Consider the following 144,179-nt stretch of genomic DNA (forward strand, 5'->3'; position numbering starts at 1 on the left):
AAGGAGAGTGTGAAATTTTAAGTAAGTGCTTTATTTCCCATTCAAAAAATGGCTACTTGTACCAGCAAACCTTGTTTAAAACCGATTCTGCCCCTGTGACCTTTTGGAGATCCAAGGAACTCATGTGATCACAAATGGGAGGAAAAGCTGTCCATAAGGCACATGGTATTTAGTATTAATGGTTAATTAGAAAATCCACTGTATAGAGTGGGGGTTTTTGAAATGTATAATCACTGGAATCCTGAGTCTGAGCCTGTAAACTTGTAAACAGAACCAGGCTGTTAGGAGTCTCACCACAGTAACCATGGGTAGTGTCAATAGATGTGCCCATCTCTTGTTCAGTTTTCACATTATTTCTTGCATACTTAGCTGGGATTTTATTGTCAGCAACTCCATCAGTCTCTGCTTATCTGTTTGTTTTCTCTGTGCTTTCAACATCTAACTCTAAGAAATTCCTACCACAGAGGTGAGTCTCTTGAGCATACTTGAAGTCACCTGTCAGTAGCCTCCATGGTGAGTCAACTTGTAGCCCCAGGCAGATTAGATTTTGGAAGCATCCAGCAGCAAACAGGGGCCTAAAAATGTCAAATCACCTTTTGGGAGATGTGAAACTTCAGATTCAAATTTCATAGTCATAAATATCTGATTCATTAAGCCATCATCACTGCTTACCCTATCCCTGGTACACATGACCCCATTCAGAGTTCCCTGAGAGCTCTTGCTTGTATCTGGGGATGTGTGGGACACATAATTTGTTAGAGGAGGCTGAGAGCATCACAAGCTTATGCCCAAACACACAGGTGATATTTAAGTGGAAAAAGCAAATGTTCTTTTGGCTTTATTTTATGTTAGACAAGTACGCACCCCTCTTCCAGCACTCCCGTTGGCCTCAAAGCTTTTGCAGAGTAGGAGGACGAGTGGTCACAGCTCACACAGATTGCATACTCTGGTGCAGAATCCCAGGCTGGCTAAGTTTTGCAGGGAGATGAAATACTCGTCCAGAGTCCAATGGGATAAGTCCAAGTCTTGGTCTGACCACCCACTTTCAGAGAGGCTTTTTTTCCCCTAAGTTTTGCATGACAATAAACCGCCTTTGGCATCTGGAGGCTCTCCGCTCAGAATGTAATTACAAACTTCAAAATGGTGATTAAAATGCCAATAAAGGAAATGATTACTTGCAAGATTCCACATGTCTGTACAACAGCACACTGCAACAGCAACACGCGACTGCTTAGTAACTGATTTATCCCATTCCCATTTTTACCACAGTCTTACAGCAGATGGGTTCAGCCAGCCTTGCTGTGCACCTTCAGGTTAGTTCAATGGTGGATGGTGGTGGATGACCAAAGCTAACAAAGCTGCTGTGCTAAATTCAGCTCTGTCTAGTTGGCTTATCAGTCAAAACTACCATTAGCCACAGAAGCAGGGTCATTTCAGCTTATGCATTTCTTGCATGTGTGCCAGTCTTGAGCATGCTTCCATTTCAGCAGCTGTACTTTGGTTTCCCTCACTGATCAAGCTCTGTTATGTATTGCTACAACTCTCTTGACTGCTCTTTCGGTTGCTCCTGCCAAAAGTCCCCAACATTACAAGGATTTCTAACCGCTCCTTCTCACTTTTCACAGGACACTCTCTGCACTAGAATAGCCCCAGGACTCTGTTAAAGAAAAGCAGCTTGCAGGATGGCTTCTTCCATTGTTTCTGAAGAATTCTTTGCACTGCATTCCTCGGGCTGTCATTTGTCTCTTGCATAACCAGCTCTTCCAGCCTGAGCAGAGCTGAACCTGCAATCTGTGTCTTCCAACAGAGCAGCCACTACACTGGGGGGCAATTACGCCACACACAATGTGCTAAAAGATCCACACAGTTAAGAGGACTGGTTCTTTTAAGTAAGTACCAGTCCACATTGCCTATTATGTGTCATTAATTACATATTAATTTTATGATATTGCTGATTCTCTAACTTATTTTGAATCCAATCATAAGAAAACAATACAAACAAGAGCTATACATAAGAGGAAATACTTGCTTTCGCCAGCCTCCCTTCAGATAATGACAAAAGATAATGTTTACAGCTTTGGGCATCATTTTCATTAAACTATCAGCAGCTTTTAATTCAATAACCCTTTTATTCAGCAATTTTTAAACACAGAAGTTCTTGTAAAAAAATGCTGAATGAGAAGTTAATTGGTTCCCCATTCCTCCAAACACGTAAGTAAACTGGGTGGGGGAAAGAGTCATTTTCCTGTAATAGAAATTAGGCTTCAGTGCCACAATTTGTATATTCCAAGGAGTGGATGTTAGAAAGTAGAGCCTGCTAAATCTCCTTTAAGCTACAAGAACATAGCATTCCTCTGCTAAAATGTTAACATTACGTAGCTCAGCGCAGAGCAGAGGAGCTGATGGAGGCCTGATGGTGGCTGCAGCTCCTCACAGGGAGCGGAGGGCAGCGCTGAGCTCTGCTCTGTGTGACAGCGACAGGGCCCGAGGGAACGGCATGGAGCTGTGCCAGGGGAGGGGCGGCTGGGGGTCAGGGACAGGGGCTGCACCAGAGGGTGGTGGGCATGGAACAGGCTGCACAGGGCAGTGGGCACGGCCTCAAGCTGCCCAAGGAGCGTTTGGACAATGCTCTCAGACATAGGGGTTGGATTTTGGGTGGTCTGTGTGAAGCCAGGGGTTGGACTGCATGATCTTTGTGGGTCCCTTCCAACTCAATCCAAATCCCCAGTGAGTGGGATTTCTTTAGAGCTCTCATAAACTCAGTCCTATAAAAACTGGTGAGAACTGTGGGAACCCACACACCCAGTAAAAAATTATGGAATTGATATATTTGCAAACCAAAGGTATGCATATATCAATTTTGTTTGCTGAAATGGAGCCTGCTGTCCCTTGGGAGTATTTCATTGTAGAGAAGACGTACTATGTGGAGAGAAATAGAGTGGCTGTGCAGTTAAAGTCCATCTAGTCAACACAACAGCTCCACTGCAAGTCTGTGCATTTTCTGCAGTGGGCACAGAAGAGCCTGTTCATGGAAATACATAACAACAAAGTAACTATGTGTATATATATATATATAGTATTTACTGTATATATACAAATATACGTATTTGTATGCACACACACTTATATACTTTTTATGAAACAGAAATGATCGCTGTTTGCTGCAGCCTGGGGAGATGATGTGGTGTGACAGGAATGTCAAAATCACGGGATACACCCACTGCAGGAACAGGCAGAAAGGGAGGCTGATGGTTACCTCATGCTGAAAGATACCACTGCTGTTCCCATTGGTAACGTGTTTGTGGTGCCTAGAAGATAAGCAAACAGACTGTTATATTGAACAAAACCTGTTGTGGTTTAACCCTGCAGGTGGCTGAGTAGAACATAGTTGTTCATCCACTCTCTCTACTTCCCAGTGGGATGGGGGTGAGAATCAGAAAAAAAAAAAACCAAAGAGTAGAAGTTGTGGGATGAGATAAAACTATTTTCTGACACATAAAAGGATAATAGTTGTGACAAATACATACATATGTATATATGTATATAATAATTGATGCACAAGCAGTTGGTCACCATCCCATGATGGGATGGGTTCATCATCAGGAAAAACTTCTTTACAGAAAAGGTTGTTAAGCACTGGAATAGGCTCCCCAGGGAGGTGGTTGAGTCACCATCCCTGGATGTGTTTAAAAACTGTTCAGACGTGGTGCTCAGGGCCATGATTTAGCAGAGGGTTGTTAGTTAGGGTAGTATGGTTAGGTTGTGGTTGGACTCAATGATCTTTAAGGTCTTTTCCAACCTGAGCAATTGCATGACTCTATGATTCCCCCAGTGCCCAGCTAGCCTCTGAGCAGCAGCAGAAAGGCAAACTCCCACACCCTTCAAAACCTCTGCTTGATGTCATATGGCATGGAATATCCCTTTGGCCAGTTTAAGTCAGTTGTCCTAATTCTGTTCCCTCCCAGCTCCTTGGGCCCTTCACTGCCGAAGGCCTTGACTCTGTACAACATTGCTTAGCAGCAACTATAAACATTGATGCGTTATCAACATTGTTTTTCTCCTAGAAACATAGCAGTGTAGCAGACACTGAAGAAATTCATTCAACCCCAGATGAAATTAAGACAGGGAGCAGAATTATTTGGGAGAAGATGTTGATGCATGAAGGCAAACAATGTTTTAATGACAGTTCCTTTGCAATGCTTGATTAAATGTCCACAAAATGACAGCACTACAACCTCAACTAAATACTGTGATCATATACACTGCAAGTACTATAATAATAAGGCTTTTATTAGGGAAGCCTGTTCTACAGGCTAGGAAAAGAGATGAAAAAATACCTTTAAAAACAATGTTCTTTTGCTGCTATCACATGGTAAAAAAAATAAGTGAAACCTAAGTACACTTGAGGAGTCTGCCTATAAAGATAAACAACAAAAAGATGGAGAGTTTGAAACTGACTGACTCCTGGAAGAGTAAAGAATTTACCCAGCAATTAATATCCGAGGAGTCTGAAGAGACATTTGGAATAGGTGTTTTTTTCATTCAGGCTACAAATGCAGCTATAGCATAGACTTTCTACTGACTGTGAGGGTGGTCAAACACTGGAACAGGCTTCCTAAAGAGGTGGTTGATGCCCCATGCCTGTCAGTGTTCAAGGGTCACCTGGTAATGTCCTCAATAACTTTCTTTTAGTTAGCCCTGAAGTTGTCAGGTAGTTGGACATTTCAACAGCATTATTCTGCTCTGCTGTACTCTAATCTTTCCTCCTCCACCACTGCTCGAAGCTTCTCGACCCCCCAGTCTTTGAGCAGCAGGCCAAGGCCTATCCCCACCCAAGGCTGCCTCTGGCATGAATCAGAAACCACTTCCTTGTTCCCATGAGCTTGCCCAAGCCTCAGCAAGAACCACTTCCTCTTGTTTCCTGCACAGCAGTCCTTCAGTCCCTGGTGAAATCAGAGAACATAACACACATATTGTAGTTCTACAGAGTAAAGAACGAGTAAGGAAAAAATCGACACTTACCTTTAGAGCTTGAAGGCTCTTTCAGGACCAGATGAATGGTCCTAAATTGCTGTTCGAAGCAGGAACTTCAGCTGTAATTAATTTTCAATCATTCTGATGAAAAATCCTAAGATTCCACTGTTGAAAATTCCCCGCAATCTGTGATGACTGTTGTACAGCTCTGGAAACCATTCTTAATTTCCTGATTGCTTCTGCCAGGAGGGGGGTGCTTCACTTAACAGCAGTTCATATACTGACCACTGAAGTCCAGAGATAAATTTCAAAAGTAAGCACTTCTATTAGAGTAGGCATTTAATCTAATAAACTTCAGGATCATCCAGAGGTTGAGGTGAGGTAGATGTCAGGAAGAAAACAAATGCACTTACAAGAATTACTAAGTACTTGTAGTTAATGACTATGGTGTTGCAGGACAGCAAACTCAATTACAGCTGCATGGTTCAACTCTTTACAGTTGAAGAACAGGAAAATGACTGTGCTTTGGCTGATGTTACATGCTATATTCAGTATATATATTTTCCTTGAAAATAGTATAATTTGATGTCTAAATAATTTAGATTATCATTAAGACATTGCTGATCACCTCTCCTGGTTTATTTATTTACATAGCTTTGAGTAATTGTTTTATACTAAGTTTAACTTCCTACTCTTAGCATAACTTTTCCATCCAGTGAAGCTTATTTTCAGCTGCTCAACCTGACTGAAATTTTTATCTTGAATCACGTCTGGTTCTTTTATACTGGATACACTGATAACATCATCACAACGCACTCAGAAGACTACACCTCACCTCTGATTCTCCCTCTCACTTTCTTGTGATCTCATTTACCTGTTGGAATATTTTCTCTAGTATTTTAAGACTACATTTTAAACCTCGAAAAAATTTAATTTCACAAAATCACAGAATTGTAGGGGTTGGAAGGGACCTCTAGAGATCATTGACTCCAACCTTCCTGCCAAAGCAGGTTCCCTACACGTCACACAGGTAGGCGATATCACTATTCCCTACTGAAATCCTTATGTCCCAGTTACACCTTTGGAGTCATAGACCAATTTTTATCTGCTTTTTAAGGCTGTTCTGTGAATGTTGCTGTAATACAGATATTAATTAATGAGATTAGCACTGGGGCAATAATACATCTTGACTGTACCCATGAAATGCAATCCTTTGCTACTCTCCATTGTCCATAGAACAGCTTCCTAGTAAAGCTGTTAAGCTTTTCATACTCACAAGTTATTAATTTCTTTCTCCATTAAGGAGGCAGATACAAATTTCCATGTCAACATCTTGGACATCTGTCTCGCTCCAATTTACAGGAGGGAGGTAAAGGTTCTTTTGATATATTATGCCTGGCCTGAGATTAAGAAGAAAACATTCAAATGTTGTTCTGACCTGTTTATTAAATTAGGGTGATGGGGACGGGAAAGTGGGCAATAGAAAAGGTAGGAAAAGGGCAAGAATTGTGTAAAAGCGGGGATAGTCACCACCTGGATGCAGCAGCGTCCTGTTGCACGTCGTTTTGTTGGTCCGAGGAAAAAGAGGCATAGGGGAGAGCAGCAGCAGAGTGGCAGGCCGCAAGCAGCAGATCGGTGCAGCGCAGAGCAGGCGGTGGAAGGAGCAGCGAGGTCTCACGGAGCAGCGAGTTCTCATGAAGCAAAGTCTTGAGCAGCGTTTCAAGCAGCAAGCCCAGGAGAGTCCGCTGGCAGCAGTAGGATGACAATAGAGGAATCTGAAGCCAGATACCTATCTTGAAGTTCTTCAGCATGCAGGCATCTTCTTCAGCATGCAGGCATCTTCTTCAGCATGCAGGTGTCATGTAGTGAGGCATCTGATGTCAGAAAACCTCCTTGTTCATGTAGTGAGGCATCTGATGTCAAAAAACCTAACTTCATGGTTCATCCATGCTCTTTTTATCCTACTTCTTCCCTGCCTACATGACATTCCGGGGCGCTTGGGTCAGAGTCATGTGAGTACCTCTGAGATGTCCATCTTCCTTGATATAAGCCCACACAAAAGACCACTTCACAGCCATTCATCTGCATCTTATCTCTCTCTCTCTCTCCATTGCCCCTGGACTTGTCCATCTGTTACCCTCAGACAAAGAATTTCTCATCCCCTGCCCAGGGCTCACCTGGACTTGTCCATCTTCAGCAAAGTTTGAGGCGATAGTGTAAAGAGCATGGCCTCTTACAACATCACCTTCAATGAGGGCTTTTTGTTCACTATCCTGAGAGCAACAAATGGCTGTGGTTAGATTTTATTACACTGAGTCTCCAACCCTCTCTTGTTAATTGATATTACGATCCCTCCACGGTTCATCAATCAAAGAAGAACCGCTCTGGAAGTTCTCCTCTTTCTAAACAAAAAGATTCAGTCTGCTGATTCATCTACTGCAATCAATTACATTGTCAGTGTTTTGTATTGAAGCAGTTTTATTGAAAAGTTTGAATTTTTTCATAAATAAAAAACGATATATCTTAATTTTTTTTCTTTTTTTCCCCCACACATGAACATAAGAACTCTGAAAGCTTTTGGAAATGAAAATTAACAATACAAAAATTAGGCTATCCATGTTAAATACTAAATTTTTCTTGCTACTAACTGAAATACATTTATATCTTTTATCAGTATAAAAAATCTTCATAGTAACGGGTAATACAACATGAACATTTTCTTTAACTGCATTTATTCACATTTTCAATATATAGATGTTTCCAGCAAGAGTCATCAGTCTATGCCTTTCTCTTTCGTGCACTTCCATTAAGTTCTGAAGGTGGTGTTTGCAGTGGTTGCTGTTGCTGCAGCTGCTTCTTAGCAGAAGAGGAAACCCAGTCTTCCGAGCTAGAAAAACAACAAAACAAACATCACAGCACAGTAGCTTCTAAGCCAAGACCTTCACTTTTATATATACTTTTGCTACAACTGAATGCAAATATGCAGAGCACCAACTAGTATAAGTATTACATGCCCCATTTGTATGCAAAGCTTCTTATTTGGCAGGGGGGTTGGACTCGATGATCTCTAGAGGTCCCATCCAACCCCTACAATTCTGTGATTCTGTGATTCTTATCATTTTGAAAAAATTATTGACAGCATCAGGTTAAATATAGTAATAATAATTCAAACACACAACAACTTAAGTCCTGCACATAGATAAGAAAAAGCAATGTACGTATGATACGTAATATGGTGAAAACTCATACTGGGATTTACAGAACACAACTGAATAAGATTTAAACAATCTGAAAAATACAACTGAAATTGAAACTGAAGAGATGTAAGATCTTAGGTATTTCACTTTCTTTATGCATACAGATATTCATCACACATGGAGGCAAGGCAGAATTAGATACACAGAGATAACTGTGTTAAATACCACCATCATATTTCGGACAGTTTGTTAGAGAAAGCTACCTGGCTCTTTCTCTGCTCATCTGTCCAGTACAAAAGCACTTTTCGCTTTGAGCTCAGACTATGGAAAAACAGTGGAAAACCAATGACTGTATTTGAAATACTTACCTATACAATTTTTTTACAGTTTCTTTCCGCATTCTTTTGGGAGGGATGGGGGTGTCAGGCATATCAAGGACTGTAAGCTGAAGTAACGATTCAGAGACTTTATCTGAGGGAGTCATACCTATTAAGATATTAAAAAAACAAAACCATTTTGCTTTATTACAGTTGCTACAGAGTATATGATGGCTACTGAAGCGTATTTTGAAGATGCATAGCTTATCTGATAATGACATAAAGAAATACTTGTAACTACGAAATAATATCGCTACAGAATTAAGGCTGTTTCTTTTTACAGTACTGTGTTTTGGTTGCATCTCCTTAGCAAGAGCAATTCAGCTCTTTGCCTGCACAGACATATCAAAAAGAATTTCAGTGTTCTCTACAACTGGGCAAGTTAGATGTACAGTTATATAATGTCAGTGAGATCATGGTCTCATGTTCACAAGACAATAACTGATCACACTGTATGAATATTTCACAGGGCAGTGCTCATCTAGGCAGTGTCCACATCATACTACATGGTTTTTACATCCTTTAACAAAAATTAAATACCTCTAAGCCTGTAAGTAACTTTAAGAGTTTTTTTTTTCATTGCTTGTACTTGCTTGTTTAGTGTAGAATACATCCAATTCATCTAATACAGTAACATACCCAATTTCTGTTCTATTATCATGAGGCTTTTCTCTTGTTCGGCAAGCTCCTGTTTTTTCTTTAGCATTTCTGGAGTGTTAAGTGATTTCAACTGTAAATCAAGGTCTTTATTCACATTATCAAGTTTCACAACTGCTGCACGGTATTGCTGAAGAAGATCTGATTGAAGAATAAAATATTAAAACACAGAACAGTAAATGCAGTTGTTTAGCGTACGATCTGAAGGAAAACATAAGATTCACAAGAAAACAAAGCCCTATTTAAAACCCCACCCACACTCACAATGGATCAACTGTTGTTAAAATGATTGTAAAGAGATGCTGGGAAAAAAATCACATACAGCATTCTGTTTTTTGTTTTTTCTTTTTTAATTCTAAGCAGTTATTTAAATCAGAATAAAGTACTGGGAAACTGAACATTTTTGTGGCAAACATTTCTTTACACAGTTTGTTGCTTGCCTGCTCCTCATCAAACTCTCTACTTTCAGTGCCGTTAACTGTGCTTGTAGTATGTTTTGTTTTAAGTGCTACAGAGCTGAAGCTTCTGTTACTGCCTTGAATTCTAGTCCACCTTGTGGAACAAGAGAAAATTTACTGAGTTTCATCTCGTCACACTTAACGGGGGACATTTAAACAAGGCAACAGAAGTATCAGTTAGAAGGGTTTATCTTGCTGACAAACTATGTAACTCTTGTTAAAGTAAGCAGCAAATAATTTTTCTTTCTCCAAGCATCGAACAAACATGTCTAGAAAAAAAGAAAGGGTTCAAGGATGTTAGGCCAAGCTCACTCATTTTATTTCGCTGTAAGAGAAAGCTTGCTTAACCAACTGAACACTAGATTATCTGACCAAAAAAATCATATTTAATTCACATTAGCTAATAGAATTTGACAGCTGGAAACGTATCATCATAGTATCACAGTATCATAGTCTCGTGCGGGTTGGAAGGGACCTTAGAGATCATCGAGTCCAACCCCCGGGATTCGAGCCTCCTGTGTAGCAGAGCGGCACTTCTACCACTTGTGCCACAGGGTGGATTCGAACCCAGGGCCTCCGGTGTTGCAACGTGGCACTCCTACCACTGCACCACTGGGGCACACTAACGTGTTCATAAAGAAATATAAAATGTACTAAATCCAGCATATTTTAATATATACCCCAATGCTTAATATGTTATTCCCAAATGCAGTACGTTGCAGAGTGGGGTTGGTCTCTTCTCACTAGTGACAGGATGAGGGGAAATGGCCTCAAGTTGTGCTGGGGTAAGTTTAGGTTGGATATCAGGAAAAATTTTACAGAAAGGGTAGTTAAGCACTGGAATAGGCTCCCCAGGGAGGTGGTTGAATCACCATCCCTGGATGTGTTTAAGAGCCGTTTGGATGCGGTGCTCAGGGACATGATTTAGTGGAAGGTTGTTAAGAGTTAGGGTAGTATGGTTAGGTTGTGGTTGGACTTGATGATCTTTAAGGTCTTTTCCAACCCAAGCAATTCTGTGATTCTATGATCTCGTGTTTTTACTGGAAGGCCTACGGAAGATCTTTTCAGTCTTTTTTTTTTTTTTAATCACTGCCATGGTCAATGTTGTTCGCTCAAATATAAGACAAATCCAGTTAGTACATGTATTCTCTCTCTCTTTCTCCCAATCCACCTTAACTATATTGCACATTGTTACAGAAAAACTTCGTATCCTTCATTTTGAAATTTAAATATTTAATAACAACCATAATTTGTGAATAAGTCATTTCATTGTTTTATGAGTCAGTCAGATAAGTTTTTATATGTCAAAAGCAATTATCTTTTAACTGCATTTATAGCATTAGAACATTTATTCAGAAAATAATAATCTAAGCATGTAAGGAATCGTAAGTGACCCCTTGGGAAATACAGTGCATATTCTTGTTTTTTTTGTTTTTTTTTTTTAATCAGGAAATGTAAAGGAAAATTAACAAATAGGACACTTAACAGGTCATATTCTTAAAGTAACTTTATGCTAATTTGAAGGTTTCCTTTTTATGTTACATAAAAGAATATTAACCCACCTATCTGTCCGCTGAAAGTAGAGTAGAGTTTTGGCACGGGTGCTCCAAATACCATTCCTCTGAGTTTGTCCATTGGAGGAGCTTTGTTCTGAAGGCCTCCAAACTTTCCATTGCTGCGAATCCTGTCCCCTTCCCTAGTCAGCAATGTAGGGCAATGTGCAATTTTTACAACCTACAGAGGTACAAAAAGTGATATTAAAAATTAGTAACTTCATTGAAAATTAAGTCTTCGGAAATGCTGTTGTGAAGCTAAGCATCTTTCAATGACAACCTACTTTTTTAATAATAGTATTTCATGAAGTTATGTTTCCTGACTTTTGCTTTTGAATAACGCTTACAATTCAAAGCATCTGAAATCTAAGGGATTTATTTCTTATAACATGTTCAATACAACTTCCACAAAGTTTGTGTAATTTACTCGTTTTCCCAGACATATCCAGACGATCAGTCCCTTAACACTGACCAGCATCTGCATCTGACTCCCCTATCTCTCCTGTTTGACCTTGCAGTTAAAAAAATGTTTTGTTTTTGTTTTTTTCATAAAAGAACCACATACAGCATTCTCAGCGGTAGATGTGTTTTCTGATAACAATGAGATATATAACACATGATGAAAACTTAAATACTCATAAGTCAATCGGTTGTTTTCTTCCTATAGCTATTATCACATTCTGGAGATGCTCTTCGGAAACATTTAAGGCATTCTATGTTCCCAAGTTATCATTTAGCAATAGCCAGTAAATATATAGCCAGCTCTTCTAGCAGAAGAGCTGATTTGGTCCATAGTACAGGACTTCCTCAGAGACTCTTATCTTTAATTTGTCCAATGAAACCTCAGTAAATCGGGTCAGAAAAAGGTCTAATAGTTTTCACATGAAGTTTCTTAGACTTTTTAGTGTATGTGAAATTTCATTATGTGCCTCTGACTCTTGTTTTATAACATACGCAGTGACTAGGAAAGTACTCAAGAACTTGTGTTTAATACTAACAGCACAACTACAAACAATGGCCTCTAGCAATATGCTCCCGTGCTTCATATCAGCATTCACATAATGGAATTTCTTTAATGGATGTAATTTTCTCTGTGCCAGTAGTAAGGACTCTATTCTCTGCTGGACAACATAATACACTTATGAACAATAAGCACACTGTTTTAAGTAATGCAGTACTAAACTGCACAATGAAATAATCAACAGTTACACTATATAAAATACGTAGCCCAGTAATATATTTGTTTAAAAAAAAAAATAAAAAATCAAGAATAACTGAAACATACCTCTTTTCTGTAATGGTTTGCAGCATCCAAGTTATCTATGATAATAGTGTCACCCAAAAGCATCCCAAACACTGGAAATCAATTAAAAAAAACCACAAACTCAAGCCTGAAATTTCTCTGCAACAAAATAATTAAGTTTTGAACAAATAATTTTGGGGCATCGCTGTAGTAGCTTTTCAGATATGTGGAAGGGAAAAAGTGTATGTATTTTCTTTTTCAATTAAATTTTATTCTGGGGTGATATAAATTATGCAACCTTTTCTTTTGAGTAGAGAATTCATTAAAATTTAGTATGTTTCATTGCCTTACAGCATAACTAACTGTAGTACTCTCTCGTACTTTATAAATGTAACTAGTATTTACATTTATAAAGATGCATATAAAAACAATGCCAAGCTTCGGGAAATTACATAAATTACGTTTTGAGTCCTCTTTGAATGGTGTTCTTGGTTTCTTCATATATTTCTTAGTATTCAATGGGTTATCAAAAGAAAAAAGAAACCATTAACAGATTGATCCGACTGATCTTAAAATCATTTCCTAACAAAAGGAAGTTCTATACAAATTTTAAGCTCAGTAGCCTTGTTTAAGATGTGTCAAGCTACGTGTTCCTAAATTTCTCCAGAAAAGTGGCAGCAAATGTGCTAAAAGGGAACACAAAGAAGAATTTATAATTAAAGTCTCTGACAGTATCAAACATTCTGAAAATTAACTCGACCAATTTTTTAAGATCTATTTTTGTTAACAATAGATAGGAATTTTTTAACACTGGGATGTTTATACGTATGATGAAAAACTTACTGAATGAACTATAGATTCTAACATTTGCTATAAAGATCTAATTAAGCAAGGGCATGTAGGGAAATGTAGAAGTATTGCTACACTGTTAGAAAAAGCATGGGAATACAGTTCCCTAAACTGGAATCGACAAAAGAACTGAAAGATTATTCTTATTGTAAATATTTAAGCATAACAGATACAGTCACATACAGTTTGGTCAGAATCTATATTAACCTATGCATTACATATTTCTGTGAGAAGAAAATTAACAGAAGTGATAACTTCTGCAATAGTTAATACAAAACTAATATCATGGTGGTCAGGTTCTGTTTGGATGTACTGGGGAATTGGATAATGCTGCATTAAATTAGACTGTGATGGTTGGTATTTTCACAGCTGCTGTCTGCAAGTACTTAACACTGACGTCACACTCCTTATACCTGCAAGCCTCATAAGGAATGTACAGCAGTATTTGCAAATCATATGTCCTAATGAAGATTACTGAACAAGTTTTCTATTGTGCTGTTTCTCAATTTATTTATTAAAAAAGTAAAAATAATTTTTTTAATATCACTCACCTGTTTGACAATGCTCTACATTATCTGGAAATGTTAACAGATCTCTGGCAAATACAGGATTTCCAATGGGTCTGAAGCAGATTTTTCCATTTCTTAAGTGAGGTAAAGGCCTGGTTAAAGAAAAAGGAGAGTGAGGAGGAAAAAGAAAAGAGTGAGGAAGAAAAAGAAAAGAGTGGTTTATCCTTGTTTCATTATTGCATGTTACCATCTACTCAGAAATCTAAAACTGAACTGAATGCATTTTAGCATTTACATACTATAGGACAAATTATCTCAACAACACATTTTAGGGATTGTAATTAGATTTCTTAAAATTTCGAATATGATTGGAAGCACTAGAATTATTAAACTAAAAATGCTCTAGTGCTCTAGTAAACACACAGAGGTGAATAAAGCAAATGGAAATTTGTCTTTTCAGGAGCAACATCCTATTAAATAAAGAGCAATATTTAGTTAAATATGTAAAGCTATGTTTTCAGCTGGAATTTCAAAGGACATGCAGAGATCTACAAAGCCAGAAATTTTACACTCTCAGCCTTCAATGAAATTTAAAAAAAACATGAGAAAAAAACATGAGAAAAAAACTAACTAACTATGTAATACAAATGCAGAAATTTCACTGTTTTTTTTCCTTACTTGTTCCAATCAGGGAGTGTCTTCTTGTAAATGGAATCAAGAGGTAACACTTGCTGTCGACCTTGAGTTTCATCAAAAATAGAACGAGCAGCTTCAGTAGTCAATGTGACTACACAGTCCATGTCGCTGGCTAAATGCCAAGAGATAACTTTTGCTGCTTCGTTATCCTCAATTTGTGCTAAATGTGCAATCTGTAACACAGAAGTTACAACAGTCAAAACAGAAGCCAAGACCATGTCCCCTTTTCATACCAATCACAATCCTCCTGCAACTTCAATAAGACATATAACTGCTCCACTGATGGCTTTGTAAGGTCAGCTGGTCATTGAATGGTAAGTGAATGTTATCTTTGTCTTATTACTCCTTGAGAATTACTGAGATTTTCAGCTGGTAGCGATAGAAAAATTAACCACTTCTAGAACTAACAAAATTCATCCAAAGGTTCTTTGGGAGAAAACTCACCTTCCCTAAAATATCTTGGTTGCCTTTCGGAAAGTTTGGGAGGGTACAAGTCCGCCTTGGCTGTTTCATTAGTCCATCTTGATCCAACATCTTTTTTTTTATAAGAGAATCCACATACTGAAGCTGAGAATTGAAAGTTACAGTTAGTGTGCAATTATCACAGGACCAACTTGCAGAACCTGTTATTTTATTTGCTGAGAATCATGTTCTAAATAAAGAAATTCAATAATCTACAAATGTATAGGGGACCACTGCACGCTGCATCTATAAGGTTTTTTTACTCCTATACTTTTATAAGATTTTGGGATCTTTTCCAAAAGAGTTATCGAATCCCAGGGGTTGGACTCGATGATCTCTAAGGTCCCTTCCAACCTGCACGAGACTGTGATACTGTGATACTGGATCTTCATTACAGCCAAAACTGAAGAAAACAGCAGGAATTGGTAACCATGAATGTAGAGGAAAAAAGCATTTTAGAAAGGGAATATGCCTGGGGAACTTAGGTGTCACTGTTGTATAATCTACTCATTTGTGATTAATAACTGTAACTCATTTTTATTTCATCTAGAGATAAGAAACAATTAACACAATTATTTTTTCAAAACATCAGTAGTTTAAAAATTTTCTTAAGAGACTTCCTTAAAATATAACTGGACCTTTATGGAAAGCTAGCAGTAGGATACAATGCCCTGAATCTTTCAAACATAGTCTTATGTCAGCTTTTGCAGCAGCATATGAAACACTGTCTGAAAAGTGTTTCTGTTTGGTCTATTTATGCCAGAATATATCTAGCATATATTGATCAGCCTTTAAAAACCTATTATTAAAAACAGCATTACCATTATATACAGAATTATATATTACATATATAATATAATATAATATAATATAATATAATATAATATAATATTATATTTTTTATATATATATATATATATATATATATATATATATATATATATATATATATATATATATAAAAAATTACATATTACATTATATACAGAAGTATATAGCGGTGAGACAGTGAGATTAGCAGAACAGTTAAAAAAATCATTGGTAATGATCTGTACATTTTCCTCATGGTTTAAATTTTCAATTTTGTTAGCAGGTGTTTGTGTAATTACTAGCATGATTCAATAATGATGCAGAGATTGTATTAAGATTTAGAATTATTTTTAAGATGTTATGAAACTCAGTAAGGAAAAAGTCATACTGTGTTTGTCTGTGGTAATTCAATTTGGTGTTTCCTCAATTCATTCTTCAGGTGAGTTTCTCTTGTTTCAGCTTCTTTAACCTGACCTGAAACAAATAAAATCGATAATTAGGATAACCCAGAAATCAAGGGAACGCTTATTGCAAACTCTCTTACAGCTGTTTAGTATTTTCAGACTTATGCCACCCACAGTTGACACTATCTATACTTCTCAGTTGCAGTACAAAATAGCAGGATTTGTCAAAAAGATCTTCTGCTTTGTCCATTTCATAACTAATTTCTAACTAACTAACGGTTAATTCCCTAAAATTTCCTGCTAATGCAAAGCACTTCCATTCCCCTCTAATTAACATCAGGACTTCAATGCTGATTTTTCTCCTTAAAAAAGGAAAAAATATATAAATAAATTTCCGGGCAATATATATACTCGATTGCACTTACATTTCATTTCATTTACAAGCTGATTAGTAGTATCAAACCAATTTCTATAAACACCTATGGACTGAGACAATTGGTCCCTCTCCCTTGTAAGCGTTGCCATCTGTTGCTGCTTCTTGAAATCTACATAAAAAAACCAGATATTATTAGAAGAAAATACAGTAACACAGTCAATTTAAATATCAGCAAAAATCTATTAGTCTGTTACGCAGCTCTTAAGTAGTATTTGGAAACTACACGTAGTCTGTTCTAGGGACACTAAGTGTTATAGAGCAACCAAAACATACCATTGTAAAACATAAATGACAGACGGTATGGTTCCAAAGGTTTCTTCAAAGCTGGCAGATCTGGCTCAAATACAAGAATATATTCAGTACTATCTCTTCCAGGACTGTTTTCAGCCAGCACTAGGTTCTAATTTGAAAACAAACATAGAAACGTAAGTTGAAGGTAATGCACAAAATAAAATGAACAATCTTCAAATAAAAAAAAAATTATAAAACTACCTAAGACATGACATTTATATAAGAAATGAATGACTTCATTTTACCTGCTTAAAGAGGCTTATTATTTTTAGTTCTATATTTTACTGGAAAGACATATGGTCAGAAAAAATATTTTCTGCATCATCCCATAGGCAAGATTTCCTCAGATGTACTTCATACAGCATTGTGAACTAATGTAAGCAGAACATTAAGAACCAAATGCATAAGCACAGGGAAGGAAAAACCATCTATTCCCAGGGCTGAATTAAACTTACTGCTCTTAACATGGAATTAGACTGCATGTCCAAAATGAATGAAAAGTATATATCTAAACACTGACAAGAACATCCAATTTCTCAGAAATTTCTTATATATATTAAAAAAATAAACAAACCCAAAACAAAACCATAAAGAATGAAAATGAGAAGTAAAATTAATGTAAGTAATATATAAGTGCACTGTTACTTTGGGAAAGGTATCATGCGTAAAATGAATCATGTTTATAATAAAACTCATGACGCTTCCACCTTTAATGTATAGAAATTGCTACTCAACTGGCCAAATCAAGAGAGAGGTGGTTGCAGCCTAAAAGAAGAGAGAGATATACAACCTTCAAAGATGATCTTCATGACTTTCAAAAAATACTGCAGCTACGTATTTAATCAGGATAAGTCAGCAGCAAAATACCTTTTCCTTTCAAAACTTACGCTAATAAATATCTAAACATTTTACTTCATTAAACAAATTTAGCATTCCTGAACCTCAACGCAGAGGTAAACATGTCAAGATTATCACCTGCATTACACTGATGCTAGTTGTACATGATTATAGTTCTTAACACAATGCAGCAACTTCAAGGCACTTCAAAAACACAATTTATTCCCATCCCCCTCCAATTTCTCGACGTATGAAAAGTATGTTAAAACACAACCAACACATCCTTTCTGTGTGAGTTGCCTAAGTCAGAAAACACACTGCAAAGAACACAACCATAAGCTGCCTGAAGAAGGGACTGATTGAAATGGAATTGCTACCAATGCGAGAGTGGGGAACAGGAACTACTATCAAAACCATTAGAATTTCATCAGCAGAACACCACCAAACAAAAGCCAAACCAACCCAACAAAACACAAGTAGAAAGAAAAAACATCTCCTTACAAAAAAAAAAAGAAAAAAAAAAAAAAGCCAACCAACAAATGAGCAAAACTGAACAACTCTCCTGCCACTTCTGTCCCCTCAGGTTACACAGGTTGTTACATTAGACACTGAAGCGAGACTGGAGTAATTACGCCACAATAGCTCCACAGAGCTTCCTCACATATGAAGAAACGTCTGATTCCTACATCTGTAGTCTGAAAAAATTATTCTGTAATTTTATCTGAACAGGCAGAGTCCACTCTATGATACTGATATTCACCTCAACAGTATTAAGTTATATATATTAAAAAAAAGTTCAAATTTCTACCACAGGTAGATGCAAGATTAGTGGAGAGCAGTGCTATGTTATTAGACACCTCATTACAGTAGACCCTCTACTGTTGCATCTTTCACATTCCACTTGTAACAGAAAAACACATTCACAAAGCTTCTGTCTCTGAAACATACACAGGAATCCTCAAAGATACACAGAATAATGGAACTGCTTTGAGTTTAGTTGGGTGTCTTATTCAGATCATAGGGAAGAAGGTAACTGGAACACAGCAGAAAATATGGAAGCTTTTGACAGATAAAAGATCCCTGTGGAAGCAAGGAGTAGGAGATTTATTACTCTTGAAACATGCTTGGGGAACAAGAGAAACTCAAGAGTGCACTATAAAACAATGATTTTATCCGACTGCCTACATTCAGTCTACGTTCATTATTTTTGTCGCTGATCAGAATAGACCAGAGAACAAGTCAGAAAAGGTAGCTGAGAAAATTTCTTTTAAAAGTTTGTTTTCCCTTCAGTACACCTTCTGCTTGAGGATTTCCATAGACAAAGGGCTGATAAAACATGTGACAGATAGAGGAACTAAATGAAGCAAAAGTATGCTTTTCCTCTAAAATACTTCTGTGATACTTCAGTAACTTGATAAGTAAATAAAAAAATAAATCTATTTTAGCACAGAAATAGCTAATAGCCATCCTGTTGACTAAAATTCTCCACAGGCTGTCAGGAGAGACATTGTGAACAATCTGTATTTGCTGAAAAAAATGACTGGGATGGTATGACTACAAAATGCAGTATTTTCAGAGGCATGTAAGAGCTCTTCAGCAAAAACTATGCAACAAATCAGAAATTCATACTGAACTATGGCAAAGCATTTTTTACAGTCAAGATGACTAATTACTAAAACAATATGTGAAGGGAAGTGATGCATCTTTTTCTCTAATTCTTCAAATAAGAACAGGATGCCTTTCCGTACAGTACATATAAGCTCAGTTAGCTTGTTAAATGTAAAGAGATTAAAGATAAAATTGAATTAAATGTATGTGAAGAAGTTAGACTAAATGACTATAAAATATTAAAGCTAGAGAGTATTACAAATATTAATGTAAAATACAACTAATATTAATAATTTAACTCCAAATTAGTAAAGTGTTATTTACTTATGAAATTTAAATGAGAAGAATCATCTGGATCATCCTGAATATCCTAATCTCTAATCAAGATCTTGAATATAAGCTTCCCTTGATTTGCAAGAATCATCAGTTTTAAGAATGACTTTCCTCCACTTTCTGAAAATCAGCAACCAAACAGAGAAGAAATGAGTTATCTTCATATCAAGGAGGCAGCCCTCTTGACAAATGCTGGCCCTCTACAGACCATGGCTAAGCGTGAGATCAGCTTTGAAATGGTAGGAAAATAGGTTTCAATAGATTTGTAGCTCATGGAACTGGGCATTTCAGTCATGCTTACAATTTCAGCTGATCCTCTGTCAAATGGGAACTCAATTGTACTGATCTTCCCCTGAAACTGTGGGATCTCTGTATCATCTTCACTGGGGCTCTTAATTTTTGCTATTACTCTTCCAACTAAGTCAGCTCCAGTGCAATTGTTATATTCATCCTGCAAGTAAAAAGACACAAAAGTTAGGCTGGAGGATGAACAGGAACCAAAATAAGCAATTCATTTATAAAATCACAGAAAAATCTAAGTTGGAAAAGGCCTTCAACGAAATCATCAAAGTCCAACTATCAAGCTGACATACCAAGCCCTGATGCTAAACCATGTTCCTTAGTGCCATGTCCACACACCTGTCAAATACCTGCAGGGATGGGGCATCCACTACCTCCCTGAGCAGCTTGCTTCAACACTTAACCACCCTCTCAGTGCAGAAATTCTTCCTAGTGCCAATCCAAACACACCCTGGTGCAAACTGACAGTTTCCTCATATCCTAAGAAAGCTATAACCTTCTCATTGCAATCTTCTTTCAGACAGCCGTAGAGAGTGATAATGTTTCCAGTCAGCATCATTTTCTCTAGACTAAACAGTCTAAATTCCCTCAGATGTTCCTCATATGTATTTTTTTTCTAGTCCCTTTACCAGCTTCACTGTTCTTCCCTGCACAAAGACCCAAAACTGAACACAAAATATCAAGGCCTGGTCTCACCTGTGCCACTTATAGGGGGACAATCAATTCTCTCATCCTGCTGGCCACATCATTTCCAATGTAGGCCAGGACTGTTTTCTCTCTGTTGTACTGTATTTTCAGCATGTATCTCAGAAGCTGAAGTCTCCCAAGAGAAAAAGGACTAGCAATTGTGCAACCTCTCCTAGTTGCCTGTAGAGTATTTCATCTGCCTTTTCATCATTGGTTGAACGGTACTATTAACAGATATCCACCATAACAACAGCTTTATTGGCCTTTTCCCTGACATCTATCCATCTCTCCCATAGAGACTAACCATCTAACACAGTACTCCAGGCAAGCAAGCTGTCCATCACATCTTGCTGAGAGCAATGATATCATAGTATATAGGCTTAACTAAAACTTCCAGTTGACACCAGTTCCTTTTCTAATGTTCACCGATGTAGTTCTTCCATCACAGAAGGCCACCATATTGGTCAAGTGCAATTTGCTCTTTGTGAAGCCATGCTAGTTGTCTCAAATCTTCCTGTCTGCTGTATGTCTTAACATATCTTACCTTCAGGGAGGGTCTTTTCTAAGATCTTCACAGGCATAGGGGTGAGGCTGGCTGGTTTCCAGGGTGTTTCTTTCTACTCTTTTAAAACATGGGAGTGATATTTCCCTTCTCACAGACACTGGGGACTCCACCTGACTACCATGCTTTTCAAATACGATTGATAGTGGTTTGGCAACTACATCAGTCAGTTCCCTCAGGACCCTGGAATGTATCTCACAGGGTCCCTCATGCTTAAGTATATTCAGTTTGATCTAAAGATCTTGAAGCTAACAATCACTTACAGTTGGATTTACTATCTCAGTTCCTGACTTGAGGTTAAGGGACTTAAGAGACTTGAGGGGAGTGGGTAGAGTGACTGCCAGTGAAGAATGAGAAAAAAAAAACATACAAACAAACAAAAAAACAAAATACTTTCTCCATGTTTGTTGCCACCAGTTTAAGAATCTTTAGTTTAAATCTTTGACGGCTTTTTTTGGGGTTGTTTACAATTATTATGACATGTAGATGGCATTTAGGGACATGGTTTAATGGGCATGGCAGTGATGGGTTGGTGGCTGAACTACATGATCATAAGAAACCTTTTCTAACATAAATGATTCTATAATTTAAAATAAAATAAACATTTAATGGCTATAGTATTATTTATTAATAAGTTAAAACAGAAAACAGTAGCAATGCTTTACAGCTAAAATCAACTCATTTTAGTGGTCACGTCCCCCTGATGATTATTTTGTATAGAAGTATAGTTACCATTATGCAGAGGCATAAATCCTTGACTAGTGTACGGCTAGTGACTGCTCGAACATTGGAAACTGTTGGAGTAGCTGGCAAAGGATCAGGTAACAAGCGGACTGGGTCATTAGGTACAACTTCAACTATAATCTATCAGAAAAGAAAGAGGGATAAAATAAAACAAACCAAAATGAAGTCTGATAGAATACATGGCAACTCACCTACATACAACAGTTGCTCAAAAATTACTGAAACAAATGCACATGAAATTTAGTGACAGTCTTGAAGTATACTGAGGATGATCATACAAGATAAAACAAAGCAATTCTACTAGGTTACAACTTATGAAGCTCTGCCACTCTCCCAAATTTCTGCTTAATTACAGAAATATAATTTTTTGCACAGTATCTGATGGCTCTCTATTACATGTTCTTGGCTACATGCAATTAATTAAACTTGCAAACCTGGTCACTGCTGAGAATGTTTGTCTTATCCATTGCAAAAGTAAACTGGATACTGTAAGTGCCCACTCTCTCTGGAATCACTTTATCCCTAAAGTAATAAAAAACAACAGCAAACACAAATAGAAGTTGAAGTGACAAGTAAACAGGTATGTGAGCAACTCAAATTTTGAATAGTCTTCCTAACTGTGTAGAATTCTGTTAATATATGACATATATATATCTAATACGTAATATGTTAATATGTGATACTCCTCCATAATAGCCTTCAACAAGAAGGCCACTAAAATTTCTCAAGAACTCTTCTAGAATAAGTTTTTTGGAAAGCAGGGTGAGGAAAGTTACCCCCAAGAATTTGCCTCAAGCAGTTGAAAGGACATTTGCTGTGGCCCCATTAGTTAGAAGTCTACTCTGTTTACAACAGACTCCCATAAAGCTACTAAAATGGAATGCAGAGATATTTAGATCTTCTACCACAAGTTCTCTCAAAATGCAATCATTTGGTTTGAGTTTACACAACATCTTAGTAGATGATTTCTTTTGCTATGCACAATTTGTGCGAAGTTGGGTCATCACCAATGGCCAAGGTTGAGCATATCGAAGGAGAATCCCTAACATCAGAATATGAAGAAAAGACAGATGCCTGCATTACTGCGGATAGAAACACAACTTCACCTAGCAAGGAAGGCCACATACTATCTGCATGACTGCTGCAGTTTTCCAATGAACACAATGGATAGTAGTGACTAACAAATACTTATAAACCTTTGAGGAGATGCAGACAGCTTCTAACCAAGATTCAGTCAATGATCTGAGATCCTAACTTGTGACACTCTTGATTGGCTCAGAATTGGATTCTTGCTTTCAAGACACATCTTATCTGTTTTGTCAGTAACAGCAAGCAATTTGCTTCCTCAGAATTTTTTCAAAGAAGTGGTGCAAGTTTCCCAGAAATGGCTAATCTAAAATAAATAAATAATCTCAAGGTTTTACCTATCTGCAGATTGGGGCATGGCTTTTTTATACATCATATAGAACAATCACACTTCTACTTTTCTTTCCACATTTTATTCTGGTTTAACTCTTAAAGTAGCATCTACCTTGTCGAGATGCATTAACTGCATAACTGAGTTGTAAATCATCTGCTATAGATCTTGGTGTGGCTGAACAACATCCAACCAGACATAAGCTTTAGAAAAAGAAGAAACTGCAATATCATTATAAAAACTGTGAGACTGCATTAGGTGCATCCACATTACTAATCCAGCATTAAGTAGATGATAACTATCAGTGACTGTTCCAAGGACACACACACACAAGAGAAACCAGCTGATAGAGAGTGATGCAAAATTGCGACCTTATTCTAGAGTCTTCTTTTGCTACAGCTATCAAACACAGCCTTAAAAGGCTGTGGAATCTTGAATGTCCTTGTCTTAAAGACTGACATCTTAGTAGTAATACCAAATGCCACGCCTAAATAGCTACAAATCCTGTTGAAACGTACTGCAGTTTTTTTATGCTCGTTGTAAACTCTCATGGAAGTCTTCATATACAAATAAATTACATTGGTGAACACTAGCTGAGAAGCGAGATGACTGAATAAATGAAGGTTACATCACTTGCTTTCCCAAACAGTGGGATATAATTGGCTATATATATATGTTGGCTGGATAAAACAAAGGAAATAATGGATGGTGGTAAATTTACATTGTGTATCAAGCTGGGCCAGAACATTGGATTTGAGCCTCGTCTAACCTGCTTCCCAGGAAAACAAAGTTCATCCACTGCAAGAAAGACATTGAGGCCTTGGAACGTGTTCAGAGGAGGGCTACAAAGCTAGTGAGGGGTCTGGAGCACAGGCCTTATGAGGAGAGGCTGAGGGATCTAGGATTGTTCAGCCTGGAGAAGAGGAGGCTCAGGGGAGACCTTATAGCTCTCTATAACTTCCTGAAGGGAGGTTGTAGTGAGCTGGGGGTTGGCCTCTTCTCTCATGTAATCAATGGTAGAACTAGAGGGAATGGTTTTAAGCTGCGCTGTGGGAGATTCAGGCTGAACATTAAGAAGTATTACTTCTTGGAAAGGGTAGACAGGCATTGGAATGCACTGCCCAGGGAAGTGGTGGAGTCACCGACCATGGGAGTGTTCAAGAAACGTTTGGATGTTGTATTGATGAATATGATTTAGCTGGGAAGTATTGGTAACGGTTGGACTAGATGATCTTCTAGGTCTTTTCCAACCTTGATAATTCTGTGATTCTGTGAAGTTCCTCTGTTCTTTTTATGGAAGAACCAAGATCAGCTATGCTATATACAGGTGATCCTAAAGTCTACATTCTAAAAACAGGAGGAAAGTCTAAAATCTAAAGACAACAGCCTGAAGCAGCAACCAAGACTCTATTCAACTTATTCCATAGCATACCTGCCAGACATAGATGTATAAGGAGTGTGACAACCAGATGCCAGCACATCATATACTCCAGTTCTACTGCCTGTCATCTAAGACACTATCTATGGCTGAAAAACCAAGCAGACAACAGCAAACTCGTGGTTCAGGACTAACAGCTACAGAATGTGCTATATCAGAGTTCAGTCTGTTTTGTCTAATCTGCAATTCTAAAGCAGCTGAACGTTATGCTGAAGAGAATTAAAGGTTACTACAGTTCTTGCTTTGATAGCATTTCTCATGTAATATATTACCTTAGACTCTCTTCCATCCTTTCTTCTCACATTAGAACAACTGTCAAATATATCTTGAGAAGAATACAATTCTCATATTCATCATAACATATTAATACATTTCATAGCAGTGTATTACAGATCACAGAATCACCAAGGCTGGAAAAGACCTACAAGATCATCCAGTCCAACTGTCCACCCCCCACCAATAGTCCACCCTCAAAAGAATATAACATTTCAGTGATCTTGAAAGCTCTTTCATGGCTGATAATAGCCACTCCCTCAAAAATAACACCTACACTCAAACTCCTAAATCTTTAACAAAGTTATTACCAAAAATCACATGTTTTGCACAATAAGCCGCATCAGTAATCACAAATTAAGTGTTACTATACCTGAAATAAAAGAAGCCATCTTCCTTGTCATCCTTTACTTTACTACAGCTAAACACTGTGACCTGAAAGGATACAAAAATGAATAAGTAACTTGAAAGTACTTTGCTTATCAAGTCTTTATGATTTGAATGTAGGTCCTTCCAAAAGTAATACCTCCTATTTATTTCTACTGAAACTACAACAGACATAAAGAATACAATAACACTGTTTGATATGGCCAACTCTCAGCTACAAAACATGATTTTTCAACAGTATTTTTTTGGAGCAGCCCTCATACCACTAAGAGCATACAGTAATCCAATGAGCCTACCTATAATTTAAATGCTACTTTCATATTCCTAATCCTGGGACTCTCTTTTTTGCAAACTCACAGTCTCAGCTTTTAATAAGCCCCCTACTATTATTTAGCTTCTGCGTAGTAGAAGCTTTTCCATACTTATTATATTACTATACTGCTATTTAAATAGTCTAACAACTTGTAGCACAGCAGACTGTTGAACAGTTACAACCAATCAATAATTCTTGCTAATTAAAATCTAGAAGAGGATACACTATAGGTACACTATAAAAATCTTTGTCCGGTGTTAACATTTTGATATCCATTTTGAAAATGTTTAGATGACTTACATCAGTTGATGCCCTATTTCCGCTGCCCAGTCCTTTCCACATTTTCATAGAAATACGTGCTGGATTAATATTTTTGATAATATTGTCATCTTCAGAAAGAACACTAACCATAAAATCTGCAGAACAAAAGAATATAATTATTCAGGATTATTTTTATTCAAAATTAAAATTGCTAAATTTGATGAATTTCTAGATTCTACTCTTACCTAAGGGGAAAAATACACAAAACCAACATTTCAGATGAAACCCAAGCAACAAAAAATTGAAACCACATGGAAATCAGTCTGCTCCTTGTCCTGCAACTAGATCCTGCACCAATCCTTACTTAGGGAAAAACAAGAACAAAGCACCTGCTTTATTCAATAAGCTCTTGAAAATCCACACAAAATTCAAGTCTGCCTTTCCCTGACTTATACTGCACATATTATATTTGAAAAAGATGTATTTTATGTATTAGTTACTTCTCTATTATTCTTACATCTTCAAGTACTGTAAACATAGTGATGTTTAATAAAGCACACTCTTCCATGTCGTCTGCAAGCTGAAAGTCTCTTTCAAGTTAGCTTCCATTTCCACTGTAACAATGGAAGACATGAAGAAGTATGGCAGCTGTCTTCATTCACATGCTTCTCATTTTTTTAGCTGTCTCATGAAAGCAGCCAAGTTAGTCTTCCAGTTCTTTAACTATGTGGAATGGAAGTCCTGGGTTTATTTGTGAAATTGCAAATGAGAATACTTTAACAGTGAGCAGAATTAGTATGCTAAGATCTGTTTACATTAAAAAATACTGGTAGCTAGAGACCTGAGGAAGACTGGTCTCTATCAAAGTATCCTTATACTTACCAGGAAAGGTGCCTCCAGCTGGAAAAAAAGCACTTTTGTCATATTTAACATTCAAGCGGATGGGCTTGTCAGGATCAGGAAGGACATTTAACGTAATAATAGGACACTCTAATGCAATTTTGTTGTATGAAGCTCTAAGCTGTAAAGTGTGCTCTCCCCTGAAATATAAAGAAATCATAAAAACTGTTATAAAATCTTTTTTGAAAAGATAATTACACACAGCTCAAATCTGAATCACGTACATGAAAGCATAAGAAACAAAATCTTAAGAGAATTTCAAGTTATCAGTAATAAAGTGGAGAAAAAACAGAAGTGTTAAGTTAAAATTAGAAATACATGAATGAAGTAAAATAATAAAGACACTCTTACAATAGCTTATTAAATTTGATTTTTAGTATTTCATGAGCTTGATCGTTTCATTGATCATGTTGTAAGATTGTAAGATGTTAGCATGTAACATTGTAAGATGTTAGCAACTGCAGCTGCTGTGAAAGACAGTAAGGTAGAAAGCAAGCATAACTAATTAAAATGCTGTCTAAGGAACAATCTGCTTTGATAGTTTCTAAAGAAAGAATGTGTTAAACACACAACGGGCACTGCTAGCACATAATGGCCTCACTGCTATATAATAACTGCATGCTGGCTGCACTCCCCAGCCGGTTTTGACTGTGATAAGAAGGTAGGGTGCTGCCACTGAACACACTGGTTTCTAGCAGCCACTAATATACAGATAACTAATTTATCATCCACCGAGTTCTCAGCTTTACAAACGCAGTTTGTAATATTATTATGAATGTAGGTATGAACGCAAAAATATTAATTACCATACAATACTTCAGAAGAAAAAGCACTTAATGCTAACTTCTAAGCTACCTAAAGCCAATCCGGCCTTGTAAATAAAGTTCCTATGAGCTGAGAAAGATCAACTTTTAGTATTTCTTTTCAGGATAACATTAAGTACTTTTAACAAAACACTCCACAGACCTTTCCCATAAAACCTTTCTACAGCAGGCACTTGATTAACTTATACTTCCTGGTTCCTGTCAGCCAGTAAAGAATCTTTAAATCTTTTATTGGTACCAATGATATTTTAGAATTTTTTTTTTAAATGGAAATACTGTCTAAAACTACTCAAAACTATTTTGATCTGTGTCTCATGAATGCATGCCTCTCCAGGGAAGTGGTCATAGCACTAAGTTTGCCAGAATTCAAGAAACATGTGAACAACTCTCTCAGTCATACAGTATGATTTTTGGGTGGTCCTTTGTATAGAGTTGGACTTGATGATCCTTATGGGTCATTTTCCAACCTGGGATATTCTGTGATTCTATGCCTATTAATTCCTGATCTTGAGCATTCACTAAGAAAAAGGAAACAAACTGACAAAAAAACAGCTTTCAACTTATTTTCCTAAGAAAACAAAGTTTTCTTCTTTAAGGGAAAAACAATATTTCTGTTCACTAAATGGGTTTACCATCCATTCAAAAAACCAACCAACCAACCAACAACAAAAAAAAAAACGCCAAAAAAAGAAAAGGAAAAGAAACAGAAAAATTACATTTAAACCCCAAACTGGCCATAGCTTGTGTTGAATCATGCTTAAGAAGCAAGACAAAACAGATGCAGGAAAAAAACTCTGGTGTTATCAAGCAAGCCTCAGGGATACAGGAAGAGCACAGCAGAACTGAAAGCACAAGGAGAACAAAAAAAATAATGAATTTCAAAAGTTAGACAGGACATGTGAGTGTGAAGTGGATCCAGAGAGATATGAAGATGCAACAGATACAGGACACAAACCTGCAGGAAATGAGACTTCATTATTTCTACTGCAAATAAGAAAATATTTTTGGTTTTCTTTCAGTTTTTCCTCACTAGAATTCTTCTAGACAATTCATTTAATCCTTTAAACACTGGTTAGCACCTAGAAGCGGAGTTTCAATACTCCTAAAACGTGCTCCTATTTTAAAAGCATGATGTTTAGTTCTGGTCACTCAAAGGCTGCAAACTTCAAAGGTTATAAACGACTTACACATACACTAGGTAAAGCTGGGCAATGATAAGGTGTGTCTTACCATGACAAAAAACTTAGACTTCACAAAATTGCTGCAGCAGCTTCTCAGAAGAAGAAAGAAGCCATTCATTTTTACTTAGTCAAACATTTAATTTCTTAAAGCTCACTATGTGGCTTTCCACCAGCCACCTAAATCACTAAATGTCTGACCTTATCTTTAGACACTTTCCTGATAGGTACATTATGAAATGCGCGGCTTAAATATATCTAGCAAGAGACATTTCAGAATTCAATTTTTCCACGCAGTTTTCACTACTTACCTAGGTGCATGAATACTAATAACTCCCAGGTTAGCCGTACCATTGTCATCTGTTTTATGTTGGTAGACTGAAGGAACAATCTGTCAAAAAAAATTTTTTTTTATTCTTTCAGTGACACAGTAGATCAAGTCTTAGAATAAAGTGTATATCTCATTCACCTACATACTGTCTTTCCATTTGACTAATGGTTGCTTTGAATTTATGCACCCTAAATAAGGGACAGATACACTATCACAAATATGATATTGAGATGCTTCAGAATTTTCTCTGCCAGTCTTAGAAGACATCCACTCTACCTGAACAAGGATATTTTCATTCATTAATAGCTTTAAATATTTAATAGATATTATTTAACTACTACTGATACTATCATGTCATCCATAATACATATTAATTTGTGTATGTTTTCAGATCCTAAACCTTCTACGAATTGTTAATTCCCTTTCAGTGTTTCTCCAGTCTGCGCAGAGGTTCCTGGGTAGCAAAAATTAAAGAATGATTAAACTTCAGTAAAAACAACAAAGGCATCTGTTATCTCTCTTCCCTGTTCCCCATTCTAGTCAAAATTTCAATCAAAGTAAGACTGATAGACAACTTACAAATGTTACAAGGGATGAATTATGGAACTTCACTAATATTCAGTGACAACCAAAAGATAATCTCTACACCAAAAGAAATGTAATTTAACCAAACACTAACTGTGTCACTAACTAAGTGACTTCTTGTCAGCACTGTTTTAGCATAACAACACAAATGCCTTACCCATTTCCTGTTTACCTAGTACTTTAATAAGGTTTGGCTCTAATTTCTTTGAAGTCAACAGAAATACTGCTTCTGACTTAAAGGAGTTCTGGCTGAATCTCATGGTTATAAAATAATTCCCCATTACTCACTGGTGTTCTTCAAGATGCATGTTCTGCATGCTGCCTGTCATTGCCACACTCACTCCCCTGGCACTGAAAGTGAAATCTTACGATTCACAGTACCACTAACTTGTGACTTGCAAATTAACAGCAGAGAAGCTATCACTGTAATTCCCTATGAACCAGAGAATTTGGAAACTATGGATGCCAGGATCACAGAATCAGAAAATCCATCCTCTCAGAGAAACAGGTGGTGAATTTTAGAGAATACTAACACATTCCTAACAGTATGGAGAAGCAGTTTCTTCTGAAAATGGGCATGTATGCTGTCTTAGCCTTATCTAAGAAATACCCTGTCAGAGTATCAGAAGAATCTCAGATAGTAGCTTTAAAGTTTAGAGGACAGCATAGGAAGTCATGGACACACTCTGAGTTCTTGTGCAATGAATTCCTCTCTAAAGAGGGAAATCAATTTTTTTTACATTGATGACATAACAAAACAAAATCACGCAAAAGTTTGTCATTGAACAGTATTTGGCATTAAATTGTCTTCCTTTTGCTATTTCAGCATAAACTTTGGAAGACTTAAGTGTCTAGTCGTACGCCGCAAAAACAGAATACTTGGCACAGGTGAAGTGGGCAATCCTCTTGCAAAATTGTTTTCTTTCCTAAATCTCACATCAGTAATATACATGAATGAAAGTACAAAGGAAAAAAATAAAATAAAGTGAGAGTTCATTGTTAATGGATCAGTTACGGAAGCATGAATTTATCCTACCATGTCATCGCAGAAGGGCAATGGCAAAAAATGTATATCTCATGATTCAAATGGAAGGTAGCACTGTAAATACAGTTTGATTTTCTAGAAACACTAAGAAAATTGTCAGTTGTTTTATACACTCTTCTGAAGACTGTCCGCAGTTTAGCAAAACCATTTTGTATTTGACATTACTGTACATCACAGTGCTTTGTGCACTTCCACTACTGGACTGCACATAGTAGTTCAGAGATTTTACTGCTGAGCCACACTCATTTAGTTTTGTACCCAGAGCACAGAGAATGGAGTACCAAAGATGCATGCTGCAACCACAGATTTCCAGGTCTAGGAGACTTAGAGGACAAGTCATGAAATGTAAGAGGACAGTTTATCTGAGAATGTCAGCTCCCAGAAACTTATCACAACCTCTGGGAGACTGTGCATACACACCATCTGAAATGCCAAGGCAAGACAGTTCTCTTACAGTCTACTATAAGGCACCTGCTTTAGCAGTGGCATTGGATTTTATGATTCCTAGAGGTCTCTTCCAACCTCTACGATTATCTGGCTCTCTAAAGACATTCTCCAAGATAATCATGAACACTGATTTGATGTCTGTACAGCAAACATGCAGCTAGTTGCTTCACTGATGTTTAACGGTATCATTCAGAAATCATTCCACTGTTTTTGGACTCAAGGAATATGGATGGAGGGCATGCAGACTTCCTAAAGGCCTGTCACTATTCTTCCTTGGAAGAAGGCATAATGTTTGAAAATACAGCATATCACCACAAAGCCTCTTTGATTAGGCACCACAATCACCGTGTGTTACTGCCAAGTTTGTATGTCCTCTCAAGAACAATGCAATCAGAAGCTTCACAGAGCCACAGCTGCCTTCATAAACACACTAGCATGGGTAAGCTAAAAAAATTCTGAACTATGAGCCAAGCTTCTACGTTAAGAGACAGAATAAAAACCTTCAAGATGTAAAGAAGAGGCTGAACTGGGGAAAATGTTAATGAGTTACGATTTCTATCAAACTCATTTCTTGGTATAGACCAATATGTATGCCATCTGATGCTGACAGAAAGGGGAGAAACTGCTTAATTCTGGGTTAGATACTGCACTCTCACTGTTTTAAATTGGTTTTATACTGCCAGTGCTCTTCTCACAGATAACCAAGCGAGAAGAAGACCCACCGATTAGATTATGCACAGACCACCAGTCATACATTCAGGAACCACAATCAAAAGAACCACCAGACAAAAACGATTTTGTTGCCACTTTGGAAGATGTCATGATTGTTATTCAGTAAGTCACCTCAGATAAAGTGGTGGATGCACACAGAATTTGCAGAATGGTTGAGCAGAAGATTAAGAACTAATTACACCTGGATACCAGATTACAGGAATTCTATTACGTTTGTGATTGTTATGATAAAAGGGAGCTGAGGAATCAGTTCTGGAAGCTGTTTACATTATTCACAGAAATCAGTATCAAGTGAGATGAATTATTCTTTTGCATCCTTACAATATGTGCATGCTTTTTTTTTTTCTTAAAAATACCTTAACAATGAAGAAGAAATAGTAGATAACACCCATCTGTGCTATGTGAGCAAAACTTCACCAAGTAAGACCTATGCTTACCTTCAGGTTGCTACTCTTTATAAGGCTGATTTTGACATTAGGTTCAGGAGATGGATTTCCCCACTGATCACACAGTTGAACAACAAGGGGCTTCAGCAGTTCTCTGCCATTAATCACTGCAACAGGCTGGAAGATACACAATGGCATTATTCTATTGTTTCAGATATATTAGACATTTATTGTGTATCAAGAACACCCAAAACAATAGTGTGCGCCTTTTCCATACTCTTTGACTCCTATAACAGATAGGTGACGTCAGAATTGTAGAACTTCTCGGAGGCATTTCTAGAGTTCTCCCCTTTGTATTCTTGTCATTATAAGACGCATATCTTGACTGCATTTAACATGTGGCTCATGTCAACAAACTCAAAGGAAAGCCAAGATTCTGAAGAAGCTTATGCACACTTTCCTAATTCCTACAGAAGGAGCAAGTGACCTACAACCTTTTGTTTTTTGATAGATTTTGACAGCTTTTTAGAGAGTAAAAATAGTTAGGACATTCACTTTGGTTTTCCTACGGTAGTTTCCTTCTCCATTTTCCCAACAATTCAACCCTTGTACCTGCTTCTGCTCATCTACCTCCTGTTGCAACTTAGCATTGATACTTGAAAAAACAAGCAAATAAAGGGTAGTTAAAAAAATCCCCATCTGATAAAGTACAATACTCCACTTTCTGACTGTAAGTGATTTAAAAAATTCTAAGTAAATTCAAAGTTGTTGTACTTTTAAAATATACTTCTAAAAGTTGAAGTGCTTAGCTATTTTATGAAAAATCCTTCACATTTACTGCCCCATTTGAAACTTATCCTTTTACAAATGGCTTGCAAAATAATTAATTTTGCTCGTGTTATAAGGTCCTGAACAAAATAAAAAAGTATCTCTCAAGCTGTCATATTCTGACAGTTTTCAGAAGTATCATATTAAGAAGTTAGTTTTTTCATCTTTGCATCCTGTACTCCAAAAGCTATGCAAATAAAAGACTTGCTGATTAGTCACCTCTTCCCATCTCCCCCCACTCCTGCCCGACCAGGACAAAACTGATTTACCTTTTCTAACTCTGGCCAATCCATAATTTGTAATTTAGCAGGTGATCCCGGAGTTAAATTTACTCGGAGAAAATCAGAAAATTCGCGCCAAGCAAAGCACAGTTCCTTGCTTCCAAGTGCACACGGTTTAAATCGAATGCCTTTGACTCTCATTGTTGATGTACTTTCCTATTGAGAAATAAAATTTTAACAAGAATAGAAAAAGATAAGTGTATTTTTTCATTCTTTTTACTACTGTATTTTAACATTTACGCATACTAGACGTTATTTACTATTCCTAACTAAAAATCAGTTATATTAAAAATTAAATTAAATACAAATTCCACTCTAATTTAAGTGGACTTCTTGAGTAAGAAATGATCATTTTCAAACTCAAGCATTTCTCAGGGACCTGCTTTCCAATGCAAAAATTATGCATAATTTAGTTATGTTTAGCATTTTAAAAGTACAGGGCGCATTTCAAATCCAGCTGTGGCAGAAAATATCATTAATTCTTTAAAGGATTGTAAAATCAATTAAGATACCATTCACAAAGCAAAACAAAACAAAAATACCAAACAACAAAACACCTTGGGGGTGTTCAAAGAAAGACTAGATGCTGTGTTGAGGGACATGGTTTAGTGAAAGCTATTGGTAATAGGTGAACGGTTGGACTGGATGATCTTTTAGGTCTTTCCCAACCTTGGTGATTCTATGATTCTACAAAACCCACACAACCACCAACAAAAGAGAAGTTACAAAGAAGAAAAGGTAAGGAAAAATGGACTGGAAACAAATGACATGACTGTCATGTTGTACAGCTGCAAGAGTGATAAGATTTTTAACAGATGCCACTATTCCTTAGAATGGGTTCATAAGAATTTAATATTATATTTTAATGCTTGCCACCTAGCACTTGATTTCACTATCTTTACACAATTTCAGTTTAATTCTAACAGAAAGAATGAAGAGAGATTACCTCACATAGGCCATATGGAAATAAATTACATAGTATCTTATTTACCTGCCAGGTTATTTGCAAATTTGATTTATCAAGTCCAGGCCCCGCAACTCCTAGGTAACTTATACACGCAGATGTCACTGTTTGAACCTGATTTCCATACTGATCTGTTATCATTACATCTGTTAGAAAGAACATAATTTACTATGAGTAAGATGCATGCTTTGGCAGCTGCTTTAATGCAAATGTACATTATATATCCACAATACATAAACAATTAGATGAGTATCATAGACTCTCAGAATGACTGAGGTGCGCAGGGCCCTCTGGCCCATGCTTTTTAGTAGGCCCACACAGAGCAGGGTACCCAGGCCGTCACATCAAAGTTCGATGCAGAAAAATATATGTACCTACTTATAGTACACAAATATTTATGCTTCCCACTTTCTTTTTGAGCAAGATTGCTTTTCACTATAAAGTTAAAAAAATTCATTAAATTGAAAGTTAATTTTTAGCCTTTTAAGCTAGTTTGTTCTATGCGCTTACATAGAAACGTATTTTACAATATAGTGAAGAATATGTAAGTACTCACCAATTTCACCCTGTAGATCTTCCCCCAACTGTAGTGTGTTTGATCCTTCTAATTTGCACTTAATGTGCTTGGGTTCATCAGGAAGTGGCCTAAGTTAGCACAAGAAAATGTACTTAAAATCATTTTCATTAAGCTAATCACATGAAAACTCAGAACAAAGAATGCAGCAGTAACCACCCACTTGCGACTGGAGGACTTTTTTTGGTTTTGTTTTTCGAATTTACCATTCCATGTATTAGAGGACCATATCTGATGTGCATGAAGTTTACATAGCAGCTTTTACCTCAAGTTTATCAGGTGCAGACTACCAGACATGACCCCCAGTTAATTTATGCAACAACAACAGAATAAGCCCTAAAAGAGTTCCCTAATCTGAAACTGCCTTCCAAAGACAAGCAAAAATGTGTATGAAAATTAAAAAATCCACTACTCTACTTCCTTTCAAGAAAAGTATCAAATCAGACTGCTTTTCTGCTCATCGTATAAGAAAACCAAACGTACTACTTTAATCAAACTTCATCTGCCTTTAAAAGTGGAGCATCACAAATGGCAGTAAATAAAGCTTTAAGCTCCAAATACTTAAAGAATCAAATCCATCTCAGCAAATGTTATACCGTAAGCAAAGCTAGTTGCTAAGACTCAATAAGGGATAAACAGGCAATTTTGAAGTTCAACTTACAATTTAATGCTTTTTACAAAGGTACCAGATACAGGTATCCTCTGTTAGGCTAGGTAAATCTTTATAAACAAAACAGCAGTGGTAACAATGCACTCTACAGCGATATTTCACTTTACTTAACAGTGACATGACTCTAAAATAAGAGTAAAAATCCTGTAAGCTAACACTTGATGACAACTTTGCAAAGACAACAATAATTTCCTTCAGTATAAATGCATGTACTTTAAAACGTGATCAGGACTAGGCATAAATAGATTGCAGTGGAATCTTTCACACAGTTAATACCCTCATTTGTAAATATTTTTGCTCTAACATTCTTCTGATATAAAATTTAATTATTTCAGCTTCCACAGAAAAACTTAGATCTATAATCCTTCCCTGACAAAATAATTCACAAAATGTATTTAAAACATACAAACCTGATTGTGAATGCACTCTCCAAAGACACGTGATCATCAAGATAACTTATTAGACAGTAGCGTACATCTTTCACTGATGTTGGTACTTTCACATCAGGTAACAATCCTTGCATCAACTGTTCTTTGTTAATTTTGGGTGTCCAGTTAACCTAAAATTAAAATTGTTTAAATTAATCAGAAATTAAATTATTAACAAGCAGCAAAATATTACATCTGAAGTCATTCTAAACATGCTGAAGCAAAATACAGGTAATACCTTTCAAAAGGTAAGTCACAGCTCTCTGCCCAAATCCGCATATTACTCTTAATATAAAGTAAGCCTCTCTCACTGCACCTTCCTGAGTAAAGAAATATCTGATTCAGAAAAACCTTACCAAGAAGTCACATATGTGGTAGAGCTCTATCTTTATAGATAGATTAGGCTCTGTGTACGTACACAGACAGAGAAACAAAATCTTCATGAAAAGATATGTTTATTCAGCATTTCTAAAGCTGGGAAAACCTCAGATCAGAATGTTAGAATTTTATTACCGTGTTTAGATGGAGAGCTGGAAATCGCTTTTTTCCATAATGCTATCCCACAGCATTATTTTGCACTTCATTGAATGTCTTCATCTCATTAACTAAATAATATTAATAACATGACTTTTTTCATCAGTTCACTATGCAGATATTAAAGTTTACAATAACACAGTCTTGAGGACTATTATTTGGAATGACAGTCTGATGTCCATGGATTTTAGAGAAGCACTGGATAATTCTCCCATTACATACTATTTCTTCAAAAATACTTGCCTTAATTTTTTCTGCCATAGCTGGAGTTATGTGTATCTCCCTTTCTCCTTCATCATACATTTGGAATAGAAGGTTGTGCATGATATCTCCAGCAACCCAGTTGATTTCATCCTGATGTTTAATTTGAATAGCATTTTGTCCATTCATACTCAAGACCTGCAGCCTTGCAACGCGACTGCTTGGAAGAAGTTTAATCATCTTTTCCACTGGCAGCACATCTTTACAACTCTAAACATGGGAAGGAAGGGAAAAAGAAAAAGACATTATAAAGACATCAAATATATATAAATATTGCTCCATAAGTCAATGGCACTACTCTAGATTATAAAGTATGAATAGTTGTCCAAATACAAAGTTAGCCTAACTTGTCAAAAGCAAATAAAAAGGGTATGTCAGAATGCCTACATATGTTTAATAGCAACTGGAACCGATGGTACTTAGAAAGTATTTTGTATATTATTCAGTATTTTTGGAACAATTTTCAAAATAATTATTTAAGACGAATCCAAAATAACCTGCCACGTACATTATCTTGCCCCACAGTTATTTGTTTACACCTTTTTCAAGCTAAAATGCTTATTTTCTTCAGCTTTGTGTCCCTCCTGATTACCAGAAAGCTTGAAAGTTCAATAACGTAAAAAAACCCGCCCAAGCCAACAAACTATAAGACTGAAATATTCATTTCTAACCTCCAGAAAAATTATATTCTCGAGACGGTTCTTCTCTATGGTTTGGGGAACATTTTATCATGCCTATTCTGGCTCTAAATGTTCATGCAACAAAGTTAATTTCACAGAAGGAACAAGTGAGTAAAAAGGGAATGTAAATTCACAGAAATAATGCTTATTTCTGAAATACTAAATGTGAGAGGTAGAGAAAAAATGGAGTTTCTTTGCCTCTTTATGGTTTCCTGGAGATAAAAAAAGGACAGATGTGATTCTTGGGCTCATGGAATTCAAACTGGGAATTTTAGGGGCTTAGTTGGTTTACGAGCAAGACAGTACTTAAAATACTTCCCAGACTTTTGCTCTAACATCCCAATCAATACTTACAGGTATTTCAATCCTTGCTTTGAGCATCTGGTCTTTCTTTATATTCTGTACATGTATGACTGGACCAGTTAAAATGTTTGTTCCAGCATTACTGCAGTCCACAGAATATACAGGTAGGTTTGGAGCACCTGAAAACTATTTAAAACATACAATTAAACTTCAAGTTTCTTCTGCAGAACTAGAAGGATTATTCCAGAAATGATTATTTGTGCAACTCCAGTTGCCAGATATGATTATTTACAGATGTATTTTTTTTATTTCATAAAATCCCAAAAATTTATTTAAAAAAGAAAGTGTTATTTTTTTTTTCCAGGTGATAAAAGATGTGTGAGATAAAGGAATAAAAGAATAATTTACTATCTATACCACTCCTTTATAATTCACACATACACAATAGCCTCTTTATCCATTAAGGCAATAAGTTCCACTTAGTTGAAAAAGTTGATAATTTTTCTAAAAAGAAAAAACACAAAACACCTAAGTGTCATGGTTAAAAATAGGCTCTTTTCCTAGTCCTTTTAAAGTATCAAATCTTTATGAAATATTATAAAATGCAATTTACCTTGCAATGAACTATCAGTTTTGGCTGTGCTGTTATATTGCCTGATTCATCCAATACTTCGACCTGAAAGGGGAAAGCTGTACCATTTTCAATCTTAAGAATTTCTGAATCTGGTTTTACTTTCAACTGATGTGGAGGGCCTGTAAAAAGAACAATTGTAGAACAGTGGTTATGTTTTAGATAACCCACTAGACTCAATTTTTTCTATCTTGAATAGCATTTTAAATCCAAGAAACCAAGATACCTATGGTAACAAACACTTCAGCCTAACTCAGATGTACCAGTGACACGGAGTTCTCTCTAGAGCTCACTCCGGGACAGTGGGCACAAACCCGGGGCAGCAGGAACAAAAGCTCCCCCCCCTTTTTCTCTCACGGCACGGTAGTGGCCCGGCCCGGCCACGTGCGTTTCGGAAGAGGGGAAGGGAGATTGCGATTAGGTCTAACAAAAAATGAGGGAGAAAAAAGGTGATCTGAGAACGAACGGCAGTTTAATAACCCAATAATGCTAAACAACAACAAGAGAGTTTCAACAAAGAGAATACCAAGTCCCCAATCTCACCGATGGAGCTGTGGAAGGCAGGAAGCTCTGACCACGTTGTCTCCTCGCAGGGAGCCGGGCCAGCAACCCCGTCCCCTTCCTCACTTCCCTTCCGGTGCCCCTCCCCACATGAACATTTGAGGCAGTTCACAGAAAAAAAAACTTGTCCCCTTTACTCCCATTATGAGGCATGGTGTTCTGATGTGGAATACCAACACCAACCAAATTGCAAAACCATAACAACCAGTCAAGAAGTTTCAAGTGTCAAGAAGTTTCTTGACACTGTCTGTCCATTAATGTATATCACCTGCTATTCTTTGGGAAAACATAAGCTTCCACACATGCAAGGTATAAACAGACAGTGCAGTACATTCTATGTACTATTCCAAACCACATTCTTAAAAAGAACATGAAGCTTTCTCCTGACATGTGAAAAACAAAGATAATTCATGTTGAGCTACGCGAACAATCATAACACGCAGCAGTTTCATTACCAAAGCCATCAGAGCTACAACTTGCATCTAGAGAAAAGAATAGCAGATTTTTATGGTATTACTTCAATACAAAAGTGAAGCTACTCCTCCAGTGCTCACTACTGGAGTCACTTCTATTTAACATCTTTATTAATGATCTCAACGAGGGGACTGAGTGCACCCTCACTAAGTCTGCAGACAACACCAAGTTGGGAGGGCCTTCAGCCTAAGGTGAACAATTAAGCAATTCACAGCAATACAATCTGTCTCAAGACAGTTTGCTCAAAGTGACTGCTCCTACATGAAGATTTAACCGACCAAATAGCAATGAAAAATAGAATCAATTGTGCCTTGTTGGTCTAACAAAGCTTGAAATACACATATTCTTGACAAAATGAGAAGGGAAAGCCTGAAGACAGCTAAATAGAGAGGATAAAAATTAACCTTTGAACTACCATATCTCTTGAATTAAAAAGCAAAAACAGCAAAAAAAAATCATCAGACACAAGATGATGATTTCAAAATGGAGAACTATAATCATGTAAGGAAATCCTCAGTACCAAAGACATCCAAAGAACAATAAATCTGGTAAGAGTGGTGGACCTACAGAGCTCTATATTCATCTCCTGTGTTACAATAAAGTCAATGCGTAAACACAAAAGATCTCAAACTAAATCCCAACTGCAAAAGAAACCCCTTGCTTTGTTGGGATAAGAAAGTGCATGAGAATTTACTAATTCACAGCATGACTTCTACAGTGAGAGAAAGTTAGTGCAGGTTAGCACAAGTTCAGGGACTTAATGAAGAAGATTGCGAAGATAAAAATATAATTTTATTCATTCAGCAGGGCTAGATTATAAAAATATATACAAAAAGTTTATCTCAAGCAGGTAAATTCCAGCTACCAGAACAGTGGACAAGACTGGGCTGCAAGTTATTCCTGCCAAGATTAACATGTCCCTTAGCTTTATTTAGTTTCAGCCACCACCTGAATGAGTTAAAAAATTCTCACTGAATGCTTCAGTGTAAGTACTTAACTCCTTATGAGAAGAAACATTTTATTAATAGTATCTGAACAAAGTTCAACAGAAATTCACCAAACATACAAAAGATTCTTACCAGGCTGCAATCTTATTTTAAAAATTTGCGTGTCTTCTTTCAATCCAGGAAGAGTAACCTTCAGATTAAAGTTCTAATGAAAAGAATATTTTTAGTATTAGCCACAAACAAAATCAATCATAAATTGCTTCTTAAAGTGATGTTAATCCACATATATATGAATTTCAGAGGTCTAAACAATTTTTTTTTTTCACTGCTACATAAATAAAGATTTTTCCACTGCACTAGAATTTGTTTTGTCATGTTATTACTCCCGAAGAGGTTAAATACAGGATTTGCAAGGTAAATTACAAGGTCCTGAAGCTATCATACATTATGGTTTTCTGTTCAGAGGCTTGTTTTACTGTAGACAAAAACAAAACGTAACAAAAGTTTAAATGAAAGTTCTGCAAGCTCTGTGCAAGGAATTCCTTAGCTGATCGCAAGTAGAAAGGCACCAGATTTGGTATCCATCTCATCTCTGAATAAGATCATTAGAAATACCACTGTTGCTGCAAAATTCCATCCCTAAAACCCATTAATTCATAAGACAGACAGAAAATGAAGCAGTCTAATCAACAGTCTTGCAAGCATTAAAACTAATTGAATTGCAAATAAAAGATTTTCATATTTTATAATTTTGAGAACATGTTGTTGCAACTCGTGAAGCATCATTCTTTCAAGTTCAGAAATACAGTTCCTGCACAGTTTTAGTTTCATGAACCTGGCCTATGTCTTCCATTTGCCTAGATATAATATGTAACATTAACAGCTCATCGCTTGAAAGAAAGTAATTGGGCAAATTTTTTGGCCTGCCAAGGAAGAGAAGCAGAAAGAGGCTTAGGCTGATGCCTCACAACATTAGTTTAAATCAATTTCAGCATAAATTTGAACTAAGACAGCTGAATTTGTATTCTGCGTACACTTTACCACAAATGCTGTGTGACTGCCCACCCCTCAGGGCAGTGCAATCAACTAATAGAGCGAAGCTGTGGATAGAGCAATATGAAATCATGAGAAAATATCCCAAGAAAGAGCAATTGCCACTTGTTTCTTAAAAAGAATACTTCAAGTTTAAATTAATTAGCATACCTTGCCCTGGCAACTATTTACACAGCCTTTAGCAGTGACACCCTTAATGATGCAGTTTGCTCCTGCAGTTAACTCTTCATATTGCAAAGTCAATCCACTAAAAAAAAAAAGAAACAACGACAAAACAAACAAACAAACAAAAAACCAAACAAACAAAACCACAGAAAAAAGAAGAACCAATTTAAAAATGAATAGTGTTTTAATTCTTCAGTAAGATTTCCCACTAAGATATATACTAGATACTTTCAGATATTCCTATGGAAATAACAACAAAAATAACAGTCAACTCATGTTTAAAGTATACACCACTCAGACAAAACACAAAGAATACATTGTTACGAGAAGTACAACAAAAACATAAAACATCCCCCACCCCTAAAAAAATTCCAAACCCCAACCACCAAAAAAGGATGATGAGACAGATGAATTACCTAGCTTCAAGAATTGGTTTAATGTCATTTGTCAACCGTGTTGCGTGACCAAACTCATCCTGAAATTCCAAAGGAATATTAAAAGGTACTCCAACCCGAAAAGGAAGCTCCAAAAGACCCACTGAAAATTTCTCTGCTTTGCCCTCTAAGAGAAAATATTAATACATTTTTAGAAGTAATTATGTACGTTCATTGGCTTTTTCTTAATTAAAGCTTCAGTTAAAACAGGTGCCTTTCAGCCTCAAAGTAAATAAGCTGTTCAGAATTATTGTTGTAAATAAAATTTCTGCTTATAATATTCCTTTAATTGTTAAACTCATTTATGCAAAACACATTTTTGTTCTACAGCTACACCACATTTTAGAGATAAAGGTAGTAACTAAGTATTATTTGAAGAAGAATCCTGAGCATCTTTTCTGTGAAATACGGCCCTGTGATACTTCCTATGATTAAGCACTCCAAGCTAAGACAAAAAACGCACATTTCGTTTTGAAGTTTTTGACATCATTTGCACACAGCAGCACAAAAGGGAACCTGTGAATCACTAATGTTTTGTGGGATCAAACATTCTTGGCCTCTGAAAAAAGAAGCAATACAGTGCAGTGCTAGATTGCTGATAAATATCCTGCCAAATAAATAACTACTTTCACTATCTACAGATAAACTTCTTTTGCATCAGATATGAAAAAAAATTACAAGGGAAGGGAAAAAATGTTACCTTGTATTGGCCAAAGCTACTTGAATGCTAATAATAACAGAGACTTCAACATTTCAATAAAATTTAGAATCCTATGATTAAACCATTAAAATGCTTTGACAAAAAAACAGTAAAATAACTTCTGTATGGCCAACATGATTAATTAGCAAAAAAAACCCCATGCTGAATTAAGAAAGCAAAACCCATAGACTAACTTAGGAAGTTCAGTTTTAAGAGCATTTTTGACTACTTTTGGCTTTTAAGCTTACCAGGAAGAAATGTAAATAGTGAAAAACACCCTATTGTTAAATAAAATACTTTCAAAGAGCTGCTGATTTCCATTCACATTTTAATTCTTCTGGCCTGAATTGTCAGAATTTTCATACACAGAAAACATGGCCAAAAATACTGACTTCAAATATTCACTTTTCAAGACTGAAGATAAGAAAAAGGCTAAGTCATCTTAATGACAAGTGAAGATACCATTAACTGCAGGCAGCTGTGCTGTGGGAGGCCACAGTACCACTGAAAGTATTCTTTAAAATACAGAATGCAGTTCTGAAACCTTTTAAGATTTGCCTTTTGTTTTAATAAACAGAGACAAAAGAAGGTTCTGTATTCATTTAGAGAGTTTTTTCTTTTTCTTGGCACCTCAGGATGCTGATTTACCAGAAAGCATTTGGGGATCTTTCCACTAATGAACTCCATAGGAGCTTAGATAAAAATGAGGGAGGTCACAGACTGCTTAAGCTTGATTTTGTTGACCTTGTGATCCCATTCTTGCCATAGCACTCCAGGCCCTTTGCTCATCAATCCTGTTTAACAGTCCTGCACAGGGATACTGTTAACTCTCTGCCTCTCCATTTTTTTTCTAAGTTTAAATTCAGATTGGTTTTCGCCACCTCAGGAAAAGAAAACAAAATTGCTGTATGGCAAAATAGTCGAGGAAAACTTCTCCTTTCAAATTAGAGAGCCCAAGCCATGGCAGGATCTGTCCTTCTCATGTATGTATATTGCTGATGCTTTGATTACTGTATGCAAGCACTGTGTGTATATATATGCATACACACACACACACACGCGCACACACAAAACAGAATAGGTCTTCATGACAAGATTAAACCAGGGATGTATAATAAAAAGCTAATGTATTTTTTGCAAATTAAATTTAACAAGAACATAACTGAAGGTACTGCTTCAGATGAATTAGACAAATCTAAAGTAAATTGTTTTAAATCCTTTGAAATATTATTTACAGGTAGTATACTCCTTCACATATATATTTTTTAAATTCTGGAGAGAAGGTAGAACCTTAAAGCAATTACTGCTCTCTCAACTAACATAAATCTTGGATACATAAGAAACCAAACAAACACAAAAAAATAAAAGAAAACTGGTATGGCTGAAATTCTTACCTACAATAGTAAATTTAAATGTTTTAGATGGCAGAGGCCTTCCTGCGTAAGTGTCTGCGTTACTTTCATTTAAGACAACCTGTAGCTTCAAAGTGTAGTTCCCAAGTTTCTGAAGATTCTCTAAAGGAAAACAAGAATAAATTTATAAAGAAAAAAAAGGAGAATTACAAATAAGCTGAAAATACTGCAAATATTAACTCACCCATTTTTTTAAACCAGTATGGCCATTTGCCTCCATGCTGACTTATATGAGAAATTATTTCTTTATTCCCTGCAGGTGCTGAAAAACAAACAATTAGCTATATATATTTGCAGATTACACATACTTCTCCATCATGTAAAAACATGTCACTATTGAATCTAAGAAACATAAATTCATATTCAGAGATAAATTTCTCCACTTCTATTGTGAAGAAGCATAATGTTCTGTGCATATTGATACACAAAAGATGACAACAATGACGGGTTCTTTAAAGAGAGCTAGTGAGAAGACCTGAGCTTTTAAGGCAGGGGTGCTATATTCTGATTTGTTCTGAAAGAGGAAACTACTCCAAGCTTTTTATACTTAAAATTTGAAAGTGACTTTCAAGTTAACATTGTTATGTACTTAACAAGCCTGGTCTCTGCTTTTTTGCAACACTCAGACATTAAATACTTAGCTCTGAGGCTGTGGGAATTTTGTGAAACATGGCTTTGGATTTCTACATGAATCTCTGATGGGATACCGTCCTTCAAATTAAAAGCTGTGTTTGTCTACCAAACTCTAACATGTATTATGTCTATATATACAAGCAAAACACTTCATGCACTTTCAAACAATAAAAGCTAATTAAAATAGGGTCAAGTACTTACAATGTAAAATGACTTTGAGTTCAACAAGAAGTTTCTTTGAACCTCCATGGCTTGTACCTGGAAGCTTTTGCATTGCTTCTCCTTTTTTGTTCAGAATTTCTATTCTTAATGCCCCTATATTTTTAAATGAACAAAAGAAGGATTTTTAAAGTTTGCTCCTCATAACTGCCTGGAATTTTCTGAATGCTTGATTTTAACAGAGATTAATGGTATCACGTTCAACTGATATTTTTAGTATTCAAAAAGGAAAATGACTATACCTATTGGTGTACCAGCCAACCTTGTTTCATTTGGCAATAACTCATCTCCTTCAGGCCAAGTTACTGACAGTTTGTCTGGAAGTCTAGTGAAAGACAGAAAGAACAGAATATACATAAGTGCTGTTTGGGAAAAATAAGTTTGAAACTGTCCTTTCACTCAGAATAAACCTAACCGTATTTTTGTGATGCTTGAAATAATCCTAAAACTCTTTGTATGAGCTGCACAAGTAAGCCAACACAGTTCAAACCTTACCTTGCCATTTCGTCCTCTATATATTTTTTAACAGCTTTTTCAGACACTGTTCTGTCTAGTTTTGAGATAGGAATAGTTTTCATTTCAGCATACAATGCCTGAGGTTCCTGGGAAAAAAAAACATTACATCTAGTTATAAATAGACAGATTAAAACATGTTAGAGAGAAAACTTTCTCCATCAAGGAACCAGAAAGGTAGACATAAACATAATACAAAATGCTATCAAATACTTCTTGGTGAATCCACTGAGCACTGTGCTAAAATTTAGAATTTTCAACAGTTTTTGGAAAAAACAACTTATAAGGAAGTCTGATCTACGATTAAGTCTACAAATTCCAAAAGTATACAAGACATGATAATCCTTTACATTGTTGTCTTACCAAAGCAATTTGAACCTCTCCACCAGTGGCAAATATATCCCCATCATGGTCTCCATACAAAAAAAATTTCTCAATACTTCCATAGAATATTGGAAGAGTCTTAATGGTTTTCACCTGCAAAGAGAAGACAACAACTACATTCAATACATTTATTCTGCATCAAGCACATCGTATTTGCCTTTTGAAGAAAAAAAAAAAGAAAGAAAGAAAAAAAAATAAATCACATCAGTGAGCAAATAACTTACCAGCTGCCCAGTTCTGAATATTTTTCCATCCCACTCTATTGAGGAATACACTGTCCAAGGGCTCTGCATTCTTTTGGATGGCAAGTCAGTACGCGTAGTTATTCCTTTAAAGACTGTGAATTTTATCTGTTTATCATATTTCTCATGACAATCTTTGAGCCACAAAGCAAATTCTCTGTCAATTTTCATTCGCTGCTCCTGAAAACAGATTATAAAATAGATATATATTATTAATGTATTTTTATATTTAAATCTGATAAACTCCAAAGTATGAAGAATTTGAGGAGTACAATGATACTGTACTCAAAAAACTAGATTCTTCAGCTTGTAAATGCTACAATACTTCTGGGCAGCTACCCTTCAAAACAGAGAAGGTGTTTCCTTAGTGCTTATATGTTTTCTATGACAGTCTTTCCATGCAAACTATTATACAGTAAGTAAATAACACCAGTGTTAAAGAAATAAAAGACTAAATCTTATCTTTTCAAACTTAAGAGTCAGCCTTGCTACCCACTAAAACTGAGAGAAGCATCTGCCACAAAGTTCTGCAGGAGTCTCCAAGGTTAAAGTTCTTCAGAAACAGAAAAATAATCAGTGACATGAACCAGTAACCACAACACATACCAGGAAGCAATATAAAATAGATTCGAATAATCACCTGTCCATTGAAAATTCTTGTAAACAGAGTATTCTTGTCTTTTAATTTCAGCTCTAGATCCATGAAAGTGAGCTTGTTTGTGCTGACCTGAAACTTATCATTGGTAAACAATGTACCAGAAATCCTGTTATAGCATTCAACTGGTGCCAGTCCTCTCTTCTTTGGAGGAGCACACCAGTCAAAGCTTAAAAAGAAAGAAGACAGACATTAAAATCCTTTTCTAGGCAAATAAAGGCGTTTACATTGTAGAAAAAGACTGGTCTACACTGAAGAAACACCACCACTTACTCTTCCACAGTTGTGTAAGGAATTAATCTTCCATTCCAAAAACATTCAAAAATAGGCCTTTTTCCTCTGGCACCCTTTTCTATTACTATGCAGTCTTCGTCATCATCATCATCGTTTAATCCTTGATTTAAAAGAGCGTACATGAATAACATCCTTAAAAAAACATTATAATATCAAACAACACAGCAGTTAAGGATTATCTATGGTTTTTACATCAGGCACACAGAAGTACATGATGCCAAGTTGGATGCCAGATTTTTCTTTAAGAAATAACAAATAGAACGTGTGAGGAAAATTTTAAAGAGGGATTGAATAGTTCCAATTTTCAAGTATAATTTGAATAAGTAATACTTTTCCACCACTTAATGTGAAGTCTTGTTCTTCTAGTATTGTAAAATCTCATCCCTATTAAACTCATAATTTATTTTGTTAAAACAATTTCACACGGTGGTGATTTTTAAAATTTTTTTTTAACCTTAGTATCTGAAATCAAGACGGGACAAAACAAATGTTCAATTTAGGACTTATTTTATATGTCGTTCACTGCCATATTCTGATACTAGTATGTCCTGAATCAGTGCACCCATAGCAACGATCTAATAGTTAGGAAAGTGGAAATGTTTCAATCAGATTTCATTTTTAAGTGTTTGTAATTTAACAGCAGAGGGAGCTGTGTGGAAGATCAAATTTACATGTACGAGTTACCATAACAGCCAATGATACGAGAGAAAGTTTTCTGTTCTGTCACAGAACTGACACTTCAATTGAAATGTTTCTCTTTCATGAAAACACTCAAGAGTAGTAGGATTGTCTATAACAGATGACTGCCATTGATAAGCATTATACTCACTTGATGGAAAACATGGGTCGTCTGGAAATGTTTCTTTATCATACAGGAAAGGATGGTATCTGATTATTCCTTCCACTATACCATCTCCATCAACAAGAGCTTTAAACTCAAAACTATCTGCTGCAGTATTTATATACAGTGTCTGCATATCATCTTTTATCTCTCTAAGATTGACAATTTTTGGTACTTTTCCTTTTTCAAACATAGAAATCTAGAGAAAAAACAGAGCAAGTAAATTTTCCTTAAACCAAATACCCACAACAATCAGAATTTCTGACATCTGTGTTAACTACATTAGCAAAATAAACTAGTTCCTGCACTGCAATGATAAATAGCACTACTTCTAAAAAATTATACTGTGCATATATCTTGAAAGACTGCTATAGTTCAAAATAAAGAGGAACAGGCACAATATTTAATAAGTTAGCAACAGAGAAGAATTTTTCATTTCTTACCTCAATGTCAATGTTGTTGAAAGGCTTTACACCTTTTGTGACAGCATTAGTTTCATTTCCCTTTGGTCCATGGACATAATAGTGATAGATATGTCTGAAATACATTTTCAATGAAAAATATATGTAAAAAAAGATATTGAAATAAGAAAAATCAAATGTTATAGATTAAAATAAGCTGCTTCTTTTTTTATTATTGCCTCATTCGGTTGTTACAAGTCAACTCAATGAACAACAAGTATACTTGGTACAGACTGAATGCATCAGGGAAAATAAATGCACCTGCAAGTGTTACGATCTCCTTGCTTCTGACATCCACCCCACTAATTGCATCCCAAGAAAAGATCTTGGTTCTCAGACCAAAGCTCCTTATGCTCTCATTGCTCAGGAATTCAGAGCAGACTGCTGAGCCCACACTGCTTTGCAGTTTCACTGTGCACCTTCCACAACTTAAAAGGTGCTCTCATGGCCTTGAAACATCACAGTTTTGGGGGAGGTCAGATAGTAAGGTTATGAGATTAAGTTGTTATTCTGACAGCTATAAAGTTATTCACAACAAGACAACTAACAATTACATTAATAATGTAACAATTGCACCAAATAGACTAATAGCTAGATAGATCATTTATAAAATTTATCAAGTCACACTGGTACCGATGCTTATAAGTATCTGTTTGGATTGAAGACTTTCTCAGTTGTGGTAGTTTCAGAAAGAAACAGCTAAGACTTATTGGGGCATCGACAAAACATCCATCAACAGTCTTAGCATGAATAATGAAATGATTAAATACAAAAAATAACTCTGATTTTGTTAGTAGCTTTATTTTAAAACACCGAATCATAGAATCACTGAGGTTGGAAAAGACCTTAAGATCAAGTCCAACCACAACCTAACCATACTACCCTAACTAACAACCCTCTGCTGAATCATGTCCCTGAGCACCACATCCAAATGGTTTTTAAACACGTCCAGGGATGGTGACTCAACCACCTCCCTGAGGAGCCTATTCCAGCGCTTAAAGCAAATGTAAAACACCAACTTACGCCAGCTGCCTTGTCCAAAGATGAAAGTAGTTTTTCAGGTATTGCATATGATCTGGTTGAACACCTGTAATGATAACTGCTGTGAAACTCTCTTTATCCCTCTCTTCCATTATTAGATTCTGAAGAAATCTTTCATCATCATTTGTGATATGAGAAGAGTCAGATGGCTACAAAAGAGTAAAATAATATCAAGAGGAATGTAAACTAAATTTCTGAACTCCCATCAGCTCTGAAAGGATTAAAATAAACAGAACAGGAAGAGAATGCAGAACACATGATGCTAAGAATCACAAAGGATTAATGCGTAAAACAAAAGCTTCCAAGTTAAATTCAATGAACTGAGAAATCCTACATCCTTGATCCAGTTCATTTTCAATGCACTCATCGCGGTGTTTTAACTGTTCAGTTTAGAAATGCATTTACTCATGCTCACTGTAGCATTCTGTGATGTGAGTTCTCAATCAAATTCACTTGGAACAATCATGTACAAGATGTATTTTTAAAGTACACTGTGCCATTAAAAATATCTTAGTTTTTAAATGGATAGCCTCCTTCCTGAAACAGAACTCAAAGTGGCTGTGAAACGTAAAGCGCAAATCGTCAATTCCAGCTCAAATATCACAGACAAATGAAGTTCTGACAGTCTTTTCCTGGATGGATGCACTTTACTCTTCTCATAGATTCTTACGCTGCACAGAAACGAAGTGGTTGATGCAATGCTTTGTGCAACACCAGCAGATAATCTTTTGCATATGCTTCATACAGGAAAGAAGATACCTTGAATATGACTGAGATCTTTGTAGATATTTCAAATGACAACTGAGAAGTAAGTAGTAAACGAAGCTTTGTATCTTGTTTTGCAGGAAAGCAAGCATAACACTAGGATGTCACCAAGTAGGTGGAAGGATACAACTCTGAGCTAACAGTAGGTAGCAAAATAAATTAGTTGATCATGCTCTGTTAAGGCTTACTTCCTCCATGGAACCATGGAGATCTCCTTAATATACAGGATTATCTGAATAGCTTGGAGGCCTTTCACCAAACTACCATGGCACATTTCCCTATGTCCCTATCATCCTTTTCCCATAAAAAGTCATATTTACTTGAAGGAAAAATAAGTAGTTAAGAAAGGTGTCTGATATCCATCAAAAATTATCAGTTTGGTGTGCCATCAATACTATCTCTCTTAAGAGAGTTGTAGTTTTTTTCTACAATACCTTCAACATTATATTAATTTCATCTCAATTTCTTTGCAAAAGTAACTTCCTTTAACAAACAAATGCTTCAAATATGCAACTATTTTCTAACAGTAGCAAATCCTTACAACTTTATTTCTTCTTCTTACTTTTTACTTAAACTTCTTCATATAGGCCATGAGGACTTTTCACTTTCAGTTTCAAGTAAACTGATAACTTCATTTAGAAAATTCCTCATTACTTCCTTTTACACTACAACCTGCAAGTGGTGCAAATGACAAAAGCATCCCCACATAAATATAACAAAAAGTCATGTTAGCCTGGAAAGGGTTTTCCTTTAAAACTGAGAAAGCATTACAGCTACTTACCTTTCTGTTTCGAATGAATCCATGATATATTGCTTCTTTGTTTTTCTCTTTCTTTTCAAAATCCTCTTTGGAAAGGACAAGTTCATGTACATCCTGAGAATCTGCAGGTTTGCTTATCACCTGTTTGTATTAAAGAAAAAGCATTTAAAATCAAAACAAGGGTTAAAATGAACAGTAAAGTAACTTAGTGGCACAGTAAAAAGCTAAGATAATAACAATCTCTTCATGTAAATATGTTTTAAAATAAGCTTACAAGGCTGATGTCTACTTACCCTGGCAGACTGCCCAACGAAGAATACTGCTTGTTTACCTCCAACTCCAAAATATGAGATATCACTATTTAAACTACGAGGCACCGGCAAAGGGCGAACATATCCTGAATGATCACTGAAAGTGAAAGTAAGTTTAATACATTTTCAAGCCAACTGTCATTAAAAAAGTAAGTAAATAACTGATCCAAGTATCTTGCATTAAACTGATCCTGCACTTAACTCTGTTCAAATGTCCTTCATTTCACAGACTACAATTACAATTTATGTTCCTAAAACTGATTTACTTCTTTTTTAAATAAGATGCAGGTGCATTCTCTCTTTTCCTCTTTAAGTTACCTTAATAAGACATTTCATCCCTTTCTAGCAAACCAACCTTAAGTCAGTTACACACATTTAAATCTTACCTAGTTTAAGCAAGTAATAGGACAAACATCCATTCTTTATATTATGGATGACAATAACAAATGAAAAGGTGTAGGTAAATATCCTAGTGTAGCTTACAGCTATGCTGTAAATGTGTAAGCATGTAAGCATGTTCAGGTTTCATTTTACATTACATTGTACACAATTAAGTAAAAAAAACCAAACCCAACACAACAAAAACCCAAACCAAAACCCCGCATTCCTTATTCCTCTGGGAAGCCAGTGGAGAAAAATATTCTCACAATATCACAGAATTACCAGAAGTTTCTCAATTTTCTACATACAGGAAATACATATCCAATGTTATGTAATCACAGAATGACAGATTTCATCTAAGTGTTGGTACAGAGATACGCCTTAAAATGATTTTCTACAAACACTTGCTATTTTCCAGTTGTAAACACGATTAAAACTTTCTAACCTCTCAAAGTCACCTTGCCTTGTAAACTTGGACAATCTATATACTGCCCAGTTGTTAAGCTGCTTAGAAGTCATTCCTCTTCCATTATCGATCACAACAACAGCTGGTTTTCCATTGGAGTCATCAAATAACTGTTTGGGGAAAAAGAAATACAAAAAACAAGGAGCAGCTTGGATAACATCACCAAAAAAAGGGGAACTACATCCAAAAAATGAATATTTCTGACTTACCAATTTAATCTGTATGCTTCGAATACCTGTATTTTGAGCTGTAGCTGATAGAGAATTGTCAATCAACTCAGCAAGAGCAAATGCTGAAGAAATGAAAGAAAAAAATTAATCACCCCATTAAAATCTTGTTCTTAAAACATAACTCTTCAAAAACAGACGCCTGCTTTCAATAGTTTACTGTGGGCTAATACAATAATACATTCATTCTGTGTTGGATTTATGTGGCAAGGTGCTGACTGTAGCAGAGGGGGAGGGTGCACTGCATGGGGGGGCTCTTTGAGAAGGATGATAGCCAAGAAGGTTCAACGGGGTCAATTGCAAAATCCTGCACCTGGGTTGGGGTAATTCCAAACAGACTGGTACAGACTGGGGGATGAATGGATTGAAAACAGCTCTATGGAGAAGGACTTGGGGATACTGGTCGATGAGAAATTGGAAATGAACTAGTAATATGTGCTTTCAAAACAGAAAGCCAATCACATGCTAGGCTACATCAAAAAGAGCATGGCCAGCCAGTTAAGAAAGGGGTGTCTCCCTCCCTACTTTGCCCCTGTAAGAATCCTCTTGGAGTACTGTGTTGAGCTCTTGGAGCACCAGAAAGATGTGGAGCTGTTGATAGAGGAGGGCAGCAAAAAAAATGACAACAGGTGTGGAGCAATTCTGCCATGATGATATGCTGGGAGAGTAGGATTTTTTTATTGTTTTTTGTTGTTGTTGTTGTTTATTTGTTTGTTATTTGCTTTTTTTTTTTTTTTTTTTTAGCCTAAATAAGGCTCTGGGGAGCCATTATGGGGAGCTTTCAATACATAGAGGGGGGGACTAATTATCCTCTCCTGTAGATATATTTTCTTCCTTGAATATATCTGGAGCAAATTAATCAGACAAAGACACTACGATATTCTACATTCAGACCATACTGTAAAATGGGATGTTGTTATACACCTTGATATTTTCTTCTATTATTCAGATACCTTGTAACAACGGTCTTTTTTTTTTTAACAGTATTACGATGATTTTTCATGCTGTCCTTTTGAAGCTGGCGACAATGGATATGGTATTTGTAAAAACTTCACATATTTTCTAAATGATGCAAAGACTGGCAGAATCTCTGTAGCACAGAAGTGATCATAATGTGAAGCGACAGAACTGGAAAATGTCTTTTACGATGAACAGAGAGGAAATGGGAAACAAATCAACTGTGCCAGTAGCCAAAGGAAAACTAGACGTGTGCCATGTATTATCTCTCATGATTTCACAGCAGCATTTTGAGTCTTGTTGAGATAAGCAGTAACATTTTCCGAGTAAGGTGCACATTTCAGTGGAGAGAACTGGTAGCAACAAAATACATGGCTGCTTATATAAAGTGCAGTACTGAATTACTCCACATTCCTAAAGAATTTATGAGACTTAACAGTTCCTTCTGTGAAAACAAGTGCAGTTGACTGTAGTACTGATTGTAGTACTGTTTATTCAAGTGAGAACAGAATGAGTTGGACTGCCTGCTCATTTGAATCTTGTTAAATTCTACAAATGGCAGAAGTGAGGATACTATTTCTACCTTAACTTTTGGAAGGTACACATTCATCTAAAAGTGCTTTTCTCACATTTAAGTAACTAAATCAACATATACAAAAAAAAAACCCACAAAATTTCACAAAATAAGCAATTAAGTGGGGGGCTCAAAGCTAGAAAATATTGTGAATACTAAACATTTACATGGTTTAGAAGGTAACTGGACACACCTACAGAAAACAGTAGTCTACAGGCATGAACGCAGAAGTCCCTCAATCCCCTCTGTTATGTCTCTGCCTTTCTGTTTTCATAATAAATCCCAGCTATCTGACACCAGCTGCTGCTAGGAACAAAATGAACTAAGCAGACACTGAATCAAAACAGAGTATTCTGGGGAGTTGGATGGAAGGTAGTAAATGCAGGGGAGAAAGAAAGGGAAGGGGCCAAAAAAGTAGTATTTAAAAGTACAGATGGCGTTTACGGACACTGATGAGATTCCTCTGAAAAAGAAATAGCTATGGTAACCGTTTTGTGCTTAAGTCTTGATGTTCATGTATTTTTCTAGACAATTTTGAGCACACTGAACCTAAATCACAGAATCTCAGAATCCTTGGAGTTGGAAGCGCCCTTTAAAGGTGATCTAGTCCAACTCTCCTGAATACAAAAGGACATCTACAGCTAGATCAGGTTGCTCAGGGCCTGATCCAGCCTTGCCTTGAAAGACTCCAGAGATGGGGCACCAACCACATCTTTGGGTAAACTGTTCCAGTGCTTCACCATCCACACTGTAAAAGACTTTTTTCCTTACATCTAACCTAAATTACTCCTCTTTGAGCCTGAAATAAGGGTGAACCCTCCTGGATTTTCTTTTTCTGGTTGAGGTACATGTAGAAGAGTTACGTGTTCTTTATGGCATCCCTTGTGAAGTTCAATTCAAGCAGGGTTTTGGCTTTCCTGACTCCACCGTGACTTAGCCTAGCAGTTTCTTCATACTCTTCCCATAGCACCTGGTCCTGGTTCCACTACCTATGCATTTTCTTCGTATTCTTCAGTTTGACCAGCAGTCCTTGGTTCAGCCACACCAGTCTTTTGCTTTCTTTTCCTGACTTGGTACACCCGGAGATGGAGAGCTCTTGAGCCCTGAGGAAAGTCTCCTTAATGATCTGCCAACTCTGCTCTGTACCCTTGCCATAAGGAAAGTTTCCCAGGGTCTTCTGTTGACTCTTCAGTTCCCTGAAGAGCTGGAATTTAGCTTTCCTAAAGTTTAGCTTCCTAGTTTTACTCTTCACCTGTCTCATTCTCCCTCCAGAGCATAAACTTACATAATTTAAAAAGTAAATGCAGCTACAGACAAATTTTTTAGGGAAAACATATATATATGCATATGTTTTTTTACAATAAAGTAATAGAAAATGGTTAAGGTTACATATTTAATATTTGAGCTAGATCAAATCTAAAGAATATATAATTGAAGTAATACTTGTCCTCGTTGTTAAAAGCTAAGTCCTGTAGAACCACAGATGGAACAGTAGAAAAAAATTCTATGGTAGCTTTTATCAAAACTAGTCATCAAATTCAACTATAAGTTCTGTTTTAAATACAAGAGACAAAGCTTGATGATAACAACTGCGCTGTTCTTAACTACCATATTCATACAAACATCATTAATGCAATATTATTTTGGAAAATACTTACGCAAAGGATTTTGCCCTTCACTAGCGTAGTATTCATACATGCCACTTTTGACAAGTGTATCATAGTGGGGAAGGAAGTCAATTCTCTCCTTTGTTGCTGAAACCAGGGTTTGGTCAACTGACTGTAGCAGATACAGAGTAACTCCATCCTGAACAAGTTCTTCTGCAGTGAAGACAAAATAAAAAGTGTGTTGGAGACTGCTCACTGTACTATTCAGTTTATTTAAACAGTCCAAGTTTAGCCACAGATAAGCTCTGTGTTTTCTTAAGTAATGACAACTGAGCCTTCTGGCAAGAGGACCTGATTAAAAAATGTTTGCGTATTTCCAAGCTAAATAAAGCAAGTTTCCTTTGCTATTTATGAGCCATTTTTTTTCTTCCCCCAATTATTTACAGAATTTGTAATGGAAGTAGAAAATTCACCCTATACAGCTTTTATTGTACTAACTAGCACTTGCTAAAAACGTTCTGTTAAAGTCAATTTTGTAAAATTCTTGGCAAATTATTTCACAATTTTTATTTCCAGTTAATTATTGCATACAATTGTATAGTTACCATGTGGCCTTTACAATCAACATAAAAGGCGCCTATACTTACTTTGCTGTCTAAGATACTTACTGAAGTTGTCTTCTGTAATTTCTTTCCTGCTTGTTGTGGTGATAACAAAGTTTTCATCCAAAGATATGCCAAATGCCTACAAAATTGGAGGGAATTCAGTTACTCCACCAAACATTCAGATAAATGGAAATAACAATGGTCTTTCTACTAACGTTGCCAGAAAATTATTAAAAAGTGTTCAGACATTTTTGCCATATTAACTCAGAAGTACAAAACACTTTTATTCCATAATTCACTTCCTCAATTTAGCTAAAGTTCTTTCCTTTCTTGCCTATTTAAAGTAACATTCTAGGGACCAAACAGAATTATTAAGGAGGAACTCACTTATAGGTAACCACCTCGGGGGAGGAAGAACAAGACTGAACAATTCTACTTCAAACTAACCAAAAAAGCAATACTAAATATCTAGATGACCCATATTTATCTTCACACTTAAGGCGTTAAATCAAATGTTTATTATACTCAGTTACACACGAAAATACTGTTCGCTAATTTTATCACATGTGAAAATCTGAGATTGCTTTCAGGAAATTCTTTATCATTAAAACACTCCAATATATTCTTCTAAAGCTAACTAATTTACTACTCCACCTCTGAAAAATGGCAGAAATTAGAGTGTCAAGTTAAGGATTCTTCCCTGCACCTGAATGAACCCAATGTCAACTGGTTACTTCAACGTTCAGACAGTAGTGAAGCTCACCAACTGGGAAGCATTGCTAAGGACTCAGCCATTGACAGAGGTCTGGATGGGGCCTTCACCCTCTGGAAGCAGATGCTATTAGCTGTAAAGGAAAAATACCCCTTCAAAGACGATCTGATGCCTGAGATAAAGAAATGGACTACTACAGAAAAAGGCATCCATTATTTGAGAGAATCTGTCATGGTTACATAACCCCATGACAATCCATGTCAAGAGCATGATCGTGAGAGTCAGGTAAACCACCAAACATGTGGCAGAAATTCACTAGAACTGCACCAGAAAAGGACACCACTACTCTGGCAAGAATGTATGACAGAGGGCAAAGACGACTCCTTTTATTTGAACCGATAATTAGACTTGATGACTTTGAGCAACGTTTAACCCTTCTACAAGCTTATGTTTCAGCCATTTCAAAAGTAACTGAAAGACTGGATAGAGTAGAGAGTAATCAGGAAGGTAGGATGGAGGAACTGTCTGCTCTGCTTCATCATGATGAACCCGTGGTGAGATGGGACACAGCTGATGAGGATCAGGATGATCAAAACAGCCTGCTGGAGGGGCTGATCAAACTGGTTTCCTCCCAGCCTGCATCATCCAGTATCTCAGCTATTAAAAGAAGACACCCTCCTGCTTGAGCAAGTGACAACAGTAAGACTATGTTGCGTATTGCCTTGTGGCATTACCTACGTGACCATGGAGAAGATATGAAGAAGTGGCATAAAAAACCCACTCCTGCACTTTCAACATGGGTAAAAGAATTACAAGACAGATCTACCATCACCAAGTTGGCCTCCTCTAGGTGATAGCTGAAGTTGCTGCAGGACACAGCAAGTTGCTGTAAGGACCATGGTCATGACTCAGAGGAGGGAACAACAGAGGTAACAATTAGAGAAGCCTTGCCTTCAGATGAGGCTGGAAGGCAGGGGGGAAGGTATAACAGAATGTATTGGACTGTGTGGATTCAATTATGTGGTCCATCAGGACCACAGAAATATGAAGTACTGGTGTGTAGTGCAGTGAACTCTAACGGCCTTAAGTCACGAAGAGACAGAATTTGTATTTCTGGAGTGACTGGGAGTTCCAGAGAGTCCACTGTGCTGGAGGCACTAAGAAAAAGACACAAGCTTTTTCTGGGCATAGTGGGCTTCTGGAGAATGCATGTTCCAAGCTACAGCCTCATTGTAAACCCCCTTTGTCAGGTGACTTGAAAAAAGAATAATTTGACATGGGGCCCTGAGCAGCAGCAGGCTTTTGAGCAAATCAAAGAGGAGACAGCCCGAGCCATTGCCCTGAGGCCAACACTGACAGGACAGGATGTAAAGAACATCCTCTACACTGCTGCTGGAGAGAAAGGTCCCACTTGGAAATTGCGGCAAAGAGCCTGTGGAGAGACCCGAGGCCAGCCCCTGGGATTTTGGAGACAAGCATAGAGGGGGCCCAAAGAGTGCTACACTCCAACTGAGAAAATCTTAGCTGTGTATGAAGGCAATCAGGCTGCTTACAAAGTAATCAGTACAGAAATGCAGCTCCTTCTGGCACCTCAGCTGCTGGTGCTCAACTGGATATTCAAAGGAAAGATCCCCTCCACCCATCACGCTACTAATGCTACTTGGAGTAAGCAGATTGTGATGATATGAGCTCAGATGGGGAACCTCAGTCATCTGGCAATCTTAGATGTGATCATGGACTGGCTTGAAGGCAAAAAAAAAGTTTGGAACATCACCAGGAGAAGAGGTAATTGCGCGCTAAAGAGGCCCTACCACACAATGAACTAACAGAAAATGAAAAGAAATATGCCCCATTCGCTGATGGATTGTGTCGTATTGTGCGGAAGCATCACAGATAGAAAGCAGCTGTGAGGAGCCCTAAACGATGAGTTGAAGCGGCCAATGATCGAAAAGGAGAATCAAGCCAATTTGCAGAAGTAAAGGCTGTCCAGCTGGCCTTGGATGTTGCTGAATGGGAGAGGTGGCCAATGCTTCATCTTTATACTGACTCATGAATGGTGGCAAATGCTTCACGGAGGTGGTTACAGCAGTAGGAACAAAACAACTAGCAACAGAGGGGTAAACCTATTTGGGCTACTGAACACTGCTGTCTGAATAAAGAATATGGTTGCAAAGGTGTGCCACGGGGACACTTGTGTGCCCAAGAGTCAGGCTACTGAAGAACAGCAAAATAACCATCAGGTAGGTTGAGCTGTCAGAATTGAAATGGCTAAAACAGACTTGGACTTGGTAACACAAGGGTGAATTATTTCTAACTTGGTCGGCCCAGGAGACCTCGGGCCATCAAGGAAGAGATGCAACATATACGTAGGCTAGAGACCAAGGGGTGAACCTTACTATTGATGCTACTGTCCAGGTCGTTCATGACTGTGATGCACGTGCCACAATTAAACAAACCAAGAGGATGAAACCTCTCTGGGGGAAAAGGTTAATGGCAAAAATATAAATATGGAGAGGAATAGCAGGTTGATTATATCACCTTGCTGTGAACCCGCAATGGTAAGCATTATCTGTTTATGGTAATAAAGGCAATCACTGGGTGATTTGAAACACACACAGTATCCCATGCTACTGCTCAAAACACCATATTGGGTCTTGAGAAACAAGTCCTGTGGTGACATGGCACTCTAGAAAGAACTGAATCAGGTAACAGGACTCATTTCACAGTAAATGCTTGGGTACTGAGTGGATTTATCACATCCCTTATTGTGCACCAGCTCCTGGTAAAACTGAACGATACACTGGGTTGTTAAAACCTATGTTGAAAGCTATGGGTAGCAGAACATTTATACGCTGGGAGAAGCATTTGGCAGAAGCCACTTGGTTGGTTGGTCAATACTCAAGAATCTATCAATGGAGATGGTCCTGCCCAGTCCAGCTCCCTGCATACTGTAGAGGGAGATAAGGTCCCTGTAGTACATGTAAAGAGCACATAGGGAAAAGCAGTTTGGGTCCTTCCAACCTCTGGAAAGGCCAGATCTCCCTGTAGAACTATTTTTGCTCAGGGACCTGGGTCCACTTGCTCAGTAATGCAGAAAAACTGGAATGTTCAATGTGTACCACAAGGGAATTTGCTGTAGTGCAGTCAGTATTTCCATGTATATATACATATATCTGAGTGCGTGTGTATGTTTAATGCATGTTAATTATTGTTTGTTTATATATATATTAAGCATGATGTAGTGATGTGGCATAAGGGGTGGAATGTCATGGTTTTATGTTTTTGTTATTGCTATTCCACATTATAACATCATGTAGCACACTTGGCGTTAAGGAGTTAATGCTACTTCAGAGTGAACAACTAAAACAGCAATATTAAATATCCAGATTGCCCATATTTGACTGCACTCTTAAGTTATTAAACCAAAAGCTTATTATACTCAGTTACACATGAAAATATTTTTCTCCAATTTTACCACATGTGAAAATCTGAGTTTGCTTTTAAAAAATTATTTACCACTAAAATAATTTGGTATGTTTTTTTAAAGCTAATTTGCCTCTACAGTCTCCAACTTGTGACTATATTTCTGTGGTTTTGAACTGTTTTCCACAAGGCTCTACATACATGGCTCTACATGCCCTAATCTCTGCACCTTGGTATTAATCTCTCTATAAAAATAAGACATCAAGTATCCGTATTTTTTTCTGCCTTCCCAAATCTTTGAGAATAAAGTTCTGGTGAAAGCCAACTCTGCCCTTGATAATTCTATCAGCCTCCAAATACTGTGGTAACAATACCAGTGAGCGTTTTCTCTTCTCTTGCCTTGATCTTTCTCTGAAGTTCTTGCATAACATGTGGCAACTTACTATCACCATTTCCTACTGCTCTTTTTTCCTATTCTCAGTGCCCAAACTGCTGCTTAAAGTTTCACCACATAGGTTTGCTTTTCGTCTTCCAATTACTTTTTCTCTAGTCGTTAACGATGTTATTAACTAAATATAGTTAACTAAATATAGTTAGCATCCATCAACAGCATTAACAAAACACTTCAGCGTGGTCCTTGGGCAAAGTGCCCTGATGTCTACACTAAACCGTGTAGAAGACTGCAATGAACACGCTAGAAAAACAAATACAGTAGTTTACTGGGAGCCATTTATAATACCTGTTGAGCAACAGATAATAACTATATCTGGACATGTTTCAGTACATACGGCAGAGGACTACAGAGGTGATCAGTGTGGGAGAAGGTCGTGAACTGCCCTGAAATCAGCCACTGCCCATATCAGATGGCTGTCAAAACAATGAGAACACTAACACTTGAAACACTCAAAAGAGCATATAGTGCTTCTGCTTGAACAAAATGGAGAACAAAAAGAGAAGACACACCAGGAGCAACAGAAGAGATGTACAACAGGAGGCACGGCCAAAGCTCATGTGAAAATGATCTGAAAATGCTAAAATCTTTTGCTGCTGAGTATCTATATTGGTTGCTCTGAAAGTAATGCCTGATATTTATTTCCAAGGAAAGTACAACATATACAAAGAGCACAATAACACTGTTTGATGGAGGCAATTGTCAGCTGCAAATCACTACTCATCAGCATTGGCATCACCATAAGCTATCTATTTTCATCAGCAACAAACAGTGCCATGCTATAAGAACAATTTTTGGCTCCAGGCTTATTCGGTGGCACTCATCTGAGACATAAGGTGCTCAACAAGCTTTCTGGGGAGCACAGTAGTAAGAGGAACATACGTGGGTGGGTAACCAGAAGAAACCATTTTTTGCTATTGCTCCATGGCTCCATTGGCTGTTCAAGCTGACTTATGGGGGTTCTCTTGGAGAAGAACATGCATATCTAGGAGCTTACCTTTGCACCATCAACTGCCAGCTACCCAACAGAAAGATCGCATACTATGAACATGCTCTTGCTGTTGACAAACAAAACATTAATGTCCCTGACAACTAAAAAAAACCCCCAATGAACCAAACAGAAGTGCTCCCAACAATCAAATGCTGTCCCTGGCAACCAACAGGACACTATGAAAAACCCCCAGAGTGCCCAGGTAGAGCAGGGTATCCCCTCCAGTGAACTGAGCCAAGCAGGTCAATGAGACGTCACCAAATGACTTGTTGCTTCCCTATGGACCAATGAGACATTGCTGGATTCCTGGTGGTGACCATCCCTGCTTTGTAAACTGCTCACTAGGATTCCTCTCTTACTACTGCTGACTTCAACATCTTCCTTAGTTGCGTAGAATGTATAATAAATTATCAGAGCATTTGGCCTCATTTTTTATCCCAATCTTCATCAGGGTATATATATATCAAACCACCTCCTCCAATTATAAGAGCGAAACACATGCTTGTAAAAAATCTGCACCAGTGGAAGTGACCAATGCTTCACAGTTGCTATGGTGGTATAACTGCTGGGAAAATGTTGCCCACACAGTCCATCTTTCATTGGTCTGAAGAGACAGAAGTCAGAAGGCACCAAATCTGGACAACACAGTGGGTGTAGCAAGACAGTCAAGACTGGCAATGTGCTCCACATTCTTCAAACTGGTAAGGAGCCTGGCATTATCAAGCCGCAAAAGAAAGGCTGTCTTATTCTGTGAGGTGACGCTGGTAGTTTGAGCATTCAGCTTAGTCAGCATCACAATGGAGCAGTCAGAGGCGATGGTCTGTCTGGTTTATAGGAAATCCAGAAGGATCATCTCCTTTCCTATCCCAAAAGACAGTGCACATCACTTTACCCCATGAGAGGTGTGTATTGAACCAGCAATGATACAATCCATATACACTTCCATGTCAGATGCCATTCTCTCAGACTCCCCCTCTGCTGCCAGCTGTCACACAGCAACAACATGGAACAGATTGGTGGGAAGGGTCAATCGCTACTGCCATACCGCCAACATCATAAAATAGGAGGCATTACCTTTGGAGCAGCCCTTGTACTTTAACCACATAATTTATGTAGTTACTCTTTGTGTCTCTGTAGAGACCACACCACCATTAATGTATTTATAAAGCTGGATAAGACTTCTTGACTTTGTGCTTTTCTGTATAAGACTGATGATAAAATCCTACCCAAAGGAGGGCAACAGAACAGGGCTGGGAGGCATGTTCTGACAGAAGGCCAATGATATTGGACTGTCTTGTCTTGAGTGCTCTCAACAGCTCCCCATGGAGGAGAGGCAGAGGGAAGTGCTGGGCTCTGCTCCTGGGAAATAATGGTAGGAGGGGGTCAGATTGGGCAATGGGAAATGTTTCTTTAACCCCAGGGGATTCAGACCCTGAAGAAGCTCCCTATAGAGATTCCTAAGGAGGTGGTTGGCAGCCCATGCCAGTTAGTGTTCAAGGCACTTTGACAATGTACTTAATAACATGCTTTAACTTCTGGTTAGCCCAACTCTATCTTGCTTCGTTCCACATTAAAAAGAATTATCAGTCCAAACTGAAAGAAATCTGTTAAATCAACAAGTGAATGAAACTACAAAAGATTTTTTTCTCAAATCACAGATTTGCCAAACAGCACATATTCTTCAGTACTACCTACTGGATATTGAGATATTCAGATTGCACCTTTCAATTATTCTTATGACTGAAAAACACTTAGTTAATTCATAGCAAGATATAAACAGCCATAGAAACTAAGATCACGCTGGAAGTAATTGGGAACAGCGATATACAATAGCTCCAAAGAGTGCTACTCAGATAAATACTTCCACTCTGCTGTTGGTTCACTCAATTGACAATACTCTGCTAAGGATCTGTTGTGCAGATGGATCTTAGCACTTATGGCAGAAGAGCATGTATAATAATCACCTTAAGGCAAGCTCATCTGGATATGAACACCATGTCAGTAGCTCTCTATAGAAACTACACGTGTAGATCTAAGAAATCTTGTCCAAAAGAGGGAAAAGATTTGTAGGATCTAAGCTTAGGGCTCTAAAGTTCATTCAAAGAACATGCTGTTATTAGTACATTTGTTCAGTGTCTGTACGAACATGAGAACTTTCACTGGAAACCCACAAGACATTCTATCTAAAACCAAAATCACAAACACTGAAGAACGCAGATGTCAACCAAATTTTGTCATTTGACTCTGCACAACTACTGCCATGAGAACACCATTGTTATCTCTAACACATGCTGCCATACAAGCAAGAACTTGGAAGCCACTCTTCAAAAGCAAAAGTGCTTGTGGGCATCCAGGAAGCTGCTGGATAACTAATGCTCAAGGAACGAAGATGCTATGCATCCAACTATCACCACTGCTCAAATCTGAGCAGGAACGTAAAAACCACATACCCTTACAAATTAGTTAACATCCTTTTTGCCTCCCAGCATACTGATACACTGGAATTTGTCTTAGTTAACTGGGAAAAGGTGGAATGGAAGGATACTACGAGAAGCTCAAGAAAAGACCTAAGAAAAGTTTAAAACAAAATAATTCGGATGACTGAATTGTATTTCCTTAAATCACAGATATTTACCTTCTGTGCACACATACATTTTTTCAAACCATATGATGACAACAGCAATGAAGTGTCAAAAGAATTAAAGATGCAATTATAAATGTCTTCCATTCATATCTAAGCACTAACACTAAATCCACTACCAACAGCTCTCGTCAGCCTCATACTTCATTTCAAAAACGCTTTAGCGTGTTGCAAAACTTCTATGGAGTTTTCAATGCAGGTTTCTCTGCTTAAAAAACAGAGCAACCTTGAAAAGAACCTGGAAAGATCCCTACTAGCTCAGCATCAAAACAAGGTGCTCCAATTTGTACCCAGCCATTTGAGCCAGAGAACTTTAACTGCAAAGAGAGAAACACAACAACCAACCACTTCAACACAGGTTAAGTATCTTCCAATGATAGAATCCAAGAATTTGTTGAGTTGGAAGGGACCTTTAAAGGTCATCTAGTCCAACTCCTCTGCAATGAACAGTGACACCACAGTTAGATCAGGTTGCCCACAGTCTGGTCCAGCCTTGCCATGAAACATTCCAGGGACAGGGCACCAACCACATACCTGGATAACCTACTCCAGTGCCTCAACAGCCTGACTGTAAAAAATTTCTTTCTTATATCTAACTTATATTACTCCTCTTTGAGCTTGAAACCATTTCCCCCTGGTCTATCAACATAGACCCTGCCAAAATGTCCCCTTCATTCCTGTAACTCCCCTTTAGATATTCACAGGGCCCTATCAGGTCACTTCAGAGACTTCTATTCTCCAGGCTGAACAGCCCCAGCTCTCTCAGCCTATTCTCATAAGAGAGGTGTTCCTTCCCTTGCATCATTTTTGTGGCCCTTCTCTGGATGCATTCCAACAGGTCCATGACTCTCCTGAACTGAGGACGCCACATCTGGATGCAGTACTTCGCATGAGGCCTCACCAGCACAGAGTAGAGGGGCAGGATCACCTCCCTCACCCTGCTGGCCACAGTTCTTTTGATGCAGTCTAAGATAGGTTGGCTTTCTGGAGTACCACAAGTCTTTCTCAGCAGGACTGTGCTCAATCCTTTCATCTCCAGCTTGTATTGGTAGTGGATGTTGCCTTGACCCAGGTGCAGGACTGTGCATTTGGATTTGTTGAACTTGTTGAGGTTCACCTGAGCCCACTACTCAAGCTTGTCAAGGACCCTCTGGATGACATCCCATACCTCTGGTGTCTCAGCTGCACCCCACAGCTCAGTGTCATCACTGATGAAGATATTAAAGAGTATCAGTTCCAGCACCAAACCCTGGAGGACACCACTCATCACTGATCTCCATCCAGACATTGAGCCATTGACCACCACTCTCTGGACTCAATCCTGCAGCCAGTTCTTCATCCACTGAACAAATCCACTGATCAAATCCACATCTCTCCAATTTGAAGAAAAGGATGTCATGGGGTGGGGTACCATGTCAAAGGCCTTACTGAAGTCCAGACAGGTGACACTGGTGGCTCTTCCCTTGTCCAACAATGCAGGGAACCATCACAGAAAGCCACTAGATTGGTCAAGCTGGATTTGCCCTTGGTGAAGCCATGCTGGTCCTCCCTTTATCTCCTCCCTGCCTTCCACATGCCTCAGCCTAGATTCCAGGAGGATCTGCTCAGTGACTTTTTGTAGCACAGATGTAACACTGACAGGTTGGTAGTTCCCCGAGTCATCCTTTTTGCCCTTCTTAAAAATGCCAATTCCCTCAGGATTCTGGGATGCATCTCAATGGGACCCGTAGACTTGTGGATGTTCAGGTTCCTCAGGCGGTTACACACTTGATCAATGCTTACAGCGCAAAGGATGCTGCTTCCTCTATCCCCTCCTACCAATCTGAACATTTGAAGGTTGTGCAATGAGCAGTTATCAGAGAAACCGAGGCAAGAAAGTACCTCAGTTTTCTCCTTATATTATTAGTAGCTTGCCTGTTTCACTCATTAGGGAGGGGTGAACCCTCCTGGACTTTACTTTTCCAGTTGAGGTACCTGTAAAAGCCTTGTTCTTTTTGGTATTCCTTGCCAAGCTTACTTCAAGCTGGGCCTTGGCTTTCCTGACTCCATTCCTCTAAATGTCAGGATAAACAGAGGAGAACAGTTTTAACAAAAGACAGGAAGGTGGACAAGCAACGCCGGTGCACTAAGAACTGAAATTTCCTATTTAGTTCACTTATCTCAAACTTCTGCTGTTGTGAGGACTGAAATTACATGGAATGTTTGACAGATACTCTACAGTACTGATCTGGAGTGTCAAGCTTACATTTTAAATTAAGATGATTTTCTTTAGGATCACTGGAAGGAAGAATAATGAAGATTACATATATATATATATATAAATATACATATATATATAAACAAGAGGAACTTCTTATTACATATATATAAATTATATATAAATATATAATAACATATTTATCAATATATTTATATAATATATTTATTTTTTTATATTTATTTATAACATATATTTATAATATGTATTAAATATTTAAATATATATGTTAATATATATTTAATAAAAAGTTCTTCTCGTCCTCCAAAAGAAAGATTAATTTGTACACATATAAAGCCACATCCAATCATATTGTCATGCATTAATACATAGTTATGGCACAGTAACAAAATTCCTTTGGTGACAAAAGTCCAATGCAAAACCAAAACAAATATTAGCTTCGAAACTCAATGGTGAATATTTTAATAACAGACAATGCCTTCCACGACAGTAATCTGAGGAAATGAATACATGCCTATACCCATTTCTCAGCAGCTGTCTGATCTGTCTAAGCCATCAGTTACTTAGCTACAGAATTTGGGATCAAAGATGGCAATCAGATTTAATATCCTTTTCAATACTTACCTTCTCCTTTAACTCCCAAGCGACCCAGTATTAATTTCCTCATGCCATATCAAGATTTTCCCAACAGAATTAGCTCCAATGGCTTAGCATACATACAGCATCTTTGCCAGACACTACCATCCTCATGGCCAATTTGCAGACACATGCCCACCCTTACTGCAACCGTGACAGCACAGCAACTCAGTCTCATGACAAACCACAAACGAAAGTAAACCTACAGACAAGCCTGCACTGTACCTGAGCCACCAGAAAGGATAAACATAGGAATGAACATTGCTAGATACACTGCATAGGACTGATCTCGAAGCCTAACAAGAGAGCCTGCCCACTGTCAACATGCCACACATCACACGTCAGTCTTCCCGGACACATCTAGTCTGGCAGCTTCATCTATATCAGTATTTAATCACCCCATCAAATAATCCACCCATGCACACTGAGGTGCATCCAAAGTTAGACGCCCCACAAGGTGCACAATGAAAGTAGAAGCCCTTTCCCTAAGGCAACAACCATGCACAGATATTTAAAAGCATCAGCTCTGCTATCCAGAAGAATGAGCATCTCAAAACAAGGTTTAGTATTAGAACCACACAAGAAGAGGCAGGTGTGGGAAGGACACTGAGCGCCCACAGCTCCAGTCACAGCAAAGTGCTGCCCAGATACAGGATAAACCAAGCAGCTTTGTTCAGAAATATACAGCCTAAAGAACAATGCACCAATTGCGCTGCATAAAGGAACTAAACTCGAGTATTTCAGTAGAACAAATTAGTGTAAAATTTACAGCCGATGCTTCTGTTTGCTTCACAATGTAAAAGACTGTTCGACAAGTTTATGGCACATATAGAAGTCACTACAAAAAATAATACCTCCTATTTATTTCCGTGTAAACTACAACAGACACAAAGAACACGATAACACTATTTGAGAAGATACAGCATATTTTCACAGAATCACAGAATTGTAGGGGTTGGAAGGGAGATCATCGAGTCCAACCCCCCTGCCAAAGCAGGCTCCCTACACCACATCACATAGGTAGGCGTCCAGGCGGGTCTTGAATATCTCCAGAGAAGGAGACTCCACCACCTCCCCGGGCAGCCTGTTCCAGTGCTCAGCTACAAACCCTGTCAGACTGCCCCTCCGCAGACATCCGTCACTCGGCAACAACACGAAACAGGATACCGGTGGGAAAGTTCAGCCTCTACTGCCAATACCTCCAACATCGTCGAACAGGAGGCATTACTTTCGGAGCAGCCATGATAACACTCGGTAAAGCGAGACGACGGAAAACGAGCATCAGCCGCTGCCGGGTCGCGGACACAGATCTACACTTAGGCATATCCGGAAGGCAGAGCGAGCCGCCGCTTCGCATAACGAAACGGGTCCGAAGGCAGCGAGCCGTGCAGAGCCCCGCGCAGGCAGCAGGCGGCGCTGGACAACGCCACCTTGGACAGCACAACTCGCCGCGCTCCCACCCGCCGCGTTGCTCGGCTCTGCCGCCCTACGGTTCCCCGCGCGGGGGCGCTGCCGCGCGGTCGCCGCCGCCGCCACCGCCCCCCAGCGGCAAGGCCGCCCCGCAGCTCGACGCCGCGCGGAGCGGGCCGGGGGGCTGCCCGCGGGGCCGCGGCGTGGGCTCCCTCCTCGGCTTGTCCTCAATCCTCCCCGTGGCGATAACGGCGGCTGCCGTGTCCGCACCTGTCGCTGCGGCGCAAGGGGCGACGCGTAACGACGCGTTCCGTTAGCACCCAGCCCCCCCCCCGCCGCCCCGCACCTGGCACACGGCGCTGCGGAAGCCGCGGTAGTTGCTCTTGCCGTAGCTGAGCACTTTCTCGTCCAGATCCGCCTGCTCACGGCGCCGGTCGAAGATACAGATGGTCCGATCCCCTCCTCCGCGGGGAGACAACTGCGTCGCCTTGCGGGCTCCGCGGCTGCCGCCCGCCGCTGCCATGTTGGGAAGGCGAAGAGACGAGAAAACGTCCGGCAGCGATGGCGGCAACGGCGGCGTTTGGCGCCTGCCCGCGAGCTCCCCCGTGTGGCGCCGCGCTGCCGCCGGGCGGAAGGACACAAAGAGCCGGAAGGGGGCGGGCAGCGCGGCCACACAGCGCGGCCGCCGAGAAACGAAACCGCGTCTCAGCGCCGCGACCTCGGAACGAGACCGAGCTGCGACACTTCCGGGGCGGGAGGGGGACGGCGGAGACACGGCACCGCCCCCTGGGTGCGCGTGCGTCATGGTGCCGGCACCGCGTGCCGTTTGCTTCGCCCGCCTTTGAGGCTGCGGGAGCCGCCGCCATTTTCTATGGGGAGGACTCAGTAACCCGCGGCTGTCGTCCTCACTCAGGCTCAAGCAAAGGACTCACCTTCATAGTATCATAGTATCATAGTATCATAGTATCATAGTCTGGCGTGGGTTGGAAGGGACCTTAGAGATCATCGAGTCCAGCCCCCGGGATTTGAGCCTCTGTGTAACAGAGCAGCACTTCTACCACTTGCGCCACAGGGGGGATTCGAACTCCGGGCCCCAGTGTTGCAAGGCGGCATTCCTACCACTGCGCCACCGGGGCACACTAGCCCCTTAGCATGAACTGTCAAGCCCTTTGACAGCCCCCATGATGTGGCAGATGTAGCTTGACCTTAGCACCACATCCAGTTTCTTTCCATCTGTTATACAGACACTGAGGTGTTAGCTTGTTACTGCTCAAGTGAATTAGCTTCTAGTGTGCCTTGGGAACTGCTAAGTTGTTATAGAGATACTTTTAAAAACATTAGCACAGACTCACTTTAGCTGGAAGGCACAAGTGGTAGAAGTGCCGCTCTGCTACACAGGAGGCTCAAATCCCAGGGGTTGGACTCGATGATCTCTAAGGTCCCTTCCAACCCACTCAAGACTGTGATACTGTGAAGGTACCTCAAAGCCCACCCAGTCCCCCACCATCTCAGCCGCCCAGGGCTTCATCCAACCTGGCCTTGAGGGTCTCCAGGGATGGGGCACCACAGCTTCTATGGGCAGCTGTGCCAGCGCCTCAACACCCTTTGAATCAAAAGTTTCCCCAACATCTAACATAAGCTACCCCTCATTTAGTTTAAAGCCATTCCCACTTGTCCTGTTGCTGACAGACTGTGTGAAAACTTTCTCCACCTTAGTGTTTGTAAGCACCTTTCAAGTACTGGAAGGCTGCAATGAGGTCTTCCCAATGAGGGAATAGTCACCTCCTGGATGCAGCAGTGTCCCGTAGCACGTTGTTAACGTTGTTCCGGGGCAAAATAAGCGTAGGGGAGAGCGGCAGCGAAGTAGCAGGCCGCAGATCGATGAAACGCGGAGAAGATGGTCAGAGTAGCGAGGTCTCAGGAAGTGGAGTCTCGGGCAGCGAGGTCCCTCGGAGCAGAGTCTCGAGCAGCAATCCCAGAAGAGATAATAGGCAGCAGTAGGACAACGGTGGAGGAATCTGAGGTCAGATACCTAGATGCCCACAAAGATTCTTCAGCATGCAGGCATCTTCTTCAGCATGCATGCGCTCGCGTAGTGAGGCATCTGGTGTCAGAAAACCTCCCCATTTCCATAGTGATCCTTATCCTCTCCAAACTAAACAAGCCCAGCTTCCTTGGTCTTTCCTCATAGAAGAGGTATTACAGCCCTCTGATCATCTTCATGACTCCCCTCTGGACTGTCTCAAAAAGCTCCACATCTTTCCTGTGTTGGGGACCCCAGACCTGTGCACAGTACTCCATTCTGCATTATATATTTGTATCCTTGGATCAAACATCTTGTCTCAGTACTTTTTTTCCCCCTCAGATACCCTCCGTCCACTCAGCATTCCTGCTTTCTCAAGTACCCTTTTTTGTAGCAGGTAGGATCAGATCTCAGGATCCTTGCTGTTTGGCTGCTGCTGGCTTTCCTCAACCTCATTGAGTTGGGATGGGCTTCATCTGGAATAGAGAGAACTGTGTTATTCACAGCACCCACCCCTCCCTGTGCTTTATGTTTTATCAGCAGTAGTAGTAGAAGATGTTGAGACTGTGGCACAGTAACTGGGGAATCCCACTTATAAACAGCCTTTCTGTTGAAGCTGGAAATGACAATTTCCCCTTAGCAAGCAGCTCTTCAGATTTGTTTTGAATAAATGTTACTGCTTTCTTGCTTTTTTGCTTCTTTTTTTTCCTTGGGGAGAAGAGTAATGGCTTTTTTTTGCATGTTTTTACTGAGTAGGGTACATTGAAGGAATGATATAAATAATTAAGGATTTCATGTTCATTTCTGTTTTAAGGTCTACAACTGTTTTTAATTCTTCTTTGTGTTGGATGCATGAAAGTCCTTTTATTATTGAATATGCAACACTAAAGACTTCTGCATGTGCACCATTTTTAAAGAATAGTAGGACTATAGTATCTGAAAATCTGTAGTTGAAATAGTATTTCAGTAGGGGTGATCCTACCCCTCTACTTTGCCCTGCTGTGGCCACATCTGGTTTGCTGTGTCCAGTTCTGAGCTCCTTAGTTCAAGAAAGAGGGGAACTTGTGGAGAGTGTCCTGTCAAGGACTACAGAGAAGATGATGAGTCTTTCTTATGAGAAAAGGATGAGAGATTTGGAGCTGTTCAGCCTGAAGAAGACCAAGGGTACAATTCCTCTTCACTCAGCATGTCACAGGTTGGACATCAATGGTCTAAAAGAGCAAAGACTTCCTTCTGTGTGCTCTGTCCTGCTTGTTTTGAATAGGAACAAGCAACAATGCTTGGAGGAATGCAACTGCTAAGTAAACTAGGACTCCAAACTTGGAAAGAAAATGTTTGTGAAAGCATAGAGAGAAAGTCTATAAAACTCTGCAATGTAATAATGAATGATTTAGGAGAAAACATGCAAGCACTGAGTTTCATGCAGCTACACTGTGAGAAAAAAATACAGATTTTTTCTTTCGTATGTTATTGCATAGAGAAACTCCGCATGGTAGGGTTTTGTGAGAACAGAACGCATGTCTGTTACACAATTAAAGTGGGAAAGGTCTCTTACAGTTTCTTAAAAAAGGTGGAGTATGATTCTGAGTTCCTCTAAATCATGACTTAATGAAATGCTGTTACTTTTCATGGAATTGTAGAATCATTCAGCTTGGAAAAGACCTTAAAGATCATCAAGTCCAACCCCAACCTAACGATACTACCCTAACTAACAACCCTCTGCTAAGTTATGTCCCTGAGCACCACATCCAAATGGTTTTTGAACACATCCAGGGATGATGAATCCCTGGGGAACCTCCCTGGGCAGCCTATTGCAGTACTTAACAACCCTTTCTGTAAATAAGTGTTTCCTGATATCCAACCTAAACTTACCCTGGTGCAACTTTAGGCCATTTCCCCTTATCCTGTCACCAGTGAGAGCAACTCCACTCTCTCTGCAGTCACCATGGTTTATGAGTAGAAAGCTACAAATACTAAGTTACCAAACAAGAGGTAGTACTATTCCTGAAGGTAACAAGGGTTTTATATCTTAATGCAAGGAACTGTATAGACATTTGACGTTATCCACTACAGAAAGCAGTTTAGTGGAAACCTTTGAGGTGTGGAAAAAACATACTGCAGGCAGTAAGTAATAAAAATAAACAGTGAATTGTCATCATAACAAGCGAGTTAAAGCAAATTTGATGAAGAGGGTAACAGAAGTGCTATCTGATATGTTCTATTTACTTCTCAATACCTCAAGAATCAAACAACTGAAGTGTTACTTAAGAAACACAATCCAGCTGGTCAAGAAGACTTTGAAGACAGTCCATGGCTCTGAGGTACCTGATCAGTGTGAAAACAGAAGAAAATATCTTTTGAAAAACTGGAGGTGACGCAGGAGATGATGGAGAAGGTGGAGGGGCAGTGAACCATTTGTTTGTTCTGTTGTGGTCCAAAACAATCCTATCATCTATGACACGCTCATTTAAAACTTCATTGAAGATGATGGCTTTGATGGCTACAGGCTACAGGGCAGAATTAGTTGTCAAATATTTTTCTGATAAGACTTGGATTGTTCACTTCAGAATTAAGTGAATTCAATAATCAATGTAAAAATAAAAACGGTGGTCAGGAACTTCCAGTCTGCCTTGTAAAGCAAGATAAAGGGATGTGGATTTTTAGATGGAAACGATAGGAAGGTATATTTATCACAGAACATTTGTTTGAACTGTGAAATGTGTTGTCACATGATTAGAATTAATGATTTTGTGGTTTAACATACATGTAAGTAGAAAGGAGATCAAGAAGTGGAAAGAAAATGAATTGTGAAATGATTCATGGGAGACAAATGATGCATTTCGGTCCTAGGACAGAATAACCAAATGTTCTTTAGCAGGTAGAATTTAAGTTGGAAGACAGACATCCTGTATCTGATCATTGTAGAGCTTTTGTGCCTTTTGCAAAGCTATGTTTGGGTGGAGGACATCAGGCGAGATTAATACTTGAAGGCTCAGTTCCTGGAACTGTTGTGAAACTCTTTGAGGGAATTCATGCCAGTGCCAGGGAACCTGTGTGACAAGTGAACTTGCAGTAAGCTCTTGCCATTCACCTGCTGGAGACAAATGACTACAGCAAAAAATACAGTGTTAATGAGAAAAGTTTGATTGCAGTCCACTGCATCTCATGAATACCAATATCACCTCTCATATGAGAAGTGATTGGATGCGCTGAATCTTAAAAGCTTTCATACTCTGTCAGATATACTTACTGTGAGAAAAGACAGTTTTCAGTTTGTGGAAAGAGTGTTGAAGTATAAGGAAGATGAATATCATCAAGCATTAATATCTTAATGATTTCCCATGATCTTATTCTTTTTAAACCACATCAGAAGAAGTCCTATCAGCCAACACTGTTACAGGTCAAAAAGACCAGGATCAAATCTGTCATTTTCTCTGACAAAATGTGTAAGAAACAGCAAAATTTCATAAATACATGGGACCTGGATGAGGGAATTGAGTGTACCCTCAGTAAGTTTGCAGATGACACCAAGCTGGGAGGTGGTGTTGATCTGCCTGAGGGTAGGGAGGCCCTCCAGAGGGATCTGGATAGGCTGGATTGCTGGGCTGAGGTTAATGGGATTAAGTTCAACAAGGCCAAGTGCCGGGTCCTGCACTTGGGCCACAATAACCCCATGTTGCGCTACAGGCTTGGGGCAGAGTGTCTGGATGATTGTGAAGAGGAAAGGGACCTGCGGGTGTTGGTCGATGCTCGGCTGAACATGAGCCAATAGTGTGCCCAGGTGGCCAAGAAGGCCAACAGCATCCTGGCCTGTATAAGAAATAGTGTGGTCAGCAGGAGCAGAGAGGTGATCATCCCTCTGTACTCAGCTCTGGTGAGGCCGCATCTTGAGTACTGTGTTCTCAAGTTTTGGGCTCCTCAATACAAGAAAGACATTGAGGTCCTGGAACGTGTCAAGAGAAGGGCAACAAAACTTGTGAGGGGTCTGGAGCACAAGTCTTATGAGGAACGGCTCAGGGAGCTGGGGTTGTTTAGCCTGGAGAAGAAGAGGCTCAGGGGAGATCTCATTGCACTCTACAACTTCCTGAAGGGAGGCTGTGATGAAGAGGTGCTTGGCCTTTTCTGCCAGGCAACAAACAGGACCCAGGGAAATGGCCGCAAGTTGTATCAGAAGAGGTTTAGACTGGACATAAGAAGGAACTTTTTCTCTCAGAGAGTGGTCAGGCACTGGAATGGCTGCCCAGGGAGGTGGTGGAGTCGCCATCCCTGGCAGTGTTCAAGAGGCATCTGGACAGGGAGCTAGGAGATATGGTTTAGGGGTTTGCTTTAGGTATGGTTAAGGGAGGACAGTTGGACTGGATGGTGTTGTAGATCCTTTCCAACCTTGTGATTCTATAATTCTATAATCATGTTTTTCACTTCAATTTGATGCTATTGCTGTCCTGATTAGTAGCTTTTTTGTCGCTGAAGTTGGTTACTGCTGGCTTTTCTTCCTGAAGGCTGCTTCCCCTTTTGACTCCTCCTATAATCCTGGCTTTTGGCAGTTTTCTCACGCTTCCCTTTTCTTCTGAACTAAGGGCTGCTTTCTCCTGAACTGATGAGGAGTGTCTCCATCACCAGCACCAGTAGGGTGAGAGGGGCAGCACAGAGCCCAAGCTAGTGAATGACTATCTAACTAGTATCTAACAATCTAACCCTAACCCTAACCGTAACCCTAATTGTTGCATACAAATAGAGGGGGGAGATGTTGCATAATGGGTAGGTGGTGCCTGCGTGCACCTGGAGTGGAGTCAGGGAGGTCACGAAGTTAGCAGGAGTTAGGGCGAGCCATTAACATCTCGTTGCGGATTCAGAGGGGGAGGAGGAGAAGACTCAACAACAGGAGGCAGATGATCGAGAGGAGACAAAAGAGGGAGAGGCAGTAGAAGAGGTAGAGAAACAAAAGGCCTCATTAGCTGAGAAGAAAACCCCATTATTAGCCCCATTACAGATTCCAACAGCCCCCTCCGCTCCCCCCATGGGACATTTGAAGTGGGGGGAGGATGATTCGGGAGGGCTCTGGGGTGCATGTTTTGGACACTGGTGTACAGCTTGGGGCATTAAGCACACCTTCAGCATTCCTGGCAACAGCACCGGCCAGGCTATTGTGGAGTGTGCACATCGGACCATGAGGGGGCGTCTTCGTGCGCTTAAAGAGGAGGGAGGGCTGGAGGGGCCTGAGCTGTGCCCACACGCTCTCCTCCTGCGTGCACTGTTTAGTTTAAATCATCTAGAGAATCGGATGGGAGACCATCAGCTGACCAAATGGACTCCAATAGGTCAGGTCCTGATCAGACCTGACGGAGGGCCATGGCTCCCAGACCCTATGCCACTCCTCGTCATGGGCAGGGGATACGCCTGTGTCGGGACCCCAAGTGGGCCCTGCTGGCTGCCGGCACGTTGGGTTAAGCCGGCACCAAATGACGAGCCATCCTGTGCACCGTGAGGATCCGAACATCTCAGCACCGGTTTTGGTCAACGTCTCCTTGGTTAATGTCTCCAGTGCAGCCAGTGATTTGACGTCAGCACTGGGCAGCGGCTGCTGGTAACGGCACATGAGACAGCGTTGCTCCCAATGTGCCTGAAGGTCCGAACTGGGAATCCAGCCTTCATGCCGGACTGATAGTTCGTGAGCGGGGGAGACCTTGTTCCTGGATAATCCCCCAGTGGTGGACATTCAGAACGATTCTGCACAGCCAATATGTTTTTGTCTTGTTATTTGGTTATGGAGTGTGACATTTATAATGCACACTGGACAGAACTGGAATGCCACGAAGATTCTGTACAATAGTGTTACATTGAACTTGGAAAACCATTGTGTACTGTGCTGTTATCTTGAACTTGAATGCACTGTTCTCTACAAGTTGACTAAGTGTTGCCATACAGCATTTCACAATTGTTAGGCAGATAGCTGTTGTTGTGTGTTTTCAGGTTTGTAGGCACTGCAGCTGCATCTCTTTGGTATGTTATTATGACAGTTTCATTGTTTTTCGCATATGTGTCTCGCTCCAATTTAGGAGTGAGGCAAAGGTTCTTTTGATATGTTATGCCCGGCGTGAGATTAAGAAGAAGAACATTCAAATGTTGATCTGACTAGTTTATTGGAAATAATAGACAATTGAGGGGATGGGGAAGGGAGAGCGGCGAATGCCAAAATTAGGGTGATGGGGAAGGGAAAGTAGGCGATAGAAAAAGGTAGAAAAGAGCAAGAATTACGTTAAAGCGGGGAATAGTCACCTCCTGGATGCAGCAGCGTCCCGTAGCACGTTGTTAACGTTGTTCCGGGGCAAAATAAGCGTAGGGGAGAGCAGCAGCGAAGTAGCAGGCCACAGATCGATGAAACGCAGAGAAGATGGTCAGAGTAGCGAGGTCTCAGGAAGTGGAGTCTCGGGCAGTGAGGTCCCTCGGAGCAGAGTCTCGAGCAGCAATCCCAGAAGAGATAATAGGCAGCAGTAGGACAACGGTGGAGGAATCTGAGGTCAGATACCTAGATGCCCACAAAGATTCTTCAGCATGCAGGCATCTTCTTCAGCATGCATGCGCTCGTGTAGTGAGGCATCTGGTGTCAGAAAACCTCCCCGTTTCCATAGTGAGGCATCTGGTGTCAGAAAACCTCCCCCAAATTCGGGGTTTGTCCGTGCCCTTTTTATCCTTCTTTCCAGCCTTCGAGACATTTTGGGACGGCTCGGGTCAGAGTCCTGTGATTTCCTCAGAGATGTCAATCTTCCTTGAGATGAGCCAACACGAGAGAAAGACCACTTAAGGGCCATCAGTCCTCAGAAATGGCCATTTTCCTTGAGATAGGCCTACACAGAAGACCACTTAAGGGCCATTGATCAGTATCTTATCTCCCTTTTGTAGCTCCCGGACTTGTCCATCTCCTAAACAAAGGGATTTCTCGAACCTTGGTTCCTGTGTGTCTCAGACAAAGGGAGTCCTGGAACCTTGGCCAGGACTTGCCTGAACGTGTCCATTTCAGCAAACTTTGAGACAGTAATGTAAAAAGCATGGCCTCTTACAGTATGTTTAATGTTTGATTCATTTGCGGAATAGCCTTAAATGTGCAAATCACCTTTGGGGTAACAGGGAGTATGCAGGGGAACCTTTACAGGGGCTGCAGATGATAAAGAGGGGGGAGATGTTGCATACAGATGATAAAGAGGGGGGAGATGTTGCATAATGGGTAGGTGGTGCCTGCGTGCACCTGGGGTGGAGTCAGGGAGGTCACGAGGGTCTGCCAGGGGTGGTGACCTGTACCACTATATAGGGTTTGTTGTGAGGCATTAAACATGTACTTTTGGCGTTACATACTGTGTGTGAGTCCCATCTGTTCCCTGTGCATGGAGGCATCGTACTTTCACTAGGCAGCCTTGATTTGTCACCGGATCAGGAGGCGACACTAATGACTATCTAACTAGGCATTCAGATGTTCCTGCTTTACATTCCTTGATGTTCTGGATTTTGAGATTAAGATACAGAAACCCTTGCTCCTCCCATGCTATTTGGGACTTTTCTTGGCAGGCAGAGACCCTGTATGTATGACAGTTTTGCTGTAGCACATGCAAAAGATAACTAGGATTTAAAGAGCACGTAGACTAAGCTCTTGTATGTTCAGTACGTGTGATAAAATACCTGTGGAATATCTTCTGAGTAGTCACTCAGGTGGGAAAAGTTGATCTCTGCTGGAACAGATCCTCAGTGATGCTGAACTGCCATTCTCTGACTCCTTGTTTATTCTTTGTACAATTTTCTCTTTCAAATCGGTGTTTTTCTTCTTAGAAACCTACAGCTGTCTCAAGAAGTGCAGCTTCTACCTGTAATTACTGTGAATCTTGGTATGAGGAGTGAAACAAAATCAAGGACATCATGTTACTCGTTTCAAAATGTTTACGCATCTGTTTTGTGCTTTGCAGTCTTGTTGAACTGGTGCCTTTTTCAGTGTGGGTGAAAATTGGGTAATAGTCATTTTAGTGTGCTTTTAAATCAGCCTTGCTCAAAGGGTTCCTTACGCTAAACTGCTGATCAGACAGACACTGCCACTTGAAGCTGTGACCTTGTCTATGAACTGGTAGGGAAAACACCACATAGAACATAGCGTGAAAACATGTTACCACGGAGATCCTGATAAGGACTTTTAGAATGGAGGGACAGACACAAACATTCTGTAAGTGGGCATCCACTTCAGAGGGACACTGGGACAGGTTGGTCCTTGCTGACAGGGATTCCCAAAGGGCCCAGTCTCTAGAAAGAGCTTAGAAGACGTGGTGTTTGCTGTAGTTTCTACAGTACTCTGAGGTCAGACCAATGACACAGGCAGTCTAAAGCCTGCGAGTTTCTGGTGCAGCAGTGATGTTACCGTCTGTAAAATGTGTAATGTTTATGCAAAGGTAGTCAACCTTCCCAGTGTCAAAAATATAAAGAAACAATTGGTAAAAGGATTTTAGCTTTTTTCCTGTCTTTAACAAAGCAACATGCTCTGCAAATCCAGGAGTGAGGCAATAAACATTTTAGCTACTTACCTAAGAGGTGTGCTTTTGAACAGGTAGGAAGTACAGTACAGGACAGATTCTCAGTATCACTGAATATGCACAATTACATTGCTTAGGATCAGGAGAGGGAGATTAGCCTTCAAATTCCAGTGAGTGAGTCAAAGAATACTGCCTGTGAGGAAATATTCTTTCTTTTCTAAAGCAAATGTAAGGATGTCTTAGAATGGTTTCCATGTAGCTGAGGCTGGAATCTGTCCTGTCATTCTCTCAGTGTGAGCAGACTTTGTAAAATGAAGTTCCCTTAACGGTTTATGATCAGCAGGCTATTCAGGTTCTCCCAGACACCAGATGCCCATCACAGGCTGATGGAGCAATCACTGCCAGTCTCCTAATACAGTATTAAAGATATTGGTATGTTCCCTTTGGAGCATCAAGTCTATCATCCAGCAAGGATCCTAACGACTGTATGAGGCTTCCACAGCCATTCCACTGCTTAGAAACGAATGGATGCCACAAAAAACTTTAAACAAGCGTAGAACACATAAGATTCCAATGAAGACCTAATACTCCTACATGGTTGAAGACCTGTAGAACGCATGCTTTCACGTGCCAGGGGAGATTTAGGCTGGATGTTAGGAAATACTGCCCTGAAAGAGTGGTCAGGCAGTGGAATGGGCTGCTCATGGAGGTGATGGAGTCACCGACCCTGGGGGTGTTCAAGGAACATTTGGACGTTGTGTTGAGGGACATGGTTTAGTGAGAGCTATCAGTGATCGGTGAATGGTTGGACTGGATGATGTTGTGGGTCTTTCCAACCTTGGTGATTCTGTGATAATGCAGACACCCTTTCACAGTTAAAAAATCTAGAGAGCAAGCATTGGGAAAACAGGTTGCTTCCTGTTCTGTACCACTGATAAGTGAGCAAGATTAGGTGGCTAAAATGAGATACTGAGGTTTCCAGTATTATAAGGGCACGCTCCTGAGAGCAGAGAAAAAAATACAATATTTGGTCTGTTTCTTTTGTTGTGCTCTAAAAGTGTTTACATACCAAACAACCTGGGGTAAACCTGAATAGTAGTCGGTACCATTGTCCGCAAAAATCTCTGTTCCCCTGCAGCCACTTAACATTAAGAAGGCTTCTGACTATAGAGCATTGCTGCAGGGAGCTTGGTTTGTCATTGGAGAAGGAATACCTTCAGCTGTTCACGCTTTATTATTTATTTTTGATAAATAAAAGCAGGATAATAATAATTCCCAAAAAACACAAGATAAAAAGATATATATATATGTATATATATATATATATATATATATATATATTTCAATTCTGCTGCCTAAAGCATAGCAGGGATAATTGCCATTAAGGACTGAAGTACACTGAATAGTACAAGTATCAGAAAACCAGCACAGGATAATACCCTGCTTGGAAAGAGATTTGCTCAGACAGACAGTGCTGCGTATTTGGACAAAGACAGTGAGAAGAGTCCAAGTAGTCTCATATATATGAGCTGAACAGGTGATGCTAAGTTCTTGTGCCTCATCAGGCTGTTACAACATTTAAGCACTCTGAAGCACTACCCAGTTCCTGGTAGTGATGTGAAGAGAATCAGGAACCTACCTAGTTTCTCTAGGAGATTCAGATATCTCTATTGTTTTTCATGACATGTTTCTGCCCATGAAGACTCCACGATTCAAATAAACATGCTTAAGTCATTTTATTGAGTTTAGAAATACATAACATTAAAACATATTAAACAAGCTATACAAAAGATACATTAGGAATAGATGAAAGAACTGCACCTCTACCAGCACCCCCCAGAATTACAAACTACTCATACTACTGAAATACGCAGGTGCCAGTGGTACATTTTGATTAAGACTGGTTGAAAAAATCCAACCAAATTAAAACAAAACACCAATCCAAGCAGTAACCACATTCTATTTAAAAACCACAATCCAGAATAGAAAGGAGGGTTGTTCTGACCTTGATTCTTTAACCCCTTACTACTGGGTTAGCATTAGTCCTTTGAAATTGTGTTTACTAAGTCAACTGACCACTCCACATGCAAAGAGGCTGCGGATACTAAGAGACACAGGAACAGTCAGTTAAAAGAAGTAGGGACAAACAAGTATCAGGAAGCCAAGGAAGACTGTAGTCCCTAAACAGGCAATTATTTTAAAGGAACACAATTGTTTTGCATTTCAACGACATCAAAACACGTCAGACCTGAGCCAGGTTCTTCAACAAGGACAACAGAGTTTTGTGTACGCTCTGCAAAAAGAGCCATAAATTACACACAATTTGTTTTTTACTGGCAGTTTGCGTTTGGAGAGTTTAAACTTCACTTTTGATTCGTATCCAAGGGATCTGTGTTGCATTCAAATACTTTGTTTAATGAGAGAATTGAGGAGCAATTTTAATTAGCTATTAGCCCCTAAACATTTCTGAAGACAGCGGAGTTCCTTTGTTGTATACTTGAGTCACTGATATTTATCGCTGAGCTGTATTCAAAATTACATAACTGTATTCAAAAGCTGTATTCAAAACTACATAAGGTGACTTCTTTTTTAAGGGAACACAAAGGAATGTAACGGAGTAGACAAGCAGACAGTGCCTCTGCTTACAATGCAGCATTGAACAAGAAAGGCAAATATATGTTCAAGAGATGGGGATACATCTTCTTTAACATATTTAGGCTGGAACTCCCCATACACCAACTTTACCTTCCTAAGGAAGAAAACTCCAGTATGGTCTGCTTTACTGATCTAGCAGAAGAGTGCAGCCGTTTTTAGACCATGTCAATGCACACAAGACTAGTTACACCTCCAAGTAATTAACTGCATTGTCAGGAGTCACACTGTCATACTTAAAGCTCATTTAATAAGCATACATAAGAAGTACAGTAAGTTTCCATCTGGTACTATAAGCATTTAGAGGTGGAACTCTGTTTTCAAACTATCTTTCATTTTCTGCATTATTTACAAGATGACTGCATAACTGCTACCAAGCTTTCTAAACAGACTTTGCTAAAAGAAGAATAAAAAAGATCTTACACACTGGAGGCGTCTCTGGGCAATTTCATAGATAAATGTAAATGTCTTCCAGTCTCCCTGCTTTTTGACCTTGGTGATAAACTGAAGGCCTATGGAAGTACACACAATCATGACTTGTGTTAAATACATGTAAATATTAAAGAATGCACAGACTATACTGACACTTGTAGTCCCATCTCTAATTCCACTGTTAACAGGCTGACAATACTCATCTTTCTGAATGTTCTTAGAAGAGCACAGGTAATTCTTTATAAAGAAAAAGAGAAATCAAGTTGTTCCCCAGTTGCCTTGTCACTGAAATTGTAATTTTTAGAAATATTTTGGCAGTAGGAAAAGTAAGCAAAGCTTTTGTGTTTTTTTTTAGTTAGAAACATTTTAATCCTTTGCTATATTTGTGCCAGTAAGACAAAAGAAGTTCATTATCATTTCATTAAAACCAAGTTAGCCGCTAAAAGCGGAAAGTAACCATCCTTCTAAGAGACACCACAATGGAGCTTCAGAAGCACAGAATTCTCATCTTCAGCTTTTTGGTAATTTTATGCTTTCTGCCTTCTTTTTATAACTCTCTAGAATTCCGGTCAAGGTTGACAGAAGATCTTCAGACATGAATTCTTCATATTCTCTATCAATTTTCGAATTCTGTTCATCAAGATATTTCTGCAAGAGTTAAAGAGAGCTTATTAGAGCTGTTGTGGTCACTATTACACCATTTCTGCTAAAGCATACAGAGCAGCAATTGTGTGGGTTGTGTGATTTCTGTTAAGCACTCATCTGAATGTAGACAGCAGATGAAGGAATTTACTAGTAACTTTTAAATCACCTGTTTATTTATACCAAGTGTTTTGTCAGCAAATGTACTAGAAACTAACAAACTCGGTACAGCAGCCATAATTATGGAACACATTAGTCTGGAAGGGACCTTAAAGATCACCAGTTCCAACCCTCTGCCTTGCACAGGGTTGCTACCCACTGGATCAGGCTGCCCAGCACACCATCCAATATGGCCTTGAATGCCTCCAGGGATTGCTGTGATGGTGCACTACTTGCCCCTCCACCCACCCAAGGCCTAGTGCACACCATGAGGTGCACAAGACCTTGTCCTTGGGATTAATAACAATCAAGGCTTTTTTCCACAGGGATGCTCACAATGAGTTCTCTCAGGTCTGTAGACATATCTGGTATGGCGCCGAATCAAATGCAGTATCTTTCACATGGCCTTGAGGAATCTCATTAGGTTCCCACAGGTCTACTCCCCAAGCCTGTCCAGATCCCTCTGGATCACAACCTTTCCTACTAACTATTGTATTGGCTGAACCACTGAGCTTAGTGTGACTACCAGACTTGTTGGGAGTCTACTCTATAATCAATATCACTTATGTCATTAATAAAGACAGAGCACTGGTGCCAAGAACTGACCCCTGTGGCACACCAGCCATGACCAGCCTACTACTTCAACATAGTTAATTATGGTCAACAGATCTAACAGAAACTTTACTGGACAGGGACAATTCTCACATCTGTGTCCTTAATTGCAATTGTAGGTATCTCTACAAAGATTTAATTTTGGGTATTGAACTTCATCTTACCTCTATAGATACTACTTGAGTGGTAATCACTTCAAAGAGACGATTCAAGTTATCACCTGCTTTTCTGCTCTCTTCTGTTGTTGTTTGCATAACAATTTGGTATCTAAAAAGAAAAGACATTCTGAAAGTCAAGCCTATAATTCTAAACTTCCTGACATCTACAACAATTTCTTTATCAAGTTACAGATATTGTTATCTTTAGCCATAATTTTCCCTGTCATTATTAATGTAAAAAGGTTAGATTTGTTTAACGTGTTTTTTATACATCTGTAGAAGAAAAAGGACCACATCGTGCTGACTTGCCTGTATCTTAGACCAGACATGCCCAACCTGAAGCCCGCATGTGACCTAGCAGATCTTGTAATGCAGCTGCCTCTGCCCTGTGTGAGTCATCATGGTGGAGGTTCTGCCCTGCCAAACAGCCTGGTCTGGCCCCAGGCATACTCCCATTGTTCAGCAAACAACCAAACATTATTGTGTTATGTTTGGTGTGGCACTGCCTAGGCTGAAACCAGGACACAGGGAGGGTGCAGTGCAGTGCTATGCCAACTCAAGTTGCAGGTATTTCATTGGGCACAACTTCTCTGCACAATGTGTGCCAGTACTCCATCATGCAGACAGCAAACAAATGCTTTGTGGTACTCAGAATAAAATACATTCTCTGTTACAGCTTGTGCCTGTTGCCTCTTGTTCTGGCACTGGGCACCACTGAAAACAGCCTGGCTTCATCATATGGAGAAAAAAAAGTACATGAAAGGACAGGAGAGCTGATACAATAGACAAACAGTCTCACTAAACTAAGTGTTGAAAATAAACACTTTAACTGTGAATTTGTGAAAATAATGTACAGAAAGTATATGCACTCAAAGAACTTTATATTAGGACTTGAGAAAGTGTCTTTATGCAATGATCACACTCTGCCCCCAAATAGATCTACACAAACAGAAATTATGGGTCTTACTGTCTCTGAATATCATGCAGTTCATTTGTGGCTTCACTGAGACCATCATTGACGCCGCTCTCAAGTAATTGTTTATGCTTCTCTAACAATTCCAGCTCATTTGCACATTTTTGCTCCTCTTCTTCTGCTTCCTGTAAATGCCAGGAGAGAAAACAAAATATCGCCTAACAGATCACATTAAATCAGTCCACCTAAGTAGTGTAACTGCTGAATGGAAGAACTTTCTGGAGGAAGAAAAATGAAAACAACTTTACATCAATGATGTATTTTATGTGCTACTGGTTAAATGTTTTCCTCAGTTTTTCAACATGGTAATAGGTATACTTCAAACTGTATTTCTTTTGTATACAATGCATAAACATGGCAGATACTGTAGAATCTGTTTAAAACACATGCATTGAGACATCCTGAGATCAGGAGATGGACATGGCTACATTTATTACGGGCTGTAGTAGTTTATGATTTGCAGGCTCTGAGAAAGAATGATGCTGGATTATGTTAAGAGAAAGTAGAAGCTGACTCTTAAGATAGCACTGAAATACTTCTGAAAAGAATAATAAACATTCTGTTTTCTGCAAGAGCTGAGGGCAAAGTTTCAAGCAACTTCAAGCAAAACAAATTCCTGCATATAAATACAATGGTTAAGAGCAATATTATCTACAGTAAACTGTTATTAACCTATAGAAAAGTTCTACCTTTAGCTTCTGATGGTAAAGATCATCCAGCTTTTCTGCTTCTTCTTTCAGTGTTTTCACACTGCTTTTCTTCTCCGCTACCATTGCATTCACCTGAAATGAAAATGTGACAAGATATGATTCAGAAGGAATTCGTACCTGTAAATCCATGCCATCACAGACAACACATAGTAGTCCTGAAACACTTTGTTAATCTGGGTCTGGTGACATTAGCTTTCATCACAGCAGGCTGTATGGTGTTTTGCTTTGTAGGGGGTAGACATAGGTTTGGGAAGGCACACAGCCATGACCAGCTGCCCATGACTAGCCAAAAGAGTATTCTATACAGTATATTGTATAGATATGTATACATATATATAGATAGATAAATATACACACACACTTCAATGCTTTGTAAGAAAAACTGAGGTAGGAGAAGAACAATTTTATTGTTTTTAAGCTTCCAAGGTAGCAGCTGTTCAGAAACTGGCAGTGCATTGGTCTGCCGATGAGGGGGTAGTGAGTGGTTTTCTGTGCTTTGTCTTTCCATTTTCCATGATCTATTAAACTCCACATATCTCAATTCATGAGTTTTCTTGTCTGTGTTATCTTCTTCCTCCCTCTGAGGAGGGAAGAAGCAACTGTGATGGTTTAGAAAAGTACTAATATACTTTCAGTACTTCAGACTTCGGGTTTAATTTCAACCAAAGCATACTGACTTATTTATAAATGAGAAAAAAAAAGTCCTGGGGACTTCATATATTCTGAAAGAGTAATCCATAGCTTTCAATATAAGCAAGGGTTCTTGGGAATCTCTGTATTAAGCTTTGCACAAAAATTAAACATTAGTACATTTAAATACATTAAACATTTGCTGATAACAGATTGTAGGATTTTTTTTTTCATCTGGTTTTACTTTTTTTGTGTGCTGTAAGCTATTTACATGGAAATGTGTATGTCAGCATGATATATGACATGAAATTCTTCAAATCCATTCTAAACCCAGTATTACCAAAATTACCCCAATTGCTTCTTATCAGTGGTAATCCACTGATTGTAATAGACAACTTATTTAATAAATCTTCCCAATGTTTATCATCAAATATATGTAACTGCATAATCTTCAGTGCAGGGAATATACATTATTTCATCCAACAGAATGAGACAGTAATTCACACAAAAGCTTTTAAGTTCCAACACAATTAAAACAATCTTCTCACAACTTCCCCCTCCAGAAAACCCACACAAATAGTCTGCGTAAAAAGGTCAGATGAGTCCATAACATTATAGAATCTTAATACTAACCTCCTTTAACCAAAAAACATACCTGTTCCAAAGTGTCCTCCAAACTCATTTTCCGTTGAGTAACTTTCCTAATTTCTTCCTCAGTTTGGTTTACAATCTCCATAAGAGGAGCCTGTTATAAACATTGAAGAAAAATGTAGTTAATGCAATTTGTCAACTTAAACTTTCCTCCTTCTATGCTTGTTAATTTAGGCTGCTGTAGCCGCCAATACCAAATTTTCTTCCTGTACTACACAATGTAATTATGACAATCACAGAAGTTCTAAATGATGTTTAATTCAGAGTTTAAGAGAGACCTTCCCAACATTCCCCAAAAACACTAAAACTTTATTGTGAGTGGCAATAGACACTCAGCATTGATTCTACTTACCTTAATCTGAGTTCTGTATTTGACAAGGCAATTTGGTCCCACCTCAGGATTAAAGTGAATCTCAAAGTCGTGCCCTTTAGAATTCTCAGCACTTATTGGAATTAATTTCAGCTTTCGAGCCAGTTTATGATACTCTGCCAGCTGTGTTTCAATCTGTTCAGAAATAAAAAGAGCAACAATCATGGAAAAAAATTACAACTGGAAAGGTTTGCAAAAAGTATTCATATAGTACTTTAAATAGGTTTCTGAGTTGCTCTGTATGTTCCACAGTACATGATGCTTTCTGATTGTTTCAGAGCTTACTCTGCTAGATTTCTCAAAGTAGACGGGTAAGACTAAATGGTCTAAATGGCAAAAAAACCACCAACTCCGGTGGTTTTCCCTACTGCTGTATTATTTCCTGCATCAGTGTTTTGAGGATTAATTGACAGTGGAGGAAAAACATGCTTAGAAGAATACAAATAGCTAAAACAATAATTAATTGTTATGTTGAAGTGCCTTCCCCCATTGGTTTTGGCAGGAAGTATCACACAGGCACATATTTCAATGACAAATGAATGTAGCTTTAGACATAGCTTATTAAATGCTCTATTTTCTCACACAAGAACTATCTACACATAAATATAACTAGAAAAATATTGCTTGATGTGTGCTTCATATTTGTATTCTATTAAGCATTTAATACCAAGTGCAGGAGAAAGCACAACTCTACTAAGCAAAAAAAGACAGAAAGAAACGTGTGTTTGTTTATTCAAATATCTAGCAGAGCAGCAGCTTTTAAATCCCACCATCTACAGGGCTACATCTCTACATTCTACATCAGTGGTTCTTAAACTGTTCTTGTAGGTACCAATGTAAGGCACCAATCTGTCCCTAAACACATGCATATATTAACTCAAAGCGCTAGTTTTGCATTACTTCTTTGCTCTAAAGCTCCAACCCATCTATTTCAGTCTAACGTCATTGAAGATCTCAGTGCTGTAGGAGTCAGAGCTTACAGTGGTGCATGTTCTAGCTGCTCTTGACATTTTAGCCTATTGAGATACACCTATGTTGTTGTTAAATCAATTAGAGATATTACTAATTTTTTCAAGTCCCAAGCTTAAAGTCATATCATGAATACTAATAGCCATCTCTCAGTGTGGTAGGGTTTTCACATACCGCCTCTTTATTTCTAGCATATTTTAGCTCTTCATTCCACAGTTGATGTTCTTCTGCTTCGAGTTCCTTAGTTAGCTTATTAATGGTTTGCTGCAATTCATTTCTCTCGTGATTTATTCTCTCAATATCCGCAACTGAGTACTTCTGGTTATCAAAGATGTGCTGGAGCCGTGCATTCTCCTGCTTCATTGCTTCTACTTCCATCTCTATGTTCACAAAACATTTGCAAGAAAGAATGCAAAAATATCAGACAGTGCAGTTAAAGCTCACCTCCAAGTATTTTTTTAACGAGTAAATTTAAATTCTCTAGAACATAAGCAGTTATCTGCAAAAAATTATCTCAACTAGCAATTAATCTTGGAAGGTTTATTCGTAGCACCATCATACACAAACACAACGTCAATCCTGAAGCTGAGAATTAAAAACTATTTTTTAAAACCTATTTCTGCCTTCACTAAATATTTATGACCAAGGCCACCTTACCTGCTGCCTCGATTTCTTCATTAACAACTCTTATCTTCTGATCAAGGATGGCTGTGTGAGATTCCAGATTAGTCAAATAAGACTGGAATTTCTGAACATCTGATTGAAAAGATGATCTCAGCTTTCGGAGCGATACTAAACGATCCTAGTAAATGAATGCAAAGAACAGTCACTGCAGCAATAATCTAAAATAATCATCCTCCTTTCCAAACAAGGTGATAGGTTACAGTCAACATCAATAATGTAAATATACAAAAGAAAAAGAAAGTAATCCAAGTTCATAGTTCTCTGTAACAGTTGACACAAGTTAGTCTTTAGAATAGCAAAAGAGGCTGAAAACATGGTTTGTAGCTTAATTCTTGTATTTCAGTATTTCAAACTTTTGATTTGCATTAGGCACTGAATAAAATGTTCTTAATGCAGGTAATTCACTGTTTAAGTATAATACACAAAAGGCAGATTAAAAAAAAAAAGGGTGAGGACAGTGTTCAAATTTTGAACAGTAGACAGAAGCCTCAGTTTGCCAGCTGCACACCTACAGTACTATTTTTGTCCCATGCTGTATTATAAACAGAAGCCACTTTCTGAAACAAAATGCTTCCCCAAAAATATATTTTTATTGTTTGCTACCACTGAATCCTGTGCTCTCATCCACTGAAAGGTTCTCATACTGACATCTTTGGAAAAGATAGTACTGAAGTTCAGATAAGCTGTCTCATTTTATTAACATTTCAGTCAATTAAAAATCTTATTATCTGAAAAATATCTGCACAATACTAAACAAGTAGTGACTTCACAATAAAAATCACAGAATGGCCCAGGTTGGAAGGGACCTCAGGGATCAGGGATCTCCAACCCCCCTGCCACAGGCAGGGCCATCAACCTCCCATTTAATACTAGACCAGGCTGCCCAGGGGCAGCATTCTACTACAACAGTATAGAGTCTGTAATAACCAAGTCTAATTAGAACATTGTAAAGTATTAAAGAAATGAAAAAATATTGTCCAAGTATCACCAGCATCTCATTATCAAATCACAACAAAGTTCAACAACTGAAAATTCAGATTCCTCATACACACAAGGACACACACAGTTTACTAACCGGCTCGCTTTCCCTTTCTTTTTCTAGTCTTGCAATTTCTTCAAGAAGTCTTTTGTTTTCTGCTGCTAAGCCTTCTGTTTTGAATTCATCTACATTAAATAAAACCTCTAGCGTGGGAAAGAAGAAAGAATAGGATTAAAAATCAAACTCCACATCTGTCTGTCACCACTTATTCAGAATATCTGAGTAATTGCCTTACCATCAGCATTGGAATACCTGTTATCAAACCTATTATTTTAAACTGAAAACAAACAAACAAAAAATATACCTAAAAGCTTAAAATAAATAGACAAAAAACAGGACAAAACAAACAGTTCTGGTATCACATAAAAAAAATCATCCCTGTAATGTTAGATTCCAAAGTCTCATAAGACCCACACAACAGGACAGTTGTTGTTAGACAAGTTTCCTCTGTTTAAGCCTCAAAACTTGTCTATTTGCATACTCCTTTCTTCATCACAAGCTTTCTTGCAACTTGAGATTTGCTTACTTCCCTCAATCTTTTCCAAACAATAAATAATTATTTTCCTACAAATATCTGGTAATATGTCTCATAATATATGTCTTCTTTCCAGTTAATAGATCCTGCTCATAACAAGTGTGTCCTTAGTCTGCTTTTCATAGGAGAGCTTTGAAAATGAGAATTATTTTTCCCTCCTTGTTCTCCTGTGCTGCTTACGTTTCCACAAGTGATGAAACATCAAATATTTTCCAGCTCACTGAAGCTAAACACAGGTGCATGCTGAAGCATATACAGAAATCCTCAGAACAGAGTTTGGGGCTTTTATTGCTTTCATAGCTTTTCTTAGAATTATAAAGGCTGGGAAAAAATACACTACAGTCATCTAGTCCAACCATCAACCTATCACCACCACGCCCACTAACTGTGTCCCTCAGTACCACATCTCCGCGTTTCTCAATCACCTCCAGGGATGGTGACTGCACCACCTCCCCCTGATCAGCCTGTGTCCCTGCCTCACTGCTCTTTCTTAGAAGAGACCTTTCCTAATACCCAACTTGAACAGTAGCTGAACTTTCTGACCCTTCAGATGAACAGTCTGTTACAATTTCTTTTTAAAATACTTTGTCAGACAGAAACAAGAACATTTGTGCAGATGGTATTTGCACCTGAGGAACTGCACACTGCTTTTCTATTACAAAATGATTAAAAACAATACAGTTACATATATACGTCTGACAGCAGAGCACAACCCGTCTGTCTGTACCATTAAAAAATGCATAAAAAGAGAATTAAGTCAGTACAACTGAGGTACTTGGGAATTCCACATTCCCTTGCTCAGATCACTTTTACTTGAAAATTGAGCAAACCTAAAGCTAGGAGAAAATAATCAAATTCCAAAATCAAATACTTCATTAAAACACAAAAACTTACTTAATTTTGACTGCACTTCTGCATCCAATTCTTCGTAAGTATCTCCCCCTTTCATGAAGTGCTCATAGCACTTTATGGCGTAGTCCAAGAAAAGCTGAGAACAGTTTCAATAGATAACATGAAGACTCAAAGAGTTGTAAATAGCTTGTCTAGATATACTCAACTAATGGAATTAAACAACTGACACTAAAAGTATCTATGGTTTGATAGCACTTCTTTTTCTAAGAATCAACTTAATTTTCATTATTATTATTATTTTTTTCTTTAAATTTCATTAAACACAGAATGTCTGAAGATTATATCCGGGCAGAAGAAGGTACCTAGAATTTATATAACTAATAAAATATTTTTATACATTTTTCTGGGATACTGATACTGGCAGAATAAAGTCCCTTCCAAAATGTCAACTGTGAGTTGAGACAGAGTAAAACTCAAATAGTACCTGTAATCGATAATAAAAACAAAAAGCAAGCAAGGTGCTGGATTTTTAAGTGCTTGAGATACATTTAATAAATTTAAATATTAACAACAATTTTAAACTGAATAAATAGCAATGGGAATCACATATATAATTTATTTACAATCTTTACGCTGTACTGTTGTTAACTATAGAAGACTCAAGTACTAGATTGGAGACGTACCTGAGATCCTACTAAGACAATAAACAGCATAAAGAGCCCTTTCTCCACAAAGGAGAACAGAATAATAACAACTAGGAGAAGGTGGCATTTGAATTTAATACCCAGTCTTAACTGGTCAGGATTTCTGCTCAGGAAAGCAGTTGATAAAGCTTTTTATACAATGCTATGTTTTCTAGAGAACTCTATAAATACCTAACTGAACAGAATACACAAATAAAGCCCAGTTCAATTCATTCTATCATATTTAGATTGTTTTGTTACAGCATATGGCAAAATTCAGTTGAACAGTTCTGATAATATTCACTTTTTCATAGTACCTTGTTGTGTACAATTCCATCATCCGTTTCTCCTCCCCAGTTCTGTCCATCATCAAATGAAGACGGATTTTCCCTCATGGCAGAATACAACTGAAAGGCATAGGGCATAGTGTACGTACATAGAACATGCATGAAAACCTCCATTAGTCCTGTTGGTCAAGATTCTCAGCCCAGAATACAGTTGGCTTTCTGGGCTGAAAGCGCATGTTGCCAGCTCATGTTGAATCTTTTATCAACTGACACTTCCAAATCCTCCTCAGGACTGCTCACAAGCCATTCTCCACCCATCCTGTACCCGTGCTTGGCATTGCCCCAACCCAGGTGCAGGATCTTGCGCTTGGCCTTGCTGAACATCATGAGTTTGGCATAGGCCCAACTCTCAAACCTGTCTATATCTGCCTGAATGGCATCCCATCCCTCTAGTGTGTCAACTGCAATGCTCAGCTTTTTTCCTCTTACAGAAATTTATCCAGTGCAAATTTATCCAGTAAAAAAGAAATTAAAGTCATATTATAATGCTAAAAACTGAATTTAAATTTACTAATAGTAAGAGCTAGCTCCCAAGGGGCAAGTAAGAATACCTACCTTTTCTTTCACATATAAAATAAAGGGAACTTTAAAGACACTACAAAGACATCTGTAACTAAAGTTCCAGCTTGAAAGGTGGAAATATTTGGTTGAAAGAACTCAGATCCTACCTTGAAACAGTCAGTTAACCAAATCAAAGCTGCCACAATCTGAGGCCAGGTGTGTGGTGCTCCCACTGTGTACATGGAGCTTTTTGACAATGGAAAAGGGTACCTACAAGAGAAAACATATTTTTAAATGTGCAAAATGAGCCAACTTTTACATTGAGATCAAGCCACACAAGGAAGAACAAATTCAACTGCACTTTAAGCTGTATGTTAAGAGGAGAAAAGGAGAGTTCTCATACCACAGGACTTTATTCCATTATCATTGAGTTTCCCATTCTGTAATTCAGGAAACTGGCATTTTTCTTTTTGCATGTGCAAAGATTAGGAACAATTAAGGCCTCTTACAAAATAATGTGAATTATTACTTGATGTACTTCCTTAGTCCTTTCCTACTCATCTTTCTACCTCACTTTGGGTCTTGTTAAGTCACTTCAGGTCAGATTTGTCTTTCTTCTAAATGATCTACATGAGGAAAGATTGGCAATGCAGTATTAGAGAAAAGGAGAGGGTACTCTCTGAGCATGAGGTGATTCATTACGATACAGAGACCTCACAGAAAAGTCAGCAAACACAAAGGAGGCAGTAATAGCCCAATGGATGCTTACTCCACTAGATGGTCAACTGTGACAGATTTTTAACATGACAACAGAAACTGAGCTGCAGAAGTCCTGTTCTTATAGAACAAATTTCCTTCTCCTTGGGTCAAATGCACATTGAAAACAGAAAAAGCAGTTGACAATCAGCTTAGAGTCATGCAGTTATAGAATAGGCAAGATTTAGAATAACTACATAGAATTATATATGAACCATGTTTAGAAGAAATATTGATACTCCTAACTAAAGGTACATTGTCAGTCTGCTACGAACCAAGAAACAGAAGTGCATATGTTATTGCATCTTTAGTCTGGCAGCTGTACCAAGTTATTTTAATAACAAAGAATCCACAGACATAACAACAGATCTACTGCTCATGAACCACTCAACCATAGGATTTTTTTAAAAATGATAGTCAAAATAGGGATATTTTTACTTCAAAAGATTTCTTAAAGTCAGTTCTGAAAGTATATGTTCTTTGTCAAGGATTGCAGTCTCGGCGCAACAGAGTAAAGCCTCTGAAGAGCAAGTTCCTTTTCAATATTTCAGTGAGGTCAGCAGTTTCATACGTTGTAGGTTTAAACAGAATCTTATCAAAATACTGAGAAGTGAACACACACAAACACACACACAAACACACACACACATGCACACACGTAAGGAACCCTCATGCTCTGACACCATCATGGGCTCAAATCAACAGAAGCAGAATACTGTTCACTTTTCTATGAGACTAAAAGTACACAACTAATAGGTTGTGTTCTTTTCTTTCTTGGAAAGTGTTGGAGCACTGATGATTCCAAATGCTTACAGCGCTAAATAAAATTAGATCTAAAACACTCATTACTTAGTGGTATTTTCTTTTACCTCAGCAATCATTATTGTTTCTGCTTCCTGCTTTAAATGTGAAGTGAAAGAAGTTATAGAAGAATAATGACTTTAAATGAACAGAAGGCAACAATCTGAAATTCTTTTTAGTGCTTGGATTTAAATAGAATGAGTCAGAAGAGGCAGTCATAAGCTAACAAGTTAAGATAAAAAAAAACACTGCAACTTTCATTTAGTAAAGTGGTCTTTCAAAGTCTAATGAAAATAATCAGAGATTAAGTTGCAAAGCAAGCTTACAAGAGTCTATAGTTTGGCAAGTTCAAACAAAAATGTATAATCAAGTCTGGAAATGAGTAAACTTAAACAAAAGCAAAGCAAAATAATCAGAATATCAAAGCTTCAGTCAAATCTGAATAATTAAGTCTGCCCATTCTCCCTAGTTTTTATATAGAACCTTAGGTTTGTAATTTTGGGCTTTACTGCAGCTGTTCAGTACAATACATTAATAAGGATCTTACCCAAGCTCTTTGAAAACGCGGGGAATTTCCTCTTCAAATTTCGAGTCAGGCAGTTCATAAGAAGGGCAGAGAAATCCATAGATAAAAGTGAAGATTTTTACGAAGTCTTTTACAGATGGAGACTGCAGCGATTTTATGGTGACATTATGGGCGTAACCATTCTCAACAAGAAACTGAGAAAGAGAAATACGCATTTTAAGTGGCATTGCTAGTCAACAGAATCTATAGTTGAAGCCATCAAAAACCAAATATTTTTATTAGCACTTTTAATACCTAATAAAAAATTTTATAAAATGAGTTAATGAGTTACCTCACAAAGCTGCTTGATACATTGTTGGATGAAGGTCTTGTCATGAAGAGGCCTGGGATCCTTGATCTTTTCTGTACCAAACACACCATACTGACTGTTCCGTGAACCTCCAGCCCCACTTGCTCTAGGAACAAAAATTAAATATGTTTTGACATTACACAAATGCATAGTCCTTGGTTATATACAAATCCTTACAGCTGCTGGTTTTATGCTTCTTCTGCATATGTCATGCAAAGGAATAACTGAAGGCTAACCTCTAAGTAGAAAGATTAAACAACAACATTCAGCCATAGAAAGTATGATGACCACATACAACAGAGCGATTGCTACACCATGGGTGAATATTTTCTTCGCTTTATTGAAATAAAGTTTTACAGTGCAGAAAAAAAGGAAGATAAGCCAAAGGTGAATAAACAATGTAAGTGATTGAAACTAAAAATTTGAATATTCAAGAAACATTTAGCAGGAATACAGAACTCTGCAACAGTGGAATGCAATGAAAGAAGCTACCTGCAGACAACAGAACACATAAAGCCATGAACTAAGATGATAAGATTTCATAAGGTTTTAATCTTAAGTGAAAAAGAAACTATGGCAGAGAATAACCTTGATATGATTCCAATGTTGCAAGGTTACTATTTAATTTAATCTTAACCCAGCATTTTTTGTCTTTTTGGTTTTTTTTTTTCCTCTGAATTGAAAAGACAAAATAAAGGTAGGAATTCAGACCAGCACTGTAGGAAAGCTTTATCAATATCTGCTAATGACAACATCTCCCAGGTCTGTATTGAGGGGGATTATTCTTCGTTAAAAAGTCTAATGTCTTGGGCAGCTCTTAAGTGTTGCAGCCCATGTTTCTCCTCTTGCATTCCCAAGAAGAACAGCTATTTAAGCAGTTCCTGTTCCACAACATTGTTATTTAGTGACCAGAGTGTAGGAAGTTAGACCTGAATGCCTGTGGGCCTCAGACCCATTATTCCCTATAATGAAAACATAGCAAGGAAGTAAAACAGTAAAATGATACAAGATTGTTTTAATTTACAGCACATTGATCTGAATCTATCAATACCTCTTCCCAAAAAAGCTGACTTTTCTTTCTGATGTTGCTGACGTAGTTTTGCTCATGCTCAGCTTTCCAAATGTTCCTCTGTCCTTCCTGAGGGAGAGGGAGAAGGATTCAAATAACTATTCCTATCATTTCATCTTTTGCTTACATTAGAAAAGTATGAACACATTAATTAAAGTCTAACCACATTCAGCACAGCAGTATCTTAGAAGCATCAGCTGATTTTAATGCACTATTTGTCCACTAATAAAGCTACTTCTGTAAGTTTTATAAGAGCACATTTTATACACAAAGTACCCAGCCACCCCCCAACCACATAGCAAGTATGCAAGAAAAAAAACTTTATAGCGTGAGAAGTACAGAGTTTTAAAGTCATATTTAGTCAACTGGAAAGTTAAGCAAGAATTTTTGGGTTATTATTATTATTATTATTTTAATTATTCTTATTTTTCGTGCAGAACGTGTGCACTCGTACATTAATCTTTGGCTGCAGGGGGGTTTCTGCTCACTACTCCCATCTTTTTCAGGTGCTACTCAGAGCAGTAAAACCACTGAGATGAAGTTTATGCACATGTTGTTATCAACGTGACCAACACCACTTACATTTGAGGCGTTTGAAGACCCATCTTGTTGTTGTCCTGCACCCTCAGCACCATCGTAGACTGCCAACCGCTACCCCCAGTAGTTGAGCTTCGCTTCATTGTGACCGAGCTGTAAATCAGGGTCTGAAGGGGGTTAAGAAATCCAGGCTGTGAGGTTATTTGTGTTTTACAGAATCACAAAATTATCAAGGTTGGAAAAGACCTAGAAGATCATCTAGTCCAACCATCACCAATACTTCCCGGCTAAATCATATTCCTCAGCACAACATCCAAACATTTCTTGAACACTCCCATGGTCGGTGACTCCACCACCTCCCTGGGCAGTGCATTCCAATGCCTGACTACCCTTTCCGAGAAGTAATACTTCCTAATGTTCAGCCTGAATCTCCCCTGGTGCAGCTTAAAACCATTCCCTCTAGTTCTGTCACCGATTACACGAGAGAAATTGCCAACCCCCAGCTCACTACAACCTCCCTTCAGGAAGTTATAGAGAGCAATAAGGTCTCCCCTGAGCCTCCTCTTCTCCAGGAAACACAAGATGACTTTCTAAGGGAGGGAGGATAAAACACAAGTGAAGCTTTACACCAGGCCAACAATCGTGTTGACAGAAGAAGCAGAGCAATCAGTAAAGAGGAAGGCCGCACTGGCGAAAGCCAAGCACCCATCAGACCACCCATCAGACCCTTTCTCGGCCGCTACCTGTGAGTCTGCTTATCAGCTGCGCCTGCAGACACCTCACCGACTGTCCGAAGGGAACCACCACCCGTTAACGTTAACGGCGCCGAATCCTTCCTCTTGAGTTCAAATCCGCCCGCCCGCTGTCGTCACACACTGCGCCGCGCAGAGCTACGTCACAGCGGAGAGACGGCGGCCGAGGGCTGTGGGGCTGAGCCTCTCCAGCGCTGTCTGGGCTGCTGCCCTGCAACAAGATGGCGGCGCTCGCTGGTTGCTGAGGGGCGTCGGTGAGTGAAAGAGCGAGAGAGCTGATGGAGGCCTGATGGCGGCTGCAGCTCCTCACAGGGAGCGGAGGGCAGCGCTGAGCTCTGCTCTGTGTGACAGCGACAGGGCCCGAGGGAACGGCATGGAGCTGTGCCAGGGGAGGGGCAGCTGGGGGTCGGGGAAAGGTCTGTCACAAATCAGCGTTACTTTATGAAACAGCAGTGAGAAGTAATTCTTAAATAAATATGTTACTCCCACAGGAGGAATTTGCTTTGGGAAACCTGCTACAGTTTCAAGGAGTTGATTTTTCTCCCTATGATGGCTGTGGTACATCGGCTGACAACGGGGTGGCTCCTGGACCATCTGTCTTTCATCAACCAGTGTGGCTATGAGATGTGTGACTCCTTTGCATACCCTGGTGATGTCGCCATCAACACTTCTGTCAGTTCTACTAACGATCATCCTACATTTGTTACCACCTCTTCACGTGATGGTCCCGGTGATGCTTTAGAAACACAAGGTAAAAGAGCAAGAACAAGATATGTGTTTCGGGAAGAATTCTTTCACATTTCTAAGGCTCATATAGCTGCAGCTCCTGAGGAGCAGCTGTTGCAGGGAAGCCCTGAGTTGAGTCTCACAGAAATGAAGGCCAGTAGCAGTGCAGAGGAGCGCCATGAAGAAACCAAGAGTGGAGTCAGGGATTCTGGTACTAAGAAGGTACGTTCTCCACAGTGCAGTAGTGTAGGGTAATCCCTAGGTAAATAACATACTATTAACACTATTTCTGTTTTCTAAAGTCACATAGGAGAGCAGATTTTCCACAATAGTTTTCAAAATGCATGGAAAATATAAGCACTCATAATGTTATTCTTGAGTTTCTTCTGTCAGTAACTTGCCTCCTGTGACTCTAAAGCAGTTGGTTGCTTACAAAATCTTTTGGTGTTTGTTGTGGCATTGGGCTTGAGTTAAACTGTTGTAACTGTGATGGTTGTCCAGATTAACATGGAAAGAAGAACAGTTTGAATTTATTTTTATTATACAGACTGTACAACACTGTTCATTACTGTCCTGAAACAACAAATAATCAGAAAATGTTAAGGTCTAAACTAACAAATCTAACCTTTGAAGATCTGCTTGTTTTTCTCTTGTTACTGCACTTGGCAGCTGAACAAACACCTTCTAGTATAGACCTGAGGCCTGAATGTGAACGGTGGCGTGTGCTGGGTAATGTTAGATCCCTGTGCTATGAGTAATAAAGTAACATAGCTTTGCCACTCTACCTCCTAAAGTATTTTGTGATTGTACTTTTGCTTACTGGCTTTATACTTGTAATAGAAAGAGAAAGGAAGTTTCTTCCACTTTTAAAAGAGTTGGTTTGTTATTTAGGTTTGTTTGAGTAATTTTTTTTTTTGTTGTTTTGTTTTTTGTTTTATTATGGAGTAATGGTTTTTTTTTTTTCTTACCCTAATTGCTCCTTCTGTAGAAGCGTAAAAGAAAATGCATATTCAACCAAGGTGAACTGGATGCTTTAGAATACCATACCAAGGTAAGTTTGAATAGAAGATAATTTCACAAGTATGTGATATGCAGTTTTGTGCTATGTATGGAGTACAAAACATAGTTGTGGACAAGTTCTCTTTCTGTAGCTTGTTCCACTAATTGGAAGGTCATCTCTCCAGTCCATACATGAATTAAGTGCATACTGAGAATAACTTCTATGTAGATATATGTGAGAACAAGCTAGATGTCAAATTAGCTTTCAAATAGCTGGAAGCCTTGTTCACAGAACATTATGTAGTGATGGGCTGAATGTTAGTTGAACAGGAAATGACTATTTTGAAATAAGCAACGTAAGCTGTTCTGTAGATCAATTCATTTTTAATGTATCAGGACACTTGGCTGAAGTTATTGTAGGCTTCTCTAATCAGAATTGCTCCAGGAAATGTACCAGAAGAGGATTAGACTAGACATAAGAAAGAACATTTTCTCTCAGAGAGTGGTCAGGCACTGGAATGGCTGCCCAGGGAGGTGGTGGTATCACCGACCCTGGGGGTGTTACTGGATGTTGTGTTGGTGAATGGTTGGACTGGATGATCTTGTAGGTCTTTTCCAACCTTGGTGATTCTATGATTCTATTTGAAACCTGAAACTACAGAAACTACAGAATCTGGCATTAAAGCTGTTCTAAATGAGCAAAAATTCTTCTCCAACCGTTAAACCTCATAAAGGCTCAGTGTTTTGAGAATTAATTAGGTAGGTCTCTGTGTTTTGCATAGGGAATATTGCTGAAGAAATGAATGTGCATATAGATCCAAGAATCTTGGTGCTGTTGTTTGAGAAATGCATTATATAAAAAAATTGCAGACCCAATAATGTAATTTGGTTGACATACATATGCAATATTGTCTTTAAAAGTGAATTAAAGAAAGAAGATACTGGTTTTAGATCCAAGTATACATTCAATCAAAATTATGCTTGTAGACTTAAACTTCAAGTTAGTCTTAACATTATCTTGAAGTTTGTTTGTTTAGATCAGTAATACTCAACCGCTGTTGTCTCTGAAACCTTTAATTCAGCGATTTGCCTTTCTCTAGACTTCTGACTATTGCCACTTTGCAAAAAAACAAACAAAAAATCCTACCAGAAGTTAGCATGCCCTCATTATTTTGCACACAGAGCTTTTCAGGTGATGGTTTTGGTGTTTGGCAAATAATATTCTCCAACTGCAGACTGAAAGTGTCTTGATTGCTGTTTCATTTCCTGATGATACTATGCATCTACTCAAACAATCATTTCTCTCTCACTTTGTTTTTCTTCTCTTCTTTATGATTGTACAGGTCAGAAAATTCATTTGGGAAGGCACTTTGCATTTAGTCCAAGAGGGACTCAAAAGCGGTTTTCTTCATTGTGCTGCAGCAGCGCCCAGTTCTGGGAAGAATGTTGTTCCTGGACGCATTGACTGTGGGCTGGCTGAATTATGTGAAATGGCAAAGCAACTTCCAGCTGTAAATGATGGTGACCATCAAGCTGTGAACGTGCTAGGTGATGAAACAACTATTCCAGAGCAGGATCTACTTTCATGTGTTACAGAGAACAACTCAAACTGTGCAAAGATAGTCGTATTAATGGGACAGAAGTATTTAGTGCCACCAAAGAGCAGTTTCCTTTTATCTGATATTTCATGTTTACAACCCCTGCTGAACTGTAAGTATATTTAGTCTATCCCTTTATTAGAATAGGGATAGACTATCCCTTATCTTTAGAATCTATCCATCTCTCCTGCCTTAGAAGGCAGGTTAATATCAAGGTAAATAAGGACTCAGTGAACTGTTTTCTAACATAAAGCATCATGCAAGTGACGCTACTGCAAGCTTTCAAAGTGGCGTTTGTGACTTTGTACAGATTGGTTTAAGTTTTCAAAGGAATCTTCAGTGAAGTTAGGAGTATATGTTGTGGGAAGGTTTCAAGAGGCTCCTATAAAAATCTCAGCCATTGCATTTTTATGTGAAACACAGAATGCAGCAGTTGTTAAGCATATTCTGAGCCATGGTGGATCTAGAAGTAAATGCATTGAATTGGAAATATACTATCATATGATTATATAATGGTTTGGGTTGGAGGAAACACTAGAGAGCATCCATTTCCAACCCCCCTGCTATGGTCAGGTCTTCCACCCAGCAGCTCAGCTTCCTAGGGCCCCATTCAACCTGAATGCTTCCAGGAATGGGGCACTCACAGCTTCTCCGTCAGCCTGTTCCAGTGCCTCACCACCCTCTGAGTAAAGAATTTCTTCCTAATATGTAATCCAGATCTCCCCTATTTAGTTTAAAGCCATTCCCCATATCTTAATCACTACCCTCTCTAATAGAGCGTCCATCTTCAGCTTTCATTTAGGCCACCTTTAGGTACTGGTAGGCTGCAAAGCCTTCTCTTCATGCTAAATAACCCCAGCTCCCTTAGCCTTTCTTTATAGGAGAGGTGATCCAGCTGCTAAATGAGAAGTATTTCTTACTGGCTAGGGGTCAGTCCAGTGTGAGGACAACACCTCCAATGTTAATAAAGGAATAAGATGTAAAGGACGTGAAATGTTAAACTGTTGTTCTTAGTAGCAACAATTAGTATCAGGCTCAATGAAGGAACAAGCATGTTCTCTGGAAAAAATAACATTAGAGAGATGTACAATTACAATTGTACAGTTATAAAGTTGATGGATAAACAGAGCTTATGTAATTGAAAGAGGATAAATGCTCACTGATGTTGAGGCTCGCTATAAAGACAGATGCTTTCCAATGTCAAGGCTCGCTGTAAAACTCCACACAGGAGCAATCTCCAGAAAGAGATCCTGCCTTCACAGAATCACAGAATTGTAGGGGTTGGAAGGGACCTCTAGAGATCATCGAGTCCATGCCCCCTGCCAAAGCAGGCTCCCTACACCACGTCACACAGGTAGGCGTCCAGGCGGGTCTTAAATATCTCTAGAGAAGGAGATTCCACCACCTCCCTGGGCAGCCTGTTCCAGTGCTACGTCACCCTCACCATAAAGAAGTTCTTGTGCACATTTGTGCAGAACTTCCTATGCTGTACTTTCATCCCATTACCCCTAGTCCTGTCCCCACGCACTATTGAAAAGAGACCAGCCTCACCACTGTGGCTCCCACACCTCAGGTATTTATAAACCTGGATCAAATCCCCTCTCTGCCTTTTTTTCTCAAGGCTAAACAGACCCAGTTCTCTAAGTCTCTCCTCATAGGGGAGATCCTCCAGGCCCTTCACCATCTTAGTGGCCCTCTGCTGGACTCTTTCCAAGAGATCCCTATCTTTTTTGTACTGGGGAGCCCAGAATCGGACACAATATTCCAGATGAGGCCTCACCAGGGCACAGTAGAACCTTCCTTAGTGGTGGTCAGCCCTTAAATGAGATCTAGGAGAGGTGGAGCCAAGCTCTGTCCCTTCTGGGAGCACAGCTGAATTACCTTCACCTGTGCTTCTGCAGCTGACTCGTCGCTTGCCTCACATGGTTAATCAGAGGTTCAGGCTGTGATTGACAGTTTTTTACACAAGACTCCATCCTTTTTCATGGATGTGTTCTGTATCTTCTCCACTTAACATAAACCCAACTTCTGTTATGAAAACTGCTTCAGTTCCCTTCTTATTGCCCACTAATTTCCATTTCTCATGCTAGGTCTGGCTCTGTCTGGCTGCTAACCTCTAGTAGTGTAAAACACAGTTTTCCAGGACTGGTTCATAGCTCTGCATGTACAAATTGTGCTGCTGAAAGATCAAACAGGACAGAAAACTAAAAGGGTTCAAGGGTGCAGCTTTCCTCTCAGTTGGGTGCCTTATTACTTAGCTTCTTTCAGGAAACTTGGAGAAATTTTAATGTCTTGGAGACTGGCACTGTATTAGGTTTTTGTTTTAAATTTCCCAAGAGGTTTGATATTTCTTGGAGGAACTGAATCATTGAATCCAGCACAGGTCACATAAACATCCTTTTCTTAGGTATTCAGCCTAAGAATATGAGCCTAGAAATATGAGAAGCATATGGTTATCTCAAGTGTTTATACTTTCATTTCATTATTTGGCAAAAATAAGAAAAAAAAAAGAACGCTTGCAGTTTTGCTGCCTAATTAGCTTTTTGGATATTGCCAGTATTTAGGTAGCTAAACCTTTATCAATTTTAACTAGTACTTTGTTTGTTTTAAACAAATTTGCTGGTTTCTTTATTACTTTAGTTTTGTGTAATTTCTCTTCCCAGACAAGAAAAAATATGATGTAATTGTGATCGATCCACCATGGGAAAACAAATCTGTTAAAAGGAGTAACAGGTAAAGTTTATAGTAAAATTACCTTGTCATCTCTGTTGACAATGGGTAACTTACGTTTTAATTTACTGTTACATTCCAAGACTGATGTAACCACAATTGTAGCTTAAGCTAGCAAATATTTTGGCACATGCCAAAGTCTGAAAGTTTAGCTCTAAAAATCGTCTCAGGAATTTCAGTGAAACGGCTTGGAAACTTTTAATGTAAAATATTTGCAAGGTTATATCTTAAATTTGAAGAAGAGGAGGCTCCAGGGAGACCTCAATGTGGCCTTCCAATATTTGAAAGTGGCGTATGAACAGGAGAGAGAATGACTGTTTACGAGGGTGGATAGTGATAGGACAGGGGGAATGACTTTAAACTGAGACAGGGGAGGTTTAGGTTAAATATTAGGAGGAAATTTTTTACATGGAGGGTGGTGATGCACTGGAACAAGCTGCCTGAGGAGGTTGTGGATGCCCCATCCCTGGAGGCATTCAAGGCCAGGTTGGATGTTGCTCTGGGCAGCCTGGTCTGGTGGTTGGCGACCCTGCACATAGCAGGGGGTTGAGACTGGATGATCGTTGTGATCCTTTTCAGCCCAGGCCATTCTATGATTCTATGAAATTACCTCATTAGTGAAATAATGCTAGTTTTCTGTACATCTAGGGAAGGCTTGGAGTCAACTGTTTTGTATGGCCCAGATCATGCAGATACTCATTTGAACTTACTAGTTTTTATCAATACTACATAAAGTTAAATAAAATATTTCTAGATCTGAGGTCTAATTAAGAAGTTTTAGGGTTGGTTTTTTTTTTGGTTTTTTTTTTTTTGAGCCTCAGTCTGATGAATAGGAGAAAGTGATAATGCAGCAGTAAAATCCTCAAGTGCAATAGGAACTTTCTGAGTACTGTAGTTTATGAAGTCATTAACTTAGCATTTTATGAGCCTCTTTCTCCTCTGAGTAACATTAAGTTTATACCAGTGGAGCTCCCTTGATTACCATAGGATTGCAACCATGTGAAAAAAGGGCGAAGAGAAAATAGAGCCTTGTAACTTTCTAGAATAATATCTACTGTAACTTTTTAAGCTTTTTATGAAGATATAATTTGTAGGTAGAGATTGGTTAGTGTATATTACTTTAAAAGCCCTACAGAAGCCTCTAGGAAGTCAGTAAAACTCATTCAAATGCATTTTTCTTCTTACCAATGAAAGTTACTGTTAAGAAAATTTTAGACATGAGATTTGCAGACATGAATTAGACAACTAGACCCTCTCTCCCTTACAAAATAAAACCAGATGGCAGCTTCAACACTGCCGTTAGTTGCCCTGTTTGTTACCTCGTCTATGGCTAAATGAAATACGTAGTTAAAGATTCTGCTCAGTGAAACGTAAGTGCATAGAATAATGATTTTATATCAGAATCCAGTGGATCTGTCCACTGGGTGTCACTCTGGGCCTACTTTTTATGACTTTCTTTGCTGGCAGAAGATATTTCTTTAAACATTTTGTCTGTGTAATTTCCTTGTTTCTGTTGCTTTGCAATTCTATTATGTGGTGTATGCTAACTTGCTTTCTCACTGTATTGGTATACAGATACAGCTACTTGTCTTCATGGCAAATCAAGCAGATTCCTATATCAGCACTAGCTGCTCCTGATTGTCTTGTTGTGACGTGGGTGACTAACAAACAGAAGCATTTACGTTTTGTTAAGGATGAACTTTATCCTCATTGGTCTGTGAAAACACTTGCTGAGTGGCACTGGGTAAAAGTAAGTTCTTTGTATTATCGCTTTCTTGGCAATGGAGGGGTCTTTATGGCACTTTATAGTTCTATAAATTGTTTATTGATGTGCTTTTGTATTTGAAAGGTATGATGTTGTCAGTATTTTCCTTTTTGTCAGATTGTGTCTTGCTGGGAGAACTGGATTTGAAAATCTTCAACTGTGTATTTCTAACTCCTCTGTGTCAGATTACTAGATACGGAGAATTTGTATTGCCTTTGGATTCTGTCCACAAAAAGCCCTATGAAGTTCTTATACTGGGGAGAGTTCAAGGAAACATAAAGGAAGCCCTAAGGTATGCCAGGTTGTGGTAATTTTTTTTTCCAGGCTGCTAGGATTCTACTTACATGTGTGTCACCTGTTCATAATACAATATAGTGTTTCCAGATTTGGCATCATCTTTGGCTGATTTTGAACCTAAAAATGGCCTCACTTGCTTTAGGAAGAGGGAGTGCTTTACTAAGATTAAAGGGCAGAATCTTTTTGTCTGTTCCATATGTCTGCCTGTGTTGGAGAACTGGCTCATATAAAAGGTGTGGGCTTCCTTTGCTGGTAGGTTCTGTTTGATCCCAAATCCTTAGAATAGGCTGAAGCATTTTTGGCTGCTGATGGAAACAACAACTGTGTTGTTTGTTCTTAATGGCTTCGTGTGGCTGTTGTTAACTAAGTTTTGTTTCAATTCTCAATTATTTTGGAACCTGTCCTTTTCACATTATCAATGAGCAACATTCAGTTTCCCTTAGGCTTTTGTGAAGTTTGGTTGTGAGTAAACACTCTTACGTACTATCTCGAGTATCAGAGAATTGTGTGTGTATCATTCTGGTGCTATTCATTCTCATGCTTCTTTTCTTGTTCTGGTTTGCACAACAGGAAATCTGAAGATGTCCTTCCAGTTCCAGAACATAAGTTAATTGTCAGCATACCCTGCAGTCTACATTCACATAAGCCCCCCCTCGCTGGTATGTTTTTGTTGGTCTGTCATTTTTCTATGGGGTGTTCGGTTTGGGTATCTGAGATGATGCACCTAAAATAACTTTATAAATGATGCATCTCAATTTCCCATATGCTAAGCAATTCTGCCCACCAGGACCTGTGATTCCTCAACAATTCTAAAAATGCTTTTAGGCACCTAAGGTCTAAAAAACAAAATCACTGTAAAAAGTAGAACTTCATGGATAATTGTGTGAATATTCTGAATAAAAACGACGAAATTGAACTACATTTTTCTACACTTGTTTTTTGAAATCCTGCAAGAACGAATTATAAGTGCTGTATAAATTATGTTATCCCAAAGGATGTAAAGGTCCTGTGGTGGTGGTGGTGAATTTCAGGAGCACATAAGATGAAATATCTTCTACTTAGCTAATAAAAACAGAAAATGTTTTTACTTCTGCATTAGTTGCTTATGCACCTTTAGTGCAGTTCTGCCTTTAAATCTGTAATGCGAATCGTTTAAAAACTGTTAACAGTAGACAACAAAGAAGGCATGCCCTGTTTATTTCCAGGGGGCTGCATTTAGTTTGCTGAAATTGATGCAATAGCTCCCAACTAATCAGTCAGCATGTGAATAAATCATTTCAACATTTCAGGGTTTAGTTCAAAAGATTTGAAGACTTCTGTATCATATGCTACTTTTTGCATATTATTCCAGAGAAAAACTTCTTGTGTGGTTTTTATCTATGGATTCTTTCATTATTATAGCACCTGAGTGCCTTATAATTATATGGCAGGAAACTTATTTAATTCTGATGCAAAAATAGTTTCATCCTTCCTGAGGGGAAAACTCAACGATGGACCTATGAATATTCCTGGTGCACATGGTTCAGTGTAATCACATCAGAAAACTTGGGCAGAAGAAATGCATGCTGCTGTTGGAAAGGCATCACTGGCCTGTTCCCTCCATTGTGCTGACGTGCTTTCATTTCTCAGTTCCCAAGGAACAGAATTACTTCAGTTAAGATGCTCATCTGAATGATGGCTGTACTTCCAGGGAGGCTTTGAAATTTATGTTTGGGGACTGTATTTGTTGTTAAATTAACATGCGTATATATATAGCTGTTCAAAAACTATTAGTTAACATATTTTGAGTTAGCTTTATTTAAAGAGAAAAGAGCAATTCAAGGAAGTATGTGTGTTGATTTAAGCTAATGGATGGCAGAGCAGTGATTCGTGAGGCAGCCACTTAGGGCCTTTTCAGAAAACCAATACTTCTGCAACCCACTCAGACACGAACAGGAAACTTGTGGTATATCCAGGGGTGAAAAGCATTGCTTTGTGTACATATTGTAGAGAATTCTAGCATCAGATGGTCCTCTGAGCACTTTCTTTCTGTGGTGCAGAATCCTGAATGGGCTTTGAAAGAAATTGTACCAATTTTTATGTATTTCTTGAGTCTTTACATGATTGATTTTGATGCCGTTGTGCCGTGTTCATGCTTCTAGCTGAGCAGCAAATTTGCTATCGAGCAAAATCTGTGGCTTACACTGTTCTTATAAGATTGCATGTGTATGTACAGCGTTGGCAGCTTCATTCAGAACTGGCTTGTGGAATGAAAAGGTAGACTAACGACCGTTGATTTGTCTTCAATATTCTTAAAGGGTATTGCTTTCATGATCAGGCAATATTCTCAAGTGGCCAGTAGAGAGCAGTTGAGCTACATGCTAGAGTTGTTTAGAAGAAATCTGAACATAAGCAGAGATTTGGTAATGGGGGAGAAGGACACTTGATGAGTCACACACGCTCTTTATGCTTTGTTTAAGAAGTAACAAAGCCAAAAATATTATTATTTACTGATGCTGTCTGGCACTTTATTTCATGTTACTACTGTAAAGGCTGTATTTTCCTACATATGTAGCCACTTAATGACTGATTGTAACAGTTTCTCAGTCTGGGGGAAGAGGAAGATGTAAATTAAAGTAAGCCATCAAAAAGAGATGTTTGGGTTCCTGCAGTGCATTTAACTATGAAATTGTGACTGTAGGGGTTTTGGGTGATGCATGTGCTGTGTTCAGTTCTTACAGCTTTAAGATGTAATTGTAAATGTACTTAAGCTGCTTTATGCAAATATGTTAGAATGAAAATTTTATCACTCTTGGTTTTGATGCAATTGGCAGCAGGTTTTCTTTCTAATTCTATTCACTATTGCTCTTGTAAAACTTGAAAGATACTTTATATAGAGAGGATACAAAAGAAAGTTGTACTTTACCTTTTTTCCTTTTTCTGTTTCAGAGATTCTTCTTGTTATAGGCATTTCTCCTCTAGTATGTAGCATGTACATTTATTGCTAAAAACATTATTGTCATATAGCAGTATGCCTAAAAACATTAGTATTAATTGTTGGCTGTGTTGTAGCTGCTTTGCAGATCTCCAGCAGCAGCGTGCAGAGGAAAATCTTGGAAACCTACTTCTTCTGTAGCATCTCTGTGGCTTCTGAAGCTGTTAGGAAAGTGGAATAAAAAAGAAGTAAATGCTTTCTGTTTCCTTATGCACCTTGTGAGCTCTTCTGGTAGACTAATCAATGGGTACATCAAAATCTAGCTTTAAGAGAAAGTTTGGGAAGGGTACAGTGATATTAAGCCATCTTTGCCCTGAGTTTATTGTCTTTTTTCTGGTCGAGGTTTAGATAAATCAGACAATAAAGGCCTCTGCGCTGCTAAATTTTGAAGGCTTACTATGAAATGAGTTCAATTATGTGTGGGCTGCGCTGTGTATGGCTCACAAATCAGACAGTAAAAAGCCAATAAAATAATTTTCACCTTATTTATCCAATTTGCTGTGCAGAATTTATTGTTTAGGTAATGGAAGTTGAAAAGAGAAGGGGAAGCTGTTGCTTGTTTCAAAAGTGGTTCCTTCTTTTGCTCATTTAAATGATTTAACAGCATGTATCTTGGATAATGTGTACCATCAAGAGTAAAACCAGTATTATACTTACTACCTGGATTTGTGCTAGCTTTGTGGGCCTTAAATGTTCACATATAGACACCTGAGTTGCACCTGTATTGTTTGACAGCTGCAAATAATACGAATATTCTATTTATTGTCTATTTAAGCTGCTTATTGTCAGTAGTCTCTGTAAGCATGTAGAAAAAATTGTTAAAAATTAAAAAATTTCTGTCCCTACTGCAGAAAGTGAACATTTAGTCTTTCTACTGATGCAGATCCTCTAATCCGTTTTCAGGAAGAACTCAAATTTGCTGAAGGGGTTGAAGTTAGATCCGTATGTGCTAAGGTAGCCTTTTGGTGGTATGAAGGCCATAGAGAACTAACAAAGAGGCTATAATTCATACCACAAGATGCAAAAACTTGGTGTTCAAGGCAACCACTGTAATAAGATCTTATGCCAGCAAAATATAGCCATATTATTGCCCTCTTGATATGCTAATTTCCCTTGCAGTGAAGGCTACTGCTTGATGTGATTATGTAAATATCACATCCAAGCAATGAAGAATCATACTATAATGCCATCTTGAAATATATGCAATCTGTCTCAGTAATTTGTTTTTGAAAAAACACTTGGTATAGAAATACCTTCTTTCTGAGTATGTGAGAGAGGAGGGTTCTTGGGACTTCCAGTTTAAATTCTACAATGAAGCTGATCAAATGTGTTCAGAGGAGGGCAACAAAGCTGGTGAGGGGTCTGGAGCAACAGGCCTTATGAGGAGTGCTGAGGGACTGGGATTGTTCAGCCTGGAGAAGAGGGGCTCAGGGAGACCTTATTGCTCTCTATAACTTCCTGAAGGGAGGTTGTAGTGAGCTGGGGGTGGCCTCTTCTCTCGTGTAATCGGTGATAGAACTAGAAGGAATGGTTTTAGCTGCGCCAGGGGAGATTCAGGCTGGACATTAGGAATATATACTTCTAAAAAGGGTGGTCAGGCATTGGAATGCACTGCCCAGGGAGGTGGGGAGTCACCAAACATGGGAGTGTTCAAGAAACGTTGGATGTTGTGTTGATGAATATGATTTAGCAGGAAGTATTGGTAATGGTTGGACTAGATGATCTTCTAGGTCTTTTCCAATCTTGATAATTCTGTGATTCTGTGAAAAGATTGGCACAGTCTTCTAGTTCCTTCTGAACTGTCCATTTCTTGGCCACCTCTTTTTTTTTTTTGCTTTCTGGCAAACCAGTCTGCTGTAAGTGAAGCTGAATCAACTAAGTATGTTTTTCAGCTTCTCTTAGGCATGGAAATTTTTGGTGCTTAGTGGTACCTGCTTTTGATTAGTGGACTTAGTGCTGTGATGACATTTGTAATCTATACCTTTTAAGAACAAATTTCAAAACTTATGTACTGTTAGCGAAGTTTTGTCACCTAAATCATTTTTTTCCTCTGCTTAGGCATAAAACAGTTCTATTTTATTTTGATATGAAGAAGAAAAGAATAATGATATAATGCCTGGACTTTGCTGTAAGCTCTGCATGATCTCATGCCTGTTTGGGTCAAAATAATAATATCCTACAGCTGTTAGATTTATTTACCAAAAGCTTTGGATTTGCATTCCACAGTCTCTCCCTTCTCTTTTATGGAAAAAGTACATCCTCCTACAGTGTGGGCTTTCTTAGATGATGAAGAGAATAGATTTTTGGAAGACCTTTGTTAAAATGTTGGCAGCAGATTGTGCACAAAAAATCCTTAATGAAATTGAGCGTGGAAGAAGAATAATATGTTTTACCACATAATTAAAAAATAAATAAATTGCCAAATGATGCAAAAGCAGCTTCTCTGAAGTGGCGTGACACTGAATAGCAGTTTTCAGAGCAAAAAGTTTTCTGTCAGAATGTACATGTTCCCATATTCTTTTCTGCAAAAGTTAATTTGTATTAGAATTGTAGCTTGCCTGTAAAAGGAACAGGCTTTTAGAATAAGATTCCTGCTGGTAGCAGTCTTTTTTTAGACTGAAAGTTGCTTTGATAATAACCTGTATGAAATATTCTTTTGACGTTTGCTAAAGATTGGAAGAACAAAAACGAATTTATACGCTGTATCTAAATATAAGAACATTGGAAAATGCCCATTACAAAATATTTAAGGAAGTTTTGAATGAAATGAAGCTTTGGATTGTATAGATAGAGAATGCATCTGGGATTCATTAACGCTGATTAGAATGTGAAGTGGATGCTTATCTTTCTGCAGCAGGAGCAATCCATGACAAGAGCATCTGAGGTTTCGCACAGGGAATCTGTGACTGGCAAACTTGATTCAAAAAGTCAGAACTTGGTTTGAACCCAGAAAAGTATTCTCTCTCATGCTTTGATATATGCTACTTGAATATATTTCTGCTTTCTGATATGAATCAAGTCTGAAGAGATCAAATCTAACAATACAGCAGTTATGAAATGTACTTTTAAGCTGCAGAAATTTATAAGCTTCAGGAAGATTTGAACAAGAGTGTGAGATATACTTTGGATAAGGAAATGGTTTATTAGCTCAGTCACAAAAATGCAAACTTAAGATGTAGTTTTATTATAAATCTTTTTTTCAGTCTTTCTGCCTCCTTTGTATCCTTTGCATTCCTTTAACCTTTGCTTTTCCCATTTTTGTATGTACTATTTTGTGGCTATTTCCTGAAACCTAGTTAAGAATTTCTTTGACCCATCCACAGACTAAATGGCCCTGTATAACAAATGATATGTTTAGCAATTAAGTGCATGCTGTGGTATTTCTCAAGTGAATTGCTATAACCAACAACTTTTTCTGCTGCTTGGAGAGTAATCATAATCAGTGACCCAACTGATGATAGCGACAGGCATCTGTTTAGATATAGGCAGTAAATAAATAGAATGAATTTGAGATTTATATTACTGAATGAAAGAAGTCAGTTATATACAGGTTTCTTTAGTTGCTAAATTACTATTTGGGGAGAAAAAGTCCCTGCATTTTTATAGCCCTTCTAATGTGTACTTATTTAAACTCCTGTTTCTTACTTTACCTTACAACAGTTTTCATCAAAAATTGTTTTTATCCCCTTTAAGATGCAGAGGAAGAGAGTGTGATCTTAATCAAGAAAGGCGTCTGTCTGTTTATTTATAGAAATGTTGCCCTCGTGATGTAGGAGCCAATTGAGCCTTTAGGAAGTGTTTTGTGGATATTTGTGAAAAATTTAGAGCTTGCCCATGTGGGTCATGGAATAAATCCTAATTCTCTTTCTCTAAATGAAAACCAATAAATCAAGGCAATCGAAGGCCTTGACAGTATTGTTAGGATCTCAAGGGCACTCATTTTAAATGACTTTCTTGCTACAAATATTCCAGTTGTTTGATTAAATCCGTAGAATTAATTTATTGTCTCTCTTTTATTTTTTTCAATGAAACATCCAATCTTTCATTTGCTAACAGCACTGGGGTGTTTTTATTTATTTTTATGATTATTATTACTGTTGTTGTTTGTACCTCTGTCATTGTTATCCTCATCTTTTATTTTTTTTTTCTTATCTTACACAGCGGTGCTGGCAGAGTTTATCAAGCCAGATGTGGAGTGCTTGGAGTTGTTTGCTCGCAACCTGCAGCCTGGCTGGACCAGCTGGGGAAATGAGGTTCTGAAGTTTCAGCACATTGATTATTTCACTCTTCTGCAAAACGAAACCTGACTTTGTTCTTGTAGCTTAATTCTGAAATTTGTCCCTCTTAGCAAGCTCTGGAGCTTGCTTTTCATTTGGTTGGTGCGTTCAGAAGGTAACAGAAGTGAAACCAACTGTACTTTCAGGTGCAATTCTTGCAGTGACAAGCGTATCTGTTTGATAGCATCTGTATCTATACAAGCTGCTCCTCCTCTTTTTAAGATCTTGGAATAGCTGAAGACTCATGTTAGTGGGCAAGTACATCCCTGTTTCTTTTTTTTTTCCATTTTTTTTTAATTTCAGGAAAAGAAGTATATTCTCATTAAAGCTATCCTAAATGTAAGCATTGTGAGTACTCCAGTCATAACACTTGTAATGTGTTATTTTTACAGTGATCAGGTATTATTTTTAAAAAGGGGCAAGCAGACTACATAGGTTTGCATTACAAATATTTCCAGAAAGATGATTGGCCTTTGCAAAACGGTGGATTTGAAAATAAAGTAATCATGAAAGCAGTATTTTCTCCTGCATATTTACACCTGCTTGTCTACCTCATAGGTGTGTAAGTTGTTGATTGGGCACATTCTGCTAAAACACTCAACAATTACATCTTTCTGTGTATAGTGTTAATTCTTAGGATGCATTGTAAATCATAGTATCATAGTCTCGTGCAGGTTGGAAGGGACCTTAGAGATTCATCGAGTCCAACCCCCTGGGATTCGAGCCTCCTGTGTAGCAGAGCGGCACTTTCTAGATGTTAAGCTGTTGAACTAAAGTGACTTAACTGAAATTTTAACAAAATTTAAGTATTTTTAAATTCTCTTTCCTAATATTCTTGAACAGGTGAAAGGTGCATTACATTTTTCCGCTTAACTGAAGATCATATTTTTTTAGTAATAGTACATTTTGTGTCCTTCGCTGCACATTGACGTGCTTTGAAAAGGAAAAATTAAAAGGTAGAGCTTCATTAAGTCTCTTTCCTCATTTGCAGCTGTACATGCAGAGCAACTGGACAATCTGTTTTTCCTGACAGCAAACTCCTGTGTTCTCTTTAGAATAGGGAACAAAATACTCTGCACCCTTCTTTTTATATATATATATATTTACATTTATTTCACTTTTGGTAATGTCTGCTGTTAAGATTTTAAGTTTAAACTTCACATCTAAGTTTTTTTTAAATTAATTTTGTAATAAAAAAGAAAAGAAAAATTTGTCAGTGCCTTATTAGCAGACCCAATTTCTGTATTAATGTTGTTTTCTTCTTATTTTATTACTATTGCATCAGTAGAATTGACAAAACAAGGTGCACACGCACACACTTAGGTTTTGTATATATATATATATATATATATATGTATGTATATATACACACACACACACACACACAAACATATGTATATATAATTAAAAAAATATAATAACTATATATTAATAAATATATAATAAAATAATAATAAACATATGTTTACTTATATTTAAATAAATATTTACTTATATTTAAGTTAACAGTGTGACAGTGAAGGTAGGTGCCTGGAAAAGCACTCCTTGTTGCATGATTTTCAGTTTTAAACTGTCAGCGTGTAAGCAACCTCTCCTAAAACTATAAGGGGTAGGAAGATTTCCTTATTTGCTTTCAGTTTTATAAGATGCTACTTGGGATCTCAGAAACTCCAGGCAGAAAGAATTTCCCTCCCATACCAAGAAGGTTTGTCTCATCCAGAATCAAATGAGTGCATGACCCTTAAATACAGAACAAATCTTGTTTGTACATGTTTTGTTTTCCCGTTGTACTCTGTAAAGCCGCACAAGAAATTGCAGTAGTGTCTGTTCTACAACCACTACTATGAATGGCTCCAGACTACCTTTTAATTGCAAATAAAGACACCGGATGAACAGTCTTGGAGATGAGTAAGCTACCTTTCTTCCCCTGTGAGCTAAGCAGCAAAACTCTTCTGAAGGAGTGACCTTCTTCAAGCCCTTTGAAAATGGATGACCTATTTAATCTGTCTTTCTGTGGAATCCCTTTGCAAGTTGCAGACACCTAGCCCTTTTGTTATGTTCTTTGCGATCTTCTAAGGATTCAATACATCTTGCTGGTTTGTTGCCAAATCAGAAATCTTATGATAGTATTAGCAGCTGATAATTTTGGGGTCATCTTCTAAATGTAATTATTGATCTGTTATGCTTAATTCATAATTGAAGTAGTCTTTTTTTTTTTTTTCCCTAGCTGTTAAAAAAAACATGTAGCTGTTCCCAGCCAAACGTCAGATATTTCACTGTTGGTGGTATGGTTCCTCTGAGGCACAATACAAAGCATACTGAATTAGTGAAGAGTAAAGTCTGCTAATCTAAAAGGACAATTTAAGACCAAATCAAATTTATAAAAGAATGATGTTATCCATATTAATAGCTTTATATTACTTTCATAGTTGAAAGCTGTCCTCTCGTGTGTCAAGCATTGTATAAAAAAGGAAACCTGCTTCTGTAAAGGGGATACAAGCTTGTTAAAAATGATGAAAGAACATGAGAGAAGGACAGCGATGAGGTGCAGAAGTGAATTTGCTAAGTTGCAATCCAGGTATTATGCACATCTTCCATGCTTCTGTGAAATCATACCTTCTAAACCTTCTAACCTTCTAGAAGGTTTCCTACCTTCTAAAAAAAGATAAATCACATATATACATATATATATGTGTATGTATTTTCTATTCTACATTGGTTCGTTAATATTCACACATTCCAAGGAGAATTAGGTTAAGTGTTGTGCATCTGACTTACGACATAGATAAAAAGATGTTTTTTTTTCTGTTCTAAGTTCTCTCTGTTATGCCAGTTTGGTGAAATGAGAACTGTAATTGCTCAAGTGTTTACATGGAAGTACTTTATTTGGTACAGCTGCTGTTATTTTAGCAGGGCAATATTAAATAAAAGGTTCTTTGGCAAGGTGTTCTACTCTGCTCAAGGCCTTTTACGCTTACATCTTACTGCAAAAACCTCGGCTCATAAAGTAAGTAATGTTGATGCTGAATACATCGATTGTCATAATCAAACTTACTTTTATGAAGCTTCAGGTTTGGAGTACAATTCTGAAATATCAAATTAGCATATGACCTTTACTTGTGTTTTTAAACTTTTCTGAAGTAAAAAGAATTATACCGGAAAGATATGTTTTTGGAATAGTGATTGCTATGTGTGAAGTCCTCTAGAAACAGGAGTTTTGCAAAATCAAGCATTATTATAAATGGAAGTGAATTGTTCTTTGTCATGCTCAGCTCAGGTAGCCGTCAGTAGCAGTAAGGGGTAGTCTTTGAAAAGTGATTTCTAAACCATGGACAATTATGAAATAACAGGAGGGAAATAATACTAGGCTTTGAAAGTTGTATTTGTTAACTTCCATGTAGCATTTGGGATTTACCTTGCTATGCTCAACCATGAAGGTCTTCATTGTTAGTATAAGTGATGCATGGTTGTTACCTCATAAAGATTGTTTTTTCAGAACCTTTAAATGTTTTGGTTAGTAGTTTGCCGTTCTCTTCAGAAAAAAATAGGTCATACTTTTCATACAGTGTAGTTAGTTATGACCATTTCCCTCTCCTCTTTTCCCATCTTCTGTTTCTCAGCTGATTGCCTTCAGTCAAACATCCACATAGACATCACTAACTTAGTTTTGTTCCCTCATTGGCATTATTCAACTGTTCTTGATTTTCATGCAGCTGTTGAGACAGCTTGGCCATAAAATGGTATGATTTGGGAAAACCCAGTACATCTTATTTACTGATTATTTCTCTGCATGCACGGACCCTAGGAAGTTTTCTAAAGTTTATTTACTGAAATACGGAAGTTCAAAAGGTGGATTTTCTGTCACCCTCAAAAGCTGATCTCCAGAATTCCCAGTAATGTAAGATATTTGACCCTGCACATCGGAAAGTTTGTGGCAGTGTAGTTAAATGTGTGCATGCATTTGCAGGCTGAGTCCCTTATAGTGTGAATTCCTCTGAGCACAGGCTCTTAAGCTGCAAGTCTACACACATTTTATTTTTCAGCAGCAGTGTGAGCTGAAGTTGGTTTTCTTTCCAGATCTGGCAAATAAAGAATCCTTTCCAGTAGGTAGTTATTCAGCCAAGTAATTTCTTTTTAGTTGATTTTATACCTGTCCTCACAAACTATCCTATGTACCAGAGCACAGTATGTGAGTTTAAGAAGTTTGAGATGAAGGGAAAAATGAGGGGCTGCTTAGTAAATGTGAGCAATGGTGTCAATGCATGTTGAATGGCAGCCAGTATTGGGTATCTACGCAACCTGGAGTACCTAAGGCATCTGAAGTACTACATAGCAACACTTTGGTATTTGCAGTTGCAGTAATAGATGCAATTTTGGCAAAAGCAAAACTGGCTGCTGTCACAAGGACATGCAAATGTGTAAGACATGAGAGAGAGTTGTGAATTCTCTGTTAATCTTTGTGTTGCCTAACTTGTAGGGATGAGGACAGAAATGAATCAACAGCAAATAAATAGAACAGTAGTAACACAGCAGGATTGTTTTCCACAACCAGAATTTTTCTCATCAGTTTTCTGGTGCTACATACTTGACACTGGAAGAACAGAGAAAATGATAGGCATACCGCTGACTGTGGGTGACTTTATTTCGGCTCAGCTAGGGTGAGAAGAGCCTAGTTGAACTCATTAACAAAGTGCCGTGAAATCTAGTATTTTAGTGAGAATTTTTGTTCCCTTTGATGTTAAATGTCATGGAATTATAAAATAGCTTGGATTGGAAGGGAGCTAGAAGATCATCTAGTTCCAACCCCATGCCTCAGGCATGGTAGCCAACCACTGAATCTGGCACCAGAGCAGGCTGCCCAGGGCCTCATCCAACTTGGCATTGAACACCTCCAGGGATGGGGTATAACGTGCAGTCCTATATTTTCTTTCTTTTTTTTTTTTTTTTCCTACTGCCAGTCAGTAATTTTTGTTAAAATAAAGTACTTATCATTGCTTATCACTAACTGGAATCTTGGGCACCCTTATTCAGTTTTCCTTTTTGTCTGTAGAAAATGAATGTCTACTGGAAGAACAGGGAGGTGAAGTATTCTGATTCTATCTGTAACAGTGCCTCTATCCATCTTGTATTGACCCTTGTGGGGCTGACAGTCCCGTACACACCCAGACCTGGTGGGATGTTCCTCACTCTTGCCTGTTATAGAACTACTCCTTTTCCCATTCTCTTTCCCTCCTGAAAGAGCACTGACACTAATTAATGTGTAAGAAAATGAGGGAATGTAAGGAGAAAACAACGGGTAAAGTGGAAAGTGATACCCAAAACACAGTGAAATAATGGAGAGTTAATTGTACAGTTTTGTGTTCTGTTCTACAGCTAGTGTCACTGCTCTGCTTCTGCCTTTGTAAGGCACTGCTGTTGACCAGATCATAAAGAAATTGGAGTCTTTACAAGATGTGCAAATCCAATTTTCAGCCCTTTCGGAGATGGTAGCATTTTTCAACACAAAACTGAGCACATTTCCTGTGGCCAGCATCATTAGCACAATAGATGTTTCATACTTCTGGTTAAAGGTCAGTTGCAGAATGTACAAAATCTGAATTTGATTCCTATTTTTTTTTCATGTAATAGTTTTTTTCTTAATAAAAAAAAAAGAGACTATTTTGCTTAAAGAAGGATCCATGTAAATACTTGTGTTATTCATGCAAATTGCAAGGTAAGATTTGCGAAGAGAAAGGTGGCTTAGTTTTCTATATACCCACAGGAGAGGCATCTATGCTAGAAACTGAAAGAATTGCTAGTAATGTGATATGCTAAAAATAAGCAATATCGGTCTTGATTTTTAAAGTACCGTTAACTGAACTCTGTAGCTAATTTTAGTGTTTTACTTAACAGTATAGTTGTATAACAGTTATAAGTTAGTTCTTGAAGCAGCTCATTGAAAATATTTTTATGACCGCATCACTCTCCTCAAACCATTCAATGTGCCATTTTATCTACGTGGCCTTTGTCTACTTCATTACTTTGTGCACTTCAGAAGCTAGGCTGGGTTCTGAGAGAAAGAATGTGTCCTTTTCCAAGGTTCACGGTTTGTCTATTGGTTCATAGAACTTCAAAGAGACAGTTCTGACAGAAAAATTACATTTTCCCACATCAGAGTTTTCACTGAAAATGTGACGAGGCCTACAACCTAACTCATTAACAAAAACAAGAGGGTTCAGATTTCATAAAGCAACTTTTGATCGACTAATGGGCAGTCAGATAAGCAAGGATTGCAGAATTTCTATTAAGTCCAAGAAAGTGCAGAACGTAAGAGGAATGTAAATCTTGATAGAATTCATGCTACAGGATGCAACTTACACACATACACACATATATTTCCAGTGATCTCCAAGATCTGTTGTGTTGTCACACACCCCTCAAAGTAAAAATATGCAGAAGGAATCAGCATTATCAAGACGTAACATTACAGAACAAAATTTTCTATTGTTACAGTGCTGAAGAGCTGCTTTTAAGGAGCATGGGAACTGTCTTACCCAACAATTTCATTTTGTTGATATAATCATGGCTTTGTATAGCCATTTACATAATAACATTATAGGTCTGTAAGAGAAACAGGATTATATTATTCCGTAACAAAGTTACCGAGCTATTGGCATTGTACTTGTACTAAAACTCTGCTTTTACATATAATTTTCATGAAAATGCTGCTTAAAGGAAGTGATTTATCTGTTATCACACTGCTGGTTTTGTGATCTTAAGTAGACCTCAGAAGCTTAGGCCTTTTGATGACTGTCTTCTGGTGATTGTTGTCGTTTTCATTTCAAATTGCTATGGTGAACTCTCCTCCCAGAGGAATAGCTTGCCTGTTCTTGTCCCCTGAACACATACAAGAGAAGGTGAAGTAAGAGCGTACGTCTGGCTTTGAGGCTTTGGCACATGTATTTCTTTTTCTGGAGGATTTGATTTTCATGCACAGGTACGTGTGCAAAGAAACAATATCCCACAGATGTGCAGACGGAAGACGGGTGGTGAATAGTGATCAGACGATGCGATCAACCATCTCTGGGGAGTGCGCTTCCCTCTGTAATGGTGAGCACTCAGAATGGTTGCGTTGAGAACAAGGGATTTATCTAAAATGAATTTGCTTCAATGTTTTTAATTCCTTGTTATAAATCTTCACTGGAAATCTAAATAGTTCTCTGAATTTTGGAGATTTGATCATTATGCAAAGCCTATTTGCGTGGCAGTGGTAGCAAGTGAAAATAAATCCAGATGCGCTGGTAGGCTCAAGACTCCCTTCACAACCCCAAGATGTGAAATAATATCAGTTATTTTCATCATTTCTTACTGTCTAGCCATTTATGAAACGCTTACCCAGTGAAGATGCAGTAGTTTTCGTTTAAAGTCTTGGTACTAGGTATTTAGTCTGAGACCAGCTGTGACACTTAAGTATTTCCTGCTTTGATGAACCAGATGATGAAATAATCTAATTAGTCTCCTCATGAGAAGCAGTCAGAAGTATGATAGCTTTCCTATTTAAGTATCAATAAAATGGCAAGATGGTAAAATCTGTCAGGGCATCTGTAACATTAATGTTTTATTATGAAAAAATGGAAGCCTCATAGAGATCTGATTACAGAGGATTACTTATGTTTCTTTGTAATATCCAGGGATTAGCAACCAGTGCTTATCCTCTTGCACGCTGTCTGTATTTGTGTGTTGGAAAGACAGAAGGGGGTATGAGAGTAAGACATACCGATACAAATACTTTGTTATCTTCTGCCCAATGGGTACTGTAGGTGAAGACTTCATTTTTGCCATACTTTTATTCTTTCTCACCTTTATGCATTGCAGGTTTTGGCGACACAAATGTCTGTTTGCAGCTGGTATGAACGTGGGAGGTTTCACTGAAACTGATGAAATGATGCAGATACAGATCTCAATAAGGCAGGCACAGTATTTGCTAAACCATCTGTGACTACTTTTTTACTTTTCTTTCTTCATGTGACCCCAGCCTTTTTGCTCCCTGTGTCAGAACTAGCTCCTTCCATGGATCACAGGGACACCAAACCAAGCCGCAACTATAGGTTGCTTGTGTTTGTGCTTAATCCTTTGCCTCGAAGGAGCTGAGCTGCTGCTGGCAGCTAAAGGCATTTTCAGGTCCCTGTCTTGTGAATGCTGCAGCCTGGCATTATAATCAGCCGTCCTATCCCACCTCCTGTAGAAATGAACTACAGCTGCTGTCACTATCTAACATTTAACATCTTTTATATATTTAATTGACCCTTACCAACACTACAAACCACAGATTTAGAAATACTGAGCTAAGTATCTAACAATTCTTGTCTCTTTAGTCACACAGCATGTTGAAGCTATGCTTTTTTACGTTAACGCTTTCACCAGCAGACATTCCCTTTTATCTACCTGTCCTCATATAACTTGCTCATGTTGTGATATAAATCTGTTTAGATTGAAAAAACAGCAAATATTTCAGGAGGCTCTCTAAAAGCAGCTAAAGCATTTATCTACTTCACTTAGAAATACTCCAGCTCTATCTAATACAGCTCTGTGCCCGGGGAGAGCTTAATATCATAGAGTTCTCCCTCTGGATGGGTATCTTTAATGTATCACTGGTGCTAGAAAGTTTTCTTCTTTGACATTTACAGCTTCTGTTGCCATTTCTTACCCTCTAACGTTTCCAGGCAGAGTCTTCCAGGACGGTCTAAGCAGTCTCAGGCTGAGGCTTGCTTGTCTCCTCTGGGAAGTTGTTTTGCAGTTTCAAATACCTCAGCTATTCATAAAAAGGCAGTGCAGCCTTGCCAGCCCTGAAGAGTGCATCTGTCTCACTGAGTCACCACAGAGATGCTGAAAACAAACAGGATTTGGCAGTTCTGTAGCAGTTCTCAGTTGCTCAGCCGATTCAGGCCACAGGAAGGGTGAAATTAAGACTTTCAGGAAGGGCTTTAGGGAAGTCAGGGTGGCTCAATGGGAGCAGGAGCTGGACTGCATCATCTGATTTATTAGAGGAGGAACCACTTAATGATCATGGATGGTGTCAGGCAGCATATAGCATAGCAGAAGAAAACGAATTGCTGAGTACAACAAAAGGGGAGTCTAAGTAGAGACAAGTGGTCGCATGAAGTGAAGGAGCTTTTATGAGGACTACCCTGGTTTCAGCTGAGATAGTCAGTGTTAATTACACACTGAAGTTCTGATTGTTGCTAAGTGATAGGAGCACACTCAGTGCTGCAGGCTCCTTAGCAGAGAAGAGCCACTGCCTTTATGGTGCAGCAGCAGGGGCAGGGCAGAGCCAGGATAGGTGATCTAAATTAAGCCAGCAGTTATTCCATGCCACCATACAAAAGGCCATATAGCTGTGGGGGAGTTGGCCAGAGGTTAGCTTCTGCTTGAGGACTGGTTGGGTAATGGTAGTCTAGGAAGTATTTGGTTGGGTAATGGTAGTAAAGGAAGTCTTTACTACTAACCTTGGAATGATTTGACAGATCTTTCTTGTCTCTTGAGGACTTTGCCTCTGATGAAGGTTCCATTTAACTTGTGAGATCTGAGTTCATTTGGGGATTTTTTTTCTTCTCTCAGTATATATTGTCAGTGTGCTTAACCACGTATGAGTAATATAAAATGCTCTGCCTTCTCTAATACAGAAATCAGGAAGACCGCTCATGTCTTCAGGTTTTGTACCTAAAGAACCATCTCTTACATGCACATTGTCAAGTATGTGGCTCAGAGTCACTTTTCTGTTTTACTTAGTTGTCATGGTTTAGGATGTTTGTAGGAGAAAAAAGAAAACAGATGCTTCAACACAGAATGAGAGAAGGGAGAGATGACTTCAAAGTGCTGCAATGAAACCCGGCCTGTTGTAACATGATTTAAAGGAACAACATTCCATTAGGCATCACTGGTCACAGCAATAGATCTTACATTACGCTATCCCTACATCTGTTTGAGATTTAATTATGCTTTCACATGATTTTCAGTGTCACTAAACAGTCATCTGGCTCTTGAAAGTCCACAAAGAGGCAAAAGAGTTGTGTTTATTTAGATCAAACCAATACAAATTCTCAGCAGGCATGGTTGGTACTTCCTCTGCTAATTAACGGAACAGAGTGATATTTTCTTTGCTCGACCTGTTGTTGGTCTAAGCAGATATTTGTGGTGTCAAAGACTTTGAATGTATACAATGCTTGGGGGAAATTCTGTCTTGCCAGACAACCAAGATGGATGGTCAGTCTATTGCTCACTTCTAATTTGACTATTAAGTACAACAACAACAAGATCACAACAAAGAGAACAGTCCACATTTATATTGAAACAAGACATGCTGGTTACTGATTCAACAGAACGCATATCCAGATCTAGTTCTTCTATTGTATACTTGAGACACATAAGTCTCCTGCTTTACACATGTACATAAGTCTCCTGTCTTACACAGCATGCTCTTCTAAAATCCTCTGTTGTGCCAAAGCTGGCTGTCAAATGAAATGGAGGGAAAAAAAAAAGGCAGCAAATACAAAAAACTACTGATGGTGGCACTAGAGGCCTATCCCTCTATCCTCCTCCCCAGAAAGCTAATAAAGAACATCAAAAATAGATGTTATCAGGCCATCAAGAATTAACAACATGCAGCAGATGGTAACACCTACCCTTTGCTGTATACCTAATTTTAGCCCAGACTATTTACCAGCAAGTTGTGGCAAAGATTAAGGAATCTAGTGCTCTAGAGTGGGAAGTGAGTAGAGACAGGAGGGGGTGGAGAGGTTATTTCTCCCTCTTGGCCCTGTTTTAGGATATCACTTTAATCAATGGCTTTGCACAACACCATTACTCTCAGTGAAATGAATGAAGGTGATTCTTTCAACCCCAAACTTAGTCTTGAAGTCCATGACATGGCCAGGAAGCTGAGATTTGTTTTATGCCTGAGACAGAACCATCTCCCTGAAGTGTTATCAAGAGGAAATGCAATAATGCTTCACTGTATATGTGCATGTCTGCTTACGGATGGATGTATGTATTTTCAGTCATCATGTTCTGCCCGTACCTGCTATCTTATCTCTGTGTTTTTTTTTTTTTTTTTTTTTTTTTTTTCTTTCCTGTTGCCCAGAACAGTATGATTTAGGACAATGAATACATATTGATGCTTGCTTGATCTGCTGCTCCTATGATGGATTATCTAGACTAAGAGCATGTCTTCACCACAAGCTTAATGCAGATTCTGCCCAACATTTTAGCACGTATTTCTGTGTCAGCAGCACACTTAAACCTTTCACTTAGGCTTATCTGAGGTTTGAAAAGGCATTTGTTAACCACAGGTTAAAGCCTTGGTACCGCTGCAAGGTTGTCTCTGAACATCCAGCTGGGTGATGCAGATGTGCCACTCACCACAGCGCAGGGAGCAGCTGCCAATTGCTGTGAGAGAACAAAGTGTCTTGGCATTTCTCCTGCTGAGGTGAAGGATGGCACCAGCAATGTCAGTAGTCCCCAGATCAGAGGCCTTAGAGACCAGGTGCTCTAGTTTTCCAAGCAGAGAAGGAGGTGGACCATTTCCTGGCTGGCCATTTCTTAGGTGGGCACCACCATGCTTCCTCCCCACTACTGTTTGTTGCCAAGCCAGCACAACGTTACCATGGGGGTAGCTGGTTGTTGCTTACTTCCTGCAGTAGAAGACCTTGGTGATAATCAAGAGAAAGATGGGTTTCTCAGTCCCAAACCATGCCCTCCTTAGGGGCCTTTGCTTACTAGTTCTGTGCTTGGCCTTTTGCCCACAGGCTTAAATTTGCTTTTCAGTACACACTGGGGGGGATGCCAGAAGACATACAGGTTAGAAAAGAGTTGAAAACGCCTGAAGGCTGTATGCAATGGGAGAGATTTCCCCAAAGTTTTGGAGAGACCACAGTAGTGGTAAAAATTTACTTTGCTCCTCCTTTGAGAGGGTCATTTACAAATTTACCTTCTTTTTAACTGTTGTATTGCAAACTGCTTTTTCCTAAGGGGAATTTACTTACATGAGATATTTAAAGTATATATTTATGGTGGATGCTTTGTTTGAACAGCGCTTCAGTGAGAAACAAACTGCTCTGTTGCACAAGTGAATAAAAAATGGCCTGTAGCCCTGCTTCTGATAGACCGACTAACAACTGAGAGTTTTCTATGTTTTGTGCCTGGTTTGAAGTGCCTGAATGATATTGGTTTTTATATTTATTATTTATTAGATGTCTCCAGGGAAGAGAGCTTTGGCCTCTAGTTGGTTTGGCTGTGTTTCTCAAGAACAAAAATCTTACAAAACTGTTCATATTTAAAGCAACATTAATGGAAATAGGTCTGCTTAATTTATTATTATTTTTTTAAAAGGTTCAGATTTCATGTTCACTGCTGGAAAGATCATTTGTAAGCAATTATTTCAGGAGTTTTGCCTTTTCCTATATAGACCTGCTAGAAATTTCTCAATACATTCATGAAAACTCCTGTGAGTATTTCTACAAGAATATGTTTTGAGGGATGCCTTACAAATGCATAGTTTAGTAGGAGAGGACTGGGGAAGCAACATCCCTTCCACTGTTAGCAAAGATCAGGCTTGCGACCTCCTGAGGAACCTGAACATCTGTAAGTCTGTGGGTCCTGATGTGTCCTGGAGTCCTGAGGGAACTGGCTGATGTAGTCACCAAGCCACTCTCAGTGATATTTGAAAAGTCATGGCAATCAGGTGAAGTCCCTGGTGACTGGAAAAAAGGCAACATCACACCCATTTTTAAGAAAGGTAAAAAGGATGACACTTGGAACAGCCAACCTTTCAGTGTCACCTCTGTGCCAGGAAATATCATGAACAGATCCTCCAGGAAGCTATGCTGAGCCATAGGCATGGGAGGTAATACAAAAGAACCAGCATGGCTTCACCAAGGGCAAATCAGCTTGATCAAACTAGTGGCCTTCTATGATGGTTCCCTGCACCACTGGGCAGGGGAAGAGCCACCAGTGTCATCTATCTGGATTTCAGTAAGGCCTTTGTCATGGTACCACACAGCATCCTTGAGATGAATCTCATGAGGTTCAACAAATCCAAATCTTGCACCTAGGTTGAGGTAACCCTCGTTACAAGTGTAAGCTGGGGGGATGAAAGGATTGAGTGCTGCCCTGCTGAAAAAATCCGGCAGTACAGTAGATGGGAAGCTGGATGTGAGCCAGCAGTGTGCCCTCACAGTCCAAAAAGCCAACCATATCTTGAGCTGCATGAAAGAAAGTATGGTCAGCAGGTTGAGGGAGTTGATCTTGTCTGTCTGCTTCACGCTGGTGAGACCTCACATGGAGTACTGCATATAGGTGTAGAGTCCTCAGTACATGAGAGACATGGACCTGTTGGAGTGTGTCCAGAGGAGAGCCACAAAATTGATCCAAGGGATGGAACACCTTTCCTATGAGGACAGGCTGAGAGAGCTGTGTCTGTTCTGCCTGAAGAAGACCCTGAGGTGACCTCATAGGAACCTTTCAGTATCTAAAGGGGAACTATAGGAAAGAAGGGAACAGACTCTTTAGCAGGGTCTGTTGTGATGGGAGAAGGGGAAATGGTTTCAAGCTCAAAGAGGGTAGATTTAGGTTGGATATAAGGAAGAAGTCTTTTACAGTGAGAGCGATGAGGCACTGGAACAGGTTGCCCAGAGATGTAGTTGATGCCCAGTCTCTGGAGACTTTCAAGGCAATGCTGGATCAGGCCCTGAGCAACCTGATTTAACTGTGAGGTCCCTGTTCATTGCAGGGGAGTTGGACTAGATGGCCTTCAGATGTCCCTTCCAACTCAAAGGATTCTATGAATCTATGAAATAACCTTCTGTGACTAGTCACAATCTGAAATACTCATCCCTATTTATTATCCTGGAGTGAATCTAGTCACCTTTGTGATCACAGTGTATGTATGTAGCTCCACTGATGTCAGTAATTCTTGCATAAGTCAGTGATAACCTGTGTGTATATTTAAGGACAACTTACAGCCATGTAACTCTGTGTATCCCAGGATTCTCAGGGAATCAGTCTCTCTTCCACTTCTGTTTGTGTAACGTCTAGTAAAATCAGCTGCTGAGCCAACACTGCTTTGGCAGCTGAGCTTTTAGTATTTTTGTTGCTCCTTATTTAATACAAATAGTTGAGAAAACAAAATGAAACTGAAGGAGAAGAAATTATTCTTATGCATCTTTAATTAACTTCTGGAATTTCTAATAGCTTTTAGAATTTATAAGGAAAAAAAAAAAAGCAGAGAACATCTGACATAGAACATCATAGCAAATATGGAAACTGTATTTTTGCTTCTGTCCAGCCGACTGCACCATCCCTGGGCAATGAGCACAGAGACAGGTTCTCATCTGTCTCCTCAGGTACCTTAAACTGCAAACAAGGCTTAAAGAAATACTTTCTAGCTCTGATGTTCAAATTAAACTTTTAGAGGATTCATTCAAGTTGGATGTTTGAATATGTTGTGTACAAGACAAATGCCCTTTCTCTAAAGGGTTTTTTTCCACTGCATACTCAGGAACTAGCAGCAGCCTTGAGTTAATTGAATGCTGCATACGAGTGAAGTGTGACACGGCGTCCAGGTGCAACACAATATATTCAAGTATTTGTCCACATGTAAGCAGATAATTTTCTTGCTATGAAGCACAATTCAAGGCTATTGCATTCTCTTTAGTACAAAGCTGTACAATTACTAAATCATAAAGGTTGCAAAATACATTTGAGGGCAAGGTAGGTTTAACTACAGCACTGCAAATGACAATGAATTTTTTCGCTTGGTTCTGTCTTGCTGTACCTTTTATAGCTCAGGGACAGCATCTGGTGCTCAGTAAAATCCTTATTGTATTTAGCTTATCTGCTAGGAGGAGTGAAGGAAAAGAAATTGTATTTTCCAAGGGCACACATTCATGCAAAAGTGGTTCATATTTTACAGCCCTGCTTCTTGACCAGTCCCAATCATTCACATTTTATGCTTTAAGCCTCTCAAAAACGTGGCGATGTTTTTAACATCAGAGAAACCCTTTTACAGGGATTTTTTGTTGTTCTTTCCTGCTAAGCCTTTTAAACATCTTTTCCCTGTAAAGACAATGTCTAAAAACTTTGTGTTTATGTAAAAGCTGAGATTCTCTTGGAGAACGTTACTCAAAGTTTTGGGGAAATGCTGAAATTTTATTGAAATGTTGAGAGGTGGATTCTTCTATCCAGACATCCACCTATCCTGTGCAAGGCTGTTGTGAAGACAAATGTGAAAATAGCGCTCTACCTTGTGTAAATGCACAGAACCAGTGAGGCCTTCAGTGGCCAGAAAATTGAACATTTTTTGACTGAATTTCTTTAGTTTGTTTTTGTTGTTGTTTTCAACTATCAATGCGGAATGAGGGGCATCCTGGGGCACCAGAAAGAGGGCAGACTGGAACTGCAGAGTGTGGATGCTTTGCCAAGTTGTACTGAGAGCTAGAAATGAAGACAAGTTCTGTATCCAGTCCCTGTTCCTGCTGTAGGCAACACTCCTGGGGGTACAATGGTGAGGAAGTGTCTGTGTCAGGTAATGCCCCTCAGAGTGCCAACATCACGGATCACTTCAAGGCTTAAAATAAATGTATTGCATATTACTATATAAGTTCATAGTTGGTTTTTTTTTTTTTAATTTTTATTTTTTGAGTTCGATTGAAAGTTATGAAAATTTTCACATCATTGTTAAAACCCTAAAGCACTGTAGAAAACCTAAGAAACGCATCATTCCTAATAAAGAGGAAATTGAGAATCTGAAACAGAAAGATGAGGGAAGAAAAACATTTATGCCTGCATGATCCTGGAAAATGACTGTTATGTTCTGTTGCAGAAATTAAAATAACTTCACAGAGGATTTATTACTAAAGAAAAGTAGAGGTGGGAATAAATCCCATGAAGGAAGGAAGGAAGGAAGGAAGGAAGGAAGCAAGGGAGAGGAAGAAAGGAAGAAGAAGGGAAGGAAAAAGGAAGGAAGGGAAGGAGGGAAGGAGGAAAGAAGGGAAGGAAGGAAGAAAGGAAGGAGGGAAGGAGGGAAGGAGGAAGGAAGGAAGGAAGAAGGAAGGAAGAGGAAGAGAAGGAAGAAGGAAAGGAAGGAAGGAAGGAAGGAAGGAAGGAAGGAAGGAAGGAAGGGAGGAAGGAGGAAAAGAGAAGAAAGAAAGAAAGAAAGAAAGAGAAAGAAAGAAAGAAAGGAAAGAAAGAAAGAAAGAAAGAAAGAAAGAAAGAAAGAAGAAAGACAGAAGAAAGAAAGAAGAAAGAAAGAAAGAAGAAAGGAAGAGAGAGAAAGAAAAACATCACCACAAATAAAAAGCTGTTGTCAGAGAATAGATACGAATTAAGGCAAAAATTGAGTTTTAGAAGTATTTCCAGTTAAAATGTTTCATGTAATGTGAAAGATAATGCAAAGAAATATATTTGAAATCCAAAGGTGTTTAGTTGCCTATGGTAGTGCTTCACCCGCTTCTCAAGGAGTTATGATTTATAACATCCATAATGAATCTAGCTATAAAGATGTCTTTGCTCTAATAGTTTCACTAATGCATCTGCCATTTTGGTACTGAAGAATTATTTACTCTTTTTATCTGAGGAAAACAATACAAACAAGCTAGAATCAAAACCCAAGAACCTGTGAAGAGTTAACACTGAGTGTTCTAGCCCAAACTGTTTTGACACTGATGCCTGCAGTAATTGCCCAGAATGGCTATTCATTAACCATTTGTTGGATTTTGTTTCCATGACAACTTTCTATACTGTAATATCTTATAAACTTGGTAGAATTCAGCCATCAACTTAAAACACCTAAATGTTTCTCTGAGTTGCATCTCTTGTTTCCTAGGCAACTCCTCCCGAGTCACCCTAGGATATTTTGAGGCACCCAAGACAAATTCCATCACATTGATCTTTTTAATGAATTTACAGTGACCTGCAGTATACATATTGTACCAAACTTAAAATATTAGATGACAGAATCTTTATTGATTTCATTCAAATGCTGCTTCCCAGCTGAAATCCAATTACTTTGCCCCAGTGCGTACATTTCCCCCATTAAGGCTGCAAAAACAATGCTGTAAGGCATTATCTATATGTATGCAGACCAATCTGAAGATTAAAAACAACTTTGCATACTAAAAGCAATGTTTCTAGCAGAAGCAAGGACACGTTTTTGCTGCTTTAAAGCAATGTATAATTATTAAGATAAATTCTAATGAGAAAAGGTAAATGTGGAAGAAATCCTAAGAAGCACTGATGCTTGCATTCTATTTGGTACATGGAAAATCTAGCAGTTAAAAAATCATAACACAATTAAAACTTCACAGATATTAAATACACACCTTCTCCCAAATATATATATATGTTTATACATACACACATGCACAAGTAGGTTGCTCTGAAAGTAATGCTTCCTATTTTTTTTTTTTTTTCTATAGAAACTACAACAGATGCAATAAATACAGTAACTCTATTTGGTAGACCAAATTCACAGCTACAAAACACTATTTTTCAGCATAGTCACATCACCACAAGCCATGTGTTTTTGCCAGCAACAAACAAGTGCCTGCATGCTGTGCGTGTAATGATCTGCACCAGCAGAAGTGACTTGTTGCCATTGCTGGAGTGCACTACCCACCACCTCACTGTGCTCACATTCACTGTTTGGTCTCTAGAAACATTCAGCTGAAGTCAGTGAATGTCAGTGGGTGCAGTTTTTTTTGCATGGAGGACTCACTGACACACCTTTGCTTTGTGCACACTTCCATGTCAGACACCGTTCTGTCAGACTGCCTCTCTGCTACTGTCACTCAGCAACAATGATATATTGGTGGGATATATGGGATATTGGTGGGAAGGTGCAGTCTCTATTGCCATACCACCAACATCCACCTCTGACACTGTGGGCCAACATCATAAAATAGTAGGCATTCCTTTTGGAGAACCTCTTGTGTATGTGTGTATAAAAGCTTATTCTATTTACTGTTTTGAAAAAAGAGTTGGTGACTAACAAAATCTGTTCTACTTCTGCACATGCTCTTATGTGCTATCTTGGAATGTTGAAATGAACCAGCTGAATCTCCTGTCTTGATAAAATCTCTTCCTCCAAGGTCCCTTAAGGAAACTGTATTCATTTCTAAGCCAATATTTAGTCTCTACAATGCCTGAAATCCATTTTCATTTCCCACTTTTCTCCTCTCAGCACTAGTGCCACAACACAAAAAGATGAGGTATGGGTCTGTACTATTTGAATGAAGTAGCAGAAAATTAGTCACTTTTGGGGGTAAGATAGGGCTAGAAAATTAAGATCCACTTTAGTCTTATACCATCCTGCCTTATTTAAACCCACAGTACTCTCTTTTCCTAGTGTAAATCCATACCGTTTAGGAACAGGTGCTGACTTTGGTCACGCAGTGCAACTTCCTTGTTCTTACACAACAGTGAAATAACCCTTCTTACTTGGAAAGAACAATGACATTTTCTGATTATGCCTGATGGAGATGTGCTGGCTCATGTAAAAGCAGTCTTCTGAGCATGCTTCAATAAGAGGTTTTAATCTGAACCAATCTACTTTATCCAGAAAATGCATTTGGGGAAAATTTTTCTGGTGAAGATTCTTGAAGTCTACCTCCAGTCTGTTGCTTGTGTAATCAGAAAATAGGGAAGAAGCAGTGGAAGAGGACAAGGCCCATAATTCTATTGCTGGGGGGGTTGGCTGTCGTGGTATTAAGAAATACCAAGGTTTTGTATAAAGGAATAGAATTACAGCTGGCAAAGAGATGAATGAAAGATGCTTTAAGGGAGAGTTCAGCTTGGCACTAAGGAGCTACCTGAGGAAATTAACTACTTTCAGCTTTTGAAATGCCTATTTACTGAGCAAACATTTAACAGTATTGTGTTACATCAATGCTAATTGACAGGCGTTCTGCACTTGATAAAATATTTGAGAGGTAAAACTGTATTTAAAAATCAAGTCACAGTGGCATTGTAAGAGGCAACTGGAGGTGATTAATGCATATTTGTAGATTATTAAAACGATTATAGAGTGTCTGAAGGAGAGCAACAAAGACGGTGAAGAGTTGGGGCTCTTCAGCTTGGAGAAGGGAAGGCTCTGGGAGTGTGTTATAGCAGTGTTCCAGTACCTGAAGGGGGCCTACAGGAAAGCTGGGGAGGGACTTTTTATAAGGGCAGGTAGCAACAGGAAATGCCCCATCTCTGAAAGCATCCCTGGAAGGTCAGGCTGGATGGGGCTGTGAGCAACCTGGTCTAGAGGGAGGTGTCCCTGCCTATAGCAGGGGGTTGGAACCAGGAGAACTTAAAGGTCACTTCCAATCTAAACCATTCTGTGATTCCCTGGGTTTGCTTAGCACAGAGCAGAGACAGGGGGGCCTGATGGCAGCTGCAGAGGGGAGCGGAGGGCAGCGCTGAGCTCTGCTCTGTGTGACAGAGACAGGACCCGAGGGAACGGCATGGAGCTGTGCCAGGGGAGGGGCAGCTGGGGGTCGGGACAGGTGCTGCACCAGAGGGCGGTGGGCATGGAATGGGATGCACAGGGCTGTGGGCACGGCCCCAGGTGCTGGAGTTCAAGCATTTGGGTAACACTCTCAGACTTAGGTTTTGCCTTTTGGGTGGTCCTATATGGAACCAAGAGGTTGAACTCAATGATCCTTTTGGGTCCCTAACAACTTGGGAGATTCTGTGATTCTGTAAGGACATAAAAAGAATTCATGATCTGTTTTTCTGAGCCAGAATGATCATTTCTCTGTGTTGTGTCTGCTGCTTTCCTTCTTTCTCCTGGCAGGAAATGGTCCTTTGAAGACATAATGGACTTGTCTAATTTTCTTCATGTTAGAAGTCTCATTAAGTATAATAAATTATTAATGCCAAAGAGATTATGGCGGAGGGCATTTGTGGGATCAGAGCTGCAAGTGTTAAACTCTTCTGGAAATAGCTGTGGCTTGTATGTACAGCATCAGTTTACTGAGATGCCGAGCCTGATAAAAGTAGAATAAATAGTAATGTTTATAAGGATCAGATTATATTATGACTGGTATTTTCAAAAAAATTCAAATGTTGGGCAAGTCAAATTCTATGAATCTTCCTCATCTCTTTTACTAAATTATATCTTTTATAAAACAAAAAAAGCATTGCACATGTTCTTTCAAAATCTCAAACACATTTCATAGTGTTTCATAGATAGAACTTACATTGATGTTATGCCGAATCCACTTTAATTATGATTGTAATGGATTTCTTATGTCAGCATTCAGGGTTATAATATACTGTTTCCTCTGGTGTTTTAGCCTACTGGTAAAATATTAATATTACATTTTTAGGAGAAACTGTTCTTTGAAAGTACTGTTTTGTTCTTGCTTTTCTCAGACTAATTGTTTTCTGATGTGCAAATAGTGCTTCTTCATTTAGATGAGAGTAACAACACATGATGGATAGACTGTGATTGCTTAAGGGAATTAGTACACTGAGTTCAGGGTAGACTGTGGAGGTCTCCAATTGCAGCTGGCTTTGGATCATTCTATAACAAATGTTTTCAAAACACATATTTTTACTCCCAAATTGACACTAGCATTACAGCAGGTTCTAAGTATGTTGACATATTTTCTTTGTATATGCTAAGAATATTAATAGAAAGAATATTTTCCTGTTGTAGTTTAGCTCTGAGCAAGCAATATGAATGTACATGTGTTTGAAATAAATGGCATTTGTTGTCTGTATGGAATGAGGTTTATTAAGATAATGTGTTATTGTGTAGCTACTTTCAAATAATTGACACAACTTTGGATATTTTAGAAGGGAAGAAACAATAGCAACAGAAGCTTTATTTACTTTGGAGACAGTTAAAAATCCAGCAAGGGGGAATGCTGATGTGTGCTTGTGCTTCTCATGTAAAGAGTGTAGAATATATTGCCTTTGTTTCTTCCATTTATTTTAATTCATCACTTGAATTCAGTGGCATTGCCAGAAACAACAAAATGTTGCATGACACGGTGGTACCTCTTGAGCAGCTGGGCATATGCCAATAGCCCGAAGGCTACATCTACTTTGCATATGAATGTACATAGTATATTCATCAGAGCCTAATGTGCAGGGTTAGCCTTTATATATATGTATGGCTTATAAAGCAACTGCATAAAATATGTTCCAAAGGCTAAAAGAGAATAGGGCATAAAAAGGAAAACTGACACTCCTTGTGTCCATCTCTCTCTTCATGCATTATTTAATGTGCCCTCCACTGCCAATATCCATCAGGCTGAAATTCTTCAGGAAAAATAAATAAATAAAAAAAAAGCAAACTCAAAATCAAAGCACAAGCTAAGGCTTTGTTTGGAAGAAAAAGAACCTCACCAGTCAGACAGTGTTTGTCCTGACGCTGAATGTTCACATTCCTAGGTGCAAATCATCATCATTGTGAAACAAGATGGTGCTAGCAGCAACCCTCTGGTATACAAAGGAGAGTTTGGAGTTGCTTCCAAAACTGCCCACGCAGTGAAGTGCACTATTTACTCTCATCCCCTATCTACTTTTGATTTCTCTAGGTGAAGACTTAAAGGACCGAAGACATTTCAGTGCAGTTTTCAAATGACTGGCCACAGAAGGCCAAGGTTTTGTCTTCTCTCATGCCTGCAAAGCCAGGAAGTCTTTCCAACACGAAGTTCCTGATGGCTGAAGATTTTCCTTCTCTATCTCTCACTTAGGGGAGGGTCAGTATGAGAAGGTGTGTTTCAGAAGCATTTGTGGCCATTCCAGATTGCATCCTGATCACTTTGGTCTTCTGCAAAAACGTTATTTAGAGAACCCCGTTCCCATAGTACATCATGCTCAGAGTAGTCACTAGAAAAACCTCTGAGAAAGTCTGTTCTTTAGCCAGAATGCTCAACAACATTAAATCACATTAGAAAATTTAATTTCAGAGTCAGAAAATGTAGATTTTTCCCTCTCTCTTATTTGTCATTCTTTCTTTTAAATGTGAACTTAAATATTCTTCAGCTGATGAGATCATCAGTGAACCAAGTATTTTCTAAAACACATTTTAAGGTCAGAAACAGAACCAGGCATGTGTAGTCTAACAGTATATTCACAAAGAGAAACAGGATCTTTCATTGCAGTGGTACAGTTGAGGTCAGGCAGAACACACCACACAGTCCTCACATACAATGCCTTTTGTTAAGAAATCACAGCAAAAGTAAGGTTAGTGTCAGATTCTGCGCACGTTTCTGTTCGATGCCACTTTAACTTGGTTGCAAGTATCTGTTGGGTCTGAGAGTGCTCACACTCAGCTGCAAATCAGATCTCACCTCCAGATGACGGACACCTCAGTTTAAGACCAGCACCTGCACCCTGGGCCAACCCCACTTGTGAGTGGTGAAGAAATGGGCAAATATATTTATTGCATCAGAGTCCTGCCAGCATTAAGGCCACACAAGATGTTCATTTGGAAAGGTCTATTTGCGTCTGTTATTACTGTGTCAGATATTTGCTTTCCACTTTGAAATATTTCATGATCGTTTTCAGTCAGACCACTTTTAGTGAAGAGATTTGAGCTGTAGCAGATCTTCTTTTCTGGGAAGAAAATTATCTCCTGTTCAATCCACCCATAGTATTGCAGTGCTAAAAGTGAAGCCCTAGCAAGTTGAGCCGGGGAGTGCCTCTGTAATTTGGAATAGACACATTAATTTGTTGGGAGCCCAGGGCCTACGGTTACAGGTGTTGCACCTAATATTCTGGTCAAAATCCATTTTGATCTGTCTACAAGTAAGTGTTTTTAAAAGACACTTTCAATGCAGACACTCTATTTGTTTATTTATTTATTTATTTAGTATTTATTTAGCCATGATTTTCTTTTCAAATCTTAGCAAAGATAACTATGTTATAGGCTTGATAGTAGGACATGAATACAATGATAGGTAATATAATCTAGTGGCTCCAAATATCAATTACTATACTTATTGTGAAACTACTGACAGTGAGATTTTTAACCTGACCAATTGCAATTAATTTCTGGTTTTTACCTCTTTCCCTCCCCATGATTGTATTTGACAACCATGTATTAGCTGTGGAACTGTTATAACTGTACAGACATGAAATTCTGTTGCAGTAGGTGGTAGGCTGCACTGTGGCATCAACCTTCGTCTGTTTAACTTTCAGATGTAATTTACCACTTGTCTGTCTGAGGTGGATTTGGATGTGTAACAAACACTACTGAAATATATGAATGCATTTCCATAATTAGTGTCTTGTGAGGATAGACTTGGATTTAACAGGAGATTCAAGCCTTAAGCATCTTGAAAATTTCAATATATTGATTAATACTATCCTCTCAACCAGAACATAGCTTAACTGCCACCTGTTTTTGGGAAATCTAGAAATCCACCACTAGAGTTGCCTAGCATTCAAATCAGAAAAATAAATGAAGCTAGATGGATGCACCGCTGTTAAACTACCCTTGTAAAATAACATTATGGAAGCTTTGGTTGGCAAACATTTGGAAATAATTTTTATACTGAATGTATTCAGTAATTAGAATAGGCCCTCCAGGTAGCATTTCGTACACCAGTAATATCATTTCAAAATGGAAAAGATGAATGATTAAATGACTTACGGGTACAATATTTACCAGATGTAATCAAACAGGGCCTGAGAATGAAGAATAACCAAGTTTTGTTGACTGTGTAACTGTTTCTTTCAGTAGTCAAATGAGCTTCTAGAACTGAAATCAGGATACACATCTTGGGCAGGGGAGAAGCTGCTTCCTTTGGTCCTCTTAGAACTAAATTTGCTGCTTTTGTTACACTGAAACCATAGTTACCCAGAAGGAGCACACCTGGGTAAAAGGAAAGTGGGAATGCCATAGAATTAACATTACTCTTCCTTTTTTCTGTTAGGTTTGCCTTTGCACAGTGTGCTCAAAGCTCCTTTTTTCTGTTTCTTAAGGAGAATCCAGGAGCAGTCATCAGTGGAGTATTTCATGAGGTGAGAAGAAAGTCAGAAGAAAATAATTGCAGAGATAGTGCCCTACCAGGCAGTGCCCAGTTGGTTTATTGGTCAGGGTTGCAAGGCCTCCTGTGTGTCAGAAATCCTTTAATGCCCAGGCTCAATTCTGGAGGACAGTATCCAGAGCAGCTGCTACCTGCAATAGAAGAAAACATTAGTCACTTCTTTTAACAAGGTGCCCACAATTCTAAGTACGTGTGAAGGGCCTGTCAACAGTTTATCCATGTCCTTGCAGCTGTATTATTTGGTCTAAGGTGACAGTAGAGCTGGACTGAGTATCAGTGACTGAAATATCAGAAGTATTCAACAGCTCCATTTTTCTGTTTTGTTAAAAGCACGGCCAAGAGATAATGAAGTCTGAAAACAAAGTTGTAGAATCTCATTGCAAAATGTTTTCCTACTCATGCAGAACATGGAACCAACTGCATAGTGTGTATAAATCCTGCAGTAATCAGCTCAGACCTGTGTTTCTCTTTATGCTGTGACCTTCTGGGGGCTGCAGAGCAGTGATTGCTTTCCCCCTGTAGACAACTGGCCTCCTACTCTTTTCCTGATTGGCAGGAAAAAGAAAAAAGGAGAAAAAATTGTAATCCGAAATGTGTATTTTACAGGTGTATGTGTGTATATATATATATATATGTCATCTCATGAGCTGAACTTAGTTCATTGCTATAACATCTGCAGTTCTATCCGTGGCACATCCATTGCTAACTGCTGTCCATCAAAGTTAATGCATGGTCGAAACACTCCTGGACCGTCTGCCCCCTCACACCAGGAAATGCCTTCTGTTTAGCTATCAGATAGCTCTGAGCTGTTACTGAACATAGTTCTTCAGCTCCTGTGCTTACTCCAGAAGGTCTTTCTTTTCGTTGCTTTTACAGCTTGCATGGAAAAATCACAGTTTTTGTTCTTTATATCTGTGGCTTAGGAAACAAGGTCATGGAAATGGATAGAAAAAGGGCTCAGGTAGTGTGCTAAGCGTGCATCAATGGAGAGTTGTCTCAGCCTCTAGGATATCATGCTGTTGTTACACAGAATATTAAAAAAATAGAAACCGTATTACTTTTTGTATGTATACCTCTAAACACGCATGTGCAAAAAACATCTGGGGGTATATATTTCATGATGATGACAAAAGAATCTACCTCTGACACTGTGTGAATACAGTGGCAAAGAACTAAAGCTGGAGTGGCTGAACTAAAATAGGGGATATCCTGTTGTTGGGTAGGACCGCTATTATCTGCATCCTTCCTGGCACTGTTCTACAGCTCTCTACATCATTGTTGAGTGTGAGCTCTGAACTCTGTCTTGAACTCTTCTTTCTGGTCTTCACACCAGTGTGAAGAAAATGTACGTACCCAGTTTTTCTTAGGAATGTATCAGGGATGTATTATTCTGAATTAAAAAATTACAGCCCCCATTACTTATATAAGATCTTATTTTATTTTATTTTATTTTATTTTATTTTATTTTATTTTATTTTATTTTATTTTATTTTATTTTATTATTTTATTTTATTTTATTTTATTTTATTTTATTTTATTTTATTTTATTTTATTTTATTTTATTTTATTTTTTGGCTAGCTTATGATCAGCCAGTGGAACTTCATCCCTAAGAAAAGTAATAAACCTGCCAGAAAAGCTCATTAGTTTAATTTATTCTGATTAAATACAAGGATTGTTCACTTCCCTGTTTCACCAATGATTAAAATCAAAAATTTAAATGTGGCCAGAAGGGACATTTCAGCTTGTGATTCAGACTGTAAGGCTGAAAGCAGGTTTTGTATAGGAAAACACTGTTAAATATGTAAGCACAGTATGCATGTGTGTTAATTTGAAATACTTTTATGCAAGGATCTAGACTTGTAATGTCAGAAATTTCTAGAAGGGATTTGTTTGGGTTTGGAGGTTGGACACCATTATTTTTCCTCCCATTAGTATCTGGCTTCATGTCTATCCTTAAAACAATAATATAGGGAAAATAAACAGGTAATTCATAGTGATCCGGAAACAAATGGTCAGAGGTGAGTTTTAGGTAAGACTTTTGTATTTATTGGATGACCTAAACAGAAAGCAGATTAATGTCTTGAGGAACCTCCCACAAAGTGGTAGCCATAGCAGTTCAAACAGAAAAAAACTGCATTTCTTAAAATTGCTGATTGTGGTGCCCGTGACTCAGCAGTATATTTTTCTAGCACTGACTTCTGAGAGAAATGATCTATTTGCAATGTAAACTAGAATCCTTCTTCTTTATCTAATCTGCTTATTCTTCTGTTCCTTGAACCTCTGCATTGAATTCACTCATGGCTTTGTCCTATCTTCGTCTTTTTCTCTTCCTCTTAAATTTCCTGAAGTCTTTTTCAATCTACAATTCCCCTGTGGGTGGAAGCTATCAACATAGCATCTAAGTGCCAAGGGCTGATGTTTTACCAATAGCTTCTGCATTTTTGCTGGAGAATAGAGGAAATACAGGAATTGCCAGAATGAACCAGAGCTGTGATACCTTTAATCCAACATTCCCTCATGTCCTCTGTATATTTCTCTTAACTGTCTAAGTTTTCTATACTGTTTTTCTGTTTCTTCCTTGTTTCTAGAGGTAGATTTTGCATAACCTGTAGAAGTGTGGAAACAAAGATACAGAAGCAGAATTACAATAGCATTTCAATTGAAGGAGAAACATATTTCTGGGCCATTCTGTCTTCATAAATAAATGCATGAAATGGGATATCTGCAGAAGCTGTAAAATGGATAGCACACAATGGTCCTTCCACTTACTAAGCTAGTTTGGGCACTTACTACCAGTAAGTGTATGAATACAAGGTCATTCAGGAAACAGCAAAAGAAGCACAAAAAGCCACATAACTGTGGGATTTGAAGTAAACACTTCAGCTTGTAAATTTTGAAGAATGTTTCTGAAGTTGAAAATTGAATGTAACCATGTGCCACGTGGCACACCTTCTACTGCTGATGAAATGCAGTTCTCCTCAACAAAACTTTATATGCATACAGGGAATGACCCATGAAATCACTGGCAAATCCTGTCACTTTCTGGGATTTATCTTGACTGTTATTCAAATGGTACACAGTGAAGCCTCCGGAAAATAATGACAGTGAAGAGAGTGTACATTAAATGCATTCATTGACCCTATTCCATCTGATGAAATGTAGTCATTCCCAGACACATATTTGCTATTGCCTGAGAGGAAAAAGAGAATCCCCTGGACTCTTTTCATTATAGATTTTTTTTTTTTTTTTTCCCCAAAGGTTCTTAAAAAGGAATTATGTGCCTTTAAATTTATTTTAACAGGAGAAAGAGAAGATGTCATGAACATAGTGGTGCTTTATTTCCATGTTTAGGCCTATGTATCTGACTGATTAAAGAAAGCCTGAGTTTTTCGGGCAGCTGCGCATGTGATGAAGCAGTTGTTATGGCAACAATACATTTTTTATGAGTTATAATAATGACAGAGCAACGTCTTTTAAGTTGTCATGATTTAAAGTTACAGCTGCTGTGTTTAGTCTTGCAGACAAACCTTGAAAATATCGAAATATTTACATGAGTGCATAATACCATCTGTATGTTTTCCTTGAGTATTTAAAAAAAAAATAAAAAAGAGGCTTTTGAATGGGGCATAATTTAAGCCAGTTACAGCTTCCCCTTTTCCATCCCCTCTGTGGTTACTTTTTTGCTATTTTTAAAGTCAGTCTTGCTTCTGACTGGCAATATTAATTGAAGTGCTGGAAGGATATTTGGAATTCCCAAATGTGATATTTGCTGCTACAGTAAATTTAAGTTCAGCTCAAAGGTAGTCGCTTTTTTGGATGCTTCTGAGAGGTCCAGGAGGATGCACATCACTGATCCTTCTGACTCTTCTAGGTATCCTTACTGGGAAGAACTAATCTAATGTGCATTTCTCACTGCGACCTGCTGGGATGTATACATGTGCAGCTGATCTGCTCATATGACTGCTATCACCACCAGAAGTCCTGATGACACTGCAAGAATGCAGGGACAGACTTTTTCCCACGAGAAGAAGAGTTTTTAACACATGGCCATGGAAAGAGAGCAGGAGTTATACTCATGTGTGATCAGTATTTGTCACTACCAACATATTAAATAAAATATACAGATATTTCTGTCTATACACTTCTTTTTGGTCCTATTGCCTTTGACAGATATATGTCATTTGTACGAACAAGCTGTCCCACCTTTACTGAAGACCTATTCTTGGAGGCAAATCTATTGCTTTGGATAAGCTAGAGTGTACTAAAGAGAAATCATAAGTAGAAGCTTCGAATAAACAAACCACACTTATGATACCTCTAGAGTCATTTTTGGGGGGTGCAGTTGTCTGTTCTATGCACTCTCCATTCACAGTGCAGGTGTATATGTGTTTTTGCTGTGCTGAAAGAAGGACTGCTGTCCTTGCAGCCAGAGGAACAAATGTTTCAGCTCAGTACTCCTCCTTTCCACTGATATTGGTACCAGAAGAATGGATTGTGTAGGAGCAAAACAAGCATGAATCACTGTAGACTGTGTAGAAAAAAAAAGGAATGGGATCCAGAACAGATTTATTCATCCCTCACTGTTAAGGAAGCCACACACTTAAATTGTGAAAAAAATGCAGTTCATGATTTGCTTTCTGTATATGTCTTTTGTGTCTAAGAAAACATTTTGCTTATTCCTGATAGGGTTTGAAATAATATTTGGTCTTCTATAGCTGTCAAGCATCTTTACCTTCTTGCTGAGTTATGCCTTGGGCCATTTACAGACAAGCGTCCATGTATCATTGCTTCTAAGCACCTGAGAGATCATTTTAAATGTCAAAAAGCCCTATCCCTTCTACCTCTTCAGTATATTTCAATGAGAAGTAGGCATTTTGTTGTACATTAGATAATGAGTAGATAATGTTTTGTTCAGCACTGACAATTATCTTCCCCCCTTCCCCCCCCCATTAAAAAGCTGGGTCATGTTTAGTTGTTACACTCTTAAATTCTGCATTAATCTTAAAATGCATGAATAGTGTCTGAAAAAGTTTACTTTTACAATCTGGGACCAATCATCATATGAATGAAAAAAAAAATCTTTGATGTATTTTTGTTAAAGAAGATTTTCCTTCCCTTGTAGTGTGTAGTGTCAGGCAACCACTGTATCAGTGTAGATCTTGCTGGAAAATAACTAAATTCTCATTGGGTTCAAGGAAATATCTAATGGGAAAATACCAGGAAAGTATTTTCTTTGTTTTATTTGTGGGGTTAAACTAAGTCTTTAGCTAGATAGCTCTAGTGTTGTACTAGTTCTCAAAACTGAATGTCTGAATATATAATTTTGTAGGCATATAACCATCACATTACACAGACATGCAGCACTGTCAGTTTGGCATGGTTCCTTGAGGTTGGTTTGAAGGAGGATAGTACTGAAAGTGATGCTAAGGTCTGAAAGAGCTGTGAAGGTTCATCTTTGCAAGATTGTTCTGTGAACTTAGGTATGTAAATCTGCAGCTCCTAATGATAAGATTCATGTTTTTATTTATTTATTTGTTTATTTTACAAATTGGAGGAATGGTTTTGAGAAAAACGGGATGCTCTTTAACAAGGTGAGATGCAAACACAGGTATGGGCAGCCATTCACAAATGCAGAATGGAGAGTGATGGCTATGTAGCTATTGGTTACAACAGCTCACAAGCTGAACCTGAGTCATGCTGTTGCTGGAAAGCAAAGAATGCAGTATGGTAAATATAAGCTAACACATTACCCTTAAGATACATGAAGTAGCTCCATCCTGTAGCCCGCTGTCACAGCCTCTGCTGAAGAACCGTGGCTTCATTGAGTGTTGAATTTAGTAAGAATATGAATGATAAATGAGTTTAAAAAGATATAAAAAATGTGTAGAATCACACAGATGTAAGACTGATCAAATAAAGATGCACTGAGGTAATACAGCCAGAATAAACTGTTCTGGTACACAGCTGTATAAGCTTTAAAGCATTCTATCTACCCACACCCCTTTGGGACTCTATGTGAGTAGTTGTTGGCTAAAATCAAGACATGACCTTTCTTAATATCTAGGCAAACTTAAAAACAGACTCCCATCACACCACTAGAATACAATAAATTGCAATAAGGATTTCTCTAGGGTGCTAAAGATGTGCTGTGAAAAGTCCTTAAGATGAGTGGAAAACCCTTATTTCAATTTTATCTACAGTATCAGGCCAGCCCTCTGTATCTTTTAGTGAACCCTTCACTTCCTCTCTTTGGTGACTAGCTAATCTCTTCTGTACCATTCATTTTAGTGGCAATACTTTGTAAAGTAGCTCTTCAGTTATTTGAACAGGGAATAAAAATGGGCGGTTCCAGCATGGGGAAGGCCAGATGCTATCTTCTGTCTCAGAGGAACTAATACTTTCCTTCACCATCACAGCCCTCAGAGTCTGTGACAATATTTGTGAAATGAAGCAGATTGCAAGAGCTGTAAGGTGATGTCCACATTTTGGAGGCAGAAATCAGGCTAATTCCTTTTTTAAAAAAACAAAACAAAACCAAAAAATGTAAAAAACACCAGTAGTGATATCAATTCCATGCAATATTTATCGCCTACTATGAACATTTTTGGTGATACAGATCTGTTCTGCTAAACTGAACAGGAAATACAGATAAAGCTACTACCTAATAAAAAGACTGCAGAAGAAGAGGTTTCTTCTTATGTCAAGTTATGTAGAGAAAGGGATCAGAATCAGGGCTCTTTATTCTCTGGAGTTTAGTAGTCAGCAGTGTCCTGTTTTTATTTTTTCTTGAAAGCTTAAGTAGCAACATTTAGAATTAGATCTCAAGATCTTCATTTATTAGTAAAAGAAAGAAAATTTGAACAAAATTTCTCAAAAGTCTGAAAAACAGGATTCTATAATATTATATTTCCAAAAGCTAGTGATCATCCTAAAAGTTGTGATGATAATTCTGCTTAAGTATTTTTCTCATACTTAAGGCCACTATTTCAAAGTGTCAGCCAACTACATCTCTCTCACATGCACTCAATTTAAAATCTAAAAACCA

The 144,179-nt window shown here is 38.5% G+C and overlaps 3 protein-coding genes across 5 annotated transcripts; 1 reads left to right on the plus strand and 2 right to left on the minus strand.

The window, feature by feature from the left end:
* Positions 1–7,434: 7,434 nt before the first annotated feature.
* Positions 7,435–69,558, minus strand: SMCHD1 (structural maintenance of chromosomes flexible hinge domain containing 1). 2 transcript variants are annotated; one of them, XM_015855331.2, is made up of 48 exons: positions 69,169–69,476; positions 56,404–56,479; positions 55,787–55,948; positions 52,580–52,662; positions 52,350–52,480; positions 51,506–51,620; positions 51,234–51,353; positions 49,670–49,836; positions 48,629–48,722; positions 48,174–48,384; positions 47,324–47,444; positions 47,036–47,219; positions 46,378–46,575; positions 46,133–46,246; positions 45,752–45,858; positions 45,499–45,581; positions 45,239–45,352; positions 44,589–44,666; positions 44,387–44,506; positions 42,275–42,419; positions 41,844–41,940; positions 40,773–40,845; positions 38,641–38,780; positions 38,079–38,213; positions 37,027–37,254; positions 36,232–36,380; positions 35,134–35,222; positions 34,605–34,723; positions 33,602–33,769; positions 32,556–32,681; positions 29,290–29,369; positions 26,959–27,116; positions 26,116–26,231; positions 25,489–25,550; positions 22,422–22,509; positions 21,976–22,107; positions 19,996–20,145; positions 16,899–17,025; positions 16,615–16,734; positions 16,174–16,259; positions 14,958–15,080; positions 14,496–14,686; positions 13,860–13,969; positions 12,502–12,572; positions 11,226–11,397; positions 9,188–9,346; positions 8,540–8,657; positions 7,435–7,861 (listed from the first exon to the last, which is right to left on the minus strand). In XM_015855331.2, exons 1-48 carry the CDS (start codon positions 69,343–69,345, stop codon positions 7,753–7,755), a joined length of 6,096 nt encoding a protein of 2,031 aa, XP_015710817.2. In that variant the 5' UTR covers positions 69,346–69,476; the 3' UTR covers positions 7,435–7,752. The 2 variants fall into 2 exon arrangements, with proteins under 2 accessions (XP_015710817.2, XP_015710819.2); XM_015855333.2 differs by lacking the exons at positions 7,435–7,861; positions 8,540–8,657; positions 9,188–9,346; positions 11,226–11,397; positions 12,502–12,572 and adding an exon at positions 12,587–12,618 and having other exon boundaries at positions 69,169–69,558.
* Positions 69,559–81,063: 11,505 nt separating this feature from the next.
* On the minus strand, positions 81,064–97,877 carry NDC80 (NDC80 kinetochore complex component). 2 transcript variants are annotated; one of them, XM_015855365.2, is made up of 17 exons: positions 97,749–97,877; positions 97,035–97,156; positions 96,435–96,521; positions 95,366–95,489; positions 95,056–95,228; positions 93,119–93,221; positions 92,421–92,510; positions 91,463–91,556; positions 90,070–90,176; positions 88,968–89,112; positions 88,485–88,690; positions 87,324–87,476; positions 86,976–87,065; positions 85,670–85,762; positions 84,975–85,105; positions 84,014–84,116; positions 81,064–83,084 (listed from the first exon to the last, which is right to left on the minus strand). In XM_015855365.2, exons 2-17 carry the CDS (start codon positions 97,130–97,132, stop codon positions 82,947–82,949), a joined length of 1,935 nt encoding a protein of 644 aa, XP_015710851.1. In that variant the 5' UTR covers positions 97,133–97,156; positions 97,749–97,877; the 3' UTR covers positions 81,064–82,946. The 2 variants fall into 2 exon arrangements, with proteins under 2 accessions (XP_015710851.1, XP_015710852.1); XM_015855366.2 differs by having other exon boundaries at positions 97,733–97,868.
* Positions 97,878–97,887: 10 nt separating this feature from the next.
* Positions 97,888–114,316, plus strand: METTL4 (methyltransferase like 4). The gene is made up of 9 exons (XM_015855367.1): positions 97,888–97,995; positions 98,233–98,689; positions 99,456–99,518; positions 100,810–101,176; positions 103,728–103,797; positions 105,370–105,544; positions 105,745–105,851; positions 106,427–106,515; positions 112,992–114,316. The coding sequence occupies exons 2-9, from the start codon at positions 98,288–98,290 to the stop codon at positions 113,135–113,137; spliced, it is 1,419 nt and encodes a 472-aa protein (XP_015710853.1). The 5' UTR covers positions 97,888–97,995; positions 98,233–98,287; the 3' UTR covers positions 113,138–114,316.
* Positions 114,317–144,179: the final 29,863 nt, after the last annotated feature.

This window comes from Coturnix japonica, chromosome 2 (genome assembly GCF_001577835.2).
Source record: "Coturnix japonica isolate 7356 chromosome 2, Coturnix japonica 2.1, whole genome shotgun sequence".
Classification (NCBI taxonomy): domain Eukaryota; kingdom Metazoa; phylum Chordata; class Aves; order Galliformes; family Phasianidae; genus Coturnix; species Coturnix japonica.

Bases quoted from the DNA above. Each gene is read 5' to 3' on its own strand.
- SMCHD1 (XM_015855331.2), bottom strand. From the start codon at position 69,345: ATGGCAGCGGCGGGCGGCAGCCGCGGAGCCCGCAAGGCGACGCAGTTG. The intron at 52,481-52,579 runs GTAAGTCAGAAA...TTCCCCAAACAG, and splicing joins GAAGCATACAGATTAAATTG to TTATTTGATGACTCCAATGG. The intron at 34,724-35,133 runs GTGAGTACTTAC...TCTTTCTAACAG, and splicing joins AGATCTACAGGGTGAAATTG to ATGTAATGATAACAGATCAG.
- NDC80 (XM_015855365.2), bottom strand. From the start codon at position 97,132: ATGAAGCGAAGCTCAACTACTGGGGGTAGCGGTTGGCAGTCTACGATG. The intron at 84,117-84,974 runs GTAAGACCCATA...TTTTCTTTTTAG, and splicing joins CTGCATGATATTCAGAGACA to ATACCAAATTGTTATGCAAA. The intron at 83,085-84,013 runs GTAAGATGAAGT...TAACTCTTGCAG, and splicing joins CTCAAGTAGTATCTATAGAG to AAATATCTTGATGAACAGAA.
- METTL4 (XM_015855367.1), top strand. From the start codon at position 98,288: ATGATGGCTGTGGTACATCGGCTGACAACGGGGTGGCTCCTGGACCAT. The intron at 103,798-105,369 runs GTAAAGTTTATA...ATTGGTATACAG, and splicing joins TCTGTTAAAAGGAGTAACAG to ATACAGCTACTTGTCTTCAT. The intron at 105,852-106,426 runs GTATGCCAGGTT...TTTGCACAACAG, and splicing joins AACATAAAGGAAGCCCTAAG to GAAATCTGAAGATGTCCTTC.